General features: G+C 35.9%; 12 protein-coding genes, 3 long non-coding RNA genes and 3 pseudogenes across 18 annotated transcripts; 7 read left to right on the top strand and 11 right to left on the bottom strand.

Annotated features, from left to right (window-relative positions):
* The first annotated feature begins 388 nt into the window (after positions 1 to 388).
* Positions 389 to 1,379, top strand: LOC132267622 (metalloendoproteinase 2-MMP-like; annotated as a pseudogene).
* A 7,824-nt stretch (positions 1,380 to 9,203) lies between these two features.
* LOC132315836 (metalloendoproteinase 2-MMP-like) lies at positions 9,204 to 10,456 on the bottom strand. Its single transcript, XM_059814248.1, has one exon. The coding sequence runs from the start codon at positions 10,325 to 10,327 to the stop codon at positions 9,353 to 9,355; it is 975 nt and encodes a 324-aa protein (XP_059670231.1). The 5' UTR covers positions 10,328 to 10,456; the 3' UTR covers positions 9,204 to 9,352.
* Positions 10,457 to 19,484: 9,028 nt separating this feature from the next.
* LOC132315835 (metalloendoproteinase 2-MMP-like) lies at positions 19,485 to 20,797 on the bottom strand. Its single transcript, XM_059814247.1, has one exon. The coding sequence runs from the start codon at positions 20,668 to 20,670 to the stop codon at positions 19,696 to 19,698; it is 975 nt and encodes a 324-aa protein (XP_059670230.1). The 5' UTR covers positions 20,671 to 20,797; the 3' UTR covers positions 19,485 to 19,695.
* A 4,726-nt stretch (positions 20,798 to 25,523) lies between these two features.
* On the bottom strand, positions 25,524 to 27,139 carry LOC132267621 (metalloendoproteinase 2-MMP-like; annotated as a pseudogene).
* Positions 27,140 to 30,316: 3,177 nt separating this feature from the next.
* LOC132315834 (uncharacterized) lies at positions 30,317 to 32,171 on the bottom strand. Its single transcript, XR_009483860.1, has 2 exons — positions 31,327 to 32,171; positions 30,317 to 30,522 (listed from the first exon to the last, which is right to left on the bottom strand). It is a non-coding gene; the product is annotated as an uncharacterized LOC132315834 (long non-coding RNA).
* Positions 32,172 to 33,234: 1,063 nt separating this feature from the next.
* On the bottom strand, positions 33,235 to 36,453 carry LOC132315833 (uncharacterized). Of its 2 annotated transcripts, XR_009483859.1 has the most exons (3): positions 36,060 to 36,442; positions 33,760 to 34,842; positions 33,235 to 33,435 (listed from the first exon to the last, which is right to left on the bottom strand). It is a non-coding gene; the product is annotated as an uncharacterized LOC132315833 (long non-coding RNA). The 2 variants fall into 2 exon arrangements; XR_009483858.1 differs by having other exon boundaries at positions 33,235 to 34,842; positions 36,060 to 36,453.
* A 2,467-nt stretch (positions 36,454 to 38,920) lies between these two features.
* On the top strand, positions 38,921 to 40,293 carry LOC132267620 (metalloendoproteinase 3-MMP-like; annotated as a pseudogene).
* A 1,234-nt stretch (positions 40,294 to 41,527) lies between these two features.
* On the bottom strand, positions 41,528 to 42,621 carry LOC132267619 (F-box/kelch-repeat protein At3g06240-like). The gene is made up of 3 exons (XM_059768754.1): positions 42,295 to 42,621; positions 41,862 to 41,990; positions 41,528 to 41,812 (listed from the first exon to the last, which is right to left on the bottom strand). The coding sequence occupies exons 1-3, from the start codon at positions 42,619 to 42,621 to the stop codon at positions 41,528 to 41,530; spliced, it is 741 nt and encodes a 246-aa protein (XP_059624737.1).
* An 8,369-nt stretch (positions 42,622 to 50,990) lies between these two features.
* On the bottom strand, positions 50,991 to 52,377 carry LOC132315832 (uncharacterized). Its single transcript, XM_059814245.1, has one exon. It carries the CDS (start codon positions 52,137 to 52,139, stop codon positions 51,156 to 51,158), a length of 984 nt encoding a protein of 327 aa, XP_059670228.1. The 5' UTR covers positions 52,140 to 52,377; the 3' UTR covers positions 50,991 to 51,155.
* Positions 52,378 to 71,270: 18,893 nt separating this feature from the next.
* On the top strand, positions 71,271 to 77,479 carry LOC132315830 (uncharacterized). The gene is made up of 6 exons (XM_059814244.1): positions 71,271 to 71,605; positions 73,230 to 73,265; positions 74,134 to 74,335; positions 76,663 to 76,741; positions 76,904 to 77,021; positions 77,210 to 77,479. Exons 1-6 carry the CDS (start codon positions 71,433 to 71,435, stop codon positions 77,232 to 77,234), a joined length of 633 nt encoding a protein of 210 aa, XP_059670227.1. The 5' UTR covers positions 71,271 to 71,432; the 3' UTR covers positions 77,235 to 77,479.
* Positions 77,480 to 89,053: 11,574 nt separating this feature from the next.
* On the top strand, positions 89,054 to 94,989 carry LOC132315829 (ferredoxin-thioredoxin reductase catalytic chain, chloroplastic). The gene is made up of 6 exons (XM_059814243.1): positions 89,054 to 89,244; positions 89,776 to 89,888; positions 92,839 to 92,888; positions 93,015 to 93,086; positions 94,313 to 94,373; positions 94,861 to 94,989. Exons 1-6 carry the CDS (start codon positions 89,145 to 89,147, stop codon positions 94,903 to 94,905), a joined length of 441 nt encoding a protein of 146 aa, XP_059670226.1. The 5' UTR covers positions 89,054 to 89,144; the 3' UTR covers positions 94,906 to 94,989.
* A 1,500-nt stretch (positions 94,990 to 96,489) lies between these two features.
* On the top strand, positions 96,490 to 107,299 carry LOC132315827 (uncharacterized). The gene is made up of 7 exons (XM_059814241.1): positions 96,490 to 96,752; positions 97,348 to 97,481; positions 97,769 to 97,821; positions 97,927 to 98,417; positions 99,571 to 99,651; positions 105,761 to 105,823; positions 106,857 to 107,299. Exons 1-7 carry the CDS (start codon positions 96,708 to 96,710, stop codon positions 106,914 to 106,916), a joined length of 927 nt encoding a protein of 308 aa, XP_059670224.1. The 5' UTR covers positions 96,490 to 96,707; the 3' UTR covers positions 106,917 to 107,299.
* Positions 107,300 to 107,449: 150 nt separating this feature from the next.
* LOC132315828 (zinc finger AN1 domain-containing stress-associated protein 12) lies at positions 107,450 to 108,378 on the bottom strand. The gene is made up of 2 exons (XM_059814242.1): positions 108,141 to 108,378; positions 107,450 to 107,990 (listed from the first exon to the last, which is right to left on the bottom strand). The coding sequence occupies exons 1-2, from the start codon at positions 108,243 to 108,245 to the stop codon at positions 107,523 to 107,525; spliced, it is 573 nt and encodes a 190-aa protein (XP_059670225.1). The 5' UTR covers positions 108,246 to 108,378; the 3' UTR covers positions 107,450 to 107,522.
* Positions 108,379 to 113,986: 5,608 nt separating this feature from the next.
* LOC132267618 (zinc finger protein 5-like) lies at positions 113,987 to 114,616 on the top strand. Its single transcript, XM_059768753.1, has one exon. The coding sequence runs from the start codon at positions 113,987 to 113,989 to the stop codon at positions 114,614 to 114,616; it is 630 nt and encodes a 209-aa protein (XP_059624736.1).
* Positions 114,617 to 116,300: 1,684 nt separating this feature from the next.
* Positions 116,301 to 117,539, bottom strand: LOC132315826 (peroxidase 63-like). The gene has a single exon (XM_059814240.1). It carries the CDS (start codon positions 117,421 to 117,423, stop codon positions 116,440 to 116,442), a length of 984 nt encoding a protein of 327 aa, XP_059670223.1. The 5' UTR covers positions 117,424 to 117,539; the 3' UTR covers positions 116,301 to 116,439.
* A 2,667-nt stretch (positions 117,540 to 120,206) lies between these two features.
* Positions 120,207 to 123,175, bottom strand: LOC132315825 (senescence-associated carboxylesterase 101-like). 2 transcript variants are annotated; one of them, XM_059814238.1, is made up of 4 exons: positions 123,092 to 123,175; positions 122,614 to 122,989; positions 121,309 to 121,842; positions 120,207 to 121,165 (listed from the first exon to the last, which is right to left on the bottom strand). In XM_059814238.1, exons 1-4 carry the CDS (start codon positions 123,106 to 123,108, stop codon positions 120,371 to 120,373), a joined length of 1,722 nt encoding a protein of 573 aa, XP_059670221.1. In that variant the 5' UTR covers positions 123,109 to 123,175; the 3' UTR covers positions 120,207 to 120,370. The 2 variants fall into 2 exon arrangements, with proteins under 2 accessions (XP_059670221.1, XP_059670222.1); XM_059814239.1 differs by having other exon boundaries at positions 120,207 to 121,162.
* Positions 123,176 to 127,312: 4,137 nt separating this feature from the next.
* LOC132315824 (uncharacterized) lies at positions 127,313 to 128,296 on the top strand. The gene is made up of 2 exons (XR_009483857.1): positions 127,313 to 127,797; positions 127,973 to 128,296. It is a non-coding gene; the product is annotated as an uncharacterized LOC132315824 (long non-coding RNA).
* Positions 128,297 to 129,066: 770 nt separating this feature from the next.
* Positions 129,067 to 132,395, bottom strand: LOC132315823 (senescence-associated carboxylesterase 101-like). Of its 2 annotated transcripts, none has more exons than XM_059814236.1 (4): positions 132,138 to 132,395; positions 131,628 to 132,009; positions 130,447 to 131,001; positions 129,067 to 130,200 (listed from the first exon to the last, which is right to left on the bottom strand). In XM_059814236.1, the coding sequence occupies exons 1-4, from the start codon at positions 132,155 to 132,157 to the stop codon at positions 129,385 to 129,387; spliced, it is 1,773 nt and encodes a 590-aa protein (XP_059670219.1). In that variant the 5' UTR covers positions 132,158 to 132,395; the 3' UTR covers positions 129,067 to 129,384. The 2 variants fall into 2 exon arrangements, with proteins under 2 accessions (XP_059670219.1, XP_059670218.1); XM_059814235.1 differs by having other exon boundaries at positions 129,067 to 130,206; positions 132,138 to 132,394.
* Positions 132,396 to 143,231: the final 10,836 nt, after the last annotated feature.

Below are 143,231 nucleotides of genomic sequence, written 5' to 3'. Positions count from 1 at the left end.
TCATGTGAGGAAACGAGAATCCTATTAGGTGTCCCAAAGACTAGTAGTGAGTAAACGAGAAGGCATACCCTACCCATAAATTGTTTCGCGCTCAACAACTTTGACTCACAGTCAAGGTGACTTCGAGATTTGATAACCTGGCATGACGTCTGATTTTTTTTTGAATAGCAAGTTGCACCATCGAGGTTTGATGACTTGGCATGTCATTAAGTTTCCTTTGTACTCGACGGTTGTACCCTCGAAGTTTAATTACCTAGCATGACGTTGAGATTATCTTTAGGCTCGCGAGTTGTGGTCTCAAATTTTGATGACCTGACAAGGTATTAGGTTTTTTAGACTTTTCAAGTAGTTACGTGATTACTTTCCTTTCTTTTTTAATTGACAAGAAATGCACATTTATAGAGATTTGAACCATAGATCTTCTAATTTAAAAGATAGAGAAGTACAGCTAGAACACACTTTTGATGGTCCATGTGACTACTTTGTTGACCATAACTCAGTGATAATCGTATCTAAATTGTCTATGTTCTTCTCATACATTTTCCTCTTCTTTCTGCTTTTCCTCTCCTCTCTTGTTCACACTCACCCTTTGAATTTCAGAAGCCCTTGCAAGGGTGACAATGTTAATGGCCTCCACGAACTCAAAAACTATCTTGAAAAGTTTTGTTATATGAGCAATCTCCATTCTCAAAACCACACAGATGACAATGACGAGCTCTTAGAGTCCGCCATCAAAACTTACCAGGTCAATTATCATCTAACCTAATTGATAATGCCGCGATCTAGAGTTCCTGATATCATCAACGGCACAAGTAGGATGAGAGCAGGCAAGAAGAGGCCTCACCATCATGGACATGGCCATGGGCAGCACACCCTCCGCAAATTCTCTCATTATTCTTTCTTTAATGGTTACCCAATTAGATGGCCAGCTTATAAAACACACCACGCCTATGGGATTCCGCCCGGCACTTCCTCCGACGCCATTGGCCCATGGCACGAGCTTTTGATCCATGGGCTTCCGCAACACAGTACTTCACATTTGCACAGACTGACTATGGAGAGAATCCAAGAGGTGATCATGGAGATGGACGGCCGTTTGATGGGCCTGGTGGAGTGCTGGCTCATGCTTGGGCACCAACTAATGGAAGGTTTCACTTAGACGGCGACGAGACGAGGTCTATTGGGGCATATCCAGGTGCAGCAGTTAACTTGGAGACAGTTGCTTTGCATGAAATTGGACACCTTCTAGGGCTTGGACACAGCGAACCGATGAGAATGCTATCATGTATACATCCATTTCTAATTTTCTAGTGGCACCTCCAAATTAAGGTCTGAATGGGGATGATATTCAGGGAATCAAAGTTTTGTATAATGTTTGAAGAGTGATTTGTTTTCCACGCTTCAAGTGAAATAAAAGAAAGTTGAAATTTTTGTTTACCCAAAAAAAAAATACTCTAGGATCGATGGAGCTCAAAAGACAGTATTCTTTGGTTTTGTTTCGGATGTTAGGACAAGAAATGGAGCATATCAAAAGTGAATTCAAGTAAATCCGAGTTAATAAATTCCATATATATTTCTTTTTTTTGGGTGTTATATATGAAAATATTTTTTAATCACCATATTTTCCTGCAAGGTGGGCAGCATGCGGGCAGCATATATCTCCGTCGGAGTTGATTAACACTAGATAGGTCAAGAAATACATCATATTTGAGGTTAATTCATATTAGTTAATTCGTCCCCTTATTTGTCTTTTCGAGTGAAGAAGTGTTGATAACAAACAGATGCGTTTAAAAGTTGTAGGCATATGTCGAGGTGCACACGATACAGTTTGGCATGATTTCAGATTAAATTTGAATCAATCCGATCCCAACAGTTTCTTAAGAATTAAAACCAGAATTAGAACCATTGCACTTTAGAACCAAACCAAACACTAAAAGACTGATTCGTTGATCTGAACCAAATGAAAACCTCTTTTAAAAAAATAAGAATAAGAATAATGTAAATAAGATACTATTAAAGGTCTTCCCAAATCAATAGTAGTACTTTCCTGCTGATATTATAATATAATTACACTTAATGCAAAAATAAGTGAAGAGATATTAGATTATATAGTATTGAATAAAAGCATACAATTTTTCATATTGTAAAAAAATAATAATAATAATAAATAAAAATATTAATCCTCACAAAGTTCACAAAGTACGAAGTCGTCTAGACCATGTAGGCTTACATTATGTTTTATAAAATCATTCACTAAAATCTTTGAGTAACACACTTTGCATCTTCTCTAAAATTATTCATAAGAACTTCATAGTAATCTCTCAATAACAAACAAATTTATTCATCCCGGTTTTGCTTAGTTTGAAGGAAAAACAGAGAAAGAAATATAGAAAGATTCAAACACATGACAATTAGAAACGCCATTAAGGTTAACAAATATTATATGGTTATTAAAGATAATCAAACACCAAATTTGTTCTCCAATCAAATAATAATAAATTCGTTAAGAGAGAATTAAAAAAAGAGAAACTTGAAGAAGAGGAATAAAATGGTGCCATTGGAGCACCAAGGGAGCGACAAACTGGTTTCAATAGCAAGACCAATCTACTTCCATTGATTAAGGAATTAAAATACAATGACGTAAAAGCTTCACAAAAGCTCCTCAATGGCAACAAATTGTCCGGAAAATTCAATCTACTATTTTTATAATATTCCCAATTTATCATTCTTACTTTGAAATTACAAAAGTAATGACGTTTTGTGAACCTATCATAGACGGGTATATTTTAAAATCATTCCCTAACATTATAATAAAAATATATTAAAAATGATACTCCTAAACAATTAAATTCTCAAAAAAGGATATATATATATATATTGTGCGATAGAGGGGGTATTACTTATCATTGTTTGATAAAATGGTAAAATTTTGTGCAAGGTTCAAGATTAAAAAATTATTTTGTGTAAAATAATGTGAAACTCCGGAAAATATCATGGCACAGACATACAGTAAGTACGTTTGGTTTGTCTCCCCCTCTTATTTTCTCAACATTTTACATTTATTAGAATATAGAAGCTAGTAGTGTGTAAACATACCATCATGAGTTCAAATAGTTTAATCTCTTTTTAAAGAGAAGGTTGAGATATTCATCCCTTGGAACTAGTTTGTTTGTCTCTAACAACAGGCTTTCTCGTTTTATGGAACCTGACTTTGAAACCTGTTGTTAAAATGTTAACCAATTAGGTAGATTGAGATTTACCCAATATAAGTTCTAGATTTCATTCTTCACAAATCAATGTAGGACTCATTGGACCGCCCACAACATTTATTTATATGTATACATTTTTAGATATTTGAAATTGAAAGGAAGATACTAAATTCAGTTTTATGCTGAGAAGTCTCAGGTGGCTTTCATATTTTGTTGATCAATGGATTCCCGAACCTTACAAGGCAGGGTCATTGGCTTGTTTTGTGGAGAGTCAGAGAGAACATTCAGAAGTGTACATACAATTCGTTGAGGGTGAAATTCACGCGGTCCGATATGACACCGTTTTCCTACAAGGAAGAGAGAAGAAAATCGATAAACCTTGACGGCATCGGTGTGGTGCCTGCAAAGAGCTTTCCGACGGTCAAGTTAGTCACCGGAGATCTAAAACGAAAGCAGGAATTTAATAATAGTTTTTTTGTCGTACCTTATTCCTGAGTCATCGTCCTATTTATCGTCCCTTCACTTATTCTCGATAAGGGAATTTCATCATCCTCATCTCATGGGACTTATCCCAGACAAATCTTATCCTTGATAAGATTTGTCATCATTCCCATGAAAATCTTATCCTGCATAAGATTTGTCCTCTAATAATAAAATATTATCGTTAATTACCGAAAAAACCTGACGGCTAGTCAACACTTGGTTGTCTCTATCGTGAAGTCAAGATAGGTTTATTTTTTCCAATAACAATTAATGTAATTTCCATTGCTTTCTTATTCTATTGAGAGGAAGACCGTATCAGTACAGTATTACATAGCCAACCAAACACTCTGGGGTCATTGGCGTATCCAACGGAGGGACAAGATAATCAAAGTGTACAATGTCAGGAATATGTTTTGTGTTCACATTTGTTTTGTATTGTTTAATCATTCTGTTGAGTCAGTGTGAATAATATTGATTATAAAATTATGTCAAATGTATATTGTGATCTAGTGGTATTTAATGAAGGTATTTAATGAAACTTTTAAAATAAAAGGTTGATAGTTGAAATTGTCTGCCAAATGTGTAACGCATTTTTTTTTAGAACAATGGTCTCTTGGTGGAGCAGGAAGTCTTAGGGGACCATCTGATTCAACGCATTGGAGTTTGGAAAGTAATGTAAACGAATTGAAGTGGACTAGAATTCACATGCATCAAGTCTCGTGTACTTTGGGGTCAATTTGTATGACTGTGAAAGATGCGTGTGACATACTTTCTTAATCAAATAACTAAAATTAATGAGCCAAGGAAAAATATTGTAGTAAGATGACCGATGTTAGCAATGAGGATTGGCAAACTAAAATTAATGTTGTGTTTGATTGACTAACTGATTGATTTATTTATTCATTTAGATGCGTGTGACATACTTTCCTAATCAAATAATTAAAATTAATGAGCCAAGGAAAAATATTGTAGTAAGATGACCGATGTTAGCAATGAGGATCGGCAAACAAAAATTAATGTTGTGTTTGATTGACTGGAGCCAGTCAATCAAACACAACATTAATTTTTGTTTGCCGATCCTCATTGCTATATATATTTTAATAGTATTTTAAGTATAAATGAAAAAAATAAATAAATCAATCAATCAGTCAATCAAACACAACATTAATTTTAGTTTGCCGATCCTCGTTGCTATATATATTTTAATAGTATTTTAAGTATGAGAATAAAATGGAATAGCTACTAAATGGGTAATATTTCAGTTGTTACAAATTTGGCATCTACGAAGGAGTGGTCAGGAGTTCGAGCCGCATTAAAAGCATTTGCATGTGATCAATCAATCAGTCATTCATGAATAAATAAATCAATCAATCAAACACAACATTAATTTTAGTTTGCCGACCCTCATTGCTATATATATTTTAATAGTATTTTAAGTATAAATGAAAAAATAAATAAATCAATCAATCAGTCAATCAAACACAACCTTAATTTTAGTTTGCCGATCCTCATTGCTATATATATTTTAATAGTATTTTAAGTATGAGAATAAAATGGAATAGCTACTAAATGGGTAATATTTCAGTTGTTACAAATTTGGCATCTACGAAGGGGTGGTCAGGAGTTCGAGTTTCATTGAAAGCATTTGCGTGTGAGTTTACTTTACTGTTCAAAAAAAAAAATTAGTATTTCTTATTAATTAAAAAAAAATTAAATTTTGTTGTTTAGTAGTTTTGTGCAAAATCGATTAATGAGAACATGCTCTACTTGAGTTTACACTTATACTTTTTTATTATTTTTTTGTTTTTATTATAACAATTTTTTGTGTTTGCATGTGTTAGAAATGATGTTTTAATAATTGAACCAAATATAGCCTCAAGCTCCTAAAAAGGAGGGAAGTAGTGACGACTTAGAAAATTTTGTGAGAGGGGCGGCGTTTTAATTTATCGGGACAAACTTATATAGTGGGTCCATTTTTTAAATTTCAATAGAGCTTTCTTCATAAATTTTAAAAAATTTAAAGTATAAAATACAAAAAAAAATAATCCTGTGGGGTAAATTGTAATTTTAGTGGGGGCATGTTTATAAATTCTCAAAAAATTGGGGTATAAAATGCCAAAAAAAAAAAAATCTAGCGGGGGCGAATTTTAATTTTAGTAGGACATCTTCATAAATTCTAAAAAAAATTGAGGTGTAAAATGAAAATATAAAAAATCCAGTAGAGGCATCTACCCCACTGGTCCTATGTTGGGTCCGTGCCTAGAGAGAAGCCTCAAGTTTGGACGTGGTAAAAGGTTGTGTGTGATTATTTTACCATTCAATTAAAAATAAAATTAAAAAAAAAAAAAGAAAAAAGAAGAAGAAAAAAAAGAAACAACTGATATATATTTTTTTTCCAATAAATTTTTTATTTTATTTTTTTGGATAAACGAAACAACAGATGTTCCTAGTGATTAAGGTAACAAATTTAGTAGGTTCTGATGGCCTTATGGTAAGATTTACATTATAATGAAATGACAGAAAATTAACTCTGAAAACAATTCTTAAGAATTTAGAGAACAAAAAATAGTTTTCAGAGAACAATAAAAGATAATTCTCTGAAAACAAATCTTTAGAGTTTTTTGTACAGTTTTCTATTTTCAGTTTTATGAGAACAGAAAACTTTTCTCAGAGTTACAAGCCAAGTAAGGTCAAAATTTTCGAGATTAGCATTTGAGCTCAGAGTAGGACAATACTCCATAATGTAAAAATTCCAATAATCTCATCCCAGAACATATAGTATTTCCACCCTGATATTCTCAACATTTTACATAAAAATAATATATAAAAGCTAATAGTATGAATTTGAGTGTGTCTAAATATATATATATATATACATATATTTGAAATTGAAAGGAAGATACTAAGGTCAGCTTGATGCTCAGAAGTCCCAGGTTGAGTCATATTTTTTGAATGGAATGCCGAACCATACAAGGCGGGGTCATTGGCGTGTTTTGCATTAGAGAAGCTTCTGATTGTGTTCAGAGGAAGACCAAGTTGATATTATTAGTATTATTATTACACACCTGACCACACATGCTAGGGTCATTGGCGTGTCCCACGGAGGGACAAAATAAACCAAAGTCCAAACGGTACAATGTAACTCCTACTCCAAGTTTGCCTGAGAAGACGACCAACAGTTAGTGGCCAACTATAGAAATTCAATTTTGAAAAAAAAAATAAAAAAATTGTGTAATTTGATTCTATTTTGAGAAAGATATATATAAGTATTACCTTGACGAAAGATAAATAATACAATAAAAGTACCATTTTAACTAAACAAAATCTTGTAAACTTTAGTAAAATATGATTATTAAAAATAAAAAAAAATAAAAAAACGAAAGAGGTATAAAGCCTTTGCAAAAAAAAATACTAATAATAAAGAGGTATAATAGTAACTCGTGAGTAGCTATAGAATTTTTCATTTAATAAATAACAACTAAAAATATTAGGATATATGATATCATTGTTGCTATTGGTATTTTTGTCATTTTGGTATCATAACACTTTAGGGTCCGTTTGACATGCAATATGTTTTAGGCGTTATATTTTTGGTCAATACCAAAATAACTATTTTGTTATATAAGTGTTTTGGATAGAAATCGGAACCATACATGTTCGTTACGAAAATTTGTTTTGGAAAATTCATAAATTTGTTTTAGTTTCTCCGCTATAATACCAAAATATACAATATCACAAATTTGGTGATATAGGTTTGGACCAAAAAATATGATATGTTATGAACTATTCTAAACTAATATCACCTGTCTCAAACACGATATGAGCCTAAATTTAAAGACCAAGACCAAAAAATAATATCATAACATATTACAAACAGGCCCTAATTTTTCCCGCTTTTCGATAATGCAAAGACGTGCAAATCAAGATTAGTATATGATTTAGAATATTTTTTCATATAAACACCATCTACCAAAAATTTCTAAGTACAAATATTCATATATCTTTATTAAATGAGGGGACGTTAGTTTAATTTTTCTTTTTTCTCTAGTCGATCATATATGTATGTGATTGGCAATATATATATATATATATATATATATATATATATATATATATATATTATTATAAATGTAAACGCAGTAATGATATGTTGTAGTGAGATTTACTTTAATAATGTAGGCTTCAAAAGCAAGACAAAAGAGTTTAAGTTCAAATATGTATGAATTTTAAAAAATACAAGTTATATTTATCTTCAAGCTCACTAAGTGTGAGGGTAATAAGTAAGTTTTTAGAAAAAGATTCGGGAGGCCAATTGATTTTTTTTAGGAACTTTGGATTAAGAGTTGGACATATTTGTAAAACAACTATACATAAACATATATATATTTATTTTTTTGGTAAAGTGGAAAAAACCCTTTATAAAGAGTATTTGTGCACGAAAGTATTTTTTTGTGCAAATCATTTTGATGACATACAAAAAATGATACATGCGTGCATAAGAGTAATATCACTGTGCACAAAAGTAATACTTACATGCGTAAAAATAGTATTAGAAAATAGTAAGGTAGTTTGGGCACAAATGAATAATATTTTTCCTTGTCCACATCAACATTTTGGTAAAATTCATTTTTTCAAAATATCACGACTTTGATTATATGAAATGGTAAATGTAATTATCTCTCTTTTAAATTTAAACAAAACATTTATGTGTCGTTCTATTATTGTGCCATATCTACAGTGAAAAATATATTTTTCCTCGTGGGAGAGGAAGGTAATATTATTATTTTTTTTATAGTTGATACTCACACACACATGCCTCCACAGACCCTTGAACCCTTGGCCTACTTTTCGGAGGTTAAAGACTGATACCTCCATGGCCATTCGTAGGAGGATAATATTATTTAAAAAAAAAAAAATTACACATTCATTTTCACATAAAAGATGCTAGAGCACAGAACTAAAAATATACAATTGCATGTATCAAGAATGGATGCTTACAATAACTATAAAAATCATACATTAGGTTCGAGCAATCCCTTCGGGCTACGATCGCGGACATAGTTCGAGTTTTACTCGATTCGTATGGGTCCTCTTGCACAGATCCCGTGTATTAGTCGGAGCAAAGCCCCGAATACCCCGATTATCAAAAAAAAATAAAAATAAAAAAAACAACCACATATGAAAGGCCAATCTCTGTAATATATCATTAGTTTTCTCCAACTGCTTTATATTCAAGTAGTTTTCAAGCCTCCTGAGAAGGCTAGGATATCTCACTAAGCCTTCTAAAATAATACATTACATCACAACAAATTGCATTAGTGCACTTGTTCCAAAGTTAGAACTGTGAGAATGCCTAGTGTGACTGAAAGAGCAGTTGGTAATTTTGAATAACAACCTTCTTTCAAACAGAAGAATAATATATATATATATATATATATATGCGGATAACTTCCACTGAAATTGAAATTTTCTATTACATAATTAAGCTAACAAGCCGCGAGTACAAAACTCTTGTTGAATACAGGTTCATCATCAGTATTCACTTATTTTCTTTTTCTCATGGTAGCAACATTATGACAATAACATAAAAGAAAACACCATATATAGGCTTATTATATATATATATATAGTACTAATTAACGCAAGGTTCTACCATGTACTTAAGAAGAGTACAAGGCGCGTATTCCTTGGATGTCATCAGTATTTAGATCTCTCCTGATAGGGTTATGAGAATACGAGGCGAACATAATGGCATTCCTATCTCTACTGTGTCCAAGCCCGAGAACATGCCCTATCTCATGAACTGCAACCGATTCCAAGTCTATTTGGTTCATGCTCGTCGGATTAGTACTCCAATTCTCATCAGCATCGTAGTGGAACCATCCTTTTGTTGGTGCAAAAGCATGAGCCAATGTACCACCTGAACCATCAAATGGAGCCCCGTCGTTATGATTACCACGATGGAAACCAATAACAATGTCTCCGGTTGCACCCTGGGGAGCTTCCACAAAAGTGAATGGGCTCACATTTTGCCATTTTTGGAAAGCTCGCGAGCACACAGACCTCAGTGTTTGCAATCCCACAACTTGTGCACTGGATTGGAAGCTATAAGTGAGACGGGTTTTTGATAGAGGCCACCTCGGCATTCCTGGGAAGAATGTGTACTGAGCAACCATGTCGAAAACTTTGGGGTGTTTCATTTTTCTGCTTGGAAATGAGTTTGTGGCATTCACAATATTATCAGGAACACCACATCTTGGGAGCATCATTTCTTGAATGGTTTCGGAGTCTAAGCTTCCGGTGACCTTCAAGTGATAATTTGATTGGTATGCTCTCACTGCAGCCTCTAAGAGGTCGTCGAACTCGTCGTCATTTGCATGGTTGAGATTGCTCATTGTAGTAGTGGTAGTCTTTGAATGATGATGAGTACCAGTAGTACCATAGTTCAAGTAGCCGAATTTCTCGAGATAGCGTTTGAGCTCGTGAAGGCCCTTCACTGTCTCGCCCTTGTGGTGTCCCTCCAAGTGCTGGAGGAACTTGAAGCCTTTTTCGGGTGGTTTCGTGTGATTTTTGGATTGAACGGTGACGAGGAGGAGAAGGAAAACACCTAAAAGAAGAGAGAGATTAGGGGCCATTGTAAGTTTGTTGTAAGAACAGATTAGGGTTTGTGTTGGTTTTTGGTATGTTTTGGTGTCCCAAAGACTGCTAATTTATAGAGAGGTTACGTAAGTGCATGTTCAAGTTTTTCATCACATACAATTATAATCAAAGAAGTCAAATTTCGAATTAATTGGGTGGAAGTCTTTAAGCCATTGATTGGGGTGCAGACTTTGGGGTCAATAAATTAATGTAAACGAATTGAAGTGGACTAGAATTCACGTGCATTTAGTCTCGTGTACTTTTGGAGAAAACTGTCTACTTTAAACATTATAATTTAAAGGAAGGAAGCCCGGGTTTGTGTGATTGTTTTACCATTCAAAATCGGTTAATAAGAACACTCTCAACTTGAGTTTATACTTCTTATATATATATATATATAATGAAAATTTATTAACAATTCTTTGTGCTTGTGTTAGAAATCATATTTCAAATAATTGAACCATGCACAACGTCGAGCCTCTAAAAAGGAGGAGAGGGTTCAAGCCCAGACGTGAAGAAAGGGTTTATGTGATTATTTTATCATTCAAATAAAAATTAAAAATAAAATGAAGAGGAAGTTGACTGATTTTTTTTTTTTTTTAATTCCGGTAAATTAAAATTTTTTGGTAGTAAATGAAACAACGGATGTTCCCAGTGACTAAAGGTGACAAAATTAGTAGGTATTGATGGTTATCACCTGGTTAGGCTTAGATTCATATTGTAATGAAATGACAATGTAAAATTTTTGGGATTAGTTTTTTAGTTCATTGAGTAGGATAATCGTCCTTCTCTTACATGCATGGAAGCCCAGTTTAGGACAATAGCGAGTCTATGTAGACTCTGTCTATCTGACATTTACTGTTTTTAAAATAAATAAATAAATAAATAGGACTTCTACTTGGTCTTCGATTGTGTTATAACAATAATGAAATGCCAGAAATGCAAATGACCAATTGATACCAGATTAGGTGTGATTTAATGTTTAAAAGATTACTCCCTCATCTCACAAAAAAATGTCCATATTTTTATTTTTGAGTATTTCAAAATAATTGTTCCAATTCAAAATACAATATCCTATTTTTATAATATTCTTAATTTATCCTTCTTACTTTGAAATTACAAAAGCAATGACTTTTTCTGAACCTATCATAGACGGGTATATTTAAAAATCATTCCCTAACCCTAGAATAAAAAAATATTAAAAATGATACTCCTAAACAATTAAATTCACAATATATATATATATATATATATATATATATATATATATATATATATATATATTGTTGAATAGAGGGGGTATTACTTATCATTGTTCAATAAAATAGTAAAATTTTGTGCAAGGCTCAAGATTAAAAAAATATTTTGTGTAAAATAATGTGAAACTCTGGAAAATCTCGTGGCACAGACATGCAGAAAGTAATGCATTCCGTTTGGTTTGTGTCCCCCTCTTATTTTCTCAACGTTATACAATTCTTAGAATATAAAAGCTAAGAGTGTGTAAGCATACCATCATGAGTTCAAATAGTTTAATCTCTTTTTAAACGGAAGGTTGAGATCTCTCGAATTTAGGGAAAAAAAAAAAAAAGAAAAAACTAATAGTGTGTTTTGTTCGGATGGGGTATTCATCCCTTAGAACTTGTTCGTTTGTCTCCAACAATAGGCCTTCTCGTTTTATGGAACCTGACTTTGATACCAATTGTTAGAAAGGGGATATATATACAACTTAAAATGTTAACCAATTAGGTTGATTGACCTTTACCCAATATAAATTTTAGATTTCCTTCTTTACTAATCAATGTAGGACTCATTCTACAGCCCACACCATTTATTTATATGTATACATTTTTATATATTTGAAATTGAAAGGAAGATACTAAATTCAGTTTTATGCTGAGAAGTCTCAGGTAGCTTTCATATTTTGTTGATCAATGAGTTCCCGAACCGTACAAGGCGGGGTCATTGGCTTGTTTTGTGGAGAGAGAACATTCAGAAGTGTACATACAATTAATGTAATTTCCATTGCCTTAGAAGTTTCTTATTCTGTTGAGAGGAAGACCCCATCAGTACAGTGTTACATAGCCAACCACACACTCTAGGGTCATTGGCAGATCCAGCGGGGGGGACAAGATAATCAAAGTGTACAATGTCAGGAATATGTTTTGTGTTCACATTTGTTTTGTATTGTTTAATCATTCTGTGAGTCAGTGTGAATAATATTGATTATAATAAATAATGTCATATGTATATTGTGATCTAATGGTATTTAATGAAAGTATTTAATGAAACATTTAAAATAAAAGGTTGATAGTTGAAATTGTCTGCCAAATGTGTAACGCATTTTTTTAGAACAATGGTCGCTTGGTGGAGCAGGAAGTCTTAGGGGACCATCTGTTCAACGCATTGGAGTTTGGAAAGTAATGTAAACGAATTGAAGTGGACTAGAATTCACATGCATCAAGTCTCGTGTACTTTGGGGTCAATTTGTATGATTGTGAAAGATGCGTGTGACATACTTTCCTAATCAAATAACTAAAATTAATGAGTCAAGGAAAAATTAAAATGACTGTAGTAAGATGACCGGTGTTAGCAATGAGGATCTACAAATTAAAATTAATGTTGTGTTTGATTGACTGACAGATTGATTGACTGATTGATTGATTGATTGATTGATTTATTATTATTATTATTTTATAGGGTAAAGTGTAAAAAACTCCCCGTACTATCGATATAGTGCATATCAGTCTCTGTGTGGTAAAAAAAAATTCCTATATTATCAATTTGGTGCAAATAGGTTCCTGTTTGGTGTAAAATGACGATAATACCCTCACTTCAGTTGAATAAATAAATGATTATAAATACCGACCATGTAAAATGACTCTTTTGCCCAAATTTGTGTAAAATTATGTTTGTTTGGCAGAAGGATAAAATAAAACCTCAAATTATATAAAATAGAGATAACATAATCTTGAATATAATTAAAACTAAAACCAAACATTCCCCAACCTCCATTATCACCACCCATCACCGCCTAACCCAACCTCCATTACCCCCACCCATCATTGTTCGCCGCCACCAAACAGAAGCAAAATCCAATCAAAATTAAGACCAGGTCCAAGGAGCTCCAACAACAGCTCGCCTCCACTGGAGAGGTACGTAGCAGCGAGGACCATCAGGTAACCGTAGACGATTATGAGGAAGAGATTGCCGAGTTCGGTGGTGGTGCAGGGCAGGAAGCCGTACGTCTAATCGTGAAACTCATCCGCAAGGAACAGATTGAGCCGGAGAAATTGTGGACCCCGCAAACCATCTCGGACACCGTCGGAGATGAGATCTGAGGATGGACGGCCGGTGATGAATCGGCTATAGGAGAGGTCGCAGAGGATGAGAAAGAGGAGAATAGTTGAGAGGAAGATGGAAGATCGTCTATGAGCCATGTTTGGAGCTTTGTTGATGTGTGTCAGAGATGGATATGCATATCTGTATGTGTATATACTATATATATATATATATATATATATATATAATTTTAGAGTTAATCTTTTCTGGCCATCATCAACGTCACCACCACTGTACCTTCGCCGGAATCGTGACATCCTTACAGTCATCGTCATATCGTTTTTGCCGGAGTAGTTGTTGATAGTCCTCTTTGCTCGCCGATTCAGTCACGCCACTAATAGATGCTCATCGTTGCTGCCCTCTTGTTGCATCGTTGTCGTAAAATTCATTCTTTGGTCGCCGTTGTGAAGCTCTCGCTGGTCGCCGTTGCATAATTGAAAAAACAAGTTTTTTTTTTTCCCAAATCAACCCATCATCACCTCCAATTGAAAACCAAAGCTGCTTTGTTGATTTTTCCCAGCCCACACCAACCCACCATCACCACCAATTACCCAATATATCAGAGTTCAAATTGCGGAATTCATTTGAAGATCTTGATCTGTAATTGTGCATTTACTGACCACCATTCATAAGCTCAACAGCAAATGTCACTACTGTTTGGGGATTGAGAAAATTTTTGGCATGTGATAATTGTTTGGTGGAACCCATGATAAAGTTTAGCAATGAAATCGCTGAACATGGAAAAGAAATGGGTTTTCCCTCTTTTTATAAGTTCCCTCGTATGTGTTTTCCTTCTTGGAACTTCCTTCAATATGGGCATTGTTTCTTCCTTACATACAATTAATAGGTTCTTCTCCATTTTACCGTATAATGGTTTGACAAACCAAACAAGACCACTTTTTGCGGAAACACAGAACAATCAAGCTCCACCCCCTCCTCTTGAGTCCACTGTTCCTCGTTTTGCTTATCTTGTTTCGGGATCAAGAGGTGATTTAGAAAAGCTTTGGAGAACTCTTCAAACTTTGTATCATCCGTTGAACCAATATGTTCTTCATCTGGATCTAGAATCTCCAGCAGATGAGAGATTAGAGCTTGCTTCAAAAAATCCAATTTTTTCCAAGGTTGGGAATGTTCACATGATTACCAAAGCTAACATGGTTATGTATGTATGTATATATATCTATATGTATGTATGTAGAAGGTGGTCACCAGAGAAGATGTATATGTATGTATGTATATCTATATATTTATATATTGTATAATATAACAATAGAAGGAGAGAGAGAGAGAGGGGGAGAGAGAGACGAATTTGGTTTAGAGGGGTTATATGCACAAATAGGTGGGGCAAAATGGGAAACAAAAGGGTAAAATGGGGTAAAGGTTGTCAAAGGGACTAGTTCTGCACCTTTTTTGAATTTTGTGGACTTGCATGCACATTTTCAAAAAGTAAGGACTAGTTTTGCACAAAGTGTATATATCAGGGGGGTTTTTTGCACTTTACCCTATTTTATATATATATATATATATATATATATATATATATATATATATATATATTAATAGTGTTTTAAGTATGAGAATAAAATGGAATAGTTACTAAATAGGTAATATTTCGGTTGGTACAAATTAATTTGGCATTCCCGAGGGGGTGGTTAGGAGTTCGAACCGCATTGAAGGCAAGTGCGTGTGAGTTTACTTTACTGTTTAAAAAAAAAAAAAAAGTTTTTCATATTAATTAAAAAAAAATATTTAAATTTTGTTGTTGAGTAGTTTTGTGCAAAATCGATTAATGAGAACATGCTCTACTTGAGTTTACACTTATACTTTTTTATTTTATTTTTTGTTTTTATTATAACAATTTTTTGTGTTTGCTTGTGTTAGAAATGATGTTTTAATAATTGAACCAAATATAGCCTCAAGCTCCTAAAAAGGAGGAAAGTAGTGACGACTTAGAAAATTTTATGAGAGGGGTGGCGTTTTAACTTATGGGGGTAAACTTATATAATGGGTCCATTTTTAAAATTTGAATAGAGTTTTCTTCATAAATTTTCAAAAATTTAAAGTATAAAATACAAAAAAATAATCCTGTGGGGTAAATTGTAATTTTAGTGGGAGCATCATTATAAATTATCAAAAAATTGAAGTATAAAATGCCAAAAAAAAAAAAAAATCCAGTGGGGGCGAATTTTAATTTTAGTAGGGCATCTTCATAAATTCTAGAAAAATTGAGGTGTAAAATAAAAATATAAAAAATTCAGTAGAGGCATCTGCCCCACTGGTCCTATGTTGGGTTTGTGCCTAGAGAGAAGCCTCAAGTTTGGACGTGGTAAAAGGTTGTGTGTGATTGCTTTACCATTCAATTAAAAATAAAATTAAAAAAAAAAGAAGAAGAAAAAGAAACAATGGATATATAATTTTTTTTCAATAAATTTTTATTTTTATTTTTTTGGATAAATGAAACAACTGATGTTCCTAGTGATTAAGGTAACAAATTTAGTAGGTTTTGATGGCCGTATGGTATGATTTACATTATAATGAAATGAGGCATCTGCCCCACTGGTCCTATGTTGGGTCCGTGCCTAGAGAGAAGCCTCAAGTTTGGACGTGGTAAAAGGTTGTGTGTGATTACTTTACCATTCAATTAAAAATAAAATTAAAAAAAGAAGAAGAAAAAGAAACAACTGATATATAATTTTTTTTCAATAAATTTTTATTTTTATTTTTTTGGATAAATGAAACAACTGATGTTCCTAGTGATTAAGGTAACAAATTTAGTAGGTTTTGATGGCCGTATGGTATGATTTACATTATAATGAAATGATAGAAAATTAACTCTAAAAACAATTCTTAAGAATTTAGAGACCAGAAAATAGTTTTCAGAGAATAATAAAAAACAATTCTCTAAAAACAAACCTTTTTATAATTGAGTTTTTAGAAAATAATTTTCAAAAAATTGAATAAATCAAAGGTTTTTGTACAGTTTTCTGTTCTAGTTTTCTATTTTCGGTTTTATGAGAATAGAAAACTGTTCTCAGAGTTACAAACCAAGTAAGACCAAAATTTTCGAGATTAGCTTTTAAGCCCAGAGTAGAACAATCCTCCATAATGTGAAAATTCCAATAATCTCGTCCCCGGAACATATAGTATTTCCACCCTGATATTCTCAACATTTTACATAAAAATAATATATAGAAGCTAATAGTGTGAATTTGAGTGTGTCTATAATTCTAAATATATATATATATATATATTTGAAATTGAAAGGAAGATACTAAGGTCAGCTTGATGCTCAGAAGTCCCAGGTTGATTCATATTTTTTTGAATGGAATGCCGAACCATACAAGGCGGGGTCATTGGCGTGTTTTGCATTAGAGAAGCTTCTGATTGTCTTGAGAGGAAGACCAAGTTGTTATTATTAGTATTATTATTACACACCTGACCAAACATGCTAGGGTCATTGGCGTGTCCCACGGAGGGACAAAATAAACCAAAGTCCAAACGGTACAATGTAACTCCTACTCCAAGTTTGCCTGAGAAGACGACCAACAGTTAGTGGCCAACTATAGAAATTCAATTTTGAAAAAAAAAAAAAAAAAAAATTGTGTAATTTGATTCTATTTTGAGAAAGATATATATAAGTATTACCTTGATGAAAGATAAATAATACAATAAAAGTACCATTTTAACTAAACAAAATCTTGTAAACTTTAGTAAAATATGATTATTAAAAATAAAAATAAAAATAAACGAAAGAGGTATAAAGCCTTTCAAAAAAAAATACTAATAATAAAGAGGTATAATAGTAACTCATGAGTAGCTATAGAATTTTTCATTTAATAAATAACAAGTAAAAATATTAGGATATATGATATCATTGTTGCTATTGGTATTTTTGTCATCTTGGTATCATAACACTTTAGGGTCCTTTTGACATGCGATATATTTTAGGCGTTATATTTTTGGTCAATACCAAAATAACCATTTTGTTATATGAGTGTTTTGGATAGAAATTGGAACCATGCATGTTTGTTACGAAAATTTGTTTTGGAAAATTCATAAATTTGTTTTAGTTCCTCCGCTATAATACCAAAATATACAATATCACAAATTTGGTGATATAGGTTTGGACCAAAAAATATGATATACTATGAACTATTCCAAACCAATATCACCCGTCTCAAACATGATATGAGTCTAAATTTAAAGACCAAGATCAGAAAAATAATATCATTACATATTACAAACATGTCCTAATTTTTCCCGCTTTTCGATACTGCAAAGACGTGCAAATCGAGATTAGTATACGATTTGGAATATTTTTTCACATAAACACCATCTACCAAAAATTTCTAAGCACAAATATTCATATATCTTCATTAAATGAGGGGACGTTAGTTTAATTTTTCTTTTTTCTCTAGTCGATCATATATGTATGTATGTAGATTATTATAAATGTAAACGTAGTAATGATATGTTGTAGTGAGATTTACTTTAATAATGTAGGCTTCAAAAGCAAGACAAAAGAGTTTAAGTTTCAATTTATATGAATTTTAAAAAATACAAGTTATATTATTTTTCAAGCTCACTAAGTGTTAGGGTAATAAATAAGTTTTTAGAAAAAGATTCGGGAGGCCAATTGATTTTTTTTAGGAACTTTGAGAGTTGGACATACTTGTAAAACAACTATATATAAACATATATATATTTATTTATTTTGGTAAAGTGCAAAAAACCCTTTATAAAGAGTATTTGTGCACGAAAGTATTTTTTTGTGCAAATCATTTTGATGACATATACAAAAAATGATACGTGCGTGCATAAGAGTAATATCTCTGTGCACAAAAGTAATACTTACATGCGTAAAAATAGTATTAGAAAATAGTAAGGTAGTTTGGGCACAAATGAATAATATTTTTCATTGTCCACATCAACATTTTGGTAAAATTCGTTTTTTCAAAACATCACGACTTTGATTATATGAAATAGTAAATATAATTATCTCTCTTTTAAATTTAAACAGAACATTTATCTGTCATTCTATTATTGTGCCATATCTACAGTGAAAAATATATTTTTCCTCGTGGGAGAGGAAGGTAATATTATTATTTTTTTATAGTTGATACTCACACACACATGCCTCCACAGACCCTTGAACCCTTGGCCTACTTTTCGAAGGTTAAAGACTGATACCGCCATGGCCATTCGTAGGAGGATAATATTATTTTAAAAAAAAAAATTACACATTCATTTTCACATAAAAGATGCTAGAGCACAGAGCTAAAAATATACAATTGCATGTATCAAGAATGGATGCTTACAATAACTATAAAAATCATACATTAGGTTCGAGCAATCCCTTCGGGCTACGATCGCGGACATAGTTCGAGTTTTACTCGATTCGTATGGGTCCTCTTGCACAGATTTCGTGTATTAGTCGGAGCAAAGCCCTGAACACCCCGATTATCAAAAAAAAATAAAAAATAAAAATAAAACAACCACATATGAAAGGCCAATCTCTGTAATATATCATTAGTTTTCTCCAACTGCTTTATATTCATGTAGTTTTCAAGCCTCCTGAGAAGGCTAGGATATCTCACTAAGCCTTCTAAAATAATACATTACATCACAACAAATTGCATTAGTGCACTTGTTCCAAAGTTAGAACTGTGAGAATGCCTAGTGTGACTGAAAGAGCAGTTGGTAATTTTGAATAACAACCTTCTTTCAAACAGAAGAATAATATATATATATATATATATATATATATATATATATATATATATATATATATATATATATATATATGCGGATAACTTCCACTGAAATTGAAATTTTCTATTACATAATTAAGCTAACAAGCCGCGAGTACAAAACTCTTGTTGAATACAGGTTCATCATCAGTATTCACTTATTTTCTTTTTCTCATAGTAGCAACATTATGACAATAACATAAAAGAAAACACCATATATAGGCTTATTATATATATATATATAGTACTAATTAACGCAAGGTTCTACCATGTACTTAAGAAGAGTACAAGGCGCGTATTCCTTGGATGTCATCAGTATTTAGATCTCTCCTGATAGGGTTATGAGAATACGAGGCGAACATAATGGCATTCCTATCTCTACTGTGTCCAAGCCCGAGAACATGCCCTATCTCATGAACTGCAACCGATTCCAAGTCTATTTGGTTCATGCTCGTCGGATTAGTACTCCAATTCTCATCAGCATCGTAGTGGAACCATCCTTTTGTTGGTGCAAAAGCATGAGCCAATGTACCACCTGAACCATCAAATGGAGCCCCGTCGTTATGATTACCACGATGGAAACCAATAACAATGTCTCCGGTTGCACCCTGGGGAGCTTCCACAAAAGTGAATGGGCTCACATTTTGCCATTTTTGGAAAGCTCGCGAGCACACAGACCTCAGTGTTTGCAATCCCACAACTTGTGCACTGGATTGGAAGCTATAAGTGAGACGGGTTTTTGATAGAGGCCACCTCGGCATTCCTGGGAAGAATGTGTACTGAGCAACCATGTCGAAAACTTTGGGGTGTTTCATTTTTCTGCTTGGAAATGAGTTTGTGGCATTCACAATATTATCAGGAACACCACATCTTGGGAGCATCATTTCTTGAATGGTTTCGGAGTCTAAGCTTCCGGTGACCTTCAAGTGATAATTTGATTGGTATGCTCTCACTGCAGCCTCTAAGAGGTCGTCGAACTCGTCGTCATTTGCATGGTTGAGATTGCTCATTGTAGTAGTGGTAGTCTTTGAATGATGATGAGTACCAGTAGTACCATAGTTCAAGTAGCCGAATTTCTCGAGATAGCGTTTGAGCTCGTGAAGGCCCTTCACTGTCTCGCCCTTGTGGTGTCCCTCCAAGTGCTGGAGGAACTTGAAGCCTTTTTCGGGTGGTTTCGTGTGATTTTTGGATTGAACGGTGACGAGGAGGAGAAGGAAAACACCTAAAAGAAGAGAGAGATTAGGGGCCATTGTAAGTTTGTTGTAAGAACAGATTAGGGTTTGTGTTGGTTTTTGGTATGTTTTGGTGTCCCAAAGACTGCTAATTTATAGAGAGGTTACGTAAGTGCATGTTCAAGTTTTTCATCACATACAATTATAATCAAAGAAGTCAAATTTCGAATTAATTGGGTGGAAGTCTTTAAGCCATTGATTGGGGTGCAGACTTTGGGGTCAATAAATTAATGTAAACGAATTGAAGTGGACTAGAATTCACATGCATTTAGTCTCGTGTACTTCTGGAGAAAACTGTCTACTTTAAACATTATTATAACTTAAAAGAAGGAACACTGTGGGGTCAAGCCCGGGTTTGTGTGATTGTTTTATCATTAAAACGAGAACACGCTCAACTTGAGGTTATGCTTCTTTTACATTTTTTTTTCTTAAAAAAAATTTATAACAATTTTTTTGTGTTTGCATGTGTTAGAAATGATATTCCAAATAATTCAACTAAACACAGCGTCAAACCTCTAAAAAGATAGAAAGGGTTCAAGCCCAACCATGGTGAAAGGGTTTATGATTATTTTATCATTCAAATAAAAATTAAAAATTAAAATTAAAAAGAAGAGGAAGTAGACTGAAATTTTTTTTCCCGGTAAATTAAAATTTTTGGGGGGTAAATGAAACAACCGATCTTCTCAGTGACTAAAGGTAACAAATTTAGTAGGTATTGATGGTTATCACCTGGTTAGATTTATATTGTGATGAAATAACAATATAATATTTTCGGGATTAGTTTTTGAGTTCATGGAGTAGGATAATCTTCCTTCTCTTACATGGAAGCCCAATTTGGGAGTCTATGTAGGCTCTGTCTATCTGGCATTAACTGTTTTATTAAAAAAATAATAATAATAAATAAATAATATAAAATAAAATTAGGATTTGGTCTTCGAATGTGTTATAACAAGGAGACTGCTAAATAAAGTTGAACTTGCGACTGTAGATCCGCAAGAGAGGGTATTACTTATCATTGTGCAATAAAATAATAAAATTTTGTGTAAGGTTCAAGATTAAAAAATTATTTTGTGCAAAATAACGTGAAACTCTGAAAAATCTCGTGGCATAGACATACAGTAAATAATGCATTTCATTTGGTTTGTCTCCCCCTCTTATTTTCTCAATATTTTACATTTCTTAGAATATAGAAGCTAATAGTGCGTAAGCTTGCCATCGTGAGTTCAAATAGTTTAATCTCTTTTTAAATGGAAGGTTGAGATCTCTAGAATTGGAAAAAAAAAAAAAAAATGTGTGTTTTGTTGGAATGGGGATATTCATCCCTCTGAACTTGTTCATTTGTCCCCAACAATAGGCCTTCTTGTTTTATTGAACTTGACTTTAATACCAGTTGTTATAAAGAGAATATATATACAACTTAAAATATTAACCAATTAGGTTGATTGACCTCTGCCCAATATAAATTTTAGATTTCCTTTTTCACTAATCAATGTAGGACTCATTCTACCCCCACACCATTTATTTATATGTATATATTTTTATATATTTGAAATTGAAAGGAAGATATATATACTAAGGTGAGTTTTATGGTGAGAAGTCTCCGGTGGCTTCATATTTTGTTGTATGGATTGCCGAACCGTACAAGGCGAGGTCATTGGCGTGTTTTGTGTAGAGAGAACATCTAGAAGTGTACATACAATTAATGTAATTTCCGTTGCCTTAGAAGTTTCTTATTCTGTTGAGAGGAAGACCAGTACAGTATTACATAGCTAACCAAACACTCTAGGGTCATTGGCGTATCCAACTGAGGGACAAGATAATCAAAGTGTACAATGTCAGGAATATCTTTAGTGTTCACATTTGTTTTGTATTGTTTGATCATTCTGTTGGGTCAGTGTGAAGGTGAAGGTTCAAATTGTCGGCCAAATGCGTAGCGCATTTTTTAGAACAATGGTCTCTTGGTGGAGCAGGAAGTCTTAGGGGACCATTGGAGTTTGGAAACTAATGAAAACGAATTGAAGTGGACTAGAATTCACATGCATTAAATAACAGATGGTACCCTAAGACTTCCTGCTCCGCCAAGAGACCACTGGGGTCAATTTGTATGATTGTGAAACATGCGTGTGACATACTTTCCCAAGCAAATAATTAAAATTAATGACCCAAGGAAAAATATTGTAGTAAGATGCCCGATGTTAGCAATGAGGACCGGCAAACTAAAATTAATGTTGTGTTTGTTTGATTTATTTATTTGTTTATTATTATTATTATTTGCAGTATTTCAAGCATGGGAATAAAATGGAATAGATACTAAATGAGTAATATTTCAGCTGGTACAAATTTGACACCACGAAAGGGTGGTCAAGGATTCGAACCGCATTGAAGGGATGTGTGTGTGAATTTACTTTACCATTCAAAAAAAAAAATAGTTTTTCATTTAAAAAATTCCGAATTTTGTTGTTTAGTAGTTTTCTCTACTTGAGTTTACACTTCTTTTACCTTTTTAATTTTTTTGTTTTTATTATAACAATTTTTTGTGTTTGCATGTGTTAGAAATGATGTTTTAATAATTGAACCAAATATAGCCTCAAGCTCCCAAAAAGGAGGGAAGCATTAACGGACCCAAAAAAATTTGTGAGAGGGGTAGCCTTTTAATGTATGGGGACAAACTTATATAGTGGGTCCATTTTTATAATTTCAATAGAGTTTTCTTCATAAATTTTAAAAAATGTAAAGTATAAAATGCAAAAAAAATAATTCAGTGGGGGCATCTTCATAAATTCTCAAAAAATTGAACTAAAATGCAAAAAAAAAAAAAAAAAAAAAAAAAAAAAAAAAAAAAAAAAAAAAAATCATTAGGTTGGGGCAAATTTTAATTTTAGTGGGGGCATTTTCATAAATTCTAAAAAAATTAAGGTGCAAAATGAAAATATAAAAAATTCAGTGGGGGCATCCCCAACTGGCCCTATGTTAAGTTTGTGCCTGGAGGGAAGGCTCAAGTTTGGACGTGGTAAAAAGGTGTGTGTGATTGCATTACCATTCAATTAAAAATAAAAAAGAAAAAGAAGAAACAACTGATATATAATTTTTTTTCCTAGGAAACAAATTTAGTTGGTTTTGATGGCCATCACCAGTATGGTATGATTTACACTATAATGATATGACATAAAATTAAAATTTTCAGAGGTTAGCTTTTTAGGTCATGGAGTAGGACAATCCTCCTTCTCTTGCATGGAAGTGCAAGGATTTAAGCCCAGTTTGGGACAATAGCGTGTAGCCTGTTGACTCTGTCTATCTGACATTAACCGTTTTATAAAAAAAAATAATAATAATAATAATAAATTCAGGGCTTCTATGTAGACTCTGTGTTATAACTTATAACAATAATGAAATGCTAGAAATGCAAATGACCAATTGATACCAGAATGATTGTGATTTAATGTTAAAAAGATTACTCCTCTCTTCTCACAAAAAATATCTATTTTTTATTTTTGACTGTATCAAAATAATTGTCCAACTTCAAAATTAAATGTACTATTTTTATAATATTCCTAATTTATTCTCCTTGCCTTGAAATTATAAAAGCAATGACCTCGTATGAACCCACTGTATAAGGGTATATTTGAATATTTATTCCCTAACACTATAATAAAAAATATATATTAAAAATTACACTGCTAAAATATTAAATTTCCAAAAAAGTATTTTTATTTTCATTTATTTATTTTTTGTGGGACAGAGAAAGTATTTAGTATTACTTATCATCATTCAATAAATTGTATATTTACTTCTTTTTGTTTTGTTGGACAGAAGAGAAGAAAATAAACCCATAATTTACTATGTTCGTTAAGAGAGAAAGAAAGAAAATGTTTTAATTAATTTTACCATTATATCCAATAATATTTTAATTTATAGATGATAGTTCTATAATTTAAAACTTGTATAATTTAAGATAATATTTAATTTAAAACTTCTATAATAGTCCTATTTTCTTTCGTCCATTTTTAGGAGGATAAAAATTTGTAAATGAGAAAAGATGTGTGACATTGTTATCCTTATTTTCCTTTTTTTCATTTTATAATCTTTACTGAATAAAGGAAGTTCATTAGTTACTTCATATTTTCTCTCCACACCTTTTCTTTCATTCCTACCAAACACAACATAAAAATATTATGTGCTATTTCAACTGTGAGCATATGTAAGTTTGGACTTAACAAAATAGGTCATGCCAAGGAATTATTTGTACTTAAAGGTATTTGATATTACTTGGCATCTAAAAGGAATCGAATCTTAAACCTGTTACTTCATTATGTACCAAAACAATATAATTTATTTACTTAAGTCAATCCCTTGGGTTATTCAAGTTTTATTATTATTATTAGGGATAATTATACTTAATTCCCCTATAGATTGCTTAAATAATAGAGATCTTACCTGTAATTTTAAATATAACATTGAGGGGGGGTTTTGGCAAAAAAATTAGAAAAGGGGAGTTTAGTACAAAATACAGATAGAAAATGGGGGTTTAATGTAATTCAACTATACTTATTATATTTTCATTGTTTTATAATATAAAATATATGTTTTTATATGCATAAAATAAAATTTCCAAGCTTTGTGAGGACATTTTAGATTTTAGGTAAATATTGAACGTAACATCACCAAATAAAAGTGTCAAACACGAAAATGTGACATTTAGAGGGATGCTATAACTTCTTCTTTTTTTCCGAAGGGATACTATGACTTAAAATAGAAAATTTTTGATTAATTAATAATTTCTATTTGGTAAAAGTTTGAGAAATTGAAGTGGACTTTTAAAATACATCTATCAAAACTCAAAACATTAGTTCTGGTCATAAGAAAAACTCCTAGAACAAGTGAAAATATTATATACAAGATTTCTTCTCCATAAGGCTTCACACAATTTTAATTATTTATTTATTAATCAATTGAATTACACAAAAATAAAAAATAAAAAAATAAAATAAAAGGGTAAAGATATATGTTGGATACAGATTGAACTCCATCTTTAGTAATTGCTGTTTTAAGGGCTTTTTTATTAGTAATGGCTCTATGGGCCTATACTATGTCTTGTTTTGGGCCTTAAGCCTCTTTTGAAAAAATATATTAGTCTCCAAAGTGAGCTTTACTAATTTCAAATTGGTTAGATAATTCGGCCTATCTCTTGTTTTGGGCCTCAAGCCTCTTTTTAAGAAAATCCAATTGTCTAGCATACTAGATTCAAATGGGTTAGGTGGCCCGCCTGTCCTCCTCCCCAATATACACTTGTAAATATTTTCTTTTTCTTTTATACAATTGTCTGAATTTCTTCCATAAAACAAAAAAAAACACAAAAGAAAAGGGAAAAAAATAATAATAATAATAAAAAGGTACAAAATTATGAACACCCCCCAAAACAAAACCAAAGAATGCTATTTTCTTTGGTAAATAAAAGTTCTTGTTCCTTTTATTTCACTTGAAAAAAACAATCCACAACATTGGGGTGACCTGAGGGGTTGTACGGATTCCGTAAATTAACCGGGACAAAATCCCGAACATCCCAGTTATTGAAAAAAAAAAAAAAAAAAAGACACACACACACAAACATTGAGATGACCCCAAAAAAATGTACTTGAAACATTAAAAATACATCACTCCCCTTCAAATATTATATAAAGCTATAATTCCATCAATATCATCTGCATCGAGACCTTTTGTTACACCACTAGAAACTGATGGATACAGGATAGCATTCTCAACCGAACTGTGCCCAAGCCCTAAAAGATGTCCAATTTCATGCAAAGCAACTGTCTCCAAGTCAATTGCACCCGAAGTTGCACCATCAGACCATGTCTCGTCCGCATCAAAGTGGAACCTTCCATCAGTTGGCGCCCAAGCATGAGCCAGGGTTCCACCATGCCCATCAAATGGCCTTCCATCTCCATGATCACCTCTCTAAAAACTAATTGTCATGTCAGCATTTTCATAGTCAGTCTGTGCAAACGTGAAGTGTGTTACGGAAGTCCATTGGTCGAAAGCTCGTGCCACGACTCCAATGGCGTCGAAGCGAGTGCCTGGGGAAAACCCATAGGTGAGCTGTGCGTTCGCGTGTGGCCATCTTGGGTAACCAATGATCGACTGTGTAAAAAGTGTGGTGGTGCACATTACTTTTCTTGCCAGTTGGCATCCAACTTTTGTCGTTTATGATGTCTGGAACACCACATCGAGGCATCGTCATCATGGATGGGGTAGGAGTGTCGAGTGCTTTCGTGGGGTTCAGATGATAATTGTGCCGGTAAGTTTTGATGGTGGACTCCAAGAAATCGTCAAAGTCATCATTGTTGAAATATGTTTGGTTTTGGGGATTGAGGTTGCTCATATAACCAAATTTTTGAAGATTGTTTTTGAGCATGTGGAGTCCCTTAACATTGTCACCCTTTTTGACACCCTTGCAAGGGCTTGAGATATTCAAATGATGAGTGTGCATGAGAGAGGTGAGGAATGAGTATGAAGAAGATGAAAATGCATGAGAGGACCAAAAACAATTTAGATGCCATTATCACATAGGATTGAAGAAAATGATGTTATAATTTTTGGATGATGAAGTTGCTCATTTGTGCAGGTCTATTTATAGACTTCTTTGAGGAAAAAAAAATAATAAGGAAAATTACTATCAAATTAATCATACTTGATTTTTTTTATTTTTATCATTTTTGAAACCTAGTTAGTCATTTCACGCTAATGTGACTTTTACTTGGTCGTGCGAATTCATATTGTAGACTAAGAATTTTGGCCAATCATTAACATATAATACTTAAAGTGTATGCTAGTAGAAGTAGACTGAATAAGATTCCTTCAGTCTATATATATATATATATATAAAGCCAAACTGTTTCAATTACTTAAATTGCAACATGGTTTATCATTTTATTATAAAAACAAGGAGAATTGCAAATTGCCAATTATTATCTAGTGTGTGTTTTTTCACTTATGTTGTTATCTCACTATTAGGGAAGATCCAACTTTTAGCAATATTATATATGCTTAAAAGATCAATTGGCCAATTATTAACATTTAATAATTAATTTAGGTATCCTAACTCCATGAAGGAAACTGAAGAAGATTCTTTCCGTCCATTGTTGTATTAGGCCGGCCTCTGAAATTTATTATAATTATTATTATTATGTATCTAAATTTTTCTAAATTGTAATAACAATCCAACTAAATTAATAATTGAAATCGAAGTATGAGCAATTCTTAATAGAAATATCAACTAATGTCAAAGCCGCCATTATTATTATTATTATGGTAGTTTGAAATTTTTTTATGTTATTGTTCAAATCCGCTACATTTCAATTCATTTTCTGGCTCCATGCCACTGTATATATAATTCTACTTTCTTTGCAAGATGGTTTATCATTTTTTATATAAAAACAACACGAATTGCAAATACATTTCGAAAAAAAAGAAAAGAAAAACAAGAATGGAAAATTGCCAATTATTAATTCTAATATGTGTTTATTCACGTATATTGTTATGCCGATCATAGACTTAGGAAGATTCAACTTTTAGCATTAAGTTTAGAAGTTTTTTATTCTTCTGCAATGAAGACCAAACCTCACACATTTACCGTTATAAAATAAATAAATCAAATCTCGAACATGACTATATATATATCAGGCTCATTGGTGCAACCCTATTTTTTTTTTTTTAGGATAAATCATCATTGGTGCAACTTGAAGAGATAATGTAGACAGATCAATGCCTGACTAATGTATGGCCATAGAAAAAAAAATTATTCATTTGTCCATATAACCTTTACCATTTTCAGATACTACTTTTTAAGCATGTAAATATTTACTCTTGTATACAAAAGTATCACTTATGTGTATGCAAATATTATTTTTTTGTATTTTTTGTGCAGAACATGTCATCAAAATAATTTGCACTAAAAAAAAAAATTGCATGCATAAAAAGTGGGATCTCATATCCATGCATAAGAATGGTAAATCTCTGCACAAGATTGGTACATACATGTACAAAAGTGGACTTGAAAATAGTAAGGGTGGTTTGGGCAAATAAACGGTGTCTTTACATGTTCACATCAGCATTTTGAACAACTTTCTTTTTTCTTTTTTTTTTTCTTTTTTTTTTGATGAAATATCATAACTTTGACTCCATAAAATAGTAAATATATGTAATGTTTCCGATTTTTATCATTTTCCATTTTCTGGAATTTTTCTAAATTTTGAGGGTATTTTCGTCTTTTCTCTTTTTGCTTGCCGAACACCGTGGGGTGTGCCAGTTGTGTCCAAGAGTTGGTTGGAACATTTCCTTAAGTTCAAAACTCTTGGAAATGCACTGGTTTCCACTTTAGCATTTTTCTATTTTTCGGACCGAAATGTCCTATGTGGGATCCGCTACCGAGGTTGCTGAGCACGAAGTTGTGTCACGAGTATTTTGAGCTTAAGTTTATTGTTTAAATGCTAAATTGTTGTTATAATGTAATTAGTATATGTATATGAATTTTGTAGTGAAAAATTTACAATTAAAAGATACTTTTTTTATGTGAAGGACCCACCATTGACTTTTCTTTTAATGTCCGTAAGGCCATATAGGCCTCATATCTCTCTCTCTTGGTAGAATCTCTCTCTCCCCCATTTCTTGCATTTTTCTTTTTATTTTGTCACAAATTTAAGGCTTGATTAAGCCTAATCTTTTGGGAATTTGATGATACTACCTTAGGCAAAGTTGGAGAGCTCGTCGAGGCCGTCATTTTAATTTGAGCAAATCACCATTTGGCTATCCTTGGGGATTTCAAAATTTTGGGCACAAATTAGAGGTTTTTTCTCTCATTTGAGGTAGGAGTGTCCTAATTCACATTTTCTTTGATTCTTTATAAATTTTCCATTCTAAAGTTGGTTATAAGCATGCATAGTTTAGTTATTATAAATATAGTTGTGTTCTTGATGATAAATGATGTGGTGTGTTAATTGAGCCTATGTACTTGACTAATTTCGTTGTGATGAAAAGCATGCTTAATATTAACATGTTGTATGTTAAATGTTTATCAATTGCTATATAAATTTGTGATTATTAGTTGTGGAAATGAATGCTTAGAATTTCTTCTCAAAATGTGAATATGATGTTGATGGAATGTGTAGAATTTAATTGTTAGGTAAGCATGTGAAAGCATGAACTTATACATGCATTCATTGGGAAGAAAAAGATGAAAAGTGTTTTTTAAAAGCAAAGAAAATTGATTTTGCGAAAGATGTTTTTTTTTTTTTTTAAAGGTGTTTGTGAAAACCGGACGCCTAGGAGGTGCCTAGTAGTTTGTGGCGTTAGTGTGGTCTAGAGGGGATTAGGGAGAGACCCTAGTGTGGTTGAGCTAACTAGGCCGGATACGACGCCTTGAAGGTGCCTTGTGGTCATGGATGGTTAGCCAATCCTCCTTTTATAATACCTTAGAGGTGCCTTGCATCAGGTTGCACTAACGATTTGGAAGTTGAAATGAAAATATTTTGAAAATGGGGAGCGACATTGGCACGTCATTGCATTACTGTCACGACCCGAATATTCTCATAAAATGCTCTGATACCATTTAGTCCAAATATCATAGTTATAGTCCAAAAAAAAATATGGTTAAGATTAAAAGTCCATATCTTACAACATTTAGACAACTTATATTAAAGTTACAGCCTATGAATATAATTACAATAACAAGAGTCCATAAGTCTCTATACTGAATATAACAAACTAAAGTTTTATAAAAAAAATGATGGGACTTAGATACAAAAATAGCAAAATGATCCTTTAATCCAAATTAAGCTTATGGTGGAACGTCACCCGCCACTTCTTTCCCATGTCCTGAAAAATGTTAAATAATAGAGTGAGCATAAAGCTCAGTAAGTAGAGCCTAAGACACTCCTCTTGTGACCCCGTGAATCCAAGTAATAATTAAAAATAAAGGAAACAGAATCATGCTATACTGAGGAAGAATATAATACAATTTCAAGGCTAAAAACAAATAATGTCGTGCCATGAAATACATTGCCGTGCTATGTCGCTCCCCATTTCAAAATCATTTCCATTCGTCACTTTTCACACTGTTAATGCAACCCGTCCCTCGGTACCCCCTTGACGACACGAGAGAAGGATTGGCCATTGTCCCTGACCCGTGGTAACCCTGCGGCGTCATTTGGGGCCAGATAGCTCAACCACGCTAAAGGTTTTCCCTAGTTCCCTCTAGGTCACATTAACGCCACGGACCCTTGGTACCCCCTTAGCATCCGGGTTTTCACAAAATCCTTTTTATCAAATCTTTTTCCCAAAATCATTTTCTTTCCTTTTTAAATCGTTTTCTCATTTCTTCACAATGCTTTTACAGGAATGCATCATACCATTTCATGCCATGTCAATTCTCATAATCATACATTTAATTTAAATCCAAACCACTTAGCATGCTTTACAAGAATTTCCAAAAAAATACAACATGCTTACATTCATCAATAATCAAGCATAGTAAACATTTAGAACATGAAATTAATCTATACAAGCATACAATAATCTAATCATATTGGAGGAAATTCAACATAAATTGGCATACTAAACAATAATTTAAGATGAAAATTCACAAAGGAACAAGAAATTTCGTACATTTGAAACCCCTACCTGAAAAAGAATTTTCCTCACTTAATCATCAAAGCCTCAAGCTTCTGCCTTCCTTCGCAACTCTCGGACCTCTCCCTGTCCGTTCATCTCGGCTCTCACTCTCTTTCTCTCTCTGCTCACTCTATCTTTATCAGCTCACTCTCTCTGTGTTTATCTAACTTTTCTCTTCTGTCATTGTATTCCCTTAGTGCACAACTGCTTCAATATAAAGGCAAAACCACCGACACAAAGGAAAAACAAACAAAGAAGCATCATTTTTTGTGGACCCCGCCACCCACTTTCTTTCTCCCTCATCATTTCTTTTCTATTTCTTCTTTTCCACTTTTTTCTTATCTTTCCTTTCTCATTATTGCATTTAGCCAACCTGCTGCCCATTCTTCTCATACAAGGCCACGTGAAGTTAAACAACAAGAAATTCATAGCCACCAATTTCTCTTCGTGGGTCTCGTGGTTCATCACAATCCATTTCTCTCTCTCATTGATTTCGACTGCCTTCTTTTTCTCTCCACAACAAACATTATATATATATAACAAAACCAAATCTCATATCATCCAGTAGGAACCGCTCCAAATCGTCCTTATCAATTCAATATTTTTTTTTTTTGCTTTCTCCTTACGCATTTCCAGCACCTTCTGATCATTTTACAGCACACACAATATATATATAACCAAACTACATACATATAGGTATAACTAATTCAATTAACCAATTCCATTGGGTCTCGCCTAAATCAATTAACCAATTCCATTTTTTTCCCTTCAATTTCGTTGCTCTCTTTTAGCACACAAACTACATACATATAGGTATAACTATATATATATAAAGAAACTAAATCAAACCAAATGAAAAAAAAAAAAAACCTTCCACTTTTCCTTTTCCCATCACAATTCGGCACCTGCATGCTTGCTTCATATCAAATTCCATTATATATGTATATATATGTAATAAAACTAACTTAAATCCAATAATCAATCTTTAATTGATAAGTGATCATAATTATTCAAATTAATTATGACAAAAAAAAAAATGTAATGAAATAAATTAAAAGCTTAAAAATTCTGGTTGTCACAATTACATTGGCATGCATGGTATACATATGGTTGGATGACCTGTTTTGTAGTTTTTTTTTTTATGATATGATTGTCGTCGTTGTGTTTTTTTCCCCCGATTGACATGATCCCTTTTACTTAGTCTATTCTTTATGTGGATTCACAAGGTCACAAGAGGTGTGTCTTAGGCACCTCTTGTAACAACCCGAACCTAGGGGTTCGAACCGTATCCGGGTCCTTATGTAACTACCCGAACCCAAGGGTCCGAACCGTTAACCGGGTCCTTACCCAAACCCGAGGTCAACTAAGTCATACTATCCATTTCCTGCGTCCATGACTATCAGACGAGTCAATCCATCGTCCAAATGCTCTAAAACACAACCTTACAAAGAGGGTCAAATACATAGGTCAAAGAGGAAGGGTCAGCTGACAGAGCATAATCATTCTGTACATGGTTGGTCGGTCTGATATACAAGGTCCGGTCATTCTGACCTCCGATGGCTCTATCATTTTGACCTCGGATGGTTTGGTTGGCCGAAGGAAAGATTCGGCCCTCAGCCGTTCTGAGAGAAAGGATCGGCCCTCAGCCGTTCTGAAAGAATGGTTCGGCCCTCAGCCATTCCGAAAGAATGGTTCAGCCCTCGGCTGAATGAAGGGTTCAGCCCTCGGCTGGCTCTGTTGGTCAGCTAGTTCTCTTTGTCAGCCTGCCGACAAGCCCTGGATAGCTGCTATATACAGCCTGATAGTTCAGAACCCTGGACTCCTAATAAGCCGAACTTGATAAACAACCTAATGTGCAGCCAAACCCGGATTCACGTCTATAAAACATGACATAATATAATTGAAAGGCATCAATAATTGATCAAAACATAACTCTATTACCCATTCATCATGAAATAATAACACAGTCTCATTTTATACAATTGAAAAGAATTAAATACAAGGATGAGACCTCCCTAGCCAAAATTTACATAGCTTTAATATAAATAAAATGAAATAAATTCCTAGCTACATCAGTGTCCATGGATGCACATCATTTTTCGGCTTGTCTCAGAATTCCTGAAAAATGTTAATGATAATAGGGTAATCTCAACAGCTCAGTAGAAAAAAGCCTAAAATACATTCCTAAAAATACCGTGAGCCACAACCAAAGAAGAGGAGAACACGAAGAGGGGTCATGGGAATACCAACCATAACATCATACATAAATTTCACAAATTCGTAAATCATTTCATCACTAATCATGTAGATCAAGAATAAATCATACTTCACAACTCAATACTTGACAAAACTAAATATGCTCACACCAACAAGATTTACATGTAAAGAATACATAGGAAACTCACTAAAACTATAGGAATTCGTAGTTTAGACTTCCCCTACCTCAAGATAGCAACCCAAGCTCCAAGCTCCAGACTCAAATTCCACCAAAAGCTTGTAATATCGGGACCAAAATGTAGCCCTTGCAATGATCTATAATTTGCTAACTCCGGCTTAAACCAAATCTTCTTCTAATATGAAGAAATTCTAAAGAGAAGGAAGAGAGCAATATAGAGAGAGAAAGAGCATGTCTACCGAAGGAAAAGAAAAGAATGGGTCAAAATATAGCTACCCTCTTGGAATCTAGATTCTCTAGGTTGGTTCATGAAGCCAAAATAACAAAAATGCCCACTGAACTTCTTTATAACTTCAACAATGCCATAAAATATCACCCTCCATTTAATGTCACTAATACAACATACATACATGAATACAAATACACACACACATGTGAAATGCCGATGATGCCCTTCCCTTACGATAAGAAAACTAGGAGAAATTCTTGAGTCTAGAAATCATCCTGACTTCTAAAAAAATCTGCAAATGAAACCGTCATTTCTAATTAACTTAGAATGACAAATAAAACACACTTCTAAAGCCCCTCAACTCAAAATGACCAAAACACCCTTCGGGACCAGCGTGGCATACCAAACGAGAAAAGGATTAAAATAATGCAGAAAATCAATTAAATTCCAGAAAATATAAAATAGGGAAAATCGGTAACTTTACACCTTACTCGAACCCGAGGTCATCTACTGTCACTACAATCATTACCAATTCTAAACTACAAGGAAACACATCATACCAAATCTGAAAACTGAAATACGGATTCTAAGTTTTTAAAGTACTGTAATTTCTGAACTCATTTGTGAGCCATGTTAAAGGCTAACCCTGTCCCATAATAGTCACCACATGCGTCTATAATGGTAATATCATGATCATACATATAGACGAAAAACCAAAAGTTCATTTACATGATACATTACATCCAACTACAGTCCCTAAACATAAGCTTACGAAAGAGATACAAAACAAGTTTAAAGTTTTACAAAACTTGTATATACAACAAAAAATTAATATAAGAAAGTCCATTAAGTCCTATCTAAGCCTGTGGGGGAATGTCTTTCGCCACTTCCTTTCTGTGTCCTAAAAAATAATAGTAAGAAGTGAGGACAACGGCTTAGTAGAAGATGCCTAAAATGCACTCCTTAATGCCTCCATGAATCCAAACAAAGAATAGTGATAAGAAAAAGGGTCATGCTTGTTCGGGAAGTAATAATCATCACATAATACGATCTCGTAAACGCAGTGAAATGCAATGTTAATGAGGTGCCAATGTCTCTCCCAATTATCCAAAATTCCATCAAATATTTTCCCCAAATTTCAGATTTTTGCTTTCATTTCAAAAATACAATCTTCTCCTTTTAAAAAAAATCTGTTCAGCCCCATGTAGTACCCAATGTTATGCATGAATGACACACTTTATAATCTCATAATGTTATATCATTTCCAACATCAAATTTCAGTTCTATAAGTCATACTTGATAACAAACTAAAATGGCAGTTTTGAACCCACAATAACACCATCATTCATGCTTTAAAGTCAAGGTCCCAGTTCAGTTTCGAGCAACAACAACCACCACAATCCTTACAACAAAACAGTCTTATTCATGATTTAGAAACAAGGTACGAATTTCAGTTTCATATACAACTATAACACCATCGTTGTAATTACTAATTTTTCAATTTAGAGAATAGCCAACATCAAAACCATCATGCACGTTTTAAGGACAATGTACCAACTTAGAAGAAAACAGCCCATAAGTGAGGTAAACTAAACATCAAATTTTCAGCATCTAAACAACAACAATACAACCATTATGGTTACTGGAATTTCAGTTTTATAAACATGAACACAACCGACATTAAGAAGAGCTCTAATTAAATGTTTAAAACAAATAACACATCATCCCCATATAAAGCTACAAAATTTAAGACTTGCAACAACAACAACACAATAACAACAAGAAGCTAACAACAAAACAATTTCATGGTTGAGGTGAATTATCATAGGAATTTCAGTTTATAAGCACAACTACCCAACCATTGTAATTACTAGAATTTTAGTTATATGCATATAAACACAACCAATATTTAGAGGACAAAATTTTCAGTTTCAAAAAAAAAAAAAAAAAAAAAAAACAAAACAAAACAAAAAAACCATTAATATACAAACTATAAATTTCAGATTTAACTACATAACATGTTTGCAAAGAAATTTCAATTCTAGCCATATTGTGGTTCAACTAAGGAGGTTAATTCACAAGAAAAATAAATGAATTGAGGTCTAGGACAACCCCTACCTCAACCAAGTAAGATCTTCAAAAGAGCCCCCAAATTTCGAAATCTAAGGTTCACCAAATGTTTGCCAAGAAGCACCAAGATGAATAAGAGGACAAGAGGAACAAAATCCTCTCTTGAAGCACCACAAAATTCCCACTCTAAAGGGAATTCAAAAAAATCAGAATTGAGGGAATGAGCTTGATGTTTACATCAATGGAAAGCCCTCTCTCTAAGGAATATTTTTCATTCCCATGGCAACCCCAAAATCCCTCTATAAAGTCATCAAAATCAAGCTATAAAAGAGCAACAATAAAGGAATAAAATAGGTTTAAAGAGAGAGAAAATGAGGAAGAAGAAGAAAAGAAGCAGCTGAAGATAGCTGTCGAATGGGTTTAGTCAAAACAATGTAAAAAATCTGCCACATGATTGTATTAGTGCCACACAAAGGTTTGGTCAAAGGTTAGACCAAAGAAATGATTATAATGCCCCTTCAATGCCACTAATTCACAACAATACTATTTTTATATCAAATACCAATTCCACCTTTACACAATTGATAAATAATAATTAAAATAGTTAATAAATACTGGAAAATAAATTTCAGGACCTAAAACTCTAGGTGTGGGAGCCACATAGGTCTCTCGGGCCGAGAAATCAAAAAATGCTGAAAAATGGAATATTTGTGAAACATCATACCTCCTACTAAGTTTATACTCATCCCATCATTTTAACAATTTTTAGGTTCGGGAAAGGAGTGGCGGACAACGACGTTCCACCACAAGCCTAGTTTGGATTCCATTTTCGTTTGTGTTTTGTATCTAAGTTACATGAGTTTATAGAACCTCAGCTTGTAGTAATGGGTAATAAGACTTGTGGATTCTAGTAATTGTATTTTGTTTCATGGATTGTAAAACTTAATGTAATTATGGTATTACTCATGTAGAAGATTTTGGGACTATGTAAATTTTGTATTTTGAAAGAACATATTCTTCATTTCACAATGGGTTGGAGTAAGTTTTCTAAACTCTTACATAGACCATTATTTATTTTCACGTTCACAGCAATCCAGTACCAGTACCCCAGCTCACAGGGTCATTTCGGTTGCAGGGTCATTTCAGCCGACCGAAATGACTGTTTCGGCCGACCGATCACTGTTCCACCCAAATTTCAGTAGCCTCGCAAGTTTTTGGGCCACAACCGGTCGACCGGTTGTCCATTTCGGTAGACCGGAATAAGCACTTTGGCCGACCGTAATGCAGGGCCCTTCATTGCTCTTGTTCCACCATTTTTAGAGCTATTCCTGACCTTATAATGGTTCCTTAGCGCATGTAATGAGTAGTGATTGAGCACTGTAGATGTCTTGACATGTATATTGTTGATGGTGCCCTTAAGTGACCTCAAGTTCGGGTAAGAACCCAGGTAATGAATTGGACCTACGAGTTCGGGTCGTTACAATATATAAGATCCAAAACTTTATAATATATGCTCCAACAGACCACTTCTCGTCGAAACCTCCATCAGTTGGTGCCCAAGCATGAGCCAGCACTCCACCATGCCCATCAAACGGCTGTCCATCTCCATGATCGATCACCTCTCCGAAAACTAATTGTCAAGTCAGCATTTCAATTAGATTTCTTTGAGGAAAAAAAAAATATAAAGCCACCAAATTCTACTTTATTTTATCATTTTTAAAATCTAGTTAATTATTCCACGTTAATTTGACTTTTACTTGGTCGTGAGAGAATATTCATATAGTCGACTGAGAATTAAAGTGAGGAATTGAATTGGGCAATCATTAGCATTTAACACTTTTTTAATTCAGATATGCTGCTATACGAGCGCGACTGAAGAAGATGGTTTATCAGTGTTCTTACAACAGCAAGAAGAATTGCAAATGACTAATTATTATATTCTATTAAGCATGTGTTTATTCATACATATTTTTAGAATATCCAACTTTTAGCATTGTTCAGGTAAATATTTTAATGCTTGTTAGTTCAGGTGTACTACTATATAACGAGACTAAAGCTGATTCCTTCTGTCTATTGCTATATTTATATACAGTATTTATTACACTTACTCTGCCTAAATAACAGCAACGTTTTCTCTGATTTCAAATATAGCACTTACCTCATCTCATGTTCAATAACACAGATCTCCTTGTCGTGAAAGCTTGAAAATACTATTTTATTCTTATGACAGTAAATAAAATAGTTATTTAATGTTTTCAGGTCAAAATTAATACTGACAAGAAGGTCAATCTTATATTTAAAACTACAAGAGAAAGGTCAATCTTATATTTAACACTACAAGAAAAGTCCATGTTATTTTGATACAGGAAACAAAAGTATAATAAACCCTCATATACATACAACACAGGTAAGAATGCTGAGTTAATAGGTATCTTTGTTCTTGCTTTAATACTTGCCCTGGAGTCGGTATTTAATTATAGTCCAAGTTTTTTTTTTTATATATGTAATACCCAGAAGTTCTCGGGTGGAGGACCTGGTCTTTGCTTGACATATAGGGTCATTGGTTATGATTTCCCAAACATCTAAGGGTCGAATTAATCATTCTTCCCTTCATACTTTTGGTGGTGCAGCGTGCTAAGTTTTAAATGCAAGCATTGAATATATTTGGCTGAGCAACAACGGTTGTGATTGAAACATTAATATGGCTGTTAGCATAAGATTAATGGTGGATTGTAAGGGTCTCTGTCGCAGTACATGTTCACTATCCCTTTCGCTAGGCTTATTACATTAAGGTAGGCTGACTTCGTGTGAGTAAATGAGAATGCATATCCTACCCATGCATAAATTGTTCCGCGCGCTCAACAACTTTGGCTCACAATCAAGGTGACTTTGAAATTTGATGACCTGACATGACGTTAGAATTTTCTTTGAATAGCAGGATGCACTGTCAAGGTTTGATGACTTGGCATGTCATTAAGTTTCCTTTGGATTCGACAGTTGCACCCTCGAAGTTTGATTACCTAGCATGATGTTGAGGTTATCTTTAGGTTCGCGATTTGTGATCTCGAGTTATGATGACCTAACGAGGTATTCAATTTTTTTGGACTTTTCAAGTAGTTAGGTGACTATTTTTCTTTCCTTTTTTGTTTTTTAATTGACAAGAAATACATTCTTGTGGAGATTTGATCAATAGACTTTTTATTTTAAAAGGTCAAAAAGTATCGTTAGTATATACTTTTAATGATCCAAGTGACTACTTTGTCGGCCATATTTGTTTGACTTTTCATAATACCAAGGCTGCCACTGTAGGACACCTAAAAATTATTACCCAAATGAATACAGTAATAGATGGAAGGAATGTTAATGATTGTCCAATTGAATTCTTCACTAAAATTTTGCTACATGAATTCTCACGACCAAGGAAAAGTCACATTAGCGGGGAATGATTAACTAGATTTTAAAAAATATATATTAATTATGCACACTCACCCTTTGAATTTCTGAAGCCCTTTCAAGGGTGAAAATGTTAAGGGCCTCCATGAGCTCAAAAACTATCCTGAAAAGTCGGTTATATGAGCCATCTCCATTCTCAAAACCACTACAGATGAAAATGAAGATCTCTTAGAGTCCGCCATCAAAACTTACCAGCTTAATTATCATCTAACCTAACTGATGATGCCACGATGTGGCGTTCCAGATATCATCAACGGCACAAGTACGATGAGAGTAGGCAAGAAGAGGCCACAGCATCATGGATATGGCCATGGCCAGCACACCCTCCACAAATTCTCTCATTATTCTTTCTTTAATGGTTACCCAAGATGGCCAGCTTCTAAAACACACCTCACCTATGGGATTCCGCCCGGCACTTCCTCCGACTCCATTGGCCCCGTGGCACGAGCTTTTGATCAATGGGCTTCCGCAACACAGTACTTCACATTTGCACAGACTGACTATGGAAGTGCTGACTTGACAATTAGTTTTCAAAGAGGTGATCATGGAGATGGACAGCCGTTTGATGGGCCCTGGTGGAGTGCTGGATCATGCTTGGGCACCAACTAATGGAAGGTTTCACTTAGACGGCAACGAGACAAGGTCTGCTGGGGCATATCCAGGTGCAGCAGTTGACTTGGAGACAGTTGCTTTGCATGAAATTGGACACCTTCTAGGGCTTGGACACAGCGAACCGATGAGAATGATATCATGTATCCATCCATTTCTAGTGGCACCTCCAAATTAAGGTCTGAATGGGGATGATATTCAGGGAATCAAAGTTGTATAATGTTTGAAGAGTGATTTGTTTTCCACGCTTCAAGTGAAATAAAAGAAAGTTGAAATTTTTGTTACCCAAAAAAAAAAAAAACACTCTAGGATCGATGGAGCTCAAATGACAGTATTCTTTGGTTTTGTTTCGGATGTTAGGACAAGAAATGGAGCATATCAAAAGTGAATTCAAGTAAATCCGAGTTAATAAATTCTATATATATTTCTTTTTTTAGGGTGTTATATATGAAAATATTTTTTAATCACCATATTTTCCTGCAAGGTGGGCAGCATGTGGGCAGCATATATCTCCGTCGGAGTTGATTAACACTAGATAGGTCAAGAAATACAGCATATTTGAGATTAATTCATATTAGTTAATTTCTCCCCTTATTTGTCTTTTAAAGTGAAGAAGTGTTGATAGCGAACAGATGTGTTTAAAAGTTGTAGGCATATGTCAAGATGCACGCGATACAGTTTGGCATGAATCCAGATTAAATTTGAATCAATCCGATCCCAACAGAATTAAAACCAATTAATTCGTTTATGTGATCTGAACCAAATCAAAACCTCTTAAAAAAAATAATAAGAATAAGAATAATGTAAATAAGATACTATTAAAGGTGATCTTCCCAAATCAATAGTAGTACTTTCCCGCTAATATTAATTATAATATAACACTATGCAAAAATGAGTGTGGAGATATTAGATTATATAGCATTGAATGAAAGCATACAATTTTTCATATTGTAAAAAAATAATAATAATAACTAAATAAATAAAATTATCAATCCTCGCAAAGTTCACAAAGTACAAAGTCGTCTAGACCATGTAGGCTTACATTATGTTTTATAAAATCATTCACTAAAATCTTTGCTAAGTAACACACACTTTGCATCTTCTCTAAAATTATTCAGAATAACTTCACAGCAATCTCTCAATAACAAACAATTTGTAATAAATCCGTTAAAGAGAGAATTTCAAAAAGAGAAACTTGAACTGTAGGGATAAAACGGTGCCAATATTGGAGCACCAAGGGAGCCGCAAACTGGTTTCAATAGCAAGACCAATCTACTTCCATATGATTAAGGAATCAAAATACAATGACATGAAAGCTTCACAAAAGCTCCTCAATAGCAACCAATTTCCAATCCTATTAAAATAAACCACTATTCCATGTGTTGCATAGAATTATAATAATTATAACAGAAAAAGAAGAAGAAGAAGATATATGCCATTTAATATTATATGGTTTACCTAGCTTCATATTGTGACATATAGGATGGTGATATGAGGCTCTCCACAAAGTAGGTTCCTTGGGCAAGAGACATATTTCCATCCCGCTCAATGTCCGGATATACAAGAACCCTGTAAGTTCCCTCTGTTATGTTGTATAAAACTAATTTGTGGTAGTCTATCCGCAACAGAGCTTCATCACTTTTTAACATACGGAGAAGATGAATTTGAGTATAAGGAATGGTAATCACAAGTTTAGTCCACGATTGTTGCAACCCATATTCCTTCATTATCATAAGTTCCTGAAGATTATTTTGAACTAGTCTTACACAAAGGCCATCCTCCAAACACCTGAATATCGCGACAGATAAGAGTAGCTGCAGGCACAGGAACCACCCGGAATTTCTCCTCTACCAAATCAAAAGCTGCAATCATCTGCCTTTTATCATCCCCATTTGAAGTACCAAACGTCCAACCTAGCTATATTTAAACACTCCCAATGAAAAGCTCCCTTTAATAGTTTCCCGAAAGGGAACCGAGGTGGAAAATTGAAGTCAGTGTAAGGAAAACACTCAACTTTTTTCCAAGAATTCTTTCTTAATGAATACACATGCATTTTATATGCTTCTCCTCTCACCAACTAGTAATCATCGATGGTGTGGTCGTACCCAAATCCGTATGTACTACAAGTTTTCCAAGAATCGAAGATGAAGAGTGGTATTTTCTTGGATTCTCTGGTTGAGGGATTGAATATGTATATGTCTGGTCTCATTAATATGCATACCAACCCATTACAAGAGTCAACAAATTCAAGCTTCCAGGGAACCATGTTTCCATGATCAATATAATTCATCTCTACTTCTTTTACCATCCTTTTGTCTGATTGGAGGTTGTAGGCATAGAAACGATCATGACCAGGAGATCGAGTGCAGACGAGTGTTTGCTGTCTTTGGATGTTAGGATTTGTGAATGATTCATTGAGGTGAGTTTTAGCAAAGTAGGTGCTGGAAATCAAAGAGAGACATGACTTGGAAACGCACTTGAATCGCATCAGACTTGTAATCATCAATGGTGTGGTCGTACCCAAATCCGTATGCACAACGTTTCCCATATTTGTAGTTGAAGAGTGGTATTTTCTTGGATTCTCTGGTTGAGGGATTGAATATGTATACATCTGGTGTCATTAATATGCATACCAACCCATTACAAGAACTGATAAATACATGCTTCCCGGGAACCATGTTTCCATCTATATAATTCATCTCTACTTCTTCTACCATCATCCTTTTGTCTGATTGGAGGTTTATGGAATAGAAACACTCATGAAAAGGAGATCGAGTGCAGATGAGCGTTTGCTGTCTTTGGATGTTAGGATTTGTGAATGATTCAGTTTTGAGAGTATTTGGACCATCACATCCATTGGAAGGTTAGGCAACTGGAACCGGGGAAGACGATCATCACGTTGACGACCATGATGAATAGGTTGTCGTTTGAGTTTGACTTTGTTTAAGAAAACCATTGGTGGTTTGTCTATCACGCAACAACATAGAGTCCACGTAAGAGCCCCAAACTTGTTCTTTAGAGTTCCTTGGTCATATTGGGAATACCAATGAAATCCAAAAAGAATGATCGTGTCACCAGATGTTAGGGTCCAATAATCTTTTAATAGCATCCTTGTATAAGAAAATAAAAAATAGAAAAGGAAATAATAAAATTAATATTCGAAAAGAAAACGCTGTTATAGATTCCTAATAATATTAGTTTCCTTTTCCATCGTGGCCATGGCTTTGGCCTCTTTTGGGAATGTTACCGAAAAGAATTTTCCTTATAAAGGAAGGGTCACATTTATAATTCGATTCTATGTAGAGTTGTTAGCAGAATCTGATTGTGATTTTTGTTGTTATTTTTTTATTTTTTATGTTAAAATTCAATTCTCTAATAATCTCACATTTCCAAAAAAAGTTGGACTCAAATTGCATGAGAGCGACGTTCCTTTAAAATGACTGTGTGAAACCCAACATTGGAGAGTTCATGACTATTTCTTTAAGAAAAAGGCAAAATTGCGCACACACCTTATTGGCATTCCTAAGATTTTATGTTTTATAAAAGGTAAAACTATGCACTAAAAGATAAATTTTACCAAATCGCGTGAATAAGTTAAAAAAAAGTGATGTTGGAACTCAATCGCGTAGTCAAAATCCATCAAATGTAAGGAGAATAGTCTGTTAAAAAGTGACGTTGGAACTCAAATAGCGTGAATCAGGAAAAATAAATAAATAAATAAAACTCAAATCGCGTGAGAGAATATATAAGAGTAACTAATGGTAGACTGTTGTTTTCAAAATATAACAAGTAGGTTTAAAATAAGTTTTTCAATAACATGTTAAATGGACTGTTAAAATATAATTTTGTCAAATATTGTGTCAAATATATCACAACATATAGTTATTGCCAAATCTATTATTACTCTCTTCCTTCTCTCTTTTTTCTCGCATAGGCTGCCAGTTTGGTATTGGGCTTGTGTATATATATATGTCAGTTATACTTGTGTGTGTATATATATATTAGTGTTGTGTGTGTATATGTGTATATGTCTGTTGTGTGTATATATATGTCTGTTGTGCTTGTATATATATATATCAGTGTTTTTATTTATTTATTTTTAATAAGGCAAATAAGCTAAAATAAAATACAAACACTCAAAAAAAAATTTTGGTTATTGAAAATTATAGTTGGGAGTGGTAGTTGAAAAATAATGGTTGTTGTGTTAAAAAATAATATTTTGGATGAAATACATCATTGGAGTATAATTGCTAAAATATAGCATTTTGACACTGTAGTTCCTCTCAAAATATAAATTTGACATGCAAAAATGACTTTTTGCATGGAGATGGTCTAACAGTTAGCAAAATACAAAAAAATCTAAAAGCATAGCACGTTCTAAAAAAAACAATATTTACTTGCAAATTAAGATAGGAGGAACTCAAACCCGAGCATACCCATTTAGGGAGCCGAGTGCTCTACAAATTACAAACCATGACCACTCGACTGGCAATTGCAAATTGTTTAAATTGCATTGGCTTGCTTTGAGTAGGCCTCAATACGCGTGTTTTTGGGCTATCCCATGGGTGCCGATAAGGCTTGGGTTCCTTCTTTTGGGTTGATAAGGTTTGGGTTGCCTCTTTTGGGTTTGTTGGTTCCTTTTGCTCTTGGGGCTTACACTGAAAAACCAATTATAGGTAGTGTGTTGGGTGTTTAAAAAAAAAAAAGGATTCACCAGCGGTTTATTTCTGCCAGTAAAAGTTAGAAAACTACCGGTATTTTCGGCTGCAGTAGCTTACTGCCGGCATTCTACGGGCGGTTTCAAAAAACTGCCCGAAAAATCCCCGGCGGAGGCTTTCTCATCGCTTTTTCCAAACTGCCGGTAAACCGTCGGTGATTACTTTACCGGCAATTTTCTTGTCTTTCCTGGCAGAAAAAAGTGCCGGTAAAATCATTAAATCTTGTAGTGACACACTGAGGGAGCTGAGCGCTCTACAAACCATGACCATCGGACAATGGCAAACGGTTTAAATTGCATTTTCTTGCTTTGAAGTAGCCTCTGGTCTTGTGAGTTTTAATCGGCTCAATACGCCTCCTGCGATTTTGGGCTATTCCATAGGTTGCCGATTAGGCTTGGGTTGCCTCTTTTGGATTTGTTGGTTCCTTTTGTTCTTGGGCCTCACACTGAACACAGTAAACATTACTTATTGATGCACATTGTTTTATCTTTAAAAAAAAAAAAAAAAAAAAGAGTAGAAAATATCTAACAATCTAATGCCTTAAGTCAGCTACTAGCCTACTACTTATGTGTATTTAGACATTAATTATTACCCAAATAAATGGGAAAAAAAATTAGTGTTGTATTTACTCATGCTTGTTAATACGTATTCGAACAGAGTAGTTTCTATACTTTGAATGGTACATCTTGTGAACCGAAGAACCCAACCCTTTCACACTAGAATTGATCCACTCGAATGTTTTAGGTATGTAATTCGGTAACCGGGTTATTTAGTACTTGTGTGATGTCTCACATTGTTTGACGGAGAAGTTGAGCACGAAAAGTGTATAAAGTGGACAACATCTACACATTGTGAATGAATCATGACAACACGTAATTTTTTCTTGGACTAGGCAAACATCAGTCCCAGATGAATCTATAATCTCTGTACAATTGCATTGTCGCGAGAAATTAAAATTTTATAATGGAGAAAATAAAAAACAATTATTAGTGAAGAGCATTAATAAGAACTCTGTAAAACTAGCCAGGAAGTCTTTGTTTATCATGCACTTTTTTTTTATTTTTACCCATTAAAAAGTTCAAATTACTGCAAAAATTGTAAAAGTATTTGTCACAAAAATAGAAATGAGTGTTATCTTATAGGAAGAAGTTAGAACTAGTTAATCTTGAAAAGAAAAGGCATAACGTTGCAGTAATTTTACCAATCTAATATTTGTAGGAAGCTAAAAGAAAATATGACATCTGGTGATCCTGGTAAAATAACAAATTTTAGATGAATTGATAATTAATATGTGTTTAAAAGGTTATTGCAGAAAAAGAGGTCTCAAGACAAGAGGCACCATATCATATGTAACGGAAACTGATATGAACAAGGATTGTCTTAATGAATACACATGCATTTTACGTGCTTCTCCTCTCACAAACTTGTAATCATCAATGGTGTGGTCGTACCCAAATCCGTATGCACAATGTTTCCAATAGTTGAAGTTGAAGTTGAAGAGTGGTATTTTCTTGGATTCTCTGGTTGAGGGATTGAATATGTAAACATCTGGTATCATTGATATGCATACCAACCCATTACAGGAACCAATAACATAAAGCTCGCGACGGGGACCCATGTTTCCAACAACATAATTCATGTTTACTTCTTTTACCATCATCCTTTTGTGTGATTGGAGGAGGTTTATGGCATAGAGACAATCATAATCAGGATCTCGAGTGTAGATGAGTGTTTTCTGTCTTTGGATGTTAGGATTATTTGTGAATGATTCGTTGAGGTGAATTTTAGCGAGTCAGTGCTGGAAATCAAAGAGAGACACGACTTGGAAACGCACTTGAATCGCAGCAGAGTCTTGACTAGTAGTTTTGAGAGTATTTGGACCATCACATCCATGGGAATTAGGTCACGTAGACGACCATGATGAATAGGTTTTTGTTTTTGCCTACTCAGCAACCTCGTTTGAGTTTGAATTTGATAAAGAATAACATTGGTGGTTTGTCTATCACGCAACAACTCTTCCACCTTAGTAGTAAGAGCCCCAACTTGTTTCTTCGAGTTCCTTGGTCATATTGGGAATACCAATGAAATCCAAGAAGAATGATTGTGTCACCAGATGTTAGGGTTTTTGAGCCTTTGAGCTAAAAAAATAATAATCAAAATATAAATCAAACCTTAACTAAGTAGTTACTGGGAACATGGGTAACAATTAGCAAAACACAAAAAAACAATAATAATAATAATAAATAAAATCTAAAAGCAATGTACAAACCATGACCACTCGACTGGCAATAGCAAATTGTTTAAATTGCATTGGCTTGCTTTGAGTAGGCTGACATACCCGTGTTTTTGGGCTGTCCCATATGCTGCCAGCCTGCCCTTAAGGCTTGGGTTCCTTCTTTTGGGTTGATAAGGCTTGGGTTTGGTGGTTCTTTTTTTTGTTCTTGGGCCTCACACTGAACACTGTACATATTACTTATCTATACATATTGTTTTATCTTCCAAAAAAAAAAAAAACTATAAAATATCTAAGAATCTAATGCCTTAAGTCAGCTACTAGCCTACTACTTAAGTGAAATTAGACATTAATTATAAAAAAAAAAATTAGAGTGTTGTATTTACTTGTGCTTGTTAATATGTATTCTAGCATAGTAGTTCCTATATGTTGAAGGGTGCATCTTGTGAACCAAAGAACCCAACCCTTTCAGACTATATATAATTGATCCCCTTGGATGTTTTAGGTATGTAATTCAGTAGTCAGACTATTTATTAGGAGTGACATCTCACATTGTCTGAAAAGAGTATATAAAGTGAATAATATCTACAATGAATCTTTCTTGAAATAGGTAACACCACATCCAAATGAATTTATTCTGTCTATGCAATTGCATTGCCGAGAAAAATTAAAATTTTGTTACGGAGAAAATAAAAGACTATTATTAGTGGAAAACTAGCTATGAATTCTTTGTATATCATGCACTTTTTCTTTTTCTTTTTCTAACCTATAAAAAAGTTCAAATTACTGGAAATATTGTATTTGTCAAAAAAAAGAAATGTCAAAACACGAGTTTCATTACAACACAGCAGCTATAACAATAAAGTATTTTTTCCAACTACTTGGAGTCGCTATAATCATCCTATGTTTTTCATTTCGCTCTCTTAACACGACGAGACTTCGATTAGAAAACAACCAACAAAAACCGACTAATAAAATTACTTTATGTTTTTTTTTTTTTTTTTAACCGGCTTTAATTATTTTCTACCAAAGCAATCGGTGACGGAGATCCACGGGGAGCGGACGATATTGACGGAATGTCAGCCATGGATCCGGAGCGAGCTAGTTTCTGGTTAGAATCTGATTACGAATCTGACAATATCCCAGGAATTTTCAAAATTAATGAAATTATTAAGAATTTTGTTCATCAAGAGATGCAGACAGGCACGTCACCCACACGTACTACCTTTCGCACGAGTATGTCGGCTATGCTTCCGGCGAAAGCGTTGCACGAGTTTAGTCACGGCGAAAGCGTTGCACGAGTTTAGTCACGCCATTCCGACGTCGGAATAGTGTGCTTCAGTCGCTGGTGCAGTTCCTCCTTGCCTTCGCCAGACTCCTTTCTCGAAGTTCAGTTCATCACCGGCCTCGTCATAGTTTAGTAGCGCCATTTCAGTCCACTGTCGATGCCGGAAAACACGTGAAGAAAGAGAGGAGAGGGTTTTGTAGAGGGGTGAGAGGGAAGCGTTGTGCTCAGAGGTAGGGAGAGTGTGTTGTGGGCAAATAATTTGTTGCCATGTGGAAGTCGGGGTTTTTGTCGATATGTACTTGTCGTCAAAGATAACATTTTCCGAATTAACATCATAAGGTAACAAATTGAGACCAGATAATTTAGACCTGTCTGTATGTAGTGTAAGAATTTTGAGCTTTCATTGATGTCACCGCAAACAAATTGAAAGGGACGACTTCAGAGTTCACATTTAGTCTGATGTAGAAGAGCACTGTTTTTCTTAAAACTCAACAACTACTTAAAAGAAAGAAGACGGAGTCAATTTTGTAACCCTGATGAATACTTTTCCAAGAAGAGAAAATGAATGATGGAAGGAAAAAAATTGTAGGACCACCAAAGTTAGCAATGAGGACCGGCAATGTTTCATGTGTTTTTTTTCTATTAATTGGGCAAGTTCGAGGAAAGTGTATTCCTAATTTCAATTTTCAAATTCAAATGAGACTAGCACTAAACTTATCAAAGCCCATTTCTCAAAAATTTATTCAAAAATTCTAACATCATAAGGAAACAAGTCAATATCTCTGAAAAATTTGTCGTCACCATAACAATAAAGCGGAAGTGCAGCTTCCCCAGCCTACTTTTTTACTTACGGAAAAAGAAATGAAGGATACCAACAATAATTTAACATCAGATGAGCACATTATGTTCATGGCACTTTAGATGGTTTCTACGAAATGATACGTGCATATCTTCAGGCAACAAATCTTTCCAACTTATTGCATGAAAGCTATAGTGTCTCTCCATCGTAGATTATCATTATAAATGTCAAATTGGTAATCACCATTAAAGAGATTAAAGTATTCCAGGATTAATCCACCAAACCAGTGTGCCAATGAGAACCTAATCTAAAAAGACTAAAATCACTCCCAGTTTATTATTTCGAGACAACTCCAGCAATTTATAAAAACCTAAACCCATACTAGACGTCACAAGGATAGAAAGTTACAATTAAAACACACAAGCCTAATGCTTCCAGTGCAAATGACAGAGGGTAAAGACTAGAAGATTCCTCACATGAATTTCCAATCCTTCCTGACAAAGACGTCCTAGAAGTCTAAGGGCTTTTAAGGAGGGAGGACACGACACAGACTTAACCTTTACTATATGACAAAGTGGCTACTCTGAGGTTCAAACTCATGCCAATGGCACCAATGCTCAAGCATTTGACTGTTAAACGTCATCCTTGAAGACGTATCAAGCCCTAGCGACCACTTAATTCACCAAGGCCGTTAAATTTAATGAGTTGTGTGGGCAACAAGGATCCAACATCATCAATAACCTATCGAGAAGCATGCTTTTTCCAGCACAAGCCTTAGGGTTGGATTTTACTGGAGGATCGTGTTTATGCAGCCGCCACATGACAAAATTATAGGCCATAACACTAGCAAGAAGAAGGACAGGAAATACAAATATGTCTGTCTAAAAGAAGAAAATTGTAAACCAGCCAAGACCACCCTAAGAAGGACAAGTTATCCACAATATTCACTATCCTTCTATACCGTCATCAACACAGCAACAATGCCTACCTCATGATATAGTCAAGACAAAGCTATTCCACCCCCAGTCCCACAAAGGGGAAAGGGAAAGAAAAACTAGAAGTTTGTAGAGTACTAACAATTAACTTTTGAATATATTAATTGATTGGATTAGGGAATAACAATTCATCTAAGAAAGCTTAAAATTATTGAATGTACATTAACAAGAACTTTGAACCTACACAAATAACACAAAGATGCTTTTTTCCTGCGCTTCATAACTCATTCTTTATTTCTCATATTTAAATCGAAACAGACTTATCAAAAAAAATATTTAAATCGAAACAGAAAGGTCTAGTCTAAACAGGGGATGTAAAATGTATAATTGGGATAGAAAGGGCTATTTTTATTTTCCGCATAAAAATCAGTCTCTCTATTTTTAATAATCTGTGGTTTGTTTATTTGTTTTCAAGGTTGATTGCATGCTTAATTAGACAAAAATTGATGTTGGAAATTGCTTACGTAATATTAACCATGAGTAAAATAGAAGACCCACTCATCCCACACTACATCAAATCAATAGTCTGTGACTCCATTGGACACTCCCATGTGTGCAACTCTCAAAATGATGACCTCCTTGGCTCCTTGTTAGTGGGGATGTGTTTATAATATATCAATAACAGCTATGTTCATATGCAAAAATAGAAACTGATCGAATTTCTACAGCAAGTTCATATACTCCATGGAACATGAGTTTACCTATCAAACTACAACTTTTATGCCTCTTAAACTAACAAGCTTCTAAGTTGGTCGAACAATTACAAATAAAACCTAGTGGAAGCACTTATTCTCAATCACACACTATGCAACAGTGTAAACGAAGACGGTAAAGAACAAGAAATAATAAGAGGCACCACATTCAAAATCTCACAAGAACAATAATTAGAAACACAATGTAACAGATGGTAAGAGTTCTTTTAAACCAAAAATGAAACAAGGAATTTCTCGATTCTATTATACAGAGCAAACCAGGTTCTTCTGAACTAAACACATAATAAAATAATAAATTATGATGCTTCAGTCATCAAATAAACCACTAGAGTTACCTCACTGGTGAGAACCATGGCCATTAACACCCAATTCAGGAACTATTACAATAGCCTTCTGGTCCACCCCATTCCCCTCCTCTCTAATCCCATCCTCATTGTCATCATCAGAATCCAAAGTAAAGTGAGCCTGACCATCCAAATGCTGCATTTCTGACCCGAGTGGCCTATACTGAGAAACCCGGGGCCCGTTCTTCTCACTTAAAACTGAGAACACCCCCACAACCAAAACCACAAGCAAAGCAAGATGACAATTGAACTGAAGCGTCGCGATTGCTCGGCCACGGTGATACTCAGGGTGTCCCTTACACCTCACAGTATAATTCCCCCTACTCTTATCATGCAAAGAACATCCATGAGCCATCCAATTCGAATAAAACGATAAACCCATTTGAATAAACCACATCCCCTGCAAAACCAATCCAATGCCAAGCCCCAATCTCGCAAAATGCGATTTTGGGGTTCTGCACTCGAGAACCGTTGACACCACACAAACACCGATCGGAACAAGCAAAAGATCAAAGTAACGATTTTCAATTCCACTTGGGTCTTTTCTTTGAAGGTAAAATAGCAAAAATTCTTCAACGAAAGCGAATAAGCAGAGTAAATTGAGGATTGGTGATGGTAATGAGATCCAATTATTGAAATGGGTCAACAGACCAAGTACAGAGTATAGAAAGAAAAGCGAGGCGATGGCGATTACCTGTAATTGGATAGCTACGCCAATATGATCGCTGTTGTTGGCAGCGTCGATTGAGGAGATTATAGAGTTGAGGATGAAGAAGAAAGAGAGGAGAGAGATGGCGGTGAAGGTTACCGATGGAGATAACGACGCCGTTTTGGTTGATTTTGTTGTTGATGATGATTGGTTTGCTGGGAACGGTGGTGATTTGGATTTTAAGGTTTCAGAGGATGAGATGAGAGATTCCAAGGCACCAATCAGAATGAATCCACCTCCGGCTAAGGTGTAGGTGAAGAGACCCATTGTTGAATTGTCTTCTTCTCGCTTTACGGGTTTCTTTATATGTAAAAGTTTCTCTGTCTAGAGAGAGATTGAGGGTGAAGGAGAGAGAAAAGCTTCGAGATCGATTTGGTCTGCAATGGCCTCGGATTCTTTGTGGTTGGTTCATCAGGTTCTGGTAGGTCGAGTCAACAACCATTGGGGATTTTTTGACCCTTTCCTACGACGGTTCACGGTTTTTTCCTCTCTTTTTTTTATTTTTTATTTATTTGGTGATGTACATGGTTTCATGATTCCAATATTCTTTTATTTTCAGAAAAAAATAAAATTAACATTGTCAATCTAATTTTGAGAAAATTCAACAAAAAAACTAAAACAAAAAACACAAATCCTCAAGAACTTCGTGACTTTCAATTTTGTTGGAAGTAATTTTTGTGGACTTCAAATAGTAGTATTTAACAACACTTTTAAATATGGACCTTTTCTCTTCTTATAAAGTGTGTATCTAATTATGCAATAACCCAATTGAACGGAACTGTTATCATGTGTTTTAATTGAAAAAAAAAAAAAAAAAAAAAAAAAAAAAAAAAACCTCTATCAACCTCCTACATTTTTAAATTGTGCAAATTGGTACATTTACTCACGAAATATCTAAAATACCCTTATAGTAAAACTAAAAAGAAAAATAATAATAAATAAATAAATAAATAAAATAGATGAAATGTATATTTCAAACCTCTCTTCCCTCCCAAGTGTTGTTTGATAAAATTAAAAATTAAGTGCTAAAAATTTCAAGTATTAAATTTAAGCGCTCAAATTTTAAGTGCTTAATGAATTAATTTGAAATTTTATATGATATTGTCATAATTTTTAGCGTTGAATTTATTAAGATTGTATGTTAAATACAAAAGTTGAAATCTAAATGTTATATATATTACATTTTTGCTTTCAATATCTTCTACACATAATATTATTATTATAAACGATACTATATAAAAATATATATAAACACATATATAAAATAATGAATTTTACTACAAGAAATATATATATTTAATAATGGATATTAATGTCAAAACTAATCATAAAAATTTCAAAATCAAAACACAAAATATGTGTAAAGATGGTACATAAGAAAGAATTTTACTCTAAGAATTATTATGTTATATCAGTGGAATCTAGTGTCAATTCAATTTTCACTCGACTATTCTAAATCGAATTCAGTTTTAAATTTTGAAAGTATTTGGGTTGGTCCGAATGGAATAGTTTGGGTTGATGAAAGAGTGGGGTTGTGGTTGATTAATTAGTATTTGTATTTATATTTACATTATTTAAGAAGAAAAAGAGTAATGTTAATTACAACTTTTGAGACTATGGATTAAACTAAAGATCAATATGCATTAATCAGCAACCCAAGGGAAGGAACGAAAGAAACTTTAGATAACCCGATCAGTTGCTTTAATTTGGTATGTAACCAAAATAGTGTTTTAAGGGGAGAGTACACAAAAGTGTTATCTCGTGTGTAATATTTTAAGGCGTAGAATGCAATCTAACCATCAACCCCAACTCCACTCTCTCTACAAATCGCAATCTCTCTACGCTCTACAACCCTTCAACAATCACAGACAAAACCCATTTTCAATCATTTGTAAACCCTAGCTTTCATTCTTTAGGGCTGTTGAGGCTGAAATTCGCGCAGTTCGATACGATACCGTTTTCCTGTAAGGAAAAAAGGAGAAGATCGATGAACCTTGACGGCACCGGTGTGGTGCCTGCCAAGAGCTCCGGTGTGGTGCCTGCCAAGAGCTCTCCGACGATCAAATTAGTCACGGAGGTCTAAAAAGAAAGCAGGGATTAATAATAATTTTTACGTCATACCTTCTTTAATGGCTTGGTGCCCTATTTATGGCTGTCGATTGGAATCAAAATCGTTCCGCCAATGTCGATGGTTGATCTTATCTTCCGCTTGTGCGAAATCATAAGAGATTTGTTGCCAAATTTGTCGGGATATGATTTAATCATTTTGACCTCCTCCAGTTATAATAGGATTACTCTTACCTGTTAAACCACGTCAAATTTCATTATCCTTGATAAGGTAGGTTTATATTTTTTCCTATCAAGGACAATTTTTTGTGATTTACAGTGAGAAAACGAATGGGTTAGATTTATGTGTTTCACAAGCCAAATCGAAGGTTTTGTTGAATAAGTGTTGTTGAGATGAAGGTAAGTGTTTACTACAATGCTCTCTATTAGTTTTTCGAGGCTCAATCTTTGTTGCTCCAACTCTGGTGTTCATAAGAATCTCCATTACCAACTCTACATTCAACAAGTGCTTGAATGCTGCTATGGTTTTGGATTACCCCTCAGTGGACACATAAATTCACAATGGGGAAAATTGTGGGCCGATATTGTCTCAGATTCAGGCAATTGCAGCCCTGTTATTTTGCATGCTCACAAAATAGATGAAATTGTGACAAAATTATTGATGAATGACCTACTATTGTTAGTGTTCCAAGAACCAACAATGTTCTTCTAATTTCATCTAAAACATGTTTGTTCCTTGTAATGAAATGAAGAGAAGCACTATATATATATATAATAGATAATATATAGATACCAAAGATTCCGATTTGAATCAAACAAGTAAATTCATGAACACATCTTTTTCTTGCTCACATGTCTTCTACCCTTTTCAGGAGATGTATAGAGATGAAGCAATGAAGCTACTGTTGCAGTGAACATGAAACAATATTGCAAAATGATAAGGGCAATTTTGTAATTAACATCTCTGATGAGCTTCGGCGGTGGATTTGGATTTTGTTGTTAAATTGCACTTTTTAAATAGTTTAGGGGCACTACTTAGTTGAGGGATCTTTTTGGCAAATACATCTCTTATTTGTTTTAGAATTGTAATTTGATATATATAGGTATGTATTGCGATTTCATATTGTAGTTCATTCGGATGTAGTATGTGCTATGATTTGGGATAATTGTATTTGAAACTTGGAAAAATCAAATAATGAGGCCATAAGGCCACTTTTATTTCAAATGAGTATTACTTCCGTCTTATTTTACTCACTTAAAGATATATGTTGCCCACACGTATTTAGGATTCACCATGTTCATACTATATTCAACACTTGAGAGGTTTTAGATTCAATTTTGGGACCATATATATGCATATGAATGATTTAGGGTGGCCATGAACCTTTCTGTATGGTTATTTTTCATTCTATTTCGTTGAGATCAATCTCAGGTTCACTGGGATCGACCTTTGGTTCATTGAGATCGATCTCAGATTGTGTCTCCAAGTGTGTTTTTCATTCTGTTTTGGTAGGATCAATCTTAGTTTTAGTGGGATCAATCTTAGTTTTAGTGAGATCAATCCTTGGTTCGTTGAGATCGATCTTAGTTCTTATTCACAACACTATAGAGCTGACTTCAAACGGTTATACCTTCCTCATCTTAAATCCAAATTAGGTCATTCTTGAGTCCAAATTGACCATCCTGAAACAAGCTTTCCAATGGTACTAGTATCATTCCAAAATTCATACCATAGAGTGATTTATGATCACTTTAGTGAGGATGTGTCATGTTTTCCATAGGTCAAAGATGCCGGTTATATCGAAACCATTCATCTAGGGCCTAAAACCTCATGGAATGTCATAAGTGTTCGGTATAACATTTAATGAACCTCGTTTGATTCATCTTTTGGGTCATATTAGCTATGTAGGCTAATGTGGTCCCTACCTTCCGCTTTTGTGATCGTTTTTTATTCTTTTATCCTTAACTTCCGCAGTTGTACTCATGCTCGAGTCTTGTTATGTCGTTTGAGATTCTTTTGTTATCATAGAGATAGTATTTGTCTTTAGTGACGGTTTTATTCATATTCTCTTTTGCACTCGGGTTTAATTTTCGAGGGACGTTCTTAGTTAATGCATCGGATCATAAGATTTGGGGCGTTACAAATAAAATGAGAAACCTCTTACTGTTGTAATATATACTATAATGTATCTAAAATATGTTTTAAATCTTACAATTAGTTGATTTTGCAATAGTTTTCAAATACATATTTTGATCGAGAAAATATTTAGATATTATTCGCATGATTGTGAGCTTATAATGGTCAAATTTCATCAAATTCACACCATTTTATTGTCTGAATTAATGATGAAAATAATTTAATTTCGTTGATAAAGGATTGTTCAACAAATAAATTTAAAGTGTGTATATATATATAATATTACTATAATTTGATTGGTCTAACTAAACATTATGTGACTATGAATTATCATTATATTCTTACACTTTCGTGTTTTACAATTAAGCAGTAAAACTGAGCGCGACAAATCCATTATATTACATGAAAAAAAAAAAAAAAAAAAACATCCATTATATTCATATTCCTTTCCTGCCGTATCCCTCCCTTGGGTACCAAACTACCAAGTGCATGTGGCATTAAATTATTGTATTAATCTAAAAATAATATTGGTATTCAAAGAAGAGTTTGACATATTCCACTTTTGCATACATGGACTTTTGACTTAGTTTGGTCGCTGGAATGAAATGAAATGAAGTTGAAAATGGAATGAGAATGTTATGGAATGGAATATAATAGAATGGTCATTTTTATTTTTTTGTTTAGTTGTAAATATAAAATGACATTGTAATGAATTGATAATCATAATTCTAAGTTATGGTAGTAGAAGGCAATGGTGGTGGAGGTGGCCGCCAAGGTTAGATCTAGGAATTGTCAATGGGTGGGATGGTACTAATAAATTATTATTATTATTATTATTGTTATTATTTTTTTTTTTTGGATTGAACTAAAATTGGCTATAGTAATAGACAATTTTTTTTTTTTTTGGTGAGCTTGAGTTCATCAAAGTCCACCCTTGGATCCGCCTTTGGTGCCCACGACGGTGGAGGAAGGTGGTGCTCGTGGATTGTAGCAGTGGCAGCAAGTGGTGGTGGTGGATTGTGGGGGTGGCCAAAAATTTCAGAATGAATTTTCATTCCATCCGTTTAGATTTGGAATGAATTTTCATTCCTTAAAATGGTTAAATCCATTTTAAATGTCATATCAAATAATAATTATAATTGGAATGGAATGTTCGTTCCATTACCTTTTGTTCTATTTCATTCCATTCATACATTCCAAACTAGGCTTAGTGTTACACATTTTTTTTTTCCCTTTTTAAACTAATCTAAAACTCTAAATCTCAAGTTTTTAACCATGGGTGTATATACAACAACAGCGAATTCTTTATCTCAATCAACTACTTGGATTAATTACTTTATGTTGGAAAAAAAATATTACCAGAATTAATTCCACGAATCATATATTTTCAATCCGTTTTATTTATAGCTTGTTAGATGTTTCGTTTATCCATTCCTCTGATTATTTCGGATAACTAATTCGGAGTAAAATTTTGTATAATTTTTTTAAAAGAGTCTAACCACTTTAGAAACATATAAATCTAATAAGTCAGTGTAAAGATTATTTACTTATTTATTGATTTTAGTGACTGTTGTTGTTTATTTGCTTAATAAGCTTAGAGACCAACATGAATATGAACATTTAACTATGTTTTAAGCTTTGTACGATTCAAAGTATAACCGGACTAAATTATGCTTGTGTAATTTATTGAGCAAACGTATCATCATGACTCATTAGTAGAGTTTATTTATTATTCTTTCCATTTTAATTTAAGTGTAGTAGTTTTTAAGCAAATATATCAAGAGGGGCTTTTCACTAGATACGTCTACTTTTTCTATGTTACTACATCCACCATGCACTACTCGTGAAGACCTTTAATTTAAGTGTCCTTCACGAAGAGTAATAGTATTTAAGGGAATATATAGGACATGGATTATTTCACTGAAAAATTACTTATTCACTTTTTAAGTTTTGAATATTCAAATTTAAAATTTGGTAAACAAAATTGTTGTAAAGTGACCTTAAAGTCGAAAAAGGAGAAATAGTCACCAATTTTGAAACTTAATTGCTAATAAGTAATTATTTGATGGTTTATTACATAAATATCTTTATTGTAATATATGTATTTTTAATTGAACAAATTTATTCGAAGAGGGAAGGGAATGGAGGTGTATTTGAATGGTGGTATGATTTTTAATCTTTTATTATGTGAATAAGATATATATATATATATATTTGATCAAACTTGAAAGTATATAAATCCATATAAATTATAATTATGGACATAATATTCCTAGTTTTGTGCTCAGCATGTTTTTCGATCATGGGTTCTTGGTGGAGAGCCGTGAAAAAAAACATTTTAATAAAGAAATTCTAAATTTAGGATATATACATATTATAGAAAAAGTTAAAAAAAAATTATTAAATAAATTCCAATTTTTTAATTGGTAATTTTCAAACTAAAAAGGGAAAAATAGAACAAAAAAGAGAGAGGAGAATAAATCTACAATTTTGTCATCTAAAATTTATTTTTGAGAATATTTTATAAACAAGTAAGTATTTTTTGACCAAATTATTTTCAAATGGTCACTTATTAGCAATTAAGTTTTAAAAATGGTCACTAATATCTTTTCTTAACTTTAAGATTACTTTTTAACAATTTTGCTTATCTTTGGTCACCAACATCTAATTTTCTCAAAGGATATATATGAAAAAATATGAAATATATTATTTTAAAAAAAAATTATTATTTTGAGATAGGCAAAAATAAAAAACAAAAGCATGATACTTATTTTGACATACAGGAACATAACTTCCTTTAAAATATTATCTTTATTAGTAGATTTAGATTTAATAGATTCTTGTTTGGATTTGAGCTATAAGGGATGAACAGTAGCAGCTCCTTTTCCGTGGATTTTGTTTGGTGAGGCAATTATGATGCTCTTGGTTGGGATGGTACATGTGAGCAGGATAAGATAAAGCCATAAATAAAGGTCAAAGTTGCAACCGGTAGATACAAAGCTCTAAGCCCATACTGTGGGGTCCGCAATTTAAGATGTGGGGTCGTGTTGTTCACTCTTCAATCTCTTTCGTTTCAACCGTCTCACTTTTGGACGGGGTGACAATACGTGACACGCATTCGAACACGTGATTAATTAGGTGGGTTTGAATTTGTAATCGGGACTTGAATTGATTTGGTGAAGATGCAAGAAACTCCTTCTATTCTTTCTCTCTCTAGAATTCTTACACCTCAACCCGAATAAAGATCCCTCTCCTCTTCATTCCAACTCCTATTTATAGATACTTACAAGATATTTACAAGATATTTACAAGATATTTACTAATTGCTGGACCTGGGCCTATTCCTCAGTAAGCCCTGGTCACCCTTGATGGGCTTACTCCCGCTCGGCCCATATGGCAGTGTCTTTCTATGGGCTGACCCAGCTGTTCGGACTGAAGGTTGTGTTTTGCGAGTCGGACCTGGCCCATGTCATCCAGGGCCTCCTCAACTGCCCCCATAATTGCCCCTTATTTAATAAGGGGTAATTATTGATGGCGTCTCATCATGACGCTGACGGCTCGAGATAACCACGTGGGGGAGCGAACGGTCAGATCCAGAATCAATGTTCCGGGGTTCGAGGGATTTCTTGCCTTCCCGACGCTTCGGCCCTCGGGCCCCCTTGCCTTTATAATGCTCTAGAATTCCACTTCACTTCCCTTTACCGTCTCCATCATCAGCCAAATCTCCCTCTTTCTAGAACTGTGCTAAGCCTTTTCCGGTGAAATCCTTCGAGAGTCATTCTCCCAGCGATCTTGCAGTCCTCCGAGGTTAGTTTCGTTCTTTTTACTTTCGGCAGGCTTCCATTTTCCCTCTTTTAGATTCTTCTTGCACTTCCACCATGGTTGTAGATCTGGGTGTTCTTCGTATGAGACTTAGACTTCCTGACAACATCGTAGTTAGGGTTTGCCCCCCAGACGTTAATATTACGACCGGCGCCGGCCTCCTGCCCGGCGAAGTCTTATTCACGAACCTTCAACTGAATGTTGTTAGGTTCCCTCTGCACCCTTTCTTTAGTTACGTCTTCAACAGATTGGGGATATCCCCTCTGCAGGTCAACCCCAACTTCTTTAGGATCATATCTGTTATGCTCTTATTGATGCGTGACAGAAATCTGGACCTTGACCTCATAGACCTCCTTCTGTGCTATAAGGTCAGTAAGATCCGTACTAACGAGCCCTTCTACCACCTCTACCCGTTCGAGAAGATGTCCATATGCACTGACACAATAAAATCTGAAAAGGGTTAGAGGGATAGCATAGTGGGTATTAGTGGGGCTTGGTCTTCGCCGGCTGCAGAGGATTACCCAATCCCGAGCGCCTTTGGTGTCTGCTCTGTCTCCTCCTATAAAAAATTCAAATCCCACAAACACGACTGCCCCTGTGAAACATGCGTTCCTCGTTTTTGCACTTACTTATGCCGCTCCTTGGGAATACCTTGTGATGACTTGAGCTACAGTGTTTGCAGGGATAGGAGTAACTACTTGAAGAGATACGTTCTGAACGATATTCCTTCCTGCTCAGATCTCCTCACTTCAGACAACCTCTTTGCACTCTCATCACTCGGCTACAATATGAGCAGACTGCAGATTCCCTCTTTTGGCAGGAGGAAAAATACTCCCCCAGCCATTCCTGCTGCTGGGGCGACCTCCTCTCCAGCGTCGGCTTCTTCTTCAGCCACCATATCTGACACTGTCCCGAGCGCAGTGGCTACTAACCCTGTTGCCAGCGCCCCTGCGGCCAACCAGAACGCGCCCTCCCCAGCTACCATAGCTCCTGCTGCTGCGGGGGGCGGTCGGGACAAAGAGCGAGGCAAAAGGCCTCATCCTGACAGTGAGATCGACCCTGAGGAGGAGCCTCTTATTAGAAGGACCCGAGTCTCTGGGCCGGGTACTCTCTTGCACCGAGCGATCAGAGCTCCTTCTCACTCTGGGCCTCCTGCAGCTGGTGGCTCTGCTTCTGCTTCAGGCCCCCCTTCTATCCCCAGCTTACCGCCATGGGCCCCTCGGTACACTCGAACGGATGGGACGTTCGTGAAGCCGAACGAGACCATGCTGAAGGATGGCCAGACCGCTATGGCCTACTACAGGAGCATGTGGACTCCGAAGGACATTGAGGCGGCAAAGGGCCTTTCCCAGAAGGACGTGTTCAGTCGCTTTCCCCAATCTGCTATGGAGGTGACTTTTATTTTCTAACTCATGAATTCTCTTACATTACTTGGTCTTGCCTTCGCCCGTTCTGACTATTGGTTTAACCGTTCTTATTGTGCACCTATGCAGACATTGTTCGGGATGATGGCCATGCAGAAGCAGGTGGAAATGGGGAACGCCAGGGCCCGAAAGTATTCTGACAGCCTGGAGGTGGCTAATAAAGAGAACGACCTCCTTGCCATGAAGAATACCGAGGTGCTGGTTCGGCTTGACAAAGCCGAGCAAGAGAGAGATGTCCTGAAAAAGGAGAATGATTCCCTTCAGGATGAGAAGGACGCCCTCCAGCTTGAGAAGAGCATCTGGCAGACTGAGCAGGAATCACTCAGAGAAGAGAAGGCAGAACTCCAACGTCTTCTAGCTGATGAACAGTCTGCTCGGATGGCTTTTGAAAAAAGAGCTCTGGACGAGCGTACCGCTCTGATCGACGCTATCAGCAGAGTGGGTGGTGGGATGCTGGCCCTTCATGCTCGGTTCTCCAGGGTCGGTGCTCTTCGGTATGCTCAAGGATTCCGGGAAGGTTTCGCTGACCGGGTTCCGGATGAGGGACAGACCAGCTCCACTCCGGATGAGGTAGACAAGGATCTGGGGATCGAGCCTCTGGGGGTCTATGTCGACCCAGAACCCACCGAAGCGGAACGTATATTTGATGAGTGCCAGGACATCGCATCCTCAAGGATCATCACAGCTCCTCCTACCGCTCTGCCACTGACCGTTCCCCAATCGTCAACCGTGGCTCCCTCTGTAGCCACTGCTGACGCTGAACCCCAGCCGAACGACTCAGTTATTCACCTGGATTCCCCACCTCATGAAGGTGAGGCGGCTGATGGGGCCGAGGAGGCGAGTCGGCAAGACCAGGATGCTGTTGGTACTGAGGCGTCTAGCTAGGGCTCCTTCGAATTCTTCCAGTTCATATCTTCTTGTAATGATGGACATCTCTCTTTTGTAAACTAAATGTTCAATATTAATGAAATGGCCGAACTCTTTTTCTCTATGTGTTGTGCTCTGTTCAACTTATCTTCAGTACATATATATCTTTTCTCTCTTTTTCTTTTTATATTAGCTTCGCTGTGTGTTTGTACGGCAAGTGCCTGGCGCTCGGCTAGAATGCCACTTGCCACTTGGCTTTAAATTTTTAGCAAGTGTCTGGCGTTCGGCTTATAGTGCCAGCTGCCACTTATCTTGCTTAAGTGCCTGGCGCTCGGCTAGAATGCCACTTGCCACTTGGCTTTAAATTTTTAGCAAGTGTCTGGCGTTCGGCTTATAGTGCCAGCTGCCACTTATCTTGCTTAAGTGCCTGGCGCTCGGCTAGAATGCCACTTGCCACTTGGCTTTAAATTTTTAGCAAGTGTCTGGCGTTCGGCTTATAGTGCCAGCTGCCACTTATCTTGCTTAAGTGCCTGGCGCTCGGCTAGAATGCCACTTGCCACTTGGCTTTAAATTTTTAGCAAGTGTCTGGCGTTCGGCTTATAGTGCCAGCTGCCACTTATCTTGCTTAAGTGCCTGGCGCTCGGCTAGAATGCCACTTGCCACTTGGCTTTAAATTTTTAGCAAGTGTCTGGCGTTCGGCTTATAGTGCCAGCTGCCACTTATCTTGCTTAAGTGCCTGGCGCTCGGCTAGAATGCCACTTGCCACTTGGCTTTAAATTTTTAGCAAGTGTCTGGCGTTCGGCTTATAGTGCCAGCTGCCACTTATCTTGCTTAAGTGCCTGGCGCTCGGCTAGAATGCCACTTGCCACTTGGCTTTAAATTTTTAGCAAGTGTCTGGCGTTCGGCTTATAGTGCCAGCTGCCACTTATCTTGCTTAAGTGCCTGGCGCTCGGCTAGAATGCCACTTGCCACTTGGCTTTAAATTTTTATAGTAGACCATTGGAAAAGAAAATTCTTCTTTTTTTTTTGTAAATTCCGGTAACTTGCTCATTCATACGTATTTGATTGACAACAAATAACATCCAATTAAAGCCAGAACTTAGCTTCTATTGGTAGTACCTCTTCAGAGACGTGGCGTTCCAGGGCTTGCTGACCAACTTTCCCGCCATGGTTTCCAACGTATATGCCCCTTTGCCAATGACTTCTGCAATTCTGTATGGGCCTTCCCAGGGTGGCATCATTTTTTTGACCATCCCCACCTTTCTTTTCAGAACCAGATCGCCCGGGGCAAAATCCCTGTGTTTTACTCTCTTATTGTGACTATTCGCCAGCACTTGCTGATACGATGCTAGCCTTATAGCCGCTGCGTCCCTCCTTTCGTCTATCATGTCGAGGTTCAATCTTAACATCTTGTCGTTCTGATCTCGACTCCATGCTAAGCTTCTGATAGTGGGGACTAAATGCTCAACCGGTATAACTGCTTCGGTACCATACGCCATCGCGAACGGGCTCTCCCCAGTCGGCCGCCTTGGGGTGGTTCTGTAAGCCCATAGAACGTTCGGGAGTTCATCCAACCACTTCCCCTTATGATCTTCCAGCTTCTTCTTAATGCAGGCGAAAATGGTTCTGTTTGTGATTTCTGCTTGTCCGTTAGCCTGAGGATGACTTACTGCAGCCAACTTCTGGTTGATTCCATACTCCTCCAGTAGCTTTCTTACTTGCCTGCTGTCGAGGTTTGTGCCATTGTCCATGACTATTGTTCTGGGAACACCGAAGCGGCAGATAATGTTGTTCCAGATAAATCGTCTCACCTGAGTCTGAGTCACGCTAGGATACGGTTCTGCCTCCACCCATTTAGTGAAATAATCCGTGGCCAGTAACACATACTTGTTCTGAGCTCTTGCAGTTGGCAGAGGACCGACCACATCCATCCCCCATTGCGCGAAAGGCCACGGCGAGGCCATTACGTGCAATTCTTCAGGTGGTTGGTGGATCATTGGTCCATATCGTTGGCACTTATCGCACCTTCGAGAGAACTCCTCCGCATCTCTTGACATGTTTGGCCAGAAATACCCTTGTGTCATTGCTTTATGCGCTAACGATCTTCCCCCAGAATGATTGCCACACACACCCTCATGAATAGCTCGCAATACCTGCTGCGACTCCGCGGGGGTGACACATTTCAAGTACGGGCCAGAATAGGACCTTCTGTACAGCTGGTTCCGCACGATGGCGTACTTGGCAGCATTCTTTTTGAGTTTCCTAGCTTCATCCCTTTGCATAGGCAAAACGCCATCTCGAATATAGGTAATGATTGGGTCAATCCAACTCGGTTCATACGGTATGACGTTGACTTGCCAAGGGTCCGAGACCATCGGTTCTTCGAAAATGGACGGCTGGGTCACTATTCCCACTGGAATCACCCTCGCCAATGTTTCACCGCAACTTGAAGCACTGCATGCTAAACGGTCTGCATCTGCATTCTGTTCCCTCGGCAACTGTATGAATTCAATCTTTGCAAAGTCCTTGGCTCTACGCAGAACGGCAGAACGATATGCCCCCATCATGTCATCCTTGGTTGCGTACTTACCATTTACCTGCCGAACAATCAGCTGCGAGTCACTATACACTGTCAAACTTTTGATCTGTAGCTCTCTGGCCAACTTTAATCCATTTAGCAACGCCTCGTATTCCGCTTCATTATTGGTGGCTCGGAACTCAAGTCTGAGTGCTTGGCTCAAGGAAGTACCCTCTGGGGTTTGCAGTTTGATCCCAATCCCAGCCCCCATCTGGTTAGAGGAGCCATCCACAAAAAGTTTCCAAGAGCCGCTTCTAAGGTCCTCTTCCGTATCTTCGGCATCACATTCTAGTAGGAAATCGGCCACCGCTTGCCCTTTAATAGCTGTTCTCGGCTCGTACGTTATGTCAAATGAACTCAACTCTATGGCCCACTTTGTCATTCTGCCCGAGAGCTCTGGCTTGTGCATGAGCGTTCTGATTGGGAAAGTTGTTAGAACAGCTATGGGGTGGGATTCAAAATAATGCCTTAACTTTCTTTTTGCATTTACAAGTGCAAGTACCACCCGTTCGGCCTTTGAGTATCTTTTTTCTGCCTCCATCAGTGTTTTGCTTACATAAAATACCGGGTATTGCACCCCTTCCTTGCAACGAATCAGAACGGCACTCGTCGCGACACCAGATACTCCAAGATATAGAAATAACTTTTCTTCCGGTTCTGGGGCTGACAGGACTGGTGGATTCTGCATATATTGCTTCAAATGAGTCAATGCCTGTCGTTGCTCATCCCCCCAGACCTGCCTTCCATGGCTCCGAATCGTGTCAAAGAATGGTTTGCAGTGGTCTGACAACTTTGAAATAAATCGACTTAATGCAGCTATTCGTCCTGTTAGGGCTTGCACCTCTCTGATCGTCTTTGGCTCGGCATTCTTAATCAAAGCCTCTGCTTGAGCGGGGCTAACTTCGATGCCCCTGCGGTTGACCACGTGTCCCAGAAACTGCCCGGAACTCACACCGAACGAGCACTTGGTCGGATTGAGCCTCATCCCATGTCGCTTTAGTACATCAAATACCTCTTGCAGATGCTTCAGATGATCATCCTTTTTCCTACTCTTTACCACCATATCATCAATATAGGCTTCGACAATCTTACCCATTTGATTCTTAAAAACTTTGCTGACAAGTCGTTGATAAGTTGCTCCCGCATTCTTTAATCCAAAAGGCATAACTTTGTAGCAGTATGTTCCTCGCTCGGTGACAAAAGAAGTTTTTTCTTCATCTGCGGGGTCCATAGGAATCTGATTATAACCTGAATATGCGTCCAGAAAGGTTAAACGCTCATACCCCGTGGTGGCATCCACCATTTGATCAATCTTAGGCAACGGGAAACTGTCCTTCGGACAGGCTTTGTTTAAATTGGTGAAATCAATGCATACGCGCCATTTCCCATTTTTCTTCTGCACCACAACGACGTTGGACAACCACTCAGGGTAGTGCACCTCTCTGATAAATCCCGCATCAAGCAGCCTATCAACTTCTTCCGTTATGATCTGATTACGTTCTGGAGCAAATCTTCGCTGCTTCTGTTTCACTGGTTTGAAATTAGGATTGACATTCAGGGAATGACAGGAGACGGAAGGACTAATTCCAGGCATGTCGAGGTGACTCCATGCAAATACGTCGACATTGTGGGACAAGAAATCCACTAGCTCTTGCTGCTCTTCTCTGGTCAGTCTTATACCCACTCTGGTAGTTCGTTCTGGCCTGGACTGATCGATCTGCACATCCAGAAGGGGCTCCTCGGTCAAGTCGGCTGACTCCTCCACCCTATTCTGCTCGAGTGGAGGTTCCTGTAATTGCTATCTGGGGCTTGTCGACCGGACGGGCGCCTTTCCCTTCCCTGCATGCTTTAGTGTGACGGAATAACACTCTTTGGCTGCGACCTGATCCCCCCGAATGTCTATCACTTTATCTCCATCGGGCCCGAGGCACCTCATGACCTGATGCAGAGTTGAGGGTACACCTCGGACTCTGTGAATCCATCCTCTTCCCATCAGGAGATTATACGAGGGGTGAATTTCCACAACTACAAAAGTTTCCATAAGAGCTCGCTCTGCAGCTTGAACTTCTACTTCCACCATCCCGACGGGTTCCACCCTCTTCCCATCGAACCCTAATAAGGGATTTCCGGTGGGCTTGAGCCTCTCTGGTTTAATGTCGAGCCTGTCAAATGTGTCCCTCGGCATAACATTCGCACTGCTCCCAGGATCGATCAGAACTCTGCGCACCAAGCACTCTGCCACTGTCAAACTGACTACCAACGGGTCGTCATGAGGCAGTTGAACACGCTGCAGGTCTGTCCAGTCGAACTTTATCTGCATTGACGGGCTCTGTTGGTGTAGAGTGGTCACATTGCCGACCCTTTTCTTCATCTGCGCCTGCCGCAGGCGCACCCGTAGCAGCTCATCTGACTCTTCACTAGGCTCGGGTCGACCATGGATAGCATTGATTATACGAACTGGTTGCGAATTGTGGGAGCTTTGTTTATGACTCCTTTTTATTTGTTCCACCGGTCGATTCTGCTCCATCGCCGAGCCTTGAACATAACTCGCAAACTCCCCTCTAGCTATCAACATCTCCACTTGCCTCCTCAGGTTCCTGCATTCGTTAGTCTGATGTCCGAAATCAGAATGAAAAGCACAATGTTTAGTTTGATCCCTCTGTTCGAGGGGTTGTCTAATTGGCAGTGGTGGATGAAACTTGTCCTTGTTCTCCTGATACAACCTCGCCAGAGTGACCTTCAGCGGAGTAATCAACTCTTCCTCCCTGGACCTTTTTTCGGCCTTCCAAGTGGTCTGACGTTGCGGCTGAGCCTGCTTCTGCCTGATCTTTGCCTTGGACTTTTCCTCGGTCGACACAAGCGACGTTGTCCGAGCATTAGCTGCCTCCTCTTCTTCGAGGCGCACAAAGCCATCGGCTCTCTCATTGAGTTCATCCATGGTAGCTGGCGTATTCACTACCAGACTGGTGTGAAACGGAGTTCCGCGTGTCATGGCTAACTTGAAGGCTTGAACTGCCGTAGAAGGATGGCATTCGATTACCATACTCTTAGTGAGATTAAACCTGGTAAGAAAGGCCTGGAGCCGTTCATCCTTGTGTTGCCGCATCGTGAACAGGCTCGAGATGTCCTTCGGCGGGCGTTTGTTCCCATAGTACTGGCTTATGAACCGATCGCACAGGTCCCTGAAACTGCCAATAGAGCTCCTAGGCAAGTTTTTGAACCAGCTGAGCGCCGGTCCGGCCAGGCTTGTAGGGAAGCATTTGCACATTAAAGAGTCGTTTTCCGTATTCAGGGCCATTTTCAACTGGATATGATACACATGATCGATCGGATCGGTTGTTCCGTCAAACAGAATAAAGACTGGCATAGCAAACTTCCTTGGATGCGGCGCATTCAAGATCTCGTCGGTGAATGGTGAATCCACCGTCCGAGCTGCGGATCGGAGAGCTTCATTCTCTCTCTGGAGTCCAGCGGTAGCTCTGTGAGTTACGGTTCTGCCCTCCGAACCGTGATGAGTGACAGTAACCATGGAGGGCCGGTAAGACGGATCGAACGACCGTTCCTCTATGAACTCTCTCTGCCAAGGCGACGCTACTCGACGGCGATCTACCTCCATCACTTCCTCTCGGTCAAACCTTTCCCGCTGCGGATCAACGTGAGTCGAGCCTTCGTGATCTTCAACTCGACGAACATTTGGTGGCGAATTGTCCATCATCCTTTCATCACGGTGGTGAGCTGACTGATTGTTCTCGTTCTGATCGCCTTGATGCGCGATACTAGATGGAACACCTCCTTCTCCGACCGGAAGCGGATGCGAAACTGCGGGTATTTGCCGATGCTGCAATCCAGCTTTCAATTCTGCATTTTCTTTTCTGAGAGCTTCAATCAAGTTCATCAACTCTTCGAGCTTTGTTTGCTGGACAGCCTCCATCGGATTGGAGCTTTCACCTATCATTATTCCCGAACGGAGTAAAGGCATTAATCTCAAGTTCGCGAGTAGATCTGAGCTTCGTGAGTAGGAATTTTTAGATCTGGCTTCTAATTCTCCGAATTATGCTCACTGTTTACAAGATCTGAATTGTCTGGACTCTAAATCCGTCAGATCCTGCCACAATCGAGCAACTCGTGGTTGCGTAGATCTGAAATCACTCCTGCCAAGGCTTCAAGAATCGTAATTCCTCCAGAGTAGGTCACAATCGCTCAGATCTGGATTCAAATCCGCAAGATCGAGTCTCGATCAACCGAATTGGTTTGAATCCATTCGATACTCCTCATTGATCAACCAAACTTTCATGCGTTTCCCACAGACGGCGCCAATTGAAGATGCAAGAAACTCCTTCTATTCTTTCTCTCTCTAGAATTCTTACACCTCAACCCGAATAAAGATCCCTCTCCTCTTCATTCCAACTCCTATTTATAGATACTTACAAGATATTTACAAGATATTTACAAGATATTTACTAATTGCTGGACCTGGGCCTATTCCTCAGTAAGCCCTGGTCACCCTTGATGGGCTTACTCCCGCTCGGCCCATATGGCAGTGTCTTTCTATGGGCTGACCCAGCTGTTCGGACTGAAGGTTGTGTTTTGCGAGTCGGACCTGGCCCATGTCATCCAGGGCCTCCTCATTTGGGTTTCTTATTTGACCCACCAACTCATTATAATTTAATTAATTCTTTTGATTAAATTTGTGGTGCTGATGTCAGAAATAATTCCTTTAATTAATAGTAGTTCCAATGGGGAAAGTTTTAGAGGCTTTGTGCCTAAATTAATGATGCAGGTAGTTCAATGGAGTCTCTAACTTGTGGGCCTGAAAATTTGAATTGCGGAATGATTCGCAAAAAAAGGGTCACGCAGTTAATTCGCAAAAAAACGGTCACCCAGTTGGTGATCGCGGGTCTGCTTGATTTTTTTAAAATTATTATTATTATTTTTTTTAAGGCCAAACCATTATAGTCCTTAGCCTAGAATTGGGTTAATGGCGTGTTTAGCTTGGAAAAAAAAAAAATTTCAAAAATCAGTTTTTTTTGAGGCTTTTTTGGTTTTTCTTCTTTTTTCCTAACACAACTGAACCAAAGAGCCTTCAAAAGCACTGTTTGGCCGACACAAGTAATGTCTTAAAGGTTTTTTTGGACAAAAAAAGTTTTTTTTAAAAAAAAAAGAAAAAGAAAAAAGTGAATTATTTATTATTATTATAAAATTTTCAATGTTCGGACATTATAACTGTTTTAAGCACTATTTGCTTGACACAAACAGTGTCTTAACGGTTATATTGGGCCAAGAAAATATTTTTTATTTCCTAACAAAATGATTTTTTTTATTTTTTTTAAAGTGTGACTTTGTTTTCACTTCTATAAATAAATAAATCAAATGATAATTGATATTATATTGTTTACAATATTGTATACATAAAAAAGTTAATTGACTAAATAATTTAATCAACAAAGAATTTAATTACTTAAAAAAATTATTAAAATATTAATATTTTTGGAAAGCAAAAACGCATCATTGGACTACATGCGATAGCTAAAATTTAGGGACTTCAAAACGCTGACGTAACTTTTAAAAATGCTAACGTGATTCTTGAAAATTGCTAACATGTTAAATATGGAAAGCCAAATTTTAGAGATGAGTTGCTCTAAACAATGTCGGGATACTCGGTGTTTTTTTTTTTTTACACAAATGAATTGATCGTATTTTTGTTATGTTATGCTAAGTCTTGACTTATTGATTAAATGAATTACACTATTATGTTATTAATGTAATAATCATGTCTTGTTCCTTGACCCGAATAAAAACTGTGTCAACACAACATATATTGTCATCCTTAATTTTTTAGTACCTTACAATATGGCAAACTCAAAGATTTTTCTTAATTTATGGTTTAGATGTATGCAATTTTATTTTTACCACTATTAAGGATAACTAATTGTAGGCCCTATTCGATATGTGTTTTGTTTATGTTGTTTTTATTTTTGGGCTGCTACAGTATTGATTTTGGCAACAAAAGCACGTGGTGCAGTCTTGTTTTATTTTACACAGTGCTAAAACATGTCGTGAACAGTGGCTCAAAACCAAAATGTCAAAAAATTATTTTTTCTTATTTTGGCAATTGTTCATAGCATATTTTGCATGTTTCTATTTTCGACATTTTCACATCAAAATATCGTTTCCAAACGTGTTTTCGATCTATTTTTTAAACATTCTTACAACAAAAATACTGTTTATGTTTTAGCCAAAAATAAAACACCTAAAACAAAGCGCATGCGAAACGAATCTAAGAAACAATTTTCCACAAAGCTTCATGCTTATATCTTTAGACATATTTACCCTTCCATTTCAAATTAAAATAGTCATTAGTCCCCAAAGTACAACCATGAAAAGCAAGAACTCTTTTACGTATCCTGTAACTGTATGCACAGGATTGAACTCCTTCTTATCTTCTTTATTGTCCTTTTCTCTTAGGCGAGAAACTTCAGAGAGTCCACAACCTGTAGCATTTGCTGTATAGTATTAAATTCATATTTTATTATATATACAAAATATAGTATATATTTTTATATATATACTAAATTTGTATACATACAACTATATATAGACTCGTTTTGTATAGCACAGCACAGTTCATCCACATCTCCTCATTGGATCATCAATCGAACAATAACATGAAAACCAAAGGCTTTTCCGATTTATACCTTGTTCTTTCTCTGGTCTTCTGCTTTGTGGTCTTTCAAGGTTCCGTACATGGTCGTCTGCTCTCCATCTCCAAACCCAAACCTGATAATGCGGCCCCTTTCGCTCGATGGTTGGTCTCTCAGAGTTCTTGGGGGGTCTTAAAGTACGATCTTTCTCTCTCTCTCTAGCTTTATATATTGTTTATTTTAATGGGTATTTGTATTTTTGCTAATATATTTCATATAGTTGACTATGTGTTTGGGTTTTATATCAAATTGGTTTTGTTCGATTGAGAAAATTGTTGATTATGGTGTTTTCGTTTCGATAATGCTTAATTGAGTTTATTTAGTTTTAATTGTCAAATATTTATTGTTCTGATGACTTTGAACAGGGATGGTTTTTGGGTTATGTCAAGTGATCGTCAATTTTATATGCAAATTGAGTTTATTTAGTTTTGATTAGTAAAGATTATTATTTCGATCACTTTAAACAGGGAAATTCTGCCTTAGATATGTGAGAACGGGGGAACTAATTATCTGTTGATGGACGTCTTAATTTTAGTTCTGGGGTTATAATTTATCATTAGCTTGGGTAGAAATCCTTTTGCTATAAGAAGGTCTTCTTTTATCATCAGAACCGTTTGTGATTGAATCCGGTCATGGTATTGATTTTGCTTAAAATTTTGACAAAACAAAAAGGGATTTGATGAAAATATTTGGTCAGATATGCTGAAAATTGAAGAGTCCTTACTATGTGGTTGGGAATCAGTGGTCTTATTGCTGATTTATTTGCTTAATTAAGGTGCTGTTTTTATGAGAGACCGTTTAGTGAGTAAAAGTTTTCTTGGGAACCTTTCATGTTAGGTGAAAGAGAAGTGAACAAAGGCTTCGATTAACATCTTCATGCCACGAAATGCGCAGATTGAAGTTAAATATTTTAAAGCTTGAAATACAAGCTGAAGCTGTGTAAGATAGAACTTAGAGAAAATTGTCCTTCCAAGTATATCTTCATAAAATCCGTTTTCTCGTAAGTTATTTTATTTTGTCTTTTCAGGAAGGGGATTGGGGAAAGGGGAATTTATTTAATGCATGTATAAATTTATATCTCTAACCCATGATATAGTAAACAGTTTTAATTGAAGTGGATTCATTTCCGCAATGATGTTATGCTAAAATAATAATAATAATAATGAAGAATAAATCATATTTGTTGAGTTAAGTAAGAGATGCAACGGGGACGAGTGACCTATCCTATGAATGGAATAGGATTGGCTCTCAGACCAGATCTGGAAAGTAGTAGTGGGAAAATTAGGTTATGGATTATTCGACTTGAAGAAGTATTTCAGTACACAGTGGATACCATAAATCCAACCATAGGTAAAATTAAATAAATAACTAAATGATAAATAGAATAACTATTAGTTAGAATGTAATGAGCAAAAAATCCATACAATACTTCTAAAGAAATATTAAGAAAAAAGGAGGGCTTTGATTTTCTTATATATAGAATCCAATGCAATGTGCAGAATAGTAGATTGGTCCAGGCATGATCCATCGTTATCTTCACCTCATATTGAGAACCTGATTATTCTATTTCTCAATCTCTCATCTTCTCAAGGTGCAAAACTGCTCCATCATGAGGTCGTGGCTTACATTATGGCCAGCTGCTAACCTGCCTTTACCCAAAGCTTTGCTATCTTTTTCAAAATCTTCAGTCTCTGATAATTTTTATGTAGGCAATCTTATATACTGTCGATTGAAGCTGATGTGGAGATTCTATTTTTGCAGTACCATCTCAAGTGATCTGGGAGGAGCACCTTTTGGGTATGTTTTTACCTTTTTTTTGGTGTATTCTTGTTACAGCTTTCAAGTGATTGTTAATTCAATAATGCCCTTGGAAATGATTGTCAGATAAATACATCAATTTACGCCTCTTATTTTCAATTTACGCCTCTTATTTATTATGTGAGCATGAGAATGTATTACAAGTAGTATGGATCATAAGTCCTAATTTGTCAGAAATGCATAATAAGTTCTGTAAATCAATCAGAACCAAGTTATTATTACATTTTCTTAAAATGGTATATATGATGCAAAGATATATTCATTTAGATTGTGATGACCCAACAGTTTATATTTATTTCATATTTAACCATGGGGAGTTTATATCTCAAAGGGAATTAAAGGAAAAAAAAAAAAAAAAAACCTCATCAAAGTCTAAAAGTTCAAACTGATTGGCTCCTACCTCAAATTATGAGATTCTGATCAGGCAGTAGTTTGCTGCTGTGTATATGTACATAAAAGGAAAATGTATCATTGTCTCCTAGATTATGAAGGGAAGGATGTGTGAAATGAGGCATGCCTGAACTCAACTGTATGAGTTTGAGTTAAATTTAAAGTACCCAAAAAATTGTGGGGTCGGGAGGGTTGTACTACATTGGTCCCATTATGTACATATATACACTATAATATGTTTGTGTTTCTATTTGGTCTAGCTTGGGTTTTATTGGGTTGCTCTAGATATCCATCCGAACCCAGCTGAATGAAAACCAGGCTTGTGTTTTGTCCACGCTTAGCCCGATCAAACTTTCAATTCGGCTAAGGTTGGCCCGCACAAGTGCAAGCCTTGTTAATAACTCGTTTATTTCCTGTACTATTATTTACTCAACAGAAAATTCCAATTTCTATGCAGAAATGTGGTTTCCTTCAGTGATGGGCTACCTGGGAAAGGCCGCGGAATTCCATACTTCTATTTGACAACCCTTGATCCAACTGCGAGTAATGCACTGAAAGATCAGAGGTCTTCCTTCACAATCAGTGAATATCCAATTGGAACTTGTAACAAAGCAGATCCTGAGAATCCCACATGCTCAAAAATTACACTCACAGGAAAGGTGTGTTGCATGATTAATTGTTATTTATTATTGAATTTATGTGTGGTTTTGTTAACCTCCTCTAAAGTTCCAGTTTGCGCTTGAATAATTTCCTCCCTAGTTTCAGTTTGATCATCCTCAACTCATTTCTCTGCATTTATGATCTCTTGTAAAAGCCTAACACATGAGGTGTCTAAAAACAATGTCAGGATAACTTCAAAATACTTTTATGTGGTTGATAGAGAGACATTTAAGTTGTGGTAGATCATTTAGCTAGTGTTAGTGATTAAATAAAAATGGGGTAAGTGCAAAAAAAAAAAAAAAAACCTTGAACTATGCCCCTATTAGCAAATAACCCCCCTTATGTACAGAAGTTGCAAAAAAAAACCCCTGAACTAACTACTGTAGCTGCAAATTGCCCACTCTGGCAGCCGGCGGTTAGATTTTGGTCGTTAAATTCCCCATGCCTGGCACATGAATACCCAATTTCAATTAAAAGACCATACAGCTCTTATGAAGCCGAAAAGACCATACTGCCCTTCTTACAGTTACACCCAATCCCCAGCCAAACATGCCCTATATATATATCCCTAAAATCCGTAACTCCATCTTCTACCTCTTGCTTGATCTGATCGACTACTGAACCTAGCCGATTATCTTTCTCCATCGTCTATCTCTCTCTGTCTATATATATATAGAGAGAGTGTATCGTTTAGTTAGGGTCTGCGTCTCTGTCTCTGTATGTATATACACGCCATTTGTATTTGTCATATCCAATTTAGCTAAATATAAAAAATATATATATGAGCACTAATATGGATATTGTCAAACAATCAATGATATGGATATTGCCAATGATTCTCTTATGTTTAACTCTTAGATTTTAATCAAGATAATTATAGAGTTTACAGTTGAATGGCGGATTTTATAAGGAACCAGTGTTGCAGAATCAGACAGTGGTAGTGAGTTTTAAGCCAGACGATAATGCCTTCTAAGTGTGAACATTCTAGAGCAGATTCAGCCTCATCAATACTAAGACAAGGAACAAATTGATTCAGCAATTGGTGGACCTTCACAACAATGAGGCCAAAGATTAGGCATATCCCCCAAGTTAGGAGATTGATACAGCCCCATCACCTATTCTACCTCTTTGAGGAGGAAAATTGTCTTGACCCGGGGTTAGAGGAGGGAGGAAAACCATTACTTGACAATGAGGATCTTACTTGGTGGAGTAAGAATGTGTCAGGGTCATTGTGATAAGATTGGTGAGGTGTCGATTTTTGAGTGGCTCTTGTGATTTCAATCCTCCACATCATTTAGTTAAGTTTATAAGCATAGCTCAAGGGTGAAACAACTACCTTTTATTAAAAGGTAAAAATGTCTTTACCAAATCCTGGCAATGGAAGAGGAGCGGAGAATCCAGAGATGTCTTCTCTGTCCTTAAATGCAACAATTTCATAGTTCAAGGGGGTTATTTGTATTTCTGGGGGCTTAGTTTCACTTGGGGCATAGTTCAAGGGTTTTTTTTTTTTTTTTTGCACTTTACCCAATAAAAATACTTATAGAAGGCAGCAAGTTACATATGTGTACCCGAGAAATTCTCACTACGTTGCTCCATTTTCTGCTTTCTAATTTATTGTTTTCAATAATATTATATTTATGTTAACAAAAATTAACTTTACCATTGATAGATAATAAGTTGCTGACTGCTGACTTATGAAACAAGGGAGTTTGATTTTTTGAAAACTGATGGTGCCATATATCTTGACTTGGACGCATAGATCTTACTTAAGTACCATTGATACAGAATATGTGAAATGTCACATAGCCAACCAAATAAATAGATAGATAACAAAAATAAAACAAACACAATAAATAAAAAGAAGCACTGGTGTCAATCAGCTTTTCTGCTGTCCCAATTTGCAATGGTTGCTTCCTATACTATTAAGGCTCAAGCAAGAGTAGAACCTTGGGATCCATGACCGCCATATTGCGGAACAGAAAGAGGCCTGTTTAATTATAAATGCATGCATCTTACCCACATTTTATCTTGGCCAATTTTGCAAGTTCAGGATATGTTGTCTCCAAAAGCCATTTAATAAGATCTCATTAACTTTGTTAAGTCTGACAAGGGGAAACCTTTGTCTGGAAGTATTTGGAAAATAGAACCTCGCTCACTACTTTTATGCGGTACACCTTCATGCATGTATTAAAGCAGTGAATATTTTTTTATTTTTTTTATTTTTTTTTTTTCTCTAAAAGTTAGATTAAGGCTTTGCTGAGTATTTTGCTAATTGGCTCCATATTTTTGGCTTAACTTTGATAAATTTGTCTCTATGGTATTTCAGTTACGCGTACTTGATGAGAATTCCAGTGAAGCTAAATTTGCTCAAACCGCCTTGTTTGCAAAGCATCCTGAGATGAAGGGTAAATTACAAATATTTTGTACATTAGCGGTAGCTCTTCTTTCTGTTGTAGTAGAACCTGATTGCTTATTAGTTTCTGTTCGTTTTATCAATTTCTGTCTTTTGTTTACAAATAGTGTTTATCCTTTCCTTACTTTTCCTCATTTCTCTGGGTTGTTGACAGACTGGCCTAAGGATCATGATTTTCAGATCTTCAAATTAGAAATTGAAGATATCTTTATGATCAATTGGTTTGGTGGTCCAAAACCTCTGACGGTGGAACAGTACCTGCATGAAAAAATGTGAGTATTAGATCAGTAACAGCTCTGCTCCAATTATGTTATATGAGAAATGTATTCCATAATAAATAAACATTTGATTAATGTCAAATTTTCCTCGAGAATTAATGAAATATGATTACATTTCAAATTGCACTTCTTGTTAGCTGATACATTTATTTTCCCCACACATGGATATCTGCCACTTTCAGGAACGAACACTCCTTCATTCTCTGAATATGCTTCTGATCTCCATCCTTCCAATGTATTTGTGTGTTGGACCTGAAAGGCGCTCCATTGTAGAGTATATTACAAACCCTTTGTAAATAAATGTATGTTACATTTTTATGTAAATAAGTTTATATCATGTAATTATCATGCCCCTATTGTCCAGGAATATAATCCTAGACAATAAACTTAAACTGGAGCTTGAAGTCAGGCTCATTATTATTTATACCAAAATGTTAAATAATCTTCTGCTACTTTATGAATTGTTTCTCATCTTTGAAGACAAGTTATGAAGATGAAAGTCACCTCGGAACATCCTTACAAGACATTCCATGATGCTCAATTATATTAGGGCGAATAGAAGAAAGACCTTAGATACCTTATAATTTGGGATGGGAATATATTGCACTGGTTGGTGGTTTAGTAACACACCAGCAGAACAGGATTTCAGATGTTCCGTGTTCAAGTCCTGAACACTATCGTACCGGTTTTGGCTTTTCTTGCACCGGTACAAATTGGATTCTGTTTTGAATGTGGCTCTTGATATCTCCTGTATAAACAAGGTTTCTAGGTTATTTGGTTGTGAAAAAATTGCGGAGATTTGTGAATACACCTAGAAATTAAAAAACCCTAGCAAGGAGTGTCATTGTTATTACTTAGTAAGGATCACTAAGAAGAGGGCAGATTGTTCATGGAGCAATTGCATTCGATCGGTGGTTCGATTGCATTGTGGAAGTAAGTCGCGTGGCTCGTAGCAACTGAGCTCTAAGTGTGTTTGAGTAGGAACCCAGGACTTAGTTTGAAGATTGTCATGAACCAGGTCCTGGCAAAGTGAATTTAACCATAAGTCTGAGTCAAAGTAGGTGTAACTATTTTCTTCAATATAATGGATTGCTTTACTCGACACTACGGTCTCGTGGTTATTTCTTGCATACTTTTTTCATGTAAAAGATTTGGTGTTTTTTTTGTATTGTCATGACATTTATTTTGAACTTGGACTGCATTATTGAATAATACCTAGCGAGTAAAATTGGGACGTCTATGAAACCAGCAGTAACTACCATCTTCTTCTTTTGAAGTACAACAATTGTACATGAAATGGCAGAGGCAGTATAAGACAAGAGAAATGGTGCATACGAGAAATAAGCAGTCTGAATTCACATAAAACAGTGACATTCTTTGGAAAAAGTGACATGTCTTGCTGAACCTCTCTGGTCTTGCATTGTCGCTGTCTGGTTTTAGTGCTGTTTCTTAACCGATCGTCCATAGCAAACAGACATGACTAAAATTACGGGAAAAAAACAAATAAAGAAGGATTGGCACTCTGTTTTTCATATAATTTTTTATTGTTTAGAGTTCAGTGTACGATGATATCAAAATCATCTTTTACGGGTTGATTGTAAAAAATCGCCTCTATTATTTATATATAAATATAGTGTAAAAAAAGTCTTGTGTGATATAAAATTCTTTTATATTATCAATTTGATACAATTAATCCATAATCATCTTTTACGGGTTGATTGCAAAAAATCGCCTCTATTATTTATATATAAATATAGTGCAAAAAAGGTCTTCTGTGATATAAAATTTTTTTATATTATCAATTTGATACAATTAGTCCATTGTTTGTATAAAAAAATATTAATACTCTCTTATCAATAAAATAGAATAATATTAAAAAATAGGCAATGTAAAATTGCTATTTTGGACAATTTCCTTTGCTTAACCGTGTCCATAGCAAAAAGCCTAAACCACAGCCACAAAAAAGTAGAGGATGGCCGTCGCGGAGAGGATGGCCGTCGGTACGTTTGGAGCTCACCCGAAACTGTTTTCTGTACTCATCACTGATACAAAGGGAAGCTCGCCACCGAAAAATCGCATGACCTCTTCCTCCTCTTCAAACTCCGCTCCAACCGCGGCGTCCTCGGTTACCGAAAAATCAGTTCCGTCTCCGTCCCCGTCAAAGAACTTCTCGCCGGCACCCACTACCACTCCCTTTCTCTCGTCTCAAACCTCAACCCCACGACCTCATGACGTTCTCCGTCGCCCAAGTCAACTTGGCCAACCCCACTGACTTCTTCCTCCTCTTCAAAAATCGGCTCCGTCTCCGTCCTCGTCAAAAAACTCCTCGCTGGCACCCACCACCACTCCCTTTCTCACGTCTCAATACTCAACCCCACGATTGGTCAAACCTCGGCCAGCCTCCTCCATCGAACCATCGACTACCACCTCTGGCCTGCCACCAAACGGCCCCTCCTCTCGAACCTCGATCCCACCACCCCTCCATCTCTCTCGCCTCCAAATTCCGAATTCTTGAGGTCCACAATACATTCCTCTTCACCACCCGATCACTCATCAAATTGAAAGTAGTTGGTGGTTCGTCTCCACAACCTGTATCCACCGAACCCACATCAGATTCTCCACCACCGCCTCTAGAAACTAAAACCCCCATCACAGAATCACTGATGGTTAAAGAATAAACCATCTGAAGCTGTCCGACCACCAAACCTCATTCCAGAGGAACTTATTTTAGAAAAGGGTGGAATAGGAAGATAAAAGAGCGAATTAGGGTTTTTAAATTTATTTTATGTTAATTTTGATTAAAAAATGATCAGAGATATTTGTTTGTATATTTTTTAAAATTTTATAAATTAAATTGCACATTTTAAATAAAAAAAAATTATTTGTACAAAAAATCTATATTACAGGAATTTTTTTTTTTTTTTTTTTTTTTCACTTAACCCATTCTTTAACCATGTGATTTGACACACACAAAAATAATAAAAAATAAATAAATAAAAATAAAAATAAAAATAAAAATAAAACTCCATAACAGCTGCCTTGGCCAAAATAAAGGTGGTGTGCACATGAACTCTATATATAGAAAGTGGCATCAATTTTGATTACAGTATGTCGAAAGCATCCATGTGAAGTAACTTTTGATTGTATTGAAAGCATCCGCGTGATTTGGATGTGTCAATCGTGTTTTCTGATCTGCTTTTTTCAAATAATGTTTTGCTGACTTGCTTTTATAACCTTTATTTATTTTCTTTTAATCTATTATTATATATTTAAAATGACAAGTAGAAAAGTTAAGTTAAAGACTTGAGTTTTACTGAGTCCAAGAGGAAGCAAAATTCAACCCCCGTATATAGTATAAAACTTACCATGTGTCTTTTGATGTGTCTTTTGATGGATAGCTTAAGAAACTTTTATCTTATCCGAAGAGCTTTACATTTTATTTTTCTTTTTCGCGAATTTCTTTATTTTGCTAAGTCGTTTTCACTAACACATTTTCAAAAGCTTTTTCTCATTCCCCAAGATTTCCAATGGAGAAAAGTCCTATTCTCCGTTCATCTCATCACCTAAATCTATGCCAAATGAAACAAATCCACTTTCTAGTTTAAATTAGAATACAACAATATTTTTATTATATAATAATATAAAAGATTTTTTATTATATGTTGACTGCTTTTTTTTTTTTTTGGTGGGGGGGGGGGAATACTCTCTCTCACTCTCTTCCAGTATTGGTTAAAGTGTAAAACAACGATTTTTATTTTATTAAAAAAATTAGAAATAAAAATTTCTTAAATATGGTTAGATTTAAGGGGGAAAAAACAAAAGAAGAAGGAAGTATCATGTACAACTTTTCTTACATTTTTGTCCTCTTATCTTATCTTGCCTTCTCCTCTTCTCCCATCTCTTTTCTTTTCATTTGCCCCAAAGTGATTTCATTTGCATTGTCTTTTTCTTTTATTCATTATATTAATAAATCCACATAGGAGCCAACAAAATAGCCAAAAAAAGTGTATTTACTCACAGTCGTGAATGAAGAGAAGCAACTAAGAAAAAGAATGTAAAGAATTTTATATTGAATCCTTGCATTTTACTAGACGGTAGAGTTTTAAAGCACACGGACTTAGCTCCAACTTGATTGTTGAACTTATTTTGGGTATTTTTAATGGACTCTCTGAATTTGTCACATCAGTATTTTCTCATAGTCACGTCAATATTTCCAATAGTCACGTTAGCGTTTGAGAATCTCCAAATTTTAGTTATCGGATGTATTTTAATGGGCATTTTCGCTCTCTAAAAATATTAATATTTTTAAATTTTAAAATAAAATTTATTTTTTAACTTTTTCCTAACGGCTATTTTTCTAATTTATAGTGAAAACAAAAACATATTTTTTTTAAATTAAAAAATCATATTTGAAATAAACAATGAAAAGTTTCTAATATTATTTGAAATAAACGATGAAATGTTTTTTTTTTTTTTTAAATAAATAAATATGTATATAATTATTTTTTAAAAAAAATTCAATAAATAAGTTTTTGCATGGCAGGCCCGCGAATCGCCAACAGGGTCGCGGAATACCGTGACCCATTCGTTTATCCAATGGGTGGGGCTCAATTTTTGGCTACCCCATCGGAGCAATTCAATCTTCAAATCTAGCCCAAAATCGTCGAAATTTTGTCCATTGAACCTTCTCTTAGTAAATAGGTTGATTTTAAAAATTATTACGCATGACGATCGTAGACTCATGAATACATAAGCTCATGAAGCTTGTATGTGTTCATTGATACGCTCATGAACAGTGAAGGGCCAGGAATTTTTTTAAGGGTAGACATTTTTAAATTTTTTTTTTTTTTGAAGTGGGTCATTTTAAAATTTTGAGTGGGAGCATTTTTGAAATTTTAACTAAAACTTTGTATAATAATACAAATTAGAAAAAATTCAGTGGAGAAATAAGTGAGGTAAAAATGTGAAGGGGAGCATTTTAAAAAATTGAGTGGGTCATTTTTGAAATTTTAGGTAATAATGTAAATTTTACAAAGTTGAGGGGGGCATTTTTTTAATTTTAACTAAAACTATAGGTAAAAATGTAAATCAAAAAAATTTAGTGTGGGCATATGTGCGGCCGTGCTTGCTCATGAACATATTTATAAACATAAATTTGGGTAAGCTTTGTATGAGTTCACAAACAAGTCAAAACGATTTTAAACACGTGCTCAATCTGATCAAGCAAAAACATAAAATAAAACAGATCGAAATGATTTATTTTTATTAGACGTGTCAAGTTAAACTAAGTAGAGTGAAATCTAAACTTTTTAAAAAGAAAAACCAACTAACCCGAGCTTAGCTTTGGAACGTATCACAATTCCGATTATCCCAAAAACAAATAAACCCAACTCAAACTGATTGATACTCACTCGATTTGTACTTGGAATTAATCTGATGCCTAGAAATGATCCCATATCCAAACAACTCTCACTTATTGATTAATTCTAGGAATTGTCAGCAATACCTCACACACTTGTTGATTTGTTGGTTGCAATTTGATTAATAATAAAGCCTTTTTAGTATCTTAATTCCCATATGTCATCGTTTTTCCTACTCCCCCAGGAAACGAGGACTTTCTGAAACTAAATCGCCTTTGTAAACGCTTTCAGATATCAAGAAAGAATTTTAAAATATGATTCAACAAAGACAACTACAGTCTACAGACATGAATGGAGTATATCATTGCTTAAATCAAAGGTGATGTGGACCTAATTGTTATGATTTCTGACTTTTACAATTTGTACTTTGAAAAGATAAAGATAACGTTACTTAAAATAATGAGATAAATTTTTTATTAGTAAAATTAAAATATTTTTATATTTGATAGGTATGATCTCATCTCAAAAATAATAATAATAATAATTATACATCCATTAATTTAGATGGTATGCTTTAGAATTCGAATATTGTTAGAGACAATATTGTGGCGCGTGTCATGGTATGTGTGTATTTTTTTTATTAAACTTTTGAAAAGAAAAAAGAAGATAGACGCTTATTATTATCTAAAGTTTGCATGGCTTTTTATTGTCCTGACCAAATAATTCCTCAATGCGATTCCAAGAGTAAGTTTCATAATATTTTTACCTTCTGTCACACTCTTGCGTTTGGAAGTTAGGTTTTAGTAACTGTGATGTTACTTATCATGATATCTAACACTCTTGTCTAGTGATGTGCTCAACATTTACTCAAAATTTAAAAATATTTTTAAAAAAACTAAAAATAATATATAATCCATATGCTAAACTAATAAAAGTGAAATAAGTAAAATAATCATTTAACACATTGAGTCAAAGTCAATGTTATTTTTAAATCGTTCCATATTAATATTTAGACATTAACATAAAAGGTAAATGTAATAATCCCTTGGTAATTTAAAGACTCTTTCTATTGATTAGGTTTGATTAATTACTCGATTATAAAATTTTCAAAATTGCTATAAAACCTGTATAGAATCAGTAAGCTCCATCAACAAGTTTTATTTTATATTATTCTGTTAAAATTTAGTCACATTAAATACTACAGTAAATAATATTGCTCTTATATACTGTATAAGATTTGATAATACAACTGACTGTAACACTTTTTGCTGCAATGAGCATGGGGCTAACAATCTTGTCAATATATATGTATATAAAACACAACATATATGTATATAACACACACATGCTGTTTCATTATAAAGAGTCTCATGTGTCATGAATGATCATGATAGTGAATAAAACTCTCTCTCTCTCTCTCTCTCTCACTCTCTCTCCATCATAAAACAGTGAGTACCCTCTGAATAAAAGAAAGAGGGGCCAAAAAAAAATTGATCTTCACTAGTATTTGTCCCTCTCGCTCTCTCAACTCCATAATCATCAATCATCATGTCTTCTCTCTCACCACTAACTTACCATCTTCTCCACAGCCATCATTGCTTCCACAACAAAACCACAAAACTCAAAGCACTCTCATCATTGTCATCATTAACACTACAACCAAAGTCCACAAAGAAGAAGAAGAAGAAGAAGAAAAAGAAGAAATACAAAGCACATAAACATGGACATGTCTTGGCTGATGAAGATCAAGTAGAAGAAGAAGAGACTACTCAACATATGTAGGGTTTGTCTTCGATCTCTCTTTGAAGATCTCAGCTTGGCAACAAAGTTATTGTCTTGGGGAATCAAGCATCAAGGTCCGATCATTTGCCACTTCATGATCAATCAATTCAAATCACTTCGATCATTTGGTTAATTTAAAGTTCAAACCCATCTTTTTAATTGTGTTATTTTTCTATTTGTATGGTTATGGTGTTATGGTGTGTTCTACAATAGAAGCTAGTTATGGTGGTTTTTAGGGTTTGCTACTACTACTTTTTAGGTCTAGCTTTTAGATGGGTATGGTGTGGTTTTAGCTAGGGTTTTTACCTTTTAGGTTTTGGAAAAATACAAACAAGGCTTTATCATGTTTCGGTACGAAGAGAAATGATCTATCTCTCTCCTGTTTTGTACTAGCGTTCTGTCCGAGTTTCCTTGTTTGTTTGTTTCTATATTGTCTTTGGTGCAAAATAAATGCTTTTCTTATGATCTTCAACTGTGTTCAGAGGTTTGAGTACGTACTGATTCTTCAACCGTATCAATACAGATACTACGAATCAGATATGGATTATAGGGTTTGCTATACTCTCTCTTCCTCTCACACTCACAATTAGCAATGAATTTCTTTGCTTCTTGTATTAATATTTCAAGATCAATTTAGTTCAATCCTCAATGCAAATGGTCAAGAGGGCTAGTCTCTCACTGTTACGGAATTTGTGGAGACTTATCCCATCATAAAAAAAAATTATGTCAGATTTTGACTCCATGACCTTGAGGACACGATGAAACAACATTTCCGTGAATAAAAATGCAAAATCCAATCCAAAAGAAAAGGAAAAAAGAAATTCCTCAAAGGAAATAGGTGATAGACAAGTTGAAATGTTGGATTCGAACCATGTACTTTGGCTAGGTATGGATGTTTATGTGAAATTTTCATCTTACTGATGTGTTTCTGGCTTCTCCATTTAACTCCACAAGTTAATTTCTCATGAATTCCAAAAAAGAAAAAGCTGGTTTTTTCATGAAATAATGATGACCATGACTAGTAAGTACCACCACAGGCACCAAGAGATCTCCCCTTACCTGCCAGATACGTGCATCATTGCTATATAGCTATATCTATCTATCTAATCTATCTATATAAATATATATTATATTATATGGTTTGTACTCGAATTCTCTCTTCATTTAATAGAAGTTGAACTCAACCTACTCATCCAAAAGATATTATTACTGTAAAATTTTAAAAGAAACTTGGGCTTTTTATTTGACATGATATCACAGCTTTTTTCTTTTCTTTTCTTTTTTTTTTTTTTTGGTTGATTTTTGGGACTTGGCCTACCCTATATAGCTTGGGGTCTTGAAATGCATAGTATGATTACGGTGCATGTGGCCAGGTTAATTATTACTTCCTCCTCTCAAATCAAATTAAGAATTGTGAGTTAATTTGGGAGACTTAATTTAAAATGGAAGGAGTAACGGAATCAAATACAATATGAAATCAAAATTCAATAGATTTCAAACTTGGTGGTTTAAATGGGATAATTAACTTGGTACCTGCAACATATTGCTTTATGAATGGGATGAGACGTTTGTATATATATGAAGACTGACCAAAAATAAACAAAATATCAACAATGATACTCTAGTATGATAAAGTTAGATTAAAACACTAATCAAAGGTGGATTTTTACATGAATCCCACTTGGAACATATTTAAACATAAATAAACCTTCAATTAGTGTTTTACGTTTAACTCATCCACCTAAATATCATTTTTCAAAAATGATATAGCAATTTAATTTGACTTTGTGGCATTTAGGTATTATGTTATTATTAAGCTTTTCACAAAATATGTCTAGGATATAATAAAATTACTTGAATATATGAACACTCTTAATTTAAATAGAGTGACCATTACATAGTGATATTTTTTTGTCCTTCAAAGTAAATAATTTAGAATTTAAGTTCTCGTTAAAATAAATACTATGTAAGTGAGTTTCTTTCCAAGAGAGTCAAAAGAGAGCGAGTGAGAGAAAGTGATCAATGAGCTATAATAAGTTATGATTAATTTTGAGAAATTCTACATGTGATATTTTGACACAGAGAGTTGGTAATGTTTGAGAAGAGTATCAAGTGTCAAAATATCATGATATTGTAAAATTATCTAAATAAATTTTTGTTTGCACAAGATCACACGTGCTAATTAAGTGTAATTAAAAACAAAAAAAAAATAAGTGCAATTAATTTCTAAATGTAAATTAAAAAGTGTCACTCTATAAACTTTTCCAGAACTTACTTTTTCAGGGCTACTTGTACTACAATTGGAAAGAACATAACATCAATCACAAAAATGTACTCCAAGTGTAATTAATTAGGGCAGTAGAACAAAGTGATGGGAAATAACAAAGTGATAGCGAAGCTTTTATCAAGTTTGGGAATTGAGGCGTTAGAGTTTGTGTTTTCTTGGATTTGAGGCTCTTCTTTGTGATCGATCGTGTCAGCTTTGAAAAACTTCATTGACAAGAGTGATAATTCTTCTATCAGTAGGTAGCAAGCCGCGATAAAGGGGCTGTATTTAATATTAAATGAAATAGATGTGATAGACATTTTGAAGCAAATTTTAAATTAAAGTTTATCGATAATAAAGGGTTCCGTAAAGAATTAACACTGAAATTAAAGAAATTTGAGTTTGTTTGGTTTATTATTCAAAAAATAGTTCTCAATAATTTAAAAAATAATTCTTAATCAGTAGAATTTTTGTATATTTTTTTAATTATTTAAAAACAAAAAATTATTTTTTGAATGACAAATCAAACAAATTCTTAATTTTTAAATCAAGATCTAAATTTGTAGGTAAAAAATTGGGTTTCACTAATTAGTTCTTCAAAAAATTCTTTGACAGCGAATCCATGTCTAGTGTGATGAGGGATATAGGATTAATATTAAATCAAGGCGAATCCATATCTAGTGTGACCAGGGATATAAGATTAATATTGAATCAAGGCGAATCCATATCTAGTGTGACCAGGGATATAAGATTAATATTGAATAAAAGTTTAATAATAAACTCCAGGACTTTGTGATTAAGTGATATTTTTTAAACTTTTAAAATGTATAATATTAGGAGTTTCATAGCCTCAACAAATGATAATACGATGTCGTCTTTGTAATTTTAAACCATAACTATGTAGAAGAGATAAACATAATCCTAATTTTTCACATTTATTTTGATAAATATAATATATATATATATATATATATATATACACACACACACTACATATATGCCATGTCTCATTAAAATTGATAATAGACGTCATAAGTTGGCGGTCACAGTTGAAGGAGTACGTGTAACATAGTAACGGCGGCTTTTAGCCTTTTACATCAACTACAGCTACTAGTCATTTCAGAGTTCAGACTCCTATGTTCTGCCTTGTGAACGTGCGTGTATATATATATAGATATGGTCCTCACTTTTACTAAACCAAAGAACAATCTTAATTAGTTATTAGTTATAACTAATAGTCACTCTCTTCAGAGGCTGAATGGCTGATGTGCATTACATACACCATAAATTAATAAATTATAGATGGATCAAATCAAACCACTCAATTTGGAAACACATCACATGCTCTATGCAATTTTTATCTGGAAATGTTTTCAACTCCATGGATATGACGCAACAAATCTGGGATTTGAAGCCAATTTTGTTTCTGAGCAACAACATTGAGAAGAGGAATTTCTTTGAGTCTGGTTAAGCCTCAAGAGGTATGGCTCTTAACCTAAAAAAAAAAAAAAAAAAAAAAAATTGTGCAATATCAAAGTAAGTGAAATATGATTTTAGAATAATGATTTATTGTCCGAAAATTTCGAAATGATGACCAAAATGCTTCCATTCCTGTATGCATAAAGTGAAATGAGTCTTACTTCATGCATCGCGTGGATAGGGGAGCATTTGATTTTCCAGTTCGAACTATTTTTAAGTAAACTTAACACTACTAGTTATGAATATATTATGCTTTTACATTTTATAACATCCTTAGAATCCTAGTTAGCCATAAACTATTGTGTAATGACTTGTTGAACCTAGATCTTCTCTTGTGCCGATGCAACAATTTTACATTACTTGTGTAATAAATTTTATATCATTTATGCAGCAATTACCTTAAATTGGTTACGCAATAATTTTATATCGCTAATTTATAACTGATGTATTATAAGTAAGTTTGTAACTCTGAAGATAGTTATCAGAAATTCAGAAAATAGAGAACAATTTTTAGAAAAAATAGAAAACAGTTTTTAGAGAATAATAAAATATTGTTCTCTGAAACATGTCTTTTAATAATTGAATTTTCAGAAAATTGAACCAAACAGAGTTTTTTTGTACAGTTTTTTTTTTTTAAATTTTTTTTCATAATTACAAACCAAGCATGCCTATATTTCTACAAAATAGTACTGAATTATAATATAATAAAAAGACTTTGACACGTGACCAGCCAAAATTTACAAAGAGTTGTAATTCGAGTCCTTTAGATCTTTATTTTTCGAAGTCCTCATTTGAAGGAAATTTCAAAAAACCTAATGGATAGACACAGAAATAACTGGGCTCAATCTGTTTTGGGTTAGTTGAGCACTTGAACCTAATTTAGTCATAATAACTGGGCCAAACCAGGTTAAAAGTTAAGCCATTTAAGTCAGAAACCCGAATAGAGTCCAGTCCAAATCTTGTGTTTGTGTTGTTGTTGTGAAGGTATTCAAGGTAGTGTGGCGTAACTTCACTGGACCGAGTGGCTGTGTATTTTCTTCGCTGATATTTTTTCACAACGTGTGGCGTACAAGGCCTTAAATAAATCTTTAATCTGATTATACGAAACTATATATATATATTTGTATCTATATCTCTATATTTATATATGTATATGTCTATATAACAGAAATATTTGTTAGGGAGTCACTGTATTGTTTTTTTTTGCAGTTGAAATTAATTTGAATCGCCATGAGAGCTCTTCAAGCATCAACCTCTTACAGTGTCGGCATTTCGTCCTTCGCAACCCCTCCACGGCGTTTCCGTCACCGTCATGTAATCGTCGCAAAAGGTAACCGACAAATTTCAGAATTATCGAATTCACATTCTGTTTCAGAAAAAAAATCATTTAATCGATTCAACTTAACCCTAAATTTGTTGTTCCTATGTGCAATAGGAAGTTCACAAGTTCAATCTGCAACTCTATGTTATGTCTTGTGGTACATAAATTAAGAATTTGGATTTAATCTATGCTTTGAAGCTTCATTTAATGCTCGTTGCTTGCCTTCAGATTTAATTTTGATTTACAATCGTTTTGTAGTTAGTTGTAAATATGTTTTTTTTGTTGAAATTGATAATAACCTGTACAACACTTGTAATTTTGATTTACATAAATTCAGGATTTGGTTTTAATCTATATTATGAAGCTTCATTTCATAGTAGTTGCTTGTCTTCAGAATTAATTCCGATTTACGAGCATTTTGTGGATTAGTTGTAAATATGGATTTGTTGAAATTGATAATAACCTGTATAACACTTGATGAAGAGAGTTATATGTTACAGTTGCTTCATTGATATTGGAGTTCAAATTTTGTTCTTTCAGTGGAACCTACGGACAAGTCTGTTGAAGTAATGAGGAAGTTTTCGGAGCAGTATGCTCGTAGGTCGGGAACTTATTTCTGTGTTGACAAAGGAGTCACCTCTGTTGTTATCAAGGTATTTTTTTTTGTTCTCAATTTGATTAATGTTTGGAGATTTGAATTACTAGTATTATTTTTCAGGTAAGTAGTTTGAATCATTAATATGCACATGCTTTGACTTTCAGATTGTTTGTAAATACCCCTTGAAAACATGATCATGACTTACATATCTTGTTCTTACGCCTTTGGGGAGTGGAAGCCATTGTATATAGCTTGTCTGTTAGGTAATGTCAATAAGTTTGATTAATAAATATATTTATTATTAAAGGGTATTATAGATGCTAGTCTTGCCAGTGTGTGTCGTTGGATGGGCTAGAGCAGAAATAGACCTAATGTTTTGGTGTTTGTTTGTTTGTTTTGCTGCTGTTGTTGTTGTAGTTTTTTATTAAATTTATTTATTTATTTATTTCACAAAGTGACTGCTTTGAGACTTGTACTCGTATTTCATGTTTGGCACCTGAATTCTTACTATTGAATCACGTGATGGTTCTTAGACACTGCAATATGTAGGGGAAGTAAAAATAATCATGTTTGTGTTCAGCCCAAATTGTAGCATATCTTAGATAGAAAAAAAAAGTAAAATCAAATGCGTAGACGCTGAATTTTAAATATTCAAGCGTGGTTGTGCAGGATGCGCTGCTCTATAAGTGTTTTGTTTTTTTTGTTTTTTGTTTTTTTTTTTTTTCCACCATACTGCAGGCATATACTGTATTCTAGTCATAGGAAGAATTTTAATTGGTTGTCACCTTTGATTAGAAGGGACCACATTGCGTGCTGAGTCTGCTGACCTTATGTGTTATATCAGTCAGCTAGACTATGCTATTTGTAGGGGTAAATATTACATTCGAAGTGTGGAGGTTCATAAGCAAAGAATATAAGATAGACTTGAGATGGTATGTGTGTGTGTGTGTGTATTATGAATCTTAGTTAAATAAGGATTAGAACTGAGGCAGTAGTTAAAATTGATTGTCAGGTAAGATCTAAAAGAAAGCATTGCTTATATCTTGGTGAGATAAATTTTAAGGAAAAAAAATCAAGGAAAGTGATTATAGCTTAGAGGAACGTGTATGGCTGCAGGAGCAGGGAAGGGATATACTATTTAGAGATCCGAAGCACTTGTCCAGAAAATAATCCGTTGAAACAGGTTAATGAATCTCACTTATCAAACAAAATATATGCACTCGCTAACATCTAGTACATAGATACTTTATGGGTCAAAATTTGAAATGAAACAATTTTATAAGAAGCTTTAATCAAGGTTCATTTGAAAGACCGAGCAGCACATTGATTATTGTTTTAGTTCACATAGCAATAATTTTTGAAGGTTAGTATTAAGTGATGTGTCATTTTCTTTTTTAACTGCAAATCCAGTGATGAGATATCTTGAGTTACATGACAAATTAAATTTGTCTTTGAGGTTCTGTCGCTTGAGAGAAGAATAAACCTTACATTCTCTCAAGTTGGATTATAAAACTGCAGATTTGGATTAGGTGCATCACCTAGTATGAGAAATCCTTGCAACTAAGGAACATGTAATTAGTGTAGAGTGTATGAATTGAAGAGGTCCTCATGCAATAATACATGACCATTATTTAAGTTTGACTATCAAATTGATCAGGATTTATGGTTAATGTTGGGCAGGTGTGAAACATTAACTGTATATGAGGAATGTAGTTAAAGAAAGATGCTGATACGGAAAACTGAAAAGAGAAGAAAGGATACAACTACAAGTTGCATTTGTGAGATGTTAGCAATTGTGCCAACTGGGGAAAGGATGAGAGAAGGTTGATATGGTCTTGTCTTTTCCCAAGTAGGCAAACAATGGTGATAGTCAAATGGAATGAGGTGGTTCAAGTTAAATGCATTACAATGATAAAGGAAAAGCCAAAAACGATCTAGACTGAGATGGGGTAGAAAGACATGACAGCCTATCATTAATAAAGATCATGCCCCGAGTTCATGGGCTGTGTTCATGTTCTTTGGCACCTATAGTTGAACAGTTACTTATTAGAAAAGGATATGGCTATAGATATAGCGAATGGCCAAAATGGATTCTTGTAGTAGATCTCGAGCAGTTAAGTTGAGGTTTACTCAAATAATTGAGTTCAAAGATGGAAGAATGCAATTCAATTGTCCATGACTTATCCTAAATTTCTAAATCTTTTCATTTGCAATTGGAGTTAGCTGGAATCAGTCACTGTTTATGGTAGGCTATATTACAAAGTTCCTCAATCAGTTTTACTGCCCTTTCCGATATTTTTAGGTGTCAGGCATTGTAATAATATTTGGTCATGTTGTGTCTTCAAACTTGATTTAAAATATTTATTTTTTTCTCAGCAAATGCTCTTGAAAGTTGTTGATGCATGTTATACGGAATATTATTAATACTATGCTGAGTGGGCATGATGAAAATTTAGACTGCTAAAACTAGGGGAAAAAAAAAAAAAAAAACTGCTTGCGTTGAATAGAATTTGTTAAGATTACAAGAGAAAGTGATGAGAGGAAAGATTTCAATCTGTAGGGGAAAGATCCTCTGATTTTTTTTTTTTTTTTTTTCCTTTTCCCCCTAGAAGAATGGAATGCCCATTCCTTTCTCTATGGAGATTAATGGACATTTCAGATTTTTGTGGGATTGGCCATTCTAGTGGAATGGTTTTCCAACTTCAGTGTGGCTTGCGTGATCATGAAAAATGAACGTAGATCTTGAGTGGACATTCTGTTCCATTCTATTCATATGTACCCAATGTGGCTTTCCAGTATTCCCCATTAACACATGCACAAGCAGGAACTGCTTAACTCTAAGCAAATATTTGTTTATAATCTGGTAGTTATAATATTAGAAATGGCTCTGGAGATTTAACATCCTTACTTCCAAGCTGTCTTTGGAACTCACCACATGTTTAATTATTGTATTCAATGTTCATCTGTAACGTACATGCACAAAACTCATCTTGTGATGTAAACAGGGATTGGCAGACCATAAAGATGCATTGGGTGCACCACTTTGCCCTTGTAGGTAAACATTCAGTCCTAATAATCTTTTTGAGAAGAATTACTTGCTTTCATTGATACATCCATTCAAATGTCAATTATAGATTTAAATTAATCTTGTCATGACCATGTTGGGGGCATTTTTCTTCAGGCATTATGATGACAAACCAGCTGAGGCAGGTCAGGGCTTCTGGAACTGTCCATGTGTTCCCATGAGAGAGAGGTAGATTGCAATAGGTTGTAGTTTGCATACTAATTTTCTTGCACGGTGGGCATGTTGTAGGTTCCTTTTTCTTTACTAAGGACAATAGAGGACCATTTGGGAGTTTATTGTTTAAACGATTATTATTGTTAAGTTTCCCTTTTGAAGCAAGTTTTTTTGAGTGCCATTCTATCTTGACCATACACAAAAAAATTCTTTTGCATGAAACTTCCATTCGTCTTTGTTATTTGAATATCTAAAATCTACTCTCTGTGTCCCAAAGTGAGTGTCCATCTCTCCATTTTGGGATGTCCAAAAAAGTGTCCAATTTGGGAAGTCAATTTAATTTTTTTATTTTTATCTTTTCTAAATTATCCTTAATTTATTAGAACTTTTAAGATTAATAATGTATTTCTATATTATTAGAGGGCTAGTTTTGGAATTTCAAAGGAGACATCCATTAATTGTATGCCCCCTTAAAAAGTTGAAGTCCCCAAAAGGGACATTTATTTGGGATGGAGGGAGTGCTAGATTTGGCTTGATATAGTTGCGCCAGATGGTTCAAAATTGTGATTGTAAAAATTGCATGACAGAATGACCAAAATCATTAAATTTAGCAAACCAGGATGCTTGAGTACTATTTTTGGATAAAATATTCACAAATTTGAAATTTATTGGTTTAAATGAGGTATCAATTAGGTCTTCTACCCACACAATAATTAGATCATGAATTTTTTTTCTTGGGATGCTCAATTTTTTTTTTTTTTTTTTAAATTTTTATTTATTACGTGGAGTGAAAGTATAAGCAGACTAGACTATGGGAATGTAATTCACTGGTCTAGTATGGTCCACTTTAACATTTTAAATGCATTAGAACTTTTTAAAAATTTGTCAGCTTATTCAGTTGGGGACTTTGCATTTTTTATTCTCTAATATTTCTTTTAAGATGGAAGACATCAATATTTCTGGGCTTCCATTAGGGTGTAAGTGTGATGGTTCTTGTGATGTCAAGGATGGATAATTATGGTAGTTATTTTAGAACATTTTTGTGGCATGGAAAACGGTAGTTTGGTGCGCTTGAATGCAGTTCAAAAATCACTATTTTATTTTATTCATTCGAATATTTTGCTTGTGAGTTTTTTAGTTTTTACAGGTATTCAGCTTTCTGAATATTCAGTTTTCAGAATTTCAACAACACAATTTTTTAACTAGTCATTCATATTCTAATTGAAAGTTTGCTTTGGCAGGAAGGAGTGTCACTGCATGCTTTTTCTAACCCCTGACAATGATTTTGCTGGCCAGGAACAGGTAACCTTTCTTCTGTTTCAGAATATGTAATTTGAGATACTAAAGCATCATGTTGCTTGGAGTTTGACATACACACATTTATTATGAATCAAGATTTGATGTTACCATTGGTAATCTTTCGTGGCTGGGAACTCAGACAGAATTAGTTTAGAATGGGGGTTTCAGGTGCTCGACTTAAATATCATGTATTTATGCTTCGATGTGATGAGGGAGAGAATATAATCTGTTTTTAGAGCATTTGATTGCACCTTAATGCACTTGATGCATTTCAGTTCATGCTTAGATGTACATACACAAATACACAACACGCGCACGAGCGAAGATAGAGAGAGAGAGAGTTGGATGTACACAGGAACACACTTGCGCATAGAGAGAGACATTCATTCTAGCCTTAATTTCATGGTTCAAATTTTAATGCATTTGTGCATGTTATTGTCGGAGTTCTGTTACTTCTCTTACATATTTTATTTGTTTTTATGCTATGCAGACCATCTCCTTGGAAGAAATCAAAGAATCAACAGCAAATATGTAATGCTGTAGTGTATTGTATCAGCTTGCTTGAACAATCATGAATTGTCTGTATATTTGTATTCTAATCAACAACCAATTCTGGTTATGCTTTGATCTTTCCCACTGATATAATTTTCTTCATTACTGGCTCAAAGTAATTACCTTCCCATTCATGTTGGGAATCGTATCCCTAAGGTCACACCCCACATTCTCCAGGCATCGTGCTGTTATTGTTCTTTAGTAAGGTTATTTTCACTATGAGCTATCGCTGGATTGAAAATCTCTCTCGTTTCAACTCTCAATCTAAGGGATAACTCACAGAGAGTACTTGTTGCAGCTCGTTCCAGAGCCAAGCTTGCTGGTTTGGTTTCCGTGATCGTTAATAAGCTTTCGAATTGGACATATATTTTATATATATATTTTTTTCATAGTTGATACTTGCACACACATGTCTCCACAGAGGCTTGAACCCTGAACATCCCATTGGAAAGTAAGGGCCTAATACTGTTAAGTCACACATATTTTTGCTGCAGGTAAACCAAATGCTTAACGGGTGGTTAGGGTTTGACTCTTGGAAAACTTATCTAGGCTTATTCAACTGTTGTGTCAGTGGAGTTAAATTACTGCATGTCCAAACAAAGGAATGAATTCTGGAGAAGTTATTTAGAAAATCAAGCTTAGAGTTCAAAAATGCTAAACTAAGCTTAGCTTAATACTTGAGCCTGAACACGGGTTAAGATTCATCAGAAGTCTACTAGAATTTTGTTTATTTTCTGGATTTATATTATCATTATCAGATTTTTTGGTATGAGATGAAATTTGTTATGGCTAAAGAAGATGGTACAATATATTTATACTTATGTTCTCATATATAAAACGTCAAAATGCACCAACTGCAACAAAAAAACTTTTCACAGCTCATATGGGGGACGCCATGCCTAGCCGAATGTTCTTAGTTTGTTAAAAAAAAAAGATAATAATAAAATAATAATTGACCCCACGTGTCATACATTAGATCCGCATATGAAAAAAGAAAAAGATATATCAATAGCATAACATCAAGTAAAAATGATATAATCTTTTGTCTGTTTCCTTTAGAGAGTGTTTTGTTTAACAGAATTAAAATTTTAGTTTGAATTTTTACTTTTTGTGTTTTTGGTATAAATTATTTATTTATTTATTATACAACATTAAATGTATCAATTTGATCCTTTTTTTTCTTATTTTATTTTTTTCTTGTTAACACTGATCCTTTGGGGAGGCATTCAAAACTTGCATCCCGAGTTTACTTGATACTCACTGTACTCACCAAAGTGTAGGGTACACCCTCCATTATAAAAAGTGAAAAAAGAAAAAGCGAAAAAGAAAAACCTAATGGATGGAATTCTTTTTAGTCGGCCAAATTAAATTGCAACATATAAAATGTTCTTTTTTTTTTTTTTTTTGTAATTTTTACTTTAATTATATTTTAAACAAAAATGATATACAATAATCATTATCGTTAGTTAATTAATTAAATTTTTTTTTTGTGTGTTTAACATATTATAATTTCAATAATTAATTTATTTCTATTAACCTATTTGCTTATAAGTCGTCTGGCAACTTTTTGAGTCTTTGAGCAATTTCTATTCAGCTCTCTATTCTCTCCTCTCTCCTTTCTCTACTCTGTAACAATGAGACTAGGGTTACAGAGAACATTTCGACACCGGTGACGTCTTGTTTCGCTTTTGATTCACCAGAAAATCGAACACATACTCATATATACATACATAGCTTTTCTGTTGATTTCTGCAAACTCAAACCATTTTTGGCTGAGCCGGAGAAATGTCGAAGCCTCAGGTCACCATCACCCTGGGGCGTACTGGTCAGGTATGCATTTTCATCTCTCTTTCCTTATTTTTGGATCAAACTTGTGTTCACGAACTAGGATTAGGGTTTTGACACAGACTCTATTGATTTAGCATTTTTGTGATTACTTCTATTTCTTTTGGAATTTTTTTTTTTCTTTGACACAACTCTGAGCTTGAACTTCGTTTCTATTGCGTTAGTATTTTTGTAATTACTTCTATTGATTTTGGAGTTTTTTTTTTTTTTTTTTTTTTGACACAACTGAGCTTGAACTTCGTTTCTATAGATTTAACGTTATGTGTGTAATCTTATTGCTTTTGGAGAAATTTTTATTGTGTTTTTTTTGTTGCATAAAAAAAGAAGAAGCTATCTTCGATTATAGAAAGTACTACCATGACACTTTTTATTGCACTGAATTTATTTGTTATTTATTTGGCTATGTCTTTTCATTTGTTGATTTAGACAATGAAAAGCAGCTGATACACTATTTTGCTCTGAATTTTTTTGTTTGTTTGTTTGTTTTTTTTTTCTCTTAGGTAGGTGTTTTTATTTGTTATTTATTAGTGATGTACACTCAAATTTTTTTTTTTTTTTTTCTCTTTTCTTTTTCTTGAAGAGGGTTGTAAAGAGGCCACAAATGGAATATGATGGTGGACGTACTGATTCTCACCCATTATCGGGAAGCAAACGATCAGTGAGGGAGAGATTTGGAAGTAATGCTAATAACTCTTTTTCGCCCATGAACAAGCGGTTTGTAGTTTGCTCAATCTGTATCTCTAAACTATTTGCCTTTGGTTTGTGATCCCTTCAATGCTTGGAAAGTATGAGGGAAATGAAGCAAAATCATAAGCTCTCTCATCCTTTTTGAGAACCGGATTGAGGTTTAATGGTTTATACTGTAATGCATCCTTCAGATTCAAATATTTATGTTATTATTGAATTTTGGATGATACCTCGAAGCTTACTGTATCACAGGGTCAAGTGTTCATGATACTTGTTATTGATTCAACATTTACGGGTTAAATGGTTTTCTACAGGCTGCGAAATGATGTAAACGCATGGAATTCAGTTTATAATGGAGTGGGTGGCAGTGAGTAATCATCTAGTGCACATTTTACAGGCCTTGCTTTCTCATTTCTTATTATATACTGTAATTCTTAATTGTGTTACTCTGAAATGATTTTGTTGTGTGAAGAAGCAAGAATTGGTCAAAGTGACCTCCGGTTGAAACTGATGCGCAAGAAACTATCTAGGCAATTAAGGAATGAGGTTGACGAGCGCAAGAAGGTGGAATCACGTGAAAGGATCTCAAGAACTATTAGGTCTCAAGAGCGCAGCCATTTGAGGCGGATTTCCCCAACAAGAAGTGCAAGTGAATTGCAGCCAGTGGACTCTTTCAGAAAATATTATTCTTATAATGCAGATGGATTAAGATCTAGATCCCCCTATAGAGATCTCAAAGTCTCCAGGGGTATCTCACCACCGAGAAATATTGATGAACTGCGGCAAGTGCCATTAACAAGGCCATATGATGCTTCAAGAACTGCACCACGGATTATGGGCAATGATGCTTTCTATTCTTCTAGGCCAACAGGTACTGTACCTACTACCGCGAGAACTGATGCTGGCAAGCCAGCTGCTGGACTTCCACCAGTGAGTGGTAGAATGCCAAAAATTTCATACATGGTACGAGCCTTGCCTTCTTTTATTATGACTTCTCTTGCACCTGCATAATAATGGCTTATTTCCAAAAGATGTCAGAATTCCCAATTTAATAGTAATGCCTCGAGTTCACTGAGGTTCATTTGATTAGGGAAATACTTAACATAAAAGAACAAATATGCAAAGCTGTTTGGAGATTTTGATGACGCTAAGAGTTTGTTAGCTCGACATTTATAGAAGAGGGGATTGGGTAGAAATATTCTTGCTTTGAACTTTATGATGTAATTTAGTATACACAATGCTCACGTCAAGGTGTGAGCCTGTTAGGCCACTACTTCATTTCTGCCTCACACATTGAGGCATGAGGCTAGCACCATTCAGCTTTAAGATACCATTTTTAATTAATGCTGATGATAGACTCTACCGAGAACCCAATGATGTGTTGTATAAGGAAGGGAAACAAGATATGATTGCAGCATGCATTTTTGTGTTATCTAGGATCAATTATGTTTTGAAATGTTTCACATGGTATAGCATTATTGTCTCATAAATATCTAAATAACCAATCGGAGAGGAAAGATGTGTTGTTTTGATGTAGTTTTAATATCTCGCTTTGCTGGAAAGAATGACTAGTATTGGTCCTGCAGTTGAAATAGGTTATTATTATTTTTTATTTTTATTTTTATGTTGCAAGTCAGGAAGTTAAGGTAATTATTTCAGTCACATGTTATATAAATCATTGAACTTACTGATGTATAATATCCAGTTGGATGCCATTGTGGATTGAAGCCTGTCTCAATTGGCCTCTTAATTTTTTAATTTTTTGTGCGTCTCTCTCTGGTATATTGCTAAAATCGATATTATGTATCAACTTAATCTATTTTTAGTTGATTTTGAATGTATATTTGGTAGCTTTCATGCCTACTTTGTTGAATTAATTATGATAGATTGACGCTCAATTTAAGCTACTTTATTTATTTATTTTTTCCTGCATTTGCTATGTAGAAACTCCCCTTCAGATTTTCTAGTTATTTTCTAAATTTATACACCAATTCTTAACCATTAGAATTAATTATATTCTAATGTAGATGTGGCTGGCTGGTATGCTTTATATTTTAAAGTACCACCTTTAAGCTTCTGCATGACTGCTCATCATAACTTCTCTTGCTTTTTTTAGGGCGAACAACCTCTCACTGTTGCTAGCTTATTGCATTCACTTGGGTTAGGGAAATACGCCGTTCTTTTCCAGGCTGAGGAAGTAAGTAATCAGCTTCTTTTACCAAACTTGCTAAGTTAAGTGTCGAAAAATGGAAAAAGAAAAAAAAAAAAAAAAAAAAGAAAGAAAAAACAGAAAGATCTTCTATGCCAGGTTTTTTCATATTGGGATTTTGATTCGTCCTTTGTTTTGCTATTAGAGAATGAGAATCATCAGTTTCCAAGTATTGATGTATGAAAGTATAAATGATATTTAGCGTGTTGATGACTTTTATGTCAAGCAAATCATCAACACGAAATACCATTAGGAGCATCAGTCCGTGGGAGCAGTGACTCTAGGCTCTGAGAGTGGATCTTAGAATATCTAATATATATAATAGAAGCATGCATGCACTGAAGCACACTTATATTTTAATGGGTCCAGTACTCCAGTATACACACATCCATATTACAACCATGACTTGGACCCTGTACTTAGCCCTATAGGGGTTGTAAAATACTAATCAAGCTGAATATGAGGTAGAGCAGAATTAGAGGTCACGAAAAGTGCATCCTTACAATTGCAAAATGTAATTGGAATTAGAGCCGAAATCTACTGCATTAAAAAAAAAAAAAAAAAAATTGTTTTAGGACAAACAAGGGACTACATGGTCTGTGAAGAAAGATATGTTTGGTAAGTTTCAGTAGGTAGAGGATAAGCCCATACCAAAGCTCTCACTGATAGATCATTGAAGTTAACTTGGTATGTCTTTGGATGGGAAGACATCTAAGAACAACATTGGTTTTTTCATTATCAGTAGGCTGAACAGTAATGTCGCTATGATTTCTAGCTTTATAACTGGGGGTGTTATATGGGGAAAATCAGATCTTGAAAATATTTTTGGGAGACTCCCATGACCTTTGTGGTAACTGTTCAATTGGGTTAGAACCTAGGGAAGTGACTCTTTCTATATTCTGTTTGATGGGGAAAAAACATATGAAAAAAAAAAACGCTCTTAGACTATCACAACTGGCTGGATTTGGACACCCAATATTTGTGGACACCCTCCCAATTGTGCAGACGTGTTTTGAGGAAAATTGTGAGTAGCGAGTGGAGTGCGTGCAAAGTGGACAATATCTACACGATATGGGCGGGCCGTGACAGATGGTATCAGCGTCAATTCCTAGCCGAAAATAGGGGGAGCGTGCATAAGTCATGTGGGTCAGGTCACTGATGATGCTGGGTTCCAAGATGGGGTGATTGTAACTTCCCACATCGCCTGGGGGAGAAGTTGTTGAAACTTATGTGTGTGGACACCTCCCCTAATTGTGTAGACGCGTTTTGAGGAAAATCGTGACGACCAAGAGTAGAGTGTGCAAAGCGGACAATATCTACACAGTGTGGGCAGGTCTTGACAATGGTTGTCTTATAATTTGGAGCCCCGGATCATTCGGTTTATTTTCGTTCAAAGTTTCATAAGAGTTCTCCATGTTTCAGGAGCTGAGTTCTCACTAAAATCCTTCAACATTTATTGAAACAAAATGGAAAGAACCAATCAAACATGACTCATTTAGCAGAGAGACCCTGTTTCGAAACCAAAAGAATATCAGTACCTAGAAAAATATGAAAAACAAATAGTAAAGTCAAGAAAAGAACTACACAACAAAATTATTAGATTTCTTTTATATTCAACAATTCCCAAGGGTGAAGGGAAAGATAGGAAGGAAGGAAAAAAGTTCCTTCGTTTGGTAGAGAGGAGCAATGAGGGAAGAGAAAAGAGGATGGATGAGTCATCCTTCTTGCTTTCCAAATTTTCATCATCCAAATATGGACAGAAGAGAGGAATGAAGAGAAGCAATACTATTATGGAAATTTTAAATTACGATACTACCATTCATATTTATTAGATAAATCCAATATTAGTAATCTCTCTTCGCTTCTTTCTTAACAAAGTAAGGTGTTACCTCCTTCCCTTCTCTTCCATCCAACCAAACTAAAAGAAGGAAGGACGCTATCCTTTCCCTAAGGATGTCGCATCCATCTCTTATTCTTTCCTTTCTGTTCAATTTTCTTCCTTCGTACCAAATGAAGTTTAACTTTATATTATTCATGATGTTTATAATCAATCACTAATTCAATCACAGTGAGACTTCAAATGTAATTCAAAGTTATCATGATTTGAATAATTCATTTTTCAACAAAATTATTGTAAGTTTATGGATCTACTCACTCTCAAAATTGATTGTTGTTGCCTTCAATAATTTTTCATTCTTGCCATGAGTCATCTAAAAACCATAAGGGAGTTTTACGGTGTGAAAGAAGAGAGATATGCCGATTTGGGGTTTGACTTACCGGTTTGGGGTTAGATCATCGTGGGTGAAAGAAGGAGATCTAACCCCAATATAAAACATATGAATTTGGGGAAGTGGTGATAGTTTTAGAGAGATGAATCTTGAACTCAAAGATGAATCGAATTGAAGATTACTGTTGTAGTGTTGAGAAAGAGAGGAGTTGAAATATAAAAAATTACTTTAGGCTGTTTTTATTGAAAAAAAAAAGGAAAAAGAAACGAAAAAAGAAGAAAAAGGTGAGCCGATTTAGGGCACCAATGGGCCCTAGCTCTTGAATGGGCCATAGCTCTTGAATCGGCCGCTGATTTTGTTTGTCTAGATCTGCTCCACAATCTTGTTAGCTATTGGAATTAGGTCATTGTTTTAGGCCTGTCCCATTATCTTGTTAGTTTTTGAACTCTGTTTGGCCTTTGCCTTGTTTGGCTGTAGAACGCAATTCATTAAAAAATACCAAAATTCGATCCAAATATATAATAAATCATTCATCAAAAGCTCATATTCAACCATAATCCATAGTGGATCTTCCAACCAAAATCCATAATCAATGCATTTTTGAATCCTAATTTAAAATTGAAATAAAAACCTGAGCTTAAAATCGGATTGAATCTCTGGTCAAACCCATTCCGTTTCATGCCCTAACAAGAACTACAAAGAAAAGCCTGAATAATAAATATTATTAGAAAACTTCCCCACGTCGTCACTAACCTCAACTACTTTGGCCTACATCATGTCATCCTGATCATGGTCTGTAATGTCAAACTACAAAGAAGAGTCCCTGCAAGAAGTCGGCATAATGGAGAACTCTGCCAATGCCTCTAACATCATCCACTTCGGAATAAAGACATGGTTACAATATGAGAGGTTTCAACTTTCAAGCTCTCCGTTATATAATCATGCTTTGTTTTGTTAGAAGGAAATTTCTAATTTTCCAATACCTAACAAGACTATGGAGCAGACCCAAACAAACAACATCAACGGCTCATTCAAGAGCTAGGGCCCATTGGTGCCTTAAATCGGCTCACCTTTTTCTTCTTTTTCTATTAAATAAAAACAGCCTGACCTAATTTTTTAAGTTTCAGCTCCTCTCCTCTCACCACTACAATGGAAATCATCAATTGGAGTTCAAGATTTGTCTCTCTCTATAACTATCACCACATTCCCAAATTCGTATGTTTATATTAGGGTTATTAGATCTCTCTTCTTTCACCATGTAAAATGATGATCTAACCGCAAACCGGCAGACCTAAACCCCAAATTGGCAAATCTCTCTTCTTTCAACCTGTAAAACTATGTCTTATGGTGCATGGATGAATGAGAGATTATTGAAGGCAACAACAATCAATTTTAAGAGTGATTAGATTCAAATTTGTTGAAAATTGAATTATTCAAATCATAAGAACATTCAAATTGTATGTGAAGTCTGTCTGTGATTGAATTAGTGGTTGATTATGAAAATCCTGAATAATATAAATTTAGATTATAGGGTGAATTACATAACCTCCTCTGAGGTTTGTCCAATTTACTCGCGGCTGAAATTTTTGGTGAAAGTATGGTCAACCTCCCTTGAGGTTTGTCCAAATTTCTTTGATCCGTCAGGGGATAAGTCCGTCAGTGGAATACTTTTTAATTGTCAAAACTACCGTTGAGTAAGATCAAATGACTCAAATGACCTTATTAGTATCCCAAATGATTTCAATCAATTATATTTAGACAAAACTACCTGCTTATATCTCTATATAACCTACCCCATGTTCCCTTACCAGTTGTAACATTTCCCCCCTTTTATCGGCACCAAGCACACTGGTCAGTCTCTCCCTCTCTCCTCTCTCATTTTTTTCTCTCTATTTTTTTACCTGGTCACGTTCTCTCTTGGTTTTTTTCACCCCTGGTTTTCTCATCTCTCTCTCCCCCTGATTTTCATGAATCTATCTCTCTCTCTGATTCTCATTCTCATTCTGGTTTTATCTTCTTTCTCTCTCTCTATGGTTTTATGTTTTTTATCTCTATCTCTCATCTTCTCAATGGTCGATTGCCCCTACCTCCTTTCTTCATCTTATATCTTCCAGATTCCATTTGTTATACCAAGGACTCTGCAGGCTCATGTCTCTTGCCACAGATAAAGCCATAAATGTTGTATGATGTGCAATATTCATTCCTATATTGAAAATCTAAGGAACATGTAATTTGATACACCAAATTTGATAGAGAACACATATATCGTCCAGAAAAACAATCAATCCAAACTGGGTATAGATAATTCACCAAACAATTGACAAAATTCTCAAAAGTGCAAAAATGGGCAAGTATAAAAGGAAGAACCAATAAGATTAACACGTAGATATAGCTCAATTCAATAGAAAGCCCATACTCGTACATGAGGCCCATAAAATTAACAAATTCAAACTGGTATGGCTAAATTCACCAGAATTTTTCATCAATATCACACAGTTACACATATATATAGAGGGACAGAGAGAGAGTACCCCATTAGGTTCACTCGCAAATGTATTCGAAGTTCGATGAAGAGCTCATACATCTGGCCAATATAAGCAGCATTTCCGTGAGAGTAGAGAAGAGTGGAGCGGGCCATGGGGCAACGACGATCTCGGTGCCTTGACGGGTCGGTAACTTGAAAAACTCCGTCTGACAATTCTAATTCATAATTGTAGATCGATATTAAGAGAGTTGTTTACACAAGTTTCTATATACATCTTCTTACAAGCATTGCCAAAGCTTGCACTGATTAGATCATTGAAGTTAACTTGGTATGTATTTGGATGGGAAGAAATCCAACAACAACATTGGTTTTTTCATTTATCAGCAGGCTGAACAGCAATGTTGCTATGATTTCTAGCTATTATGACTGTGGGTGTTATATGGGGAAAATCAGATCTTGAAAATATTTTTGGGAGACTCCCATGACCTTTGTGGTTACTGTTCAACTAGGTTAGAACTTAGGGAAGTGACTTTCTTTATATTCTATTTGGCGGGGAAAAAAACATATGAAAAGAAAGTGCTCTTAGACTCGCACAACTCTCTGGATTTGGAGTCGGAAAGGCCATTTTCTAAATTCCAAGTCTCTCTCTTTAATATGATTTATTTGCAATTAAACATGATATTATATGATTTCATTCTTATATGAATGCTGGTTCCTAGGATTTAGTAGGCTTGCAATTTTATTCTATTTCATTTCATGTGATGCCCATGGCTCAATAAAATAGCATATCCTACTTTACAATCAAAGATTCATGCCTCAAACCATGGCTTAATACTTGAGCCTACTTATTTTGTAGTATCAATCAATTAGAACTTGCTAGTTAATATTGTTAATTAGAACTTGCTAGTTAAACAGAAGGGGAGAAAACCCCATTTGCAACCCTTCTCCATTTGCCTCCCAACCACCCACTGAAAGGAAAAAGGAGGCACAAGCTAAAATTGGGGGTGGGTAGAAAGATTAATTCTATAGTAGACAACGACCCTAATCATAACGCGATAAAGTTGACAAAACCTATGCTAATTTGAAAGTACAAGTTGGAAAGGAAGAGTCTACCGTTTTGAGGCACATATTTCTTCTTGCTGGGATCTGTGTTTGTGTTGGGTGTATCTACAGAACTGATAGATGGACATTAGAGGCTCCATATGGCTTAATGATCTGACTAATGAAATGATGATGTATTTGGGGCCCACTTTTAAACTGTTGGAAGAAAATATTTGAAGTTCTTTCGGAGTTTTGCCAGGCTCGTCAGTAAAGTATGGAGATTTGAAGTGAACTTTTATAGCTTAGCATCATATAATTTTGGTATGTTTTCTCTAAACTGCAGGTGGACATGGCTGCATTGAGGCAAATGGGGGACAAGGACCTTAAAGAGTTGGGAATACCAATGGTATCACCATTTTACTCTATTCAATATTTTGTAGAATAGTTCCATTCGCTGTTTCATTATAGTTTATGCAATCTTAACTTGTCATCAAATTCTGTTATTTCTTGTCACTAGCTAGAACTCTCATTTTATCTCACCAGTTAAATAGGAACAGATTTATTTTATAAAATCAGGAAGAACTAGAAAAAAGAGCGTTAGGAGAGAGTAATTCGTTGTTCAAATGACCTCATTTTTGTTCGACTGATATGAGGGAAGTTTAATGGTGAATCCTCTCTTACGCTCTTAACCACAATTCCCACATTGTCACCCAGAGACTTGTTGCAAAGCTTGCTGTCAAAATGCAACAGCATTTAGTGGACTGGATTTAATTAGTACAAGTTTGGGTTCTTTTGTACAATTTCTTTAGCCGTCAAACAGTTGTCATTACTTGAACTGAGACATGATACACTCAATGTTGTGGATTCTAGACTGGTCACTTTTATTACCAAGTGTATTAGCAACAACACCAACAACCAAGACTTTTTCCCAATTCCTTGGGGTCGGCTACATGAATCCTATGTTTCAATTCTGCTCTATTTAAGGCCATAGCCTCAATCAATCCAAATGCTATCATAGCTTTCTTTAATAACTCTGCTATCATAGCTTTCTTTAATAACTCTACTCGTGTGAACTTTGGTGGTCTTCCTCTTTTCCTAGTATTTACCCTCAATATGGACTGTCACTTTTCCTAACTGGCTCACTGAAAGGTCTTCATTGCACATGTCCGAATCATCTTAATCGATTTACTCTCATTTTATTTCCATTGGTGCTACTCCAACCATCTCGGGAATGTGATCATGTCTAGTCTAGTGCTAGTGTATTAGCAATAATCTAAAAGAATTTTTGGAGAAACACAAGATGCGCAACAACTTTTTAGCCCAGTCGAAGGACTTTTTGCCATGACTATCCAGGAATTACTTAGATATCATGTTCATATTGTTGCGAGATCTCCATTTGTGATTAGTGACTTAGTCTTACAAAGACCTTTCATTTGCAGGGACCGCGGAAAAAGATTCTCCTTGCAATCATTCCCCGTTCTAAATTCCAACAACGTTAACTGCCATTATGCAGGACTGCAATACATAATGTTTACTGGCACCAGTACATTTGAGAACCCTAATCAAGATCATAATTGTATCAAATGACATGCCTTCTCTCTTTTAGAAGGCTGGGTCTGTAAGTATTTTATTGCAGCAGTTAAGAATATGGTTCTCGTGGATGTGCTACTATTATAAGTATAGTGTAGTTCATTGGCTGGTTGAATCGTCACGATGAACAGGATATAGAAAAGTGAAGCAGTGAATGTATTATGCTGTATAAAGATCCTTCTGTTGATATGAGATTGTATATGATGAGATGGTGAATGTAGTGTTTTCAACATACATAATATCATTGATTGTGTAGAACAGACATTTAGGTAAAAAAAATTCTTCAGATATATGTAAATGTGTGTGTGTGTGTATATATATATTTATTTATACTTCTTGGGTGTGTGACAAAGGTCAAGGATGGGGCCGAGTCCATGCCCACCTTCTTGTCCATTGGTTGGCGTGTAAAATAATCATAATTTATCAAAAATTGATAGGTAAATTAAATAAAAAGAAAACAATCAGAATATTAATGTAATTGATAAAAAATAATTCTTTTACATGTTCTCTCAATCTCAGTAGGCTTTTACAGATGGAGTACTTGGCGGAGAAGCTGATTCACGACCTTTCTTTGAGCAATCATTGGCATTCCGTGAAGCCAAAGCCATCAAAAACTTGTTTGCTTCCTTATTGAAGCTTGCCGAGGCCGATGACGACGATGATGAGTTGTGCTTGCAGGCATGATCAGCAGGGAATCGATGCTTGAGGCAGACCTTAAGTTGGCAAGTTTTGCATGTGCTTGTGTTTGAGAAGGTCAGTATCTCTCTGCACCTCCTGACTGCACAAGTTGGTTTATTTTTCTTCTTTGGGTCGCAATCTCCAGATTTCTCATGTCTCTCCAACATCACCTTCTCGTCTTCTCCTTCGCGTCCGGTGGTTTCAATCGACGTTGAACAGATTTCGCAGACGACAACCTTTCTGCTATTATGGTCCTGTTTGGGGCAGTTGTGGGACTTGTATGCTCTGTGCTCCAAACAGAACGTCTGCAAACATGATCAAATAATTTCATTCATGAATCCAGCAACCTAATATATTCATCTTGGATGTGGGAATTCGAAACTCACCTGAGAAATCACCATCTTTGACCCAAAAAAAAAAAAAAAAAAAAAACCAACTAACTAATATTAAATTACCTTTTGACATGCAACGCATTTAAAAGGGAGAAAATCGAGTTGATTGCATTCTGAAAGTTGGCAGTGTATTCCCAAATCTGGAAAAGCTTCTGTTCCTCCTCCCATCTTTGTTCTCTCTCTCTAGGATTTTTGGTTTCTCTCTCTAGAAGATTGATGGTGGGGGAATGGACAATGGGACAAGTAAAGAAGATATTTGGTAACTTCACAGCCTCTTTATTTATAGCTTTACGTGTCGACTTGCGGCCTAAGCCAAATTTAAAGTCAATATCGAATTCCCCAAATTTAGATGGTTCTGGATTACGCGTTCCTAACCGGCCTTGGAGAGGGAAATACGTGACGTTAGCCCTTTTATCATCATATTCCATATGGAGCTCTAGTGGGACCCACTAAAAATCATGCAATCAAAAATCAAACAATCTTCACGCAGTGACGATGCTTTGTGATAAAAATTGTGAGCTTGATATTTTATTCACAGGATTAAAATAATTTTTGATTTTTTTTATTTTAACAGGTATTTGAGCCTTGAGGTGGTTGTTATTTCGGATGGAGAAGGTCATGGACAAATTACAAATATGGATGAATGAGTATTCAGTAAACTTATAAGGTTGAGAATAATGGCTCGGCCCGTTACAATAGGATTGCTAGGTAAGATTGACTGCCATTTTTGGGTTAAGAATGAAATGTACAAAGACGATACAAAATAAAGGCAACAGCCTAACGGCCAGCTTAGGCCCAGAAAACAATGATCGTGAACATAGGCCAATTGGCCCAAAAGCAGAGATGGCTAATATAAGTCCAAAAAGCAAAGATGGCTAACGTAACCCAACTGGCCCAGAAAAACAAAGATGGTTAACATAGGCCCAAAAAATAAAGATGGCTAACATAGCCCAATTGGACCAGAAGGCCCAGAACAAAAGGATTTCAAAAGACTTGTTACCGTCACAGCTTAACAGCAAAACAGGGGAACAATGGAGCTCCACTGCAATTCCACACGATGAAGATCAAATTAGTTGATGGTGAACATTAGCGAAGCGAATCAGAGGCAAGCTGGTCTCTTCTTATTGAATTGCTTGTTGAGAAAACTACTTCTGTAAATGTTCCAAGAAATATAGCAGGGTAGGGACAGACCCAGAAAAGTAAGTGAGAGGGATGACTTTTAACAAAAAAAAATATAGTGGGGGCAATAGTATAATTTTTCTCTAATTTCAGCAAAAGCAAACTCAAAATTTTTTAAGTATATAATTCAAAAAAAACAAAATTAATGGACATAATAGCAAAAAGAAAAAAATCAATATGAGCAATTGCCTCCACTGAGCCCATACGTCCGTGCATGACTTTGGGTACCTTCTCTCTCCACCATCATATTTTAAAAAGAATAGCACACTGATTTTCTACTTTCAAAACCTGTCTTGCCTTTAAAATATTATTGAAAAATGTGAATTCCTAGTTGCTGATGTAGGACAGAATTTTCGATCAACCTGTTTTGACTTGAGCAGGTCCATTTTTGATTGAAAACGTTTCAACAAACAATACACACTTGCTAAAGCTAGTGGCTCACGCTAGGTGTTTGTTTTTTTAAAGTCAAATTTAGTCATTTAAGGCTTGAAAATTGTGTTTTCCACTACTCTCACGAGAAAAGCTCAGCTGACAAGTGTAAGGACGTGTCGAGTTAAAAAACTATCACTTCATGTAAAATAATGCTAAATGTTATGTGTTTTTTTTTCTTGTATTTCCCTTTAAAACAATTTGAATATACTGCGGAGAAGATAATATGAAATGGAGTTGTATTTGAAATGGAGATAATAATAATTAGTTGTAATATTATTGTCCAATAGTTTAAAGTTGAATCCAACCACAAAATCCAATACATAATCTGCTGTCATATTATATGATAGATACTAGAACTTGAAAACTACAAAATGACTGCAACTTTATGCATTAGGTATATAAGATTTGGCTTGCCTACCCCAAGAATATATGTGCAGATCTTACTGAATTCCCTTATCAGTTTATATACTGACATCATTGTCCACTAATAGTATTCCCCTTTTTAGGAACTGTTTCCTCTCCCATCCGCAAGAGCATCCTCAAAAGGGATCCGGATGCGGAGTTTCTAAAAAAGTTAATCCTTTCAAGCACGTGATAAATACAAGACACGTACAAATAAATGTGTCAATTTTAATCAAATTTTTCTTTGCATGTCACTTTGTGTTGGTCGGAATCAAATAATCTCGCACCATGTAATAATTTCTTGGGACTGAGCAAACCAGTTTCCTTTATATTGATGACTTATTGATGACCTAGTATAAAAGCTTAGCCATGTTTTCCTTTGTAGTCGTCTGATGCCTCAAGTCCATGACAAAGGGTTTGGAGTGGGACTTTATTGAGAATTTTAGGCCTGCAAATTCCATCTCCACTCCGTGCATAAAACCTTGCAACTTTTAGCCTGATTCCAAGTGCTCAAATTGATATAGATCAGTAATTGATAATGATAAATTATATTTAACTTGCAAAAATGTTGCGTTCCCAACTCCCTCAACCATTGTGTGGAACACCAAGTCCAATAACAGCATTTCAGTCTTAATTCAGAATGGAATATTTCTTCTATATGCACAACTGTAATCAGGAACGGATCTATGTACAAGTTAGTGGGGACATTAATTTTTAATTCTTTTTAGTAATATATCTTACTATTTTATTTATTTTGATTTATATACTTATAAAATTACTAAAAAATTACATTATCGTCCCCCTCACACAATTTCTTAGCTCGGTCCCTGAGTGCAATGTGGTTGTAATGCATGATTGCAAGGAGAATCTCCATTTGTGATTAGTGACTTCGTCTTCGAAAGACCTTTCATTTGCAAGGACAGCGGAAGAAGATTCTCCTTGCAATCATGCCCCGTTCTAAATTCCAACAACAAAGTTAACTGCCATTATACAGGACTGCTATGTATAGGCCATTAAACATTAGTAAAGCAGTGAATGTATGCTGTATAAAGATGCTTTTGTTGATATGAGATTGTATATGAGATAGTGAATATAGTGTTTTCAACATACATAATATCATTGATTGTGTAGAACATACATTTAATTTATTCCCTCTGTATATAATTGATAAAAAAGGAGTTCTTTACATGTTCTCTCAATCTCAGTAGACTTTACAGAAGGATTACTTGGCAGAGACGAACTGGCAGATTCAAGGGTGGGCCTGAGTGTGCTCAAACCCATCCAAAAAAAAAAAAAAATTTACTTTAGCCCGGCCAAATTATTATTTATTTTTTTCCTTTCAGGAAGATGTACAAAACACCGTAAAAAGTAAGGAAAGTCAATATCCAACTCCTCAATTTTAGATGGTTCTGGATTACGCGTTCCTAACGGGCTTTCGAAAGAGAAATACATGACGTGAGCCTTTTTTTGTGATGTGTCCCACTAAAACATCATGCAATAAAAAATCAAACATTCTTCATGGAGTTGTGCATAATAAAAATTGTGAGTTTTTGGTATTTAATCACCGGATTAAAATAATTTTTGAATTTTTTTTTTTTACTGAACATGTGTTAGAGGTTGTTATTTAGTGGTTACGATTAATATGAATGAATATACATAGCAGGTTAAATTTTTGGATTTGAGGACAAGATTGACTTCCACTTTTACAAAGCTTATACTAAATAAAGACAACAACCCAACTGGCAACTTAGGCCCAAAAACAAAGATGGCCAACACAGCCCAATTGCCCCAAGAACAAGGCAAATATAGGCACAGAAAGCAAAAATGGCTAACGTTACCCAATTGTTCTAGAAAAACAAAGCTGGCTAACATTAGCCCAAAAAACAAAGATGGCTAACATATCCCAATTGGACCCGAAGGCCCAGAACTAAAGGATTTCAAATGAGGACATGGGAACATTAGCTGAGCGAATCAGAGACAAGCTGGTCTTTTCTTATTGTATTGTTTGTTGAAAAAATATACTTCCAAAATTGCAAAAGTTCCCTGTTCTGCCTTTAAAATATTTGCTAAACTAGAGGTCCCGATTTATAAATAGATGTAATTCAACTATCAATAATATATCAGATTACTCTGCAATTTTTTTTTTTTTGTAAATTCAAAGTTGTTCTTTTGTTCATTTGTGAACGTCGGTTCCATCAATTGCTTAGGTTAAGTTTTGCTTTGGGTTTGCACATAAAGCATACATTCTATTAATAATTAAGAATGTGGTCGGCCAAAAGGAGTATACATACATTCTATCACAGGTGTTACGAGAAATTAAGAATATGGTCGGCCAAAAGGAGCCACCCACAACAAGCCATACCAATAAAGTGATGATGATACTTTTAGTAAGTAATGGGTAGTAATGAAAGCAAAATGAGATTTTGTTAATATTAATAATTACTTTATTACTTTAACAATCGCTAAAAAAAAACAACTATGCTATTATCTACTAAAAAAATTTCATTTCAGAATCTTTGGTGAATGGTGTCTTAATTCACATGTTTAGTTAGTTTGATGATAGGTTGAATATGGAAAGGTGATAGATTTTTCAATCTTGCAGCACAAATAAACTACTATCACTTTAAGCAATATAATGCTAAATGTCACGTCTTTCTTCTCGTCTCTCTCTTTGAAACAATTTGAATCTACAGCAGGGAAGATAATATGAAATGAACATAATATTAATTTAGTTGTAACATTTTTGTCCAAAACTTTCAAGTTGAATCCAACCAGAAAATCCAACACACAATCTGCTGTCATATTATATGATAGATACTAGAAGTTGAAAGCTACAAAATGACCACTCTTTTATGCATTAGGTATATAAGATTTGGCTTGCCTACCATGATCTTACTAAAGACCCTTATCAGTATATTTACTGACATCATTATCCACTTATAGTATTCCTTTATTTAGCAACTGTTTCCTTTCCCATTTGCAAGAGCATCCTCAAAAGGATCAGTCTACAGAGTTTCTGAAAAAGGAGATCCTTTCAAGTAGATGATAAATACAAGACTACATAAGATAATCCTCTTTAAAGTACTGGAGTAGTCATGTTGTGAATGGGACTTAACCAGAAATTTTTCATGGTTAGGGATTACGTGGTCCCGGCCAATCACAAAGAGACACATAAGCAAATGTGTCAGTTTTATTCGCCTGATGTCCGTGACAAAAACGGTTTGGAGTGGAACTTTCTTCAGGGAATTTTAGGCCTGTAAATTCCATCTCCACTCTGCATAGAACTTGCAACTTTTAATTAACCTGATTCCAAGTTAATTGATAATGCTAAATTATATTTAACTTGCAATCAAAATATAAAATATAGTGTTTTTTTTTTTTTTTGTAGTTTAGAGCACCTTTCTACAAAATGTTGCATTCTCACCTGCTTTAATCTTTTGCGTGGTACACCAAATCCAATACCACGACCTAGTTCAGAATGGAATATTTCTTTTGTATGCACAAGTGAAATGTGGTTATAAATTGTAATGCATGAATTAGATAGCCGAAAGTGTAATTCAGCCATTGGATTTCTTTGTAATAGAAATAAATGGATTCAATTTTTATTTTATTTTTTTTATTTTTATTTTTTTGTGATAGAAGACTAATAGAATCCACTTTTATAGTGAAAAATAATCAATTTTATCGACTTTAAAGAAGAGAAACATATGAACACAAAACTCCATGATACTTCTTTCTGCGACCACCTTTTTCCTAAAAGTGATTCCCATAGGTCATTGACTTTTGAGATTATGAAAGTAAATAATATCCTGTTTAATTGTAGTGCAGGACTGATTCAAACAAACTTCAACAATATAAATTCAAGAGCACAAACGTCTTTCAGTGCATTGGCTGTGATGGAGAAGGGCGTGTTAGAACAAGACCGCGCTGCCTCTTGTCATCTCTCTCCAAGTTCAGGGGAGAACAAGCATGGTGGCTTCTTTTCCAACATGCAAGTTAAAGACAAGAAGCTCAGATTGTTCGGCTTTGATGTCGATCCACATCCAAATTATGCCATGGCTGAGAATGACAAAGGAGATGAAAATGCAATTTCTGCACATGCAGGAGAGAAACATGTCAAGGAGAGAAACATGAGGTATGAGTGTCAATTCTGTTACAAGAAGTTTACGAGCTCACAGGCTTTGGGAGGCCATCAAAATGCCCACAAGAAGGAGAGGTTGAAGAAGAGAAGACAGCAATTCGAGGCGAAGAAAGCAAGCATCAATTTCCACCTTCAACCTTTCCAATTTTCTTCGAGGTATTATAACCCTGCCTGCTACACACCAGAGTTCAAAAAACCACACTTCAATGGAAGCCATGATTTGTATTCATTTGGCCTACAAATTTGTGTTCCATTCCAAGAAAGTTCAGGCACAAACAAGTATGACAAGAACAATCCCTTTATAATTAGGCCTGCAGAATTGCCTGATTCCAAGCAGAGTTGTGAAATATTAGATTTCCAGCTAGGGTTTGTTGCAAAAATATGAAACATATATATGTTATATAGTTTTACTTTTTTCTTGGACTTTGTTGTATAATTCTTGTATAAAGTATAAACCTACTAGCATTGGAGAGAATAAAACACAGTTGTCTTTAATTTCTTAAAGCACACCAAATGAAACCACGGCTTTATTCATTATTGTGTATTATCATAGAACAGTCAATTTATATATGTTATGTGGATACTTCTAACCGTGTGAAAGTATTTTGAAAAAATAAAAAATGTACAAAACACAATAATATTTACATAAGGGAGATCAGGTTGTGACAATAATATTTACAGCAAGTTGTGACATGTGATGTCCGTTATGTAGCAGTTGAGGAAAACGAAGATCTTTCCTCCTAAAGTCATTGCAATTTCATTTATTTTCTATGGACTAGTGGGCCCTATGAGATGACTGATTAATAAGTATATGGGCTCTCTTCAGCCAGGAGCCAAAATCAATTGTTAGATTTATAAATCAAAATCTTATAACTCAAATGTTTCTTAGAGGTCAATGATAAAATATTCCGAAAAACAAAAAAGGGTAAAATACTATACATCATTTAAATTGTATATTATTCTAAATAATTTCCATAACAAAGAAGGAAGAAAGAATAGTTCAATGGAGCTATAATTCATACTAGTTTCTTATCAAGGAGAAATAATATAGGAACCACATTTGGTGTCACAATTGAATTCAATTAAATATGGGGATCCAAAATTCCATATGAATAATAATAATTATTATTATTATTTCAACTGGTTGATGAGGTGACAGTTACTATCAATCTTACCCACTGCAGGTTAGGGTTTTTGACTTGGTTTAATTTTGGGCCCTGTTGCAATAGTCTGGTACACCCAACAAAACTGAGGTGGTGGCTTTTATTGTGGTCAATAAGTTGCTCACATGGCTCTTATTGGCTCAATCTGATTGTGAGAATCACATCATTGTCCTGACAAATTATTACATAGAGATTTCGAATTTTGCCGGCAGATAAAGAGACTTGTATTGGCGAATCATGTTATGATTAGCGAAAATTTCATAACTTGAACTATGTAATTTCGAACTAATAATAATTTATCATTTGACATGTAATTTCTTATATCTATTTTTTTTTGAAGAAAACATAAATCAACTTTTATTAGAGAACATAATACTAAATAGAATTTGACTTTTATTTACTTATATTAGTCGAAACCATATATTTTTGAACCGCACTTAATAATTTGTCATTTTAAGTAGGAAAACATGGAACTTCTAGTATCAATAAACACCTTGGCTTGTCTACCACTTCACAAAGACTCACATTTGGACAAAATTGAAGTGCCCCATGAAAAATGAATAAGGAGTCTTTTTCTTCAAAATCTCCCTACTTTGCTCTTAATTTTATGGGCAATAAGTATACAATTATTTTAATGATTTTTTAAAATAAAGAAAGAAAATAGTAATTAATTAATCCATTGTCACGGGAATTGCATTGATTCAAATTAATTCACCATTTTTTTTACTTAATTCAATTATACCATATTTGAGTGCCACACTAATAGATTCGATCTGATCTGATCGTGTGCAAGTTACTATTAGAACTAAGTAGAAATGAATTTAAATTACTCCTTAATAAACATTTAATGGTCTATTCATACTTTGTTCAAATTTCACTGTAATTTATTCTATTAAAACCAGAAAAAAAAATATAAAAAAATATGTATAATTAATTAAGCTTAATATCATCACCTTTATGGAGATGTTGTAATGTATACATGTACTCAACTTATCATCATCATCATCATCAACAACCATTATGATCCAAACAAACCCTTAAACTCTCAGCTGTTAAAAGCATCACACCTGTGCCTAATCTCTCCTCTCCGACCCGTCTTGACACCATACACGCTTAGCTTCTCCATTGCTCGACCAAATGCCTCAAAGAACGCCTTCTCATCCTTCCCATACATCTCCACAAACGGCCTCGTCCTAGCATCCGAATACAGAGCATGATCCGACTGCAAAATCCCCAAGCCTTTCGGCAAATTCTGAAAATACATGTTATCGAACTTGTTCGGACTCATCACGTCGTTGAACACCGACAATGTCGGATTCTTCCGGTAATCGGAGCACGCATTTCTCAATCCTTCGGCATATCGTGGATTGTACGCCGGATCGGAGTTCGAATTTCGACTGTAATTGTAAATGTTTGAGCTGAATTCAGTACAGTGAGCGAGCCCAATTGTATGAGCACCACTCAACGCCACCATTTCTTGAATCGAAAACCCTCTCGAGCTGAAAATTGAAATGACTTGGGTGATCGACATTGTGGGTCTTGGAAGATTACCTTCCACGCGAGAGGATTGTGAGATCAGCCCATCTTTACGGCCTAATTGGACGGTGTAGTAGGGGCCGCCCATCATGGTGACGAGGTCGCGGGCGGCGACGGCGAGGATGTCGGCGCAGGAGACTGTGGCGGGGCAGGCGAGCTCGAGGGCGGTCTTGGCGCGGACGACGACGTCGAAGCCGTCGCCGGGGAGGGAGAGGTTGATGTCGGCGTCACGCTCGGCCTTGTTGAAAGGGGTGGAGGAGACGAGGACAGAGGCGTCGCAGCCGTCGACGAGGCAGTCGTGGAGGAAGATGCGGAGGGTGGCGGCGGCGGTGGTCGGGGAGGTGATCTGCTTGTTGGTGACGGTGTCTTGGACGATCTGTTCGAATCTTGGGCATGATTTTTGGTAGTAGTTGGGTGTGAGTTGCTGGGATTGGGAGGGAGTGAGGAGTGAGAGAGATGAGAGAGAGAGCAGCAGGAGTAATGGTAATGCCATAGGATTGTTAGAGAGAAAGAGTGTGTGTGTGTGTGTGTGTGTGTGTGTTTAGAGAGAGAAATGAAAGCAAACCAGAGGTTTTGAGTGTGGAGAGTGGGTTTGATGAGAGGAAAACGAAAGAGAGACTACACCACCAATCAAGGCTTGCTTGCTGGAATTGGGGCTCACTTTATGTGGATCTTTTAAGTGTAGGACCAGAATGAGTCAAGCTCAGGTTTTGATTATTTGAACTTGAATTGAGTGTATACAAACTGTACATACAAGTGTTTGAGTCAACTTTTTCACTATTTTAAGTAATTTGAACGCATGTTCCAACCTATTTGAAAATAAGTAATTTATATATAAATTTAATAAAAATCGTACTAAGTAAATCTAGTTTTAGAATCTTAATGATAGAATTTATTCATAAACACGTATTCATGAACATTTACAACATCTTAATAAATTTATCTACAAATTGTTTCGATTCAACCCGAAATAAACTCCAATTAAATTAGACTGAACTTTTTACAAAGAAAACATTATTGGGAGTCCTATGGTTATAATATGTGATCGAATTCTTCTTTCTTTTTCCTCTTTTTCTCAGTTTAATTAGAAAACAGAAGCTGTCGGCGGACCAAAATTTGATTTATTTAATGTAACATTAGCAAGTTTTTAAGAAAAACCTGTACGGGAGATTTATTTTGTGAGATGTGACACAGGCAACAGATGCAGAAAGCTTTTTAGTTGATGTGGCGACAAGGAACAATCTTTAATCACATATTCACATGGGTTGTTTTGCAATAATTGGCGATATACGTATTTTGTGTTCACATACACACATTTGTTTGATTTACGACGAGTTTGCAATTTGCATGTGTTAGGTGGTCCCACTCACGCCTACGATACTTCCAACTTCCACGTCTACGAGTGCGACTTTATGTCATACACACCAACCTCTTTTCTTTTGTTTTTGTTCTTCTTCTTATTTATTTTTCTCGTTGTTATTATTATTATTATTATTATTATTATTTTATTATTTTCATTTTTGACTTGAGAAGATAATATATATATATATATATTTTTAGTTGATATTCACACACACATGTCTTTACTGAAATTCGAATCTTTGATCTCTTTTTGAGAAGTAAGGACCTGATACTGCTACGCCATTGACTTGTTGGTAAGAGGATAATTTTTAGAAGATTGAATGTAAGAATTTTATTTTATATTTGTATTTATTTATTTTTCTCTCTCTCAATATTCAAACTCTTTAGTCTTTAACTTACAAAAAAAAAAAAAAAAAAAAACACACACACACACAGATTTTATGATTTTGAGCCATTTTCTCAACCAACTCATTTATATTTATACAGACATTACATGAGCTTTTGTACAAAAAGACCCCATGACCTCCTAATTGTGCAAATAAGTAGTATATGGAGTCTTCAATTTCTCAAAGGCTTGAAATTATTGGTGAGTTAATTAGAGTTACATGCAAGTCAGACTTTAAGTGGTTGAAATCAATCCATCTTTAATTTAGTGGTCTCAATCAAGATTGATTTTGAACTTCTTTTGTGTGCGATAAAAAAGCAAAAAAGAAAAAGGGATTGATTTTGTGCCATCAAGAATTAAGATATGTTCTTTTCTTTTCTCTCCATATTTCTTCTCGGCATCTGTTGTTAAAGATATAGTTAAAGTGGTTTCGGTTATTCGAATGAAATTATCTTTTTATTAAACTGGATTCCTAAAAATTATAACAGGGTAACTCATGAAATAAGGCAGTGGGCTCTTAAATGTAATCAAGGTGATCTTGCTTGGGAGGTGTTGCCATCTTGACTTTTAACATCTCTTGAGGTAGATCTTCCTTCTATTTCCTTTAAGATTTTTTTATTTTAATGGCTTTTGAAAAAAAAAAATAAATAAATAAATAGATTAAAAGCATTAAGATAATTTGACATGACTTTTGAACCTAACCTGGACCCTGGTTTTGGACAAAAAAAGTACTACCTGAAGCTAATAATGTTTCAACATCATGATAGAAACAGTGATCCTCATATCATTGAGCTTATATTTACAAATGTTTTGGAGAACCAAAGATATACGATAATAATTTGCACAAGTAACTTCTAAATTACTAAACACACTCTAGTCACGTGGTGATCTCTTCTACCTCTCAAGTGGTAGTGGTATTTGGGCGAGTTTTTATATTAAAAAAAAGAGTTAAAAAAACATCTAAATTACTAAGTAGGAATGACTATTGCAGTCAAGTCCATTATATCTAAACTAACGCTCGAGTTGAGTTTAGAAATGAAGTGTGAATTCAGTCTAACATTTCTAGTGAAAGCTTAGGTCAATTGAATAGTTAAACCAGTTTCAAGTTCTGTTTCAAGCATATTTGAAAAACAGTCGCAAAAAAAATCTTGATAAGCAAGTCATGCTTGCTCATCTTAATGAGTTCATTCATAAACACCTATTCATGATCTGTCTTTATTAGTCAACAAAACAATTTTAGAAAAGTTTGGAAGCATGGACAAGTCAATGAAAACCAAAGATCAAATGATCTTTTGAGCTGTAGACTTCTTTTGTGTGTGTATGTGTTTTCTGCTCATATTTTTAGACCTGATCAAGAAACATAAAAGTAGGCATTTATATATGAATTATAATTGATAAACATTGAGAGAAATGCTGGAAAAAGGCAATTCTTCTCATGTCAATGAACAAATGAAGATGTCATTGATTAAACAAAAGTATGTGTCCAACATAAATTCAAATTGATAAAGAAAGGTGAATAGAGAATTAAGTAGGCAAGAAAAGAAAGAAATCTAGTTTTTTTTTTTTTTTATTCAAGTGGAAAAACATTCAAGTACAGAGCAATTGCCAAAGCCAAGTCCATAAACATGTAGTACAAAAACTGGATTCACACAAGCTTAACTATTTAGGCTTATGCATCAGAAGAACCCCAACACTAAACATATTGTTTATATCTGCCACTCCTAATGAAATCAATGAGTTCTGAATTATATGAAGTTCCCATTATCACCTCATATTCCCTCCACCATCTCATGAAGCTGCTCTGCTCCAAGAAAACCTCAGTGGATACCTCAAAATTGTTTATCAAATTCATCGCGTAGCGATCAAACTCAATCAACTTCACCTTCGAGGATTCCTTATCTGCCTCACTGGTTTCTCTAGCCTGCAGCAATTTGCATGAAATCATAGCCTCCTCAACATGTGCCCAAAAGCAAGAATCATCAGTAAGACTGGAAGCTGCAGTTCTCACACTTGCACTGTTTCGAGGGGCATCATTAAGCCACTTCTCCAAGAAGACATAATGTTCAGATCTTCCTTGAGTTTTGTAGTCCCTTTGACCTTTCCTATAGTAATCAGCTATGTCAAGTGGTTCAACCATCCTTCTATAGGCTGTTCCTGCATAGAGCCACCGAGTACGAAAGGATGCTCCCTCCTTCTGGGGCAACTTATCTGCCTCTTCAACCATAGTCTTCCAGTAAAGGGTGAGTCTTCTGTGGTGCATCACAATAGTTCCCCGGCTTTGGTCCAACACGTTCTTGTAACTATCGTAGTAGCCTCTATTACCTGTGCTGACCTTCTTGTACCATTCAAGGTACGCCATGTCTATTTTCCTGTCATTTAGTTTTTTGTTGGGATCAAAAGCAGATCTCTTCTGAATTATAAGATTCTTTGTTCTTTCTTCAATTTTTGTTATGGGAGCGTTGATGTCACTAGCTGCCCATTGCGGCTGCTATTTGGAAAAATGAGGTGTTAGAGATATCAGAAAGGACACAAAAAGTTTAAACATAACAAATTCTGCTTCAACATGAGAGAATGCCATTATTTTGATGATATCCAAAGAGAATGAATCAAATAGAAATAGGATAGAATTACCTGTGAGGTCTTAATACCAATTGCTTCTAGTTGTGTGATAATTCCTCCGCGAAGAGTACTTGACATGCCAGTCAGACCTGAACTCCCCTTACAGATTGCCTTCGATTTGAGGCATTCCAAAATCCTAGTATAGTTGTTAGGATCTTGATTTCCAACACCATCCGACCTCATTGCCACTAGCAATTCCGAAACTGATTCAGGTTCCTCAAAACAGGCACAGCCGGATTCAGAACACAAGAGAAATGTACCAAATGGCTGGTAACCTCCATTTTGGGAAGTTGAGACAAAAAGTTTGGGGATCGGATCACAGTTGGAGGCTACATGCAGAAAACAAGAAGTCCAAGTTGGGCGTTCGAGTATAGCTTGTTGGAAGCCATAGTCCCCAACAAGGGGTGATCCAAAAGTGATGCAAAGGGGGCGCTTGATGGCCTTCCCCTTTGGAGAAATGCTTTCAAGCAGCCATAAGGTGAAGAGGGAGGCAATGGATCCCCCTATAGAGTGTCCTGTGATAATTATCGGAGTGGTAACGTCAAGCTGCATAAAAGATGCAAACATACCTCAAAATTAGTATCTGGCATTCCTAATTTTCCAGGTTCTATCAATCTGATTTGAACGGTGAACATGAAACAAATGTTTCCTAAATGCAAATTGAGTTCCTGTTTTGGTGACACCCATTGGGCTGCAACTATTTCAATGCAAAAGTGTCTAATTGTCATCATTTGTTTTGTGGTACGAGAGTCACCAATGTTGACTATGAGGCTACAGTGAATCCCAATATCCGTTGGGGTTTGGATTTGCTCATTATGAAACTAATATTCCATGAACCCAAAGAAATGATATGTAGTCTTAATCTTGATGCTAAAATAATCATCATACTTGTGATACACACACAAACCATTGTTTTGAAGAATTTGATGAAATCTTCCAAAGGGTAATTGATTATGCATTCATTTTTGAGTCATACCTGTGATCAGAATCTCTCTCTCTCTCTCTCACACAGTATTGTTTATGCAAGAACTGAAATGAGCTGCAAACATCTATTAACTGCATAGTTTTATAGAATTTGATGAAAGCATTCATTGGGTAACTGATTATGCATTCATTTTAAACCTTGGAAGTTAGTTACTGTACTGGTGTCCTACTGTAAGGTCAACTGCCAAGTATGACTTGTTTGGATAACCAGAAATTGGGGTTTCCTTTCAGTTTGACCACAGTAACAACATTTCATGATCTATTCTTTCTCAAATTGTCCAATTATCACAACTGCCATAACTAACATAACAGAGAGAAGTTGAGAAGTGTTACCAGCTGGTTTTTCAGGTGAAAGAGATCATCGTAGCGAGATCGAAGAAGGGAAATTGCAGCTTTGTGAATGGAGAAGGCTTGGTTGCTTTTGGTTCTGAGAAAATCAAAGCAAGGAAAAGCCTCTCTTCTAAGAGTTTCTGATGAAATTAGTTCTCTGCCATCTCTTTCAAGATGTTGTACAGTACAGGTAGGTGAAGAGCCAAAAACCACAATAGTACCAAGTAATGGATGTGTATAAACACTGTATTTAACAGAGGGAGGTAAGTTTGGATCACTTTGATTGTTGTCCCTATCAAGCTCCAAATTTTTTATCCATGATTGTTGGAACAGATCTGAGCTCACCACCACATTTGCAAATTCTATTCCACTGCTGAAGCTGCAACCCAAAAAAAAAAAAAATGATAATTAGTCTTGTTTAGTAAATTTTCATAACTTAGTTATAAACCAAAATAAAAGGGAGTATGAGATTGCCACACACAAGGAAAATTGATTCATCTTCTCTGTTTGGTTAGGTCTGCTTCAGAACTCAGCAACAAGACATAGACAAGTGGACAATAAAAAGAGAATTGAGTTTCATTTTTCTTGTAATTTAGGTAAAGAATAAATTGATTGGGCCCACCAAGAATAAAAAAAAAGAAAAGAGAAAGACTTTGATTTAGTCAGTCAATGAGGATTAAATTTTCATTACTGCCTGCTGGGAAGCTTCACAAAAGTAATTTTCATTACTGCCTACTGGAAAGCTCCGCAATGACAAGGATGGCCCATCACTTATACTAGCGTGAGACAGACTTGATCAATTTCTTTTTCACTAAAGTCTAATTTAATTTACACCCACCACTTAATAAACAAAGTTGCCACACACTAATTTCAACTTAATTCAAATTAGTAATTTAATAAATATCATCAGCTACTAAACGATTTTTTTTTTCTTTCTTTTTTTCCCGAAAAAATAAATACTTGAAAAAACCAAGCCATATTCTAGAGTTGATGCTCTACATGATAAAATATTAGCACAATAACATTGTCACTGTTTTTGGTGGGTGTGATGCCTTATGTTCCATCCATAATTTTAAATCTGAACTTATTACAGAGTAATTTCTATGCAATGATCAAGTCCATACAGATTCATTAATTTTAAATTTCGATGCTTTTAACATCTTTGTCCCTAAATTTAAATAAAGGAAAAGACTTGGAATAGTGAGTCCAATGCAGAACAAATTTAAATTATAGGGAAGATTCCCATGCATGACTAGGATGACCATGACTTTTGGACTGAAGTATGAGAGTGAATTGCTTTTTCACCAATTTTTTCTAGGGTTTTTGTTAGTCAATTGCTATTTTAAAAGGTTATCATCAAAGCTGGAGTGAACACAATTGTTTACAAGCAAGAGGAAGACCAGTAAAGGTTATATTCTAGACCTGGGTCCAAAATTTTCCACAAGTATGGACATTAATTTTTATGTAGGAAAAATTTTAAACAACAAGAAATGTAATAAAAAATAAATAAATAAAAATTTATAAACATTAATTTGCAGTTTTGTACAAAATCTGGAGGGACCTTTGTGTCATTTAATATTAGATTTGTTTAAGCAGGAAAAAAAAAAAAAAAAAAGTAAATGTCCTTTTCTCTTCATCTACCTTTTTTTTTTTTTTAATTTTTTTTTTTTTTTTTTTTTTTAGTGTAGTGCTTATCTTGAGCCTCTCAAGTGCAATATTATATTGGTATAAGATAGATGGTGAGAAATGAAGATGTCATTGATGGTTCAAGATTATGTGTGCCAAGTGTTTCCTTTACCTCCATAGCATCTAATATAAATTTAAATTGATAAAAATAAGAGAGAAGATACGTAACAAAAGTGACCTTTTGTGACAAAAATTTTACTGACAAAATTAATTTCGTTGCTAAATTATACTTTTTTTCAAACAAAGAATAGGAATTTGAAAAAATCAAATAATTTTAGAGAGAGAACCAGATTATAATACTTTTTTACTGGTTTCTCAGTTAGGAGGCTAGTGTAGTAATTATATTGAGAGACCCAAAAAGAAGTTAACATAAAAATAGTAATTAATTATTGAGAAAGAAAATACACGCGTCAATTACTAAACTAACGACTGAGATTTCACAGTCGTGAATGCAACTGTGATTAGCACCCCTCATTATAAGGTTGGTCACTAATTGTTTGTTGGGAAAAGAAATCACACTCCCACGGTTCTTGCAATGGCGCTTGGGACGTCGTTTTGGTAGGTATTAGTGACTAAATTTATTTGGTCCCTATCTCATTCGTTATCCTTGCGTCATATGACTTTATACATTATGAGTTAAATTTTATGAAATGATCTCGTAAAGTCTTTTTTTTTTTTTTGAAGGCAACCACAACAAAGAAATAGAAAAATCAACACAAATCCCCTAGCAAAGCTTCTCCAACATAAGCAGGAACCGAGGACCATACAGGCTCAAAAAAATTGGAAAGAAAAGACCATCTACATATTTCATGAGCCACCCTATTACAGTGTCGTGGAACCCAATTCAACGAAAAATCTTCTCTATGCTGAAGAAGAACCTTGATATCGCGAACAATAGTGGCCAAAGCTTCTTCTGATGAGCACAACTTCATAATTGTTTGACAATCCCCTTCAAAAATAATTTTAGGCTAGCCCCATTGTAAACAAACTTGTATTGTCGCTCGGAATGAAAGACCTTCAGCTACCACTGGTGAAGAAACATCTTGAAATAGCCAAGAGCCCAAACTAAGAACACGCCCTTCATGATTTCTAGCAACATAGCCACCCCCACATGATTTTGAAGAAGAACTGAAAGTTGCATCAACATTAACTTTAACAAAATCATTAGGAGGAAAACTCCACTGAGGACTTTGAAGCGGAGCATGATGAGGAGCAATGGATAACAATTTATTTTGTCTCTGGACTTCAGAAAATTCATGTTAGTCAAAAACGGCCTTTTCAACCAGAGTTTGAGGATCCACCATTTTGGACGAGAAAATGAAGTTGTTTATGTTTTTCCACAAATGCCAGCAAATGTATGCTGCTAGACTTGCGCATTCCATATAACAATCATCATTCTTCCATAGTTCAACTAAGGCAAGCCATCTCATCTGCCAAATTGTCGAATTGGACTTTGAAAAATCCAACCGCAAAGGGCTTAATTTCCATACCCTTTGAGCAAAATTGCAGTAACACAAAAGATGGTCCACTGTTTCCTTTGCTATCCCACATATCTTACACATAACCTCTGTTTTAATTTTTCTTTTTTTCAAGTTGTAATTGACGGCAATTTTTTCGTGGACACATTGCCATATAAAGAACTGCACCTTCCTGGTAGTTTACAAATGCCAAATCTCTTTCCAATTTTTTTCCAACTGAGATGAATAGCTACAACCCTCCCCTGGTGGTGCAAAAGAATTTGATATTTTCAACACATCTAAGGCTAAAAAATAAGCACTTTTAACTGAAAATTTTCCATCAGCTGTTAATCCCCAAATCTTTGTGTCCTGAGCATCTTCAAAAGAGATGGGAATTTGGAGAATTCTTTCACCGTCAAGAGGGGTGAATGAATTTAAAACCAAATCTCGCTTCCAACGTCTAGTGTGTCCGTCCATAAGATCTCCCACCAATTGAATATCATTACCAGATGGAAGGGATGACACGTTAAAATTCTTTTTCCCTGGTAACGAAGATTTTTCCACACATTAACTAATTTACCATTTCCAATCCGCCATTTCATACCCTTCTTAATCACTTCTTTTGTAGCTGCCAAACTTCTCCATAACCATGAACACCCAGCATTACATGGAGAGTTGATAAAATTGCAATTGCGAAAATATCTCTCTTTGAAGGTCTTAAAAAGCATGGAATCGTCACCCACTTCAAGACGCCAAGCCAATTTCGCAAGCAATGCAACATTAAAAGCTTCTAGGTCACGAAATCCCAATCTACCCTCTTTTTTATGCTCACATAATTTCTGCCAACTGACCCAATGAATCTTATTGGAATCGATCTTGCCTCCCCACCAAAATTTCTTCATCTTACTTTTCAGAAAATCGAGAGTTGAGAGAGGAATCTTAAAGCACTGCATAGAACAATTAGGGAGAGCAAAGAAGACCGATTTCAGGAGAGTTTCACGCCTTGCTTTAGACATATATTCCCCTTTAAGAGATTTAGCTTTTGTAGAGACCTTTTCTTTCAAGTAATTAAAAGTATCATTTTTAGATTTCCCAATAATTGAAGGGAGGCCCAGATAACTATTGATCCAATCGACATTTCGAATTCCCAAGATCCTTCTAAGATTGTCTCTTGTGTCTAAGGGTGTGTCAGAACTAAAGAAAAGGTTAGATTTGTCAAAGTTGACCAATTGGCCTGTTAATAGACCATATTTTGTGAGAATGTCCTTCAACGACTCTGCTTGCGATGGAATGGCTTGACAAAACAAAATGGCATCATCGGCAAAAAGCAAATGAGAAATAGCAGAGCAACCACTTCCTAAGCTGCACCCTTGAATTTGTTTTTCCCTTTTTGCTTCTTGTAAAAGAAGAGACAACCCTTCCGTGCAAAACAAAAACAAGTATGGAGAAATTGGATCACCTTGCCTTAAGCCTCTAGATGGTTGAAAAACAATCCCACACTCCTCATTTATCTTCAAAGAGTATGAGACTGAACTGATACATTCCCCAATAATCTTCATCCACTGATCTGCAAAGCCCATTTTGTTCATCATACAACATAAAAAGTTCCATTCAACACGATCATATGCTTTTGCCATATTAAGTTTTAGAGTTAGAAAATTAAATTTCATTTTCTTAGTTTTAAGAGCATGCAACAGCTCATGAGGAATGGCAATATTATCGTAAAGTCTAATAACCTAAATTATACAAAGTGGGGGCCTGAAAACGATAATTAAGTCATAAAAATTTTGAACTAGGAATCGCATCAAGCCTTGTTAAAAAAAGTTGTGTGACTAATCACTCCAACCCCCAAAATTTCCCCTATTTCCCCACCGTGCGCCCAATTCTCACACGATTTTTAAACTTGAATGCCAATACTCAATGGAGAGAGAGAGAGAGAGAGAGAGGACCTGCTACCGATCGCACCGTCGCCGGCAGTTCATCTGGACCATATCACTTTGTCACCGATCAAAACATTATCGTCACCACGACAATAAAAATAAAGGTATGGAATTTTGTGTCGTGGAATATTTAGAGCATCCAATGGAATTTAGAAATTAGGGCTTTGGGTTATATATTTTTTCGAAGCGATCAATTTTTCTCAAACCCTAACTATTGGGTTATATAGATTTTCCAAACAATCACTTTCTCTCAAACCCTAACTCTCTCTTTTTCAGCAGACCTTTCAATAACCCTTATGTTGGGTCTTCGATCAACCGTTGGAGATACTGAGTTTTTTTTGGTGCAATTATTTGTTTCTCCTTCTGGTGTCATATCTTGAGTCTGTAATGATATATATATTTTTTTAATTGACATTTTTTGTTTTTTATTAGTGATATATTAGAAATAGAAGCTGTTATTTTTGAATTTTCAAATACACTCGTTCTTTGACTGTCAGAATTGTGAATTTTTTTGTGTGTGAAATTGACAGAGCTTTTCTTCTCACATTGTGATACATTAGAAATAGAAGCTTTTGCTTTCTAAATGCTCAAGTATACTAGTTATTTGACTGTGGCTCTATTTTGTTAGAGAATGAATTTAAATATATTTCTACAACAAAATTAATTGAATTTAATGGAACTTTAAGAACCTTGTTGGAAACCTGGGTACTCCTATTGTTAGTTCTCTCATGAAAACACATTTTTTAAGTAGACTATAGGGAGTATACTGTCTTTAAAAATTAAGTTCTACTCTCTATACTCTATAGGGAGTCTACATTTGTATGTAATTAATGTAATATTATGTACAAATTTTCTGGACTCTCTAAAGAACAGCTGAAGATAAATACATCCAACTATTAAAGAAAAATCAAATTATTAGGATACTATATGATTAGAATTTAGCCTTTACTCACATAAAATTAATTGTCGGACCTCTCTATCATTACTCAAAAATAGATAAATAACAAATAAAACAAAAGGAGAATAGAGAACTAAGGAGACAATTAAGAAAAGAAATGTACTTGTTTTTTTATTTAATTGGGAAAATATTCAAGTACAGGGCAATTGGCACAGCCAAGTCCATAAACATATAATAGTAGAATACAAGATTCACACAAGCATAACTAGTTAGGTTTATGCATCAGAAGAGCTCCCAACACTAAACATATTGTTTATGTTTGCGATTCCTCATGAAATGAATGAGTTCTGAATTATATTCAGTTCCCATTATCTTATCATACTCCTCCCACCATTGCATGAAGCTGCTCCACTCCAAGAAAATCTCAGTGGATACCCCAAAATTGTTTATCAAATTCATCACGTAGCGATCAAACTCCTTCAACTTCTCCCTTGAGGATTCTTTATCTGCCGGACTGGTTTCTCTTGCCTGGAATTACTTGCATGAAAGAATAGCCTCCTCAACATGTGCCCAAAAGCAAGAATCCTCAGTAAGACTGCAAGCTGCTTTTCTCACACTTGCATTGTTTCATTGAACTTCTGGTTTAGTATCATCTACTCGTTTTTTATTTAATTGGGAAAATATTCAAGCACAGGGCAATTGGCACAGCCAAGTCCATAAACATATAATAGTAGAACACAAGATTCACACAAGCATAACTAGTTAGGTTTTTGCGTTAGAAGAGCTTCCAACACTAAACATATTGTTTATGTTTGCGATTCCTCATGAAATGAATGAGTTCTGAATTATATTCAGTTCCCATTATCTTATCATACTCCTCCCACCATTGCATGAAGCTGCTCCGCTCCAAGAAAATCTCAGTGGATACCCCAAAATTGTTTATCAAATTCATCGCGTAGCGATCAAACTCCTTCAACTTCTCCCTTGAGGATTCTTTATCTGCCGGACTGGTTTCTCTAGCCTGGAATGACTTGCATGAAAGAATAGCCTCCTCAACATGTGCCCAAAAGCAAGAATCCTCAGTAAGACTGCAAGCTGCTTTTCTCACACTTGCATTGTTTCGTTGAACTTCTGGTTTAGTATCATCATTCAGCCACTGCTCTAACAAGACATAATGTGCAGATCTTCCTTGAGTTATGTAGTCCCTTTTACCTTTCCCATAGTAATCAGCTATGTCAAGCGGTTCAACCATCCTTCTATAGTTTGTTCCTGCATAGAGCCAGCGCGTAACAAAGGATGCTCCCTCCTTCTGGTTCTGGGGCATCTTATCTGCCTCTTCAACCATTTTCTTCCAGTAAATGGTGAGTTTTTTATGGAAAACGATCATATGTTCCCGGCTTTCGTCCCTCAAGTTCTTCTCTTTGTAACTATTGTAGTAGCCTCTATTACCTGTATTTTCCTTCTTGTACCGTTCAATTCTGGCCATGTCTATTTTTCTATTATTCAGTTTTTTGTTGGGATCAACAGCAGCCTTCTTCTGATCTACAAGATGTTTTGTTCTTTCTTCAACTTTCGTTATGAGGGCATTGATTTCACTGTTCCCCAAATGCTGCAGCTATGATTTGAAAAAATGACGTGAGAAACAAGTAAAACATCATCAAAGGACACAAAATTTTAAACATTACAAATTTTGCATCTACATGCTTCAGCTTTGATGAGTGTTCTGAAAGAATGCCATTATTTTGATGAGTCTAAATAATGCTTTCTGAGATTTTCTTCTTATTATTTATACCTTGAGACGGGTTAAACACAATATCTTAAAAGAATGAATCAAATAGAAATAGGATTGAGTTACCTGTGAGACGTTCTTAATTCCTATTGCATCTAGCTGTGTGACAATTCCTCCTCGAAGAGTATTAAGCAGGCCAGTCAGCACTGAACTTCCCTTACAGATTGCCTTCCACTTGAGGCATTCCAAAATCCTTGTATAGTGGTTAGGATCTTGATTTCCAACACTAGCCGATCTCATTGCCACTAGCAATTCTGAAACTGATTCAGGTTCCTCAAAACAGGCACAGCCGGATTCAGAACACAAGAGAAATGTACCAAATGGCTGGTAACTTCCATTTTGGGAAGTTGAGACGGAAAGTTTGGGGATCGGATCACAGTTAGGGGCTACATGCAGAAAACAAGAAGTCCAAGTTGGGCGTTTGAGTATAGCTTGTTGGAAGCCATAGTCACCAATAAGGGGTGAGCCGAAAGTGATACAAAGGGGGCGTTTGGCTTTCGGGGGAATGCTTTCAAGCAGAAATAAGGTGAAGAGGGAGGCAATGGATCCCCCTATAGAGTGTCCTGTGATCATTATACTCGTGGACGTGTTGGTCATAATGTCATGCCGCATAATGTCAAGCTGGAAACACACACACACACACACACCCCCCTCAAGATTAGTTTCTGGCATTCCGACTTTTCCAGGTTCTATCAATTTCTAATTTGAATGGTTAACATGAAACATTTGTGTCTTAAATGAAAATTGATTTCCTGTTTTGGTGACACCCATTGGGCTGCAAATATTTCAATGCAAAGGTGTCTAATTGTCATCAGTTGTTTTGTGGTACAAATGCCGCCAATGTTGACTATGAGGCTACAATGAATCCCAATATCAGTTGGGGTTTGGATTTGCTCATTATGAAACTAATATTCCATGAACTAGAAATTATATGTAATGTCAATCTTGATACTAATATATTCATGCTTGTGATCAGAAGGCCAGTCTCCCCCAACACACAGATACACACCCCCCATTGTTTATGCAAGAACTGCAATGAGCTGCAAACATCTATTCTACTGAATTGTTTTGTAGAATTTGATAAAGGCAACCAAAAGGGTAATTGATTATGCATTCGAGTCATACCACAGGATCAGAATGGCAAACACAACACACACACATTTTCATATGGTCTAATCTTTCTCAAATTGGTCAATTATCACAAACTGCCATAACTAACATAACAAATAGAAGTTGAGAAGTGTTACCAGCCTTTTTTTCAGGTCAGAGAGCTCATTGTACCGAGATCGAAAAAGGGAAATTGCATCTTTGTGAATGGAGAAGGCCTGGTTGCTTTTGGTCCTGAGAAAATCAAAGCAAGGAAAAGAATCTCTTCTAAGAGTTTCCGATGAAATTAGTTCTCTGCCTACTCCTTCAAAATGTTGTACGGTACAAGTGGGTGAAGTTCCAAAAGCTACAATAGTACCAAAGAGTTGATGTGTATAATCTCTGTACTTAAGAGAGGGAAGCAAATTTGGATCACTTTGATTGTTGTCCCCGTTAAGTTTCAATTTTTCATTTTCATTCCATGATTGTTGGAGGAGATCTGAGCTCACTACAAAATTTGCTGACTCTATTCCACTGCTGAACCTGCAACCAAAAAGTGAAAAAAAAAAAAATGGAATTTAGACATGATAATTATCTGTCTTGTTTGATAAATTTACATAGCTTAGTTATATAAAAAACAAAATAAAAGAAAGCATGAGATTGTTACAGACAAGGAAAATTGATTCATCATCTCTGTTTGGTTAGGTCTTCTTGAGAACTCGGCAAGAAGAGATGGACAATAAAGAGAATGAGTTTCATTTCCTTGTAATTTAGGTATATAATAAAATGATTTGCCCACAAGAATTAAACAAAGAGAAAGACTTTGTTTTAGTCAGTCAATGAAGAATAAATTTGGAAAAAAAAACAAAGAAAGAAAAAAGATGAAGAAAGAAGAATAGATTTTCATTACTGGGGGCTTCACAAGTAATTTTCATTACCGTCTACTCGGAACTTTCACGGTGCTAGAGATGGCCCATGGCTTGGACCAGTGTAGGACAGTGATTTGAATATTTTTAACAAAATTTAAAAATATTGATGGAATTCTATGCAATGACCAAACGCTGTCTGTCCGTACAGATTACTTTGTTTTTACTAGTTAGTTTAATTCGACACGACTTCTTAAGCATTCCAAAATATCTGTTTGTTGGTATATTCTTCCCTCCGTGTTTCAACCGCAATCGTCAGAATCATAGTTTGGTGACCCCAAAAAAAGTGCAATTTATTTATGTTTTGTCTTCGGTCATTATTGTGGCTTCAAAACTCTTGTTTCACCGGATTTTGATCCAAATTTTTTTAACCATTTTTTGTCTTACGGTTTCTATTCGATTTCAAGTCTCTGTTATATCCGGTAAGAAAGGTTCGTTTTCTTAAAATACTAAAAACCCAAAATAGGTAAGAGTATGATACACAAAAAGAATATATTGGGATTAAGGTTAATGACACCGTAAATCTCTTTTTTTCCTTCAAATATTTTCAGCTATCTTTAGTGTGTTCACGGGCTATATAATCCGAAAGCTATATAATCCGAAACCACTGTGGTGTGCGTTTTTCATTTATATAATTACTTGATTGATTGCACTTTGCCCATTTGTAACAAGTTTAAATTGCTTTTTAGTATTTCTTTCGGCCTATAAAATTTTTAATTCAAAAAATATATATAAAATATTGTAAAATATATTGTTTGAAAAAAGAAAGTGAATAATTATTTTAAGAAAAATAAAAAAATAAAATATGGCAATTTTTTTTTTTTTTTTTTGAAACAGATGAAATATGTTTTGGGTTACTGTTTTTGGGTTTTATGCATCTGTAACTTCAACTTTTGATGCTGGTGATATTTTTGTCCCTAAATCTAAATAAAGAAAAAGACTTGCAATAGTGAGTCGATGTGGAATAAATTTAAATTACAGGGAAGAATACAACGACATGACTTGGAATATGAAGATGCAAAGATTTTTTTATCTTTATTTTGACAGAATCTTGTTACATTTCCAATAATGAAAAATCCATCCCCCTATTTCATTCTCTTCACTGCCCTTTTATAGGCAACTACCAGTGCTGTTGGTCTATCTCTTTTGGGCCTTCTTTCCAATGGGCTCGGTCATCTTTAGTGGATCCTCCAAGCTCGGCCCATTCCATGGTGCTTTTGTATGGGTTATACTTCAATTGTTTGCCCTGATCCCAGGCCAGCGAACTATAACCGGCCCATATCACTTATTGTATCCTCAACTGCCCCCATAATTACTCCCTAATAATTAGGGGGTAATTATTAGAGGCTGCTAATCATGACTTGACGGCTCGAGAAGATCGCATGGGAGAATGGACGGTTAGATTTGGGGGTCGGTGCTTCGAGATTCAAAAAACTCCTCGCTTCCCTGACTCCTTGGCCCTCGGGCCCACCTTGTCTTTATAAGCCTCATAGATATTCCATCGATTCTCTTTACCGTCTCCATCTCACTTTTTCATTGCTCGAATCTTCTCCGGCGATTTCTTACAAAAGCTCATTTTTCCAGCGACCTTGCAGTACTCCTTGACGTTCTCACACTCTGAGGTTAGTTTCATTTGCCTTTTTCTTTCGGAAGACCTCTTTTTCTTCCTTAAAATCCTCGTTCATTCTCACCATGACTGTAGATCTAGATATTCTTCGCATGAGACTTCACCTTCCTGACGATATACAAATTAGAAATTGCCCTAAAGAGATGAATATTAGAACCGGTGCTGGCCTTCTTCCCGGCGAGGTTCAGTTTTCACATCTTCATCTTAACCTCCTTAGGTTCCCTTCTTTTGCTACATTTTTAATAAACTGAAACTTTCCCCTTTGCAAGTAAACCCAAACTTCCTTAAGATTTTATCTGTTACGTTGCTTCTGATCCGTGACAGAGGTCTAGATCTGGACCTCGTAAATCTTCTCCTCTGTTACAAGGTTAGCAAAATCAGAATTGATGAACCGTTTTACCACTTCTACCCCATTGAGAAGAGGTCCATTTGCAAAGATAAGATCAAATCTGAGAAAGGTTGGAGGAAAAATATAATCGGGGTTAGGGGAGCCTGGTTTTCTCCAGCTGTAGAGGATTTCCCTATCCCGAGCGCTTTTGGAGAGTGCTCTGTCTCTTCTTATAAAAAATACAAAACCCATAAGAGTGACTGTCCTTGCGAGATTTGCATTCCTTGCTTTTGTACTTTCTTGTGCCGTTCCTTAGGTATTCCTTGTGATGATTTGAGTTACGGTGTGTGCAGGGATAGGGATAACTACGTGAAGCAGACGTTCTGACTGACATTCCCTCCTGCTCGGACCTCCTTACTTCAGACAACCTCCTTGCTCTCTCAGCTCTCGGCAAGACAACGAGTCAACTCCAGATCCCTTCATTTGGCAGGAGGAAAACTGCCCCCAGGCCCGTTGTTGCCCCTGCAGCAACTTTTTCTCCGGCTTCAGTATCTTCCTCCGCCACCATTTCTGATTCCACTCATTCCACCGATCCGATCGTGATGGCTATTGACCCGATCTCCAACACAACGACTGCTAGTCCGAACGTGACCCCCTCTGTCAGCAACCTTCCCAGCTCTACTACTTCTTCCGCACGGGAAAAGACAAGAGGAAAAAGGCATCAGCTTGACAGTGCCCTGAGCCTCGATGACGTTCCTTTGTCATAGAGGGTTAGGCCTTCTGGGCCGAATGTGTCCGTGCAACCTCTAACCAGGCCTCCTCTAACTAGGCCTCTTACCCCTTCTGGGCATGTCTCTGCCTCAGGAATTGTACCATGGAACCTTCGCTTTATTTGAACAGACGGATCGTCTGTAAAGCCGAATAAGACCATGTTCAAGGATGGTCAGACCGCTATGGCATACTACAGGAGCATGTGGACTCCTAAGGACATTGAGGTAGCCAAGGGTCTGTCTCAGAAGGAAGTGTTCAGCCGGTTTCCCTTATCTGCCACGGAGGTAACTTCTGCCTCTTAGTCAATGAATCTTTATATAGTCTTTACACTTGATTTCTTCTAACCATATGCTCGGCTTAACTAGTTGTCATGTATATCTCTACAGACCCTGTACGGGATGATGGTTATGCAAAAGCAGGTTGAGCTAGTGAATGCCAAGGTTCGCACGCTCTCTGACAGCCTTAGTGCAGCTAATAAGGAGAACAATGCTTTGGCTGCTCAGAAGACCGGGTTGATGGTTCAGCTTGGCAAAGTTGAAAAAGAGAGGGACTCCCTGAGGAAGGAGATGGACTCTCTTCAGGATGAGAGGAATGCTTTGCAGCTCGAGAAGAGCGTCTGGCATACCGAGTAAGAATCCCTTAAGGCTGAAAAGGAAGAACTGCTACGCCTTCTGAGTGATGAGCAATCTGCTCGGATGGCCTTTGAGAAAAGGGCTTTAGACGAGCGCAATGCTTTACTCGACACCATTAGTAGGGTAAATGGTGGTATGCTAGCTCTGCACGCTCGGTTTTCCAAAGTTAGGGCCCTCAGATATGCTCAGGGGTTCTGAGAGGGTTATGCCCATGTTCCGGGTGAGGGTCAGACTGGTTCTACCCCTGATGAGGTTGATAGGGAGCTGGAGATTGATCCTCCGGGAATTTATGCCAATCCAGACTCCACCCTTGCTGAGGGCATATTTGATGAGTGCCAAAAGATTGCCTCTTCCCGAATCACTCCTACTCCTTCTACCGCTCTGACTTTAGACGTTCTTCCTCTGTCCACCGTGACTCCATTTGTCACTGCTGCTGAAGATAACCCTCGGCGGAATGATTCTTCTAATGCTATTGAGGATAGGACTCAGCAGAATGATTTTGTCATTCAGCTTAATTCTCCTTCCAGTGAGGATGGTAACGCCAACAATGATGAGGAGGCCGTTTAGCACCATCAAGAAGCTGACGGGGCAAATGCTTCTAGTTAGAACCTTTTTGATGTATTAACCTTCCTTCTTTTATATTTTTGCCATCTGTATACCTCATCATTTTTTGTAACTCTTAAACTTCATCATTAATGAGATGGCAGACTTTTGATCAAACTCTTACCATAAATCCCTTGATTTAATGATTTAATGCTATCTTATCTGGTTCTTCTCTGTATGTCAGTGGTTGGCTTTCAGCTAGTGTGTCACCGCAAAAGTTTTTTGTGCAAGTTTCTGGCGTTCGGTTCACGGTGCCAGTTGCCACTTACTTTGCTGAGTGGTTGGCGCTCGGCTAGAATGCTACTTGCCACTTTCACTCTTCTATTTTTTGGCAAGTTTTTGGCGTTGGGCTTATAGTGCCAGCTGCCACTTACTTTGTTGAGTGGTTGGCGCTCGCCTAGAATGCCACTTGCCACTTTCACTCTTTTAATTTTTTTTGGCAAGTTTTTAGCGTTCGGCTCATAGTGCCAGCTGCCACTTATTTTGTTGAGTGATTGGTGCTCGGCTAGAATGCCACTTGCCACTTTCACTCTTTTATTTTTTGGCAAGTTTTTGGCGTTCGGCTCATAGTGCCAGCTGCCACTTACTTTGTTGAGTGGTTGGCGCTCGGCTAGAATGCCACTTGCCACTTTCACTCTTTTTTTTTTTTTTTTTTTTTTTTTTTTTTTGGCAAGTTTTTGGCGTTCGGCTCATAGTGCCAGCTGCCACTTACTTTGCTGAGTGGTTGGCGCTTGGCTAGAATGCCACTTGCCACTTTTACTCTTTTATTTTTTGGCAAGTTTTTGGCGTTCGGCTCATAGTACCAGCTGCCACTTACATTGCTAATTTTTAGACATTCAATTTTTTCATAAGAAGATAGCTCTTTATAGATTTCAAAATTTCATTCATTCGTGCGTACACAATTTGAGAATGATCGATGATAAAATTGGAACTCGATTTTCTATTGATAATACCTTTTCAGAGACGTAGCATTCCATGGCTTGTTGACCAGCCTTCCGGCCATGGTTTTTAAAGTGTAAGCTCCCTTCCCTAAGACTTCTGCAACTCTATATGGGCCTTCCTAAGGTGCCACCATTTTTTTAACCATTCCTACCTTCTTCTTCAGAACCAGATCACCTGGTGCAAAGTCTCTATGCTTTACCTTTTTGTTATGGCTATTCATAAGTGTCTGTTGGTAGGATGTAAGCCTTACTGGCGCTGCATCTCTTTTTTCCCCCAACATATCGAGATTAAACCTCAACATATTGTCGTTATACTCTTGGTTCCATGCCAAGCTTCGGATAGTCGGAACCAAGTGTTCGACCGGTATAACTGCCTCGGTACCATATGCAATGGCGAATGGGCTTTCTCTAGTCGGTCACCTTGGGGTAGTTCTATAAGCCCACAAGACGTTCGGCAGTTCATCTAACCATTTTCCTTTCTTATCTTCAAGCTTCTTCTTGATGCAAGCAAAGATTGTTTTATTTGTGATTTCTGCTTGTCCATTAGCCTAGGGATGACTCACTGCCGCCAGCTTTTAATTAATTCCATATTCCTCCAACAAATCTCTTACTTTCTTGCTGTCAAGGTTAGCCCCATTATTTATGACGATTGACCTCGGAACACCAAAACGGCAAATAATATTACTCTAAATGAACCATCTTACATGAGTCTGAGTCACGCTCCGGTACGGCTCTGCTTCCACCCACTTAGTAAAGTAATCTGTAGCCAGCAGCACATACTTGTTCTGAGCTCTGGCAGTTGGCAAAGGACCAACCACATCCATCCCCCATTGTGCGAAAGGCCATGGTGTGGCCATTACGTGCAAGTCCTCAGGTGGTTGGTGGATCAGTGGTCCGAACCTTTGGCACCTATCGCACCTTCTGGATAATTCTTCCACATCTCACGACATGTTCGGCCAGAAGTCCCTTCGTGTCATTGCTTTGTGCGCTAAAGACCTTCCTCCTGTATGGTTCCACATACACCTTCATGAATAGCTCGCAATATCTGCCGAGCCTCTGTGGGGGTGACGCATTTTAAGTACGGCCCGAAAAAAGATCTTCTGTATAACTGGTTATGCACTATGGCGTACTTTGTAGCATTCGATTTAATTTTCCTAGCCTCATCTCTTTGCTCAGGCAGAGTACCATCCCGGATGTAAGTTATGATCGGATCAATCCAACTTGGCTCATATGGAATAACATTCACCTGCCAAGGATCTGAGCCCGAAGGTTCTTCAAAAATAGATGGTTGGTTTAATATTCCTACTGGAATCACCCTTGCCAATGTTTCTCCAGAACCCGAGGCACTACATGCTAGCCGATCGGCATCCTCGTTATGCTTTCTCGGTATTTGAATGAATTCAATTTTTTCAAAGTTTTTGGTTTCCCACATAACAGCAGAATGATATGCTTCCATCGTTTCATCTTTAGTTTTATACTCGCCATTCACTTGCCGAACAATTAATTGCGAGTCACTAAAGGCAGTCAAATTCCTGACCTTTAGCTCCTTGGCAAACTTAAGTCCTGCCAGCAGTGCTTCATACTCCGCTTCATTGTTGGTAGCTCTGAATTCAAGCCGGAGCGCTTGACTTAAGGACGTACCTTTTGGTGTCTACAGTTTGATCCCAATGCCTGCCCCCATCTGATTGGAGGATCCATCGACAAAGAGTTTCCACAAGCAACCACGAAGGTCTTCCTCTATGTCTTCTGAATCACATTCTAGTAAAAAATCTGCCGCCGCTTGCCCTTTAACTGCTATTCTGGGTTCCTATGTGATATCAAATGAGCTTAACTCTATGGCCCACTTTGTCATCCTTCCTGAGAGGTCTGGTTTGTGCAGGATTATTCTGATAGGGAAAGTGGTTAGAATGATGATAGGATGGGATTCAAAATAATGCCTGAGCTTTCTTTTTGTATGCACTAGCGAGAGTATCACCTGCTCCACCTTTGAATAACGTCGTTCAGCCTCAGTCATTGTTTTGCTAACATAGAACACTGGATATTGCTTCCCCTCTGCACAACGGATCAAAACGCCACTTGTCGCGATGCTGGATATCCCGAGATATAAAAATAGCTTTTCGCCTGGTTCTAGAGCTGACAAGACCGGAAGGTTCTGCATATACTCTTTCTAAGCAGTTAATGCTTGGCGCTGTTCATCCCCCCAAACTTGCCTACCATGGCTTCGTACTGTGTCAAAAAATGATTTGCAGCGATCTGACAATTTGGAAATGAACCGGCTCAATGCAACGATCCGTCCCATATGTGTTTGCACTTCTTTGACTGTCGTCGACTCGGCATTCTTAGTTAGAGCTTCCGCTTGGGCAGGGCTTGCCTCTATGCCTCTATGATTAACCACGTGTCCCAGGAATTGGCCAGAACTTATGCCGAATGAGCACTTAGTTGGATTGAGCTTCATTCTATGTTGCCTCAACACATCAATACGTCTCGTAGATGTTTCAGATGGTCAACTTTCTTCTTACATTTTACCACCATGTCATCAATGTAAGCTTCTATGGTTTTCCCTATTTGGCCCTTGAAAATTTTGCTAATAAGTCTTTGGTAAGTTGCTCTGGTGTTCTTCAGTTCGAATGGCATGACTTTGTAGCAATACGTCCCGCGTTTGGTAACGAAAGAAGTTTTCTCTTCATTAGCAGATTCCATGGGGATCTGATTGTAACCTGAATAAGCATCTAAAAAGGTTAAACGCTCATACCCAGTAGTAGCATCCACCATTTGATCAATTTTCGGCAGCGAAAAGCTATCCTTCAGACAAGCTTTGTTCAGATTGGTGAAATCAATGCATACTCGCTATTTCCCATTCTTCTTCTACACCACAACAACGTTTGACAACCAGTCAGGATAATACACTTCTCTTACAAATCCCGCATTAAGCAGCCTGTCAACCTCCTCGGCAATGATCCGGTTGCGCTCGGGAGCAAACCGTCGCTGCTTCTGCTTTTCAGGTCTTGCACTGGGATTAACGTTCAAGGAGTGACAAGATACAGAAGGATCGATCCCAGGCATGTCTAGGTGGCTCCATGCAAATACATCGGCGTTTTGAGACAAGAAATTAACTAACTCCTGTTTCTCCTCCACGGCGAGTCATTCCCCCACTCTGGTTGTTCGTTTCGGTCGGAACCGATCGATCTACACATCAACTAGGGGTTCTTCGATCAAGTCCACTGGCTCCTCTTCCCCACTCTGCTTGGAGGGAGGCTCTTGTAATTGTTATCTCGGGCTTGCTGAACAGATGGGAGCTTTCCCTTTTCCAGCATACTTCAACATTACTGAATAACATTCCTTAGCTGCAACCTGGTCCCCATGAATGTCAATCACCATGGTTTCGTCTGGCCCCAGGCATCTCATTACTTGATGCAGAGTGGAAGGAACACCTTGAACTCTGTGGATCCACCCTCTGCCCATCAGAAGGTTGTAAGAGGGATGAATCTCGACAACCATAAAGGTCTCCATCAGAACCCTTTCTGCAGCATGTACTGCTACCTCCACCGTACCGATGGGCTCCACTCGTTTTCCATCAAACCCTAGCAAAGGATTCCCAGTGGATTTGAGCCGGTCCGGCTTGATCTCGAGCCGATCAAATGTGTCCCTCGGCATGACGTTCGCACTACTTCCAGGATCAACCAGAACTCTGCGTACCAAACATTCGGCTACCATCAAATTAACAACCAACAGGTCCTCATGAGGGATCTGAACACGCAATAAATCTGTTCTGTCAAACTTTATCTGTGTTGATGCGCTTTATTGGTGTAGAGAGTTTACACTGCCTATCCTTCTCTTCATTCGCGCCTGGCGAAGGCGTGTTCGAAGCAGTTCATCTGACTCCTCAGTAGGCTCAGGCCGGCCATGAATTGCATTGATTATTCGAACTGGTTACGTATTATGAGAGTTCGACTTCTGATTCCTCTTCACGTGCTCCATTGGTCGGTTCTTTTCCACCGCTGGACCTTGAATATAACTTACGAACTCCCCTTTGGCTATCAGCATCTCTACCTGTCTCTTTAAGTTCCTGCATTCATTAGTCTGATGGCCAAAGTCAGAATGAAATGCACAGTGCTTAGACTGATCCCTCTGTTCGATGGGTTGTCTGATTGGTAAAGGAGATCAAAACTTATCTTTATTTTCTTGGTACAACCTTGCTAGAATTGGGGAAAGACATTACATGACATTGCATTCTATAGCATGACATGTTTTATTTGTGACTTGGATGATTGTTATTGATATTATGATTGTATTTCTCCTGGAATTGGCATGATCCCGTCTACTTTTTCTTATTCTTTGCGTGGATTTACGGGGTCATAAGAAGTGTCTCTTAGACACTTCCTACTGAGCTTATTGTCACAGGCTTAGAGTTTCAGCACCACTCTAGCTACTCCCGTGCGGCACTAAGACGTTGCTTCTACTCTCGCAAGTACTTGGTCAGCTTAACTCCCGTGCACACCTTAGCCAACACACTCCCCTTGTGCGCTTACTAGTGTTGTAGTGGCCCTCGCCCTCTCCTCACTTGGCTTGCACACTCACACACACTAAGGCACTTAAGTTGGCAAGGAAAGAACACTTCTATTACTTCAAAGAATGCTTTGTACAAGGTTAACACTCAAATTCTCTACAAGGCTCTCAAGACTCACACTAGGACTTGATGTCTACAAAATGAAGTCCTACTCCTATTTATAGGCATCCCCATCCCTAATGGATGGCTAGGATGCATTCTAACCAACGGCGGAGATCGATTCTCTAGAATCTTCTCCCACCTTCTTCACACTTCCATACTTATCCATAAGTATTTACAACATTTTAGAACTCTCCATACTACTCCACACAATTCTGGAGAACTTTAGAATATACTACACATATCTAGAATCTTCCACACAGCTCTAGATAACTCTGGAAGACTCTAGAAACTCCACTCGTCAAGCAGTTGCCATGCAGTGCCCTCCTCAGCGTCTGCGTGTCGACTGCGTGGCACAACCTCCATAGGCGGGGCATGACATTCTCCCCCACCCATTTCCGTGACGCCCTTGTCACGGTTTCTTCAACTGACCCAGCCTCTCGCAGGTCATCAGCACTTGCGCATATGTATTCGGGAGATGTGAGGTCCTCACGAGCTCCATCGTGTTGACTGCCACCTCTGGACTCTCCTTCCTGCCCATGAGCGGCACCATGCATATGGCCTTGGCTTCTTCGCCTCCAAGTATCATCAACGCACAAAGGCATGGTAGTGGCGCGGCGTTGTTCCTATCCATGAACTCCAGCCCCAGCACCATGTCGTGGTCGTCCATCTCCGCAACCTAGAAGTCGGCCTAGCCCTTCCATTATTGCATGCATAGCTCCACCTCCTTGCACACTCTGCTTACGCGTGCCTCCTCGGAGTTGACAGCCTTGATCCAGCCTTCTGTCTTGCGTATCTCCAAGCCAAGTCGTTGCACCTCCTTCAGGGTAATGAAGTTGTGTGTGGCGCCCGTGTCCACCAACGCTTGCACGGCTTTGCCACCAACCTGCGCATCCACATAGCGCACCCCGGCTACCTTCTTCGCCTTACCCTTTGTGATACCCCTCGGATCCGAGACACGGGTTGATCAAGTCCAACCCGAACCCGAGGGATATCAAACAATTAATATGTTAAAATGAACACGGAATACAAAGTGATTAAAGAAATAATATAATGAGCAGAAAGAAACTAAAATAAATCCTCAAATATAACTATTTAAATCTTGACAATCCAAACTCCATAAGTTTACAATTTGGGAATCCATCTCTAGTGGACCCCTAATAAAACCCCAAAATGCATGGAAGTAAAACTGAAGATAAAATCCAAATCTAATATCTGGAAAGAAGTCCTACGTTGTCGGTAGAATAGAAGTCTGTATCTGCTCTGCACGA

Source organism: Cornus florida, unplaced genomic scaffold, assembly GCF_030987335.1.
Source record: "Cornus florida cultivar Cherokee Brave unplaced genomic scaffold, ASM3098733v1 CherokeeBrave_3.0.0_Hap2_Chr07, whole genome shotgun sequence".
Classification (NCBI taxonomy): domain Eukaryota; kingdom Viridiplantae; phylum Streptophyta; class Magnoliopsida; order Cornales; family Cornaceae; genus Cornus; species Cornus florida.
The sequence above is the reverse complement of the archived record's forward strand: the minus strand, read 5'-3'. Positions and strand labels throughout refer to the sequence as shown.

What these genes read in the sequence shown, in the direction of transcription:
- LOC132267618 (XM_059768753.1), top strand. Translation starts at nt 113,987, where the DNA reads ATGGAGAAGGGCGTGTTAGAACAAGACCGCGCTGCCTCTTGTCATCTC.
- LOC132315827 (XM_059814241.1), top strand. Translation starts at nt 96,708, where the DNA reads ATGTCGAAGCCTCAGGTCACCATCACCCTGGGGCGTACTGGTCAG. An exon ending in TTATAATGGAGTGGGTGGCA is followed by an intron (nt 97,822 to 97,926) that starts GTGAGTAATCAT and finishes TGTTGTGTGAAG; the next exon opens with AAGCAAGAATTGGTCAAAGT. An exon ending in TTCTTTTCCAGGCTGAGGAA is followed by an intron (nt 99,652 to 105,760) that starts GTAAGTAATCAG and finishes TCTAAACTGCAG; the next exon opens with GTGGACATGGCTGCATTGAG.
- LOC132315828 (XM_059814242.1), bottom strand. Translation starts at nt 108,245, where the DNA reads ATGGGAGGAGGAACAGAAGCTTTTCCAGATTTGGGAATACACTGCCAA. An exon ending in AATGCGTTGCATGTCAAAAG is followed by an intron (nt 107,991 to 108,140) that starts GTAATTTAATAT and finishes TCATGTTTGCAG; the next exon opens with ACGTTCTGTTTGGAGCACAG.
- LOC132315826 (XM_059814240.1), bottom strand. Translation starts at nt 117,423, where the DNA reads ATGGCATTACCATTACTCCTGCTGCTCTCTCTCTCATCTCTCTCACTC.
- LOC132315825 (XM_059814238.1), bottom strand. An exon ending in TTCACCTGAAAAACCAGCTG is followed by an intron (nt 121,843 to 122,613) that starts GTAACACTTCTC and finishes TCTTTTATGCAG; the next exon opens with CTTGACGTTACCACTCCGAT. An exon ending in TTGGTATTAAGACCTCACAG is followed by an intron (nt 121,166 to 121,308) that starts GTAATTCTATCC and finishes TTTTCCAAATAG; the next exon opens with CAGCCGCAATGGGCAGCTAG.
- LOC132315832 (XM_059814245.1), bottom strand. Translation starts at nt 52,139, where the DNA reads ATGGGTCTCTTCACCTACACCTTAGCCGGAGGTGGATTCATTCTGATT.
- LOC132267619 (XM_059768754.1), bottom strand. Translation starts at nt 42,621, where the DNA reads ATGGGAAACGTTGTGCATACGGATTTGGGTACGACCACACCATTGATG. An exon ending in TTGACTCTTGTAATGGGTTG is followed by an intron (nt 41,991 to 42,294) that starts GTATGCATATTA and finishes GTTTAAATATAG; the next exon opens with CTAGGTTGGACGTTTGGTAC. An exon ending in TTATCTGTCGCGATATTCAG is followed by an intron (nt 41,813 to 41,861) that starts GTGTTTGGAGGA and finishes AATAATCTTCAG; the next exon opens with GAACTTATGATAATGAAGGA.
- LOC132315835 (XM_059814247.1), bottom strand. Translation starts at nt 20,670, where the DNA reads ATGGCCCCTAATCTCTCTCTTCTTTTAGGTGTTTTCCTTCTCCTCCTC.
- LOC132315830 (XM_059814244.1), top strand. Translation starts at nt 71,433, where the DNA reads ATGAAAACCAAAGGCTTTTCCGATTTATACCTTGTTCTTTCTCTGGTC. An exon ending in AAATTACACTCACAGGAAAG is followed by an intron (nt 74,336 to 76,662) that starts GTGTGTTGCATG and finishes ATGGTATTTCAG; the next exon opens with TTACGCGTACTTGATGAGAA. An exon ending in CAGTACCTGCATGAAAAAAT is followed by an intron (nt 77,022 to 77,209) that starts GTGAGTATTAGA and finishes TGCCACTTTCAG; the next exon opens with GAACGAACACTCCTTCATTC.
- LOC132315829 (XM_059814243.1), top strand. Translation starts at nt 89,145, where the DNA reads ATGAGAGCTCTTCAAGCATCAACCTCTTACAGTGTCGGCATTTCGTCC. An exon ending in TCACCTCTGTTGTTATCAAG is followed by an intron (nt 89,889 to 92,838) that starts GTATTTTTTTTT and finishes TGATGTAAACAG; the next exon opens with GGATTGGCAGACCATAAAGA. An exon ending in ATTTTGCTGGCCAGGAACAG is followed by an intron (nt 94,374 to 94,860) that starts GTAACCTTTCTT and finishes TATGCTATGCAG; the next exon opens with ACCATCTCCTTGGAAGAAAT.
- LOC132315823 (XM_059814235.1), bottom strand. Translation starts at nt 132,157, where the DNA reads ATGATGAATCAATTTTCCTT. An exon ending in ATGATGAATCAATTTTCCTT is followed by an intron (nt 132,010 to 132,137) that starts GTCTGTAACAAT and finishes TTTTGGTTGCAG; the next exon opens with GTTCAGCAGTGGAATAGAGT. An exon ending in CTGACCTGAAAAAAAGGCTG is followed by an intron (nt 131,002 to 131,627) that starts GTAACACTTCTC and finishes GTGTGTTTCCAG; the next exon opens with CTTGACATTATGCGGCATGA.
- LOC132315836 (XM_059814248.1), bottom strand. Translation starts at nt 10,327, where the DNA reads ATGGCCCCTAATCTCTCTCTTCTTTTAGGTGTTTTCCTTCTCCTCCTC.